Genomic DNA, 144,179 nt, shown 5'->3' on the forward strand with positions numbered 1-144,179 from the left:
TGGCACTCTCAGACACTCTCTGAAACTCTCTGACACTCTCTATCACTCTCTGACACTCTCTGACACTCTCAGAAACTCTCTGACAAACTCTGTCACTCTCTGACACTCTCTGTCACTCTCTGAATCTCTCAGAAACCGTCTGACACTCTCTGACACTCTCTGTCACTCTCTGACACACTCTGTCACTCTCTGACACGCTCTGAAACTCTCAGAAACTCTCTGACACTCTCTGACAATCTCAGAAACTCTCAGAAACTCTCTGAAACTCTCTGACACTCTCTGACACTCTCAGAATCTCTCTGACACTCTCTGTCACTGTCTGACACTCTCTGACACTCTCAGACACTCTCTGACACACTCTGTCACTCTCTGACACTCTCAGAAACTCGCTGACACTCTCTGACACTCTCAGATACTCTCTGTCACTCTCTGACACACACTGTCACTCTCTGACACTCTCTGTCACTCTCTGACACTCTCGGACACTCTCTGACACTCTCAGACACTCACAGACACACTCTGACATTCTCAGAAACTCTCTGGCACTCTCTGACACTCTCTGACACACTCTGACACTCTCAGAAAGTCTCTGACACACTCTGTCACTCACTGACACTCTCTGACACTCTCAGACACTCTCTGACACTCTCTGACCCTCTCTGATACTCTCTGACACTCTCTGACAGTCTCTGACACACTCTGTCACTCTCTGACTCTCTCTGACACACTGTGACACTCTCAGAATCTCTCTGACACTCTCTGACTCTCTCTGACACACTCTGTCACTCTCTGGCACACTCTGACATTCTCTGACACTCTCAGAAACTATTTGACACTTTCTGACACTCTCCGACACTCTCAGACACTCTCAGACACTCTCAGAAACTCTGTGACACTTTCTGAAACTCTCTGACACACTCTGACAATCTCAGACACTCTCTGAAACTCTCTGACACACTCTGTCACTCTCTGACACTCTCAGAAACTGTCTGACACTCTCTGACACTCTCAGAAACTCTCTGACACTCTCAGACACTCTCTTTCACTCTCTGACACACTCTGTCTCTCTCTGACACTCTCTTTCACTCTCTGACACACTCTGTCTCTCTCTGACACTCTCTGACACTCTCTGACACACTCTGACACTCTCTGAAACTCACTGACACTCTTTGGTACTCTCTGTCACTCTCTGTCACTCTCTGACACTCTCAGACACTCTCAGAAACTCTCTGATACTCTCTGACATTCTCTGATACTCTCTTACATTCTCTGACAGTCTCTGACACACTCTGTCACTCTCTGACACTCTCTGACACTCTCAGAAACTCTCTGACAATCTCTGACCATCTCTGATACTCTCTGTCACTCTCTGACACTCTCTGAATCTCTCAGAAACTCTCTGACACTCTCTGACACTCTCAGACACTCTCTGACACTCTCAGACACTCTCTTTCACTCTCTGACACACTCTGTCTCTCTCTGACACTCTCTGACACTCTCTGACACACTCTGACACTCTCTGAAACTCTCTGTCACTCTCTGACACACTCTGTCACTCTCTGACACTCTCGGACACTCTCTGACACTCTCAGAATCTCTCTGTCACTCTCTGACACACCTTGTCACACTCTGACACTCTCTGACACTCTCTGACACACTCTGACACTCTCTGAAACTCTCTGACACTCTCTGTCACGCTCTGACACTCTCTCACAATTTCAGACACTCTCAAACACTCTCTGACACTCTCTGATAACCTCAGACACTCTGAGAAACTCTCTGAAACTCTCAGACACTCTCTGTCACTCTCTGAAACATTCTGTCACTCTCTGACACTCTCTGACACACTCTGACACTCTCTGAAACTCTCTGACACTCTGTGACACTCTCTTTCACTCTCTGACACTCTCTGACACTCTCAGACACTCTCTGACACACTCTGTCACTCTCTGACACTCTCTGACACTCTCTGTCACTCTCTGACACTCTCAGACACTCTCAGAAACCCTCTGCCACTCTCTGACACTCTCTGGCACTCTCAGACACTCTCTGAAACTAGCTGACACTCTCTATCACTCTCTGACACGCTCTGTCACTGTCTGACTCTCTCTGACACTCTCTGACACTCTCTGTCACTCTCTGACAATTTTCTGACACTCTCAGAAACCCTCTGACACTCTCTGACAATCTCTGGCACTCTCAGAAACTCTCTGAAACTCTCTGACACTCTCTATCACTCTCTGACACTCTCTGACACTCTCAGAAACTCTCTGACAAACTCTGTCACTCTCTGACACTCTCTGTCACTCTCTGACTCTATCAGAAACCGTCTGACACTCTCTGACACTCTCTGACACTCTCTGTCACTCTCTGACACACTCTGTCACTCTCTGACACACTCTGACACGCTCTGACACTCTCAGAAACTCTCTGACACTCTCTGACAATCTCAGAAACTCTCAGAAACTCTCTGAAAATCGCTGACTCTCTCTGACACTCTCAGATACTCTCTGTCACTCTCTGACACACTCTGTCACTCTCTGACACTCTCTGTCACTCTCTGACACTCTCGGACACTCTCTGACACTCTCAGAATCTCTCTGTCACTCTCTGACACACCTTGTTACACTCTGACACTCTCTGACACTCTCTGACGCACTCTGACACTCTCTGAAACTCTCTGACACTCTCTGTCACGCTCTGACACTCTCTGACAATTTCAGACACTCTCAAACACTCTCTGACACTCATCTGATAACCTCAGACACTCTGAGAAACTCTCTGACACTCTCAGACACTCTCTGTCACTCTCTGACACTCTCTGACACTCTCTGACACACTCTGACACTCTCTGAAACTCTCTGACACTCTGTGACACTCTCTTTCACTCTCAGACACTCTCTGACACTCTCAGACACTCTCTGACACACTCTGTCACTCTCTGACACTCTCTGACACTCTCTGTCACTCTCTGACACTCTCAGACACTCTCAGAAACCCTCTGACACTCTCTGATACTCTCTGGCACTCTCAGACACTCTCTGAAACTCTCTGACACTCTCTATCACTCTCTGACACTCTCTGACACGCTCTGTCACTGTCTGACTCTCTCTGACACTCTCTGACACTCTCTGTCACTCTCTGACAATTTTCTGACACTCTCAGAAACCCTCTGACACTCTCTGACAATCTCTGGCACTCTCAGACACTCTCTGAAACTCTCTGACACTCTCTATCACTCTCTGACACTCTCTGACACTCTCAGAAACTCTCTGACAAACTCTGTCACTCTCTGACACTCTCTGTCACTCTCTGAATCTCTCAGAAACCGTCTGACACTCTCTGACACTCTCTGTCACTCTCTGACACACTCTGTCACTCTCTGACACGCTCTGACACTCTCAGAAACTCTCTGACACTCTCTGACAATCTCAGAAACTCTCAGAAACTCTCTGAAACTCTCTGACACTCTCTGACACTCTCAGAATCTCTCTGACACTCTCTGTCACTGTCTGACACTCTCTGACACTCTCAGACACTCTCTGACACACTCTGTCACTCTCTGACACTCTCAGAAACTCGCTGACACTCTCTGACACTCTCAGATACTCTCTGTCACTCTCTGACACACACTGTCACTCTCTGACACTCTCTGTCACTCTCTGACACTCTCGGACACTCTCTGACACTCTCAGACACTCACAGACACACTCTGACATTCTCAGAAACTCTCTGGCACTCTCTGACACTCTCTGACACACTCTGACACTCTCAGAAAGTCTCTGACACACTCTGTCACTCACTGACACTCTCTGACACTCTCAGACACTCTCTGACACTCTCTGACCCTCTCTGATACTCTCTGACACTCTCTGACAGTCTCTGACACACTCTGTCACTCTCTGACTCTCTCTGACACACTGTGACACTCTCAGAATCTCTCTGACACTCTCTGACTCTCTCTGACACACTCTGTCACTCTCTGGCACACTCTGACATTCTCTGACACTCTCAGAAACTATTTGACACTTTCTGACACTCTCCGACACTCTCAGACACTCTCAGACACTCTCAGAAACTCTGTGACACTTTCTGAAACTCTCTGACACACTCTGACAATCTCAGACACTCTCTGAAACTCTCTGACACACTCTGTCACTCTCTGACACTCTCAGAAACTGTCTGACACTCTCTGACACTCTCAGAAACTCTCTGACACTCTCAGACACTCTCTTTCACTCTCTGACACACTCTGTCTCTCTCTGACACTCTCTTTCACTCTCTGACACACTCTGTCTCTCTCTGACACTCTCTGACACTCTCTGACACACTCTGACACTCTCTGAAACTCACTGACACTCTTTGGTACTCTCTGTCACTCTCTGTCACTCTCTGACACTCTCAGACACTCTCAGAAACTCTCTGATACTCTCTGACATTCTCTGATACTCTCTTACATTCTCTGACAGTCTCTGACACACTCTGTCACTCTCTGACACTCTCTGACACTCTCAGAAACTCTCTGACAATCTCTGACCATCTCTGATACTCTCTGTCACTCTCTGACACTCTCTGAATCTCTCAGAAACTCTCTGACACTCTCTGACACTCTCAGACACTCTCTGACACTCTCAGACACTCTCTTTCACTCTCTGACACACTCTGTCTCTCTCTGACACTCTCTGACACTCTCTGACACACTCTGACACTCTCTGAAACTCTCTGTCACTCTCTGACACACTCTGTCACTCTCTGACACTCTCGGACACTCTCTGACACTCTCAGAATCTCTCTGTCACTCTCTGACACACCTTGTCAGACTCTGACACTCTCTGACACTCTCTGACACACTCTGACACTCTCTGAAACTCTCTGACACTCTCTGACACTCTCTGTCACGCTCTGACACTCTCTCACAATTTCAGACACTCTCAAACACTCTCTGACACTCTCTGATAACCTCAGACACTCTGAGAAACTCTCTGAAACTCTCAGACACTCTCTGTCACTCTCTGAAACATTCTGTCACTCTCTGACACTCTCTGACACACTCTGACACTCTCTGAAACTCTCTGACACTCTGTGACACTCTCTTTCACTCTCTGACACTCTCTGACACTCTCAGACACTCTCTGACACACTCTGTCACTCTCTGACACTCTCTGACACTCTCTGTCACTCTCTGACACTCTCAGACACTCTCAGAAACCCTCTGCCACTCTCTGACACTCTCTGGCACTCTCAGACACTCTCTGAAACTAGCTGACACTCTCTATCACTCTCTGACACGCTCTGTCACTGTCTGACTCTCTCTGACACTCTCTGACACTCTCTGTCACTCTCTGACAATTTTCTGACACTCTCAGAAACCCTCTGACACTCTCTGACAATCTCTGGCACTCTCAGAAACTCTCTGAAACTCTCTGACACTCTCTATCACTCTCTGACACTCTCTGACACTCTCAGAAACTCTCTGACAAACTCTGTCACTCTCTGACACTCTCTGACACTCTCTGTCACCATCTGACTCTCTCAGAAACCGTCTGACACTCTCTGACACTCTCTGACACTCTCTGTCACTCTCTGACACACTCTGTCACTCTCTGACACACTCTGACACGCTCTGATTTTCTCAGAAACTCTCTGACACTCTCTGACAAGCTCAGAAACTCTCAGAAACTCTCTGACACTCTCTGACACTCTCAGAATCTCTCTGACACTCTCTGTCACTGTCTGACACTCACTGACACTCTCAGACACTCTCTGACACACTCTGTCACTCTCTGACACTCTCAGAAACTCGCTGACACTCTCTGACACTCTCAGATACTCTCTGTCACTCTCTGACACACTCTGTCACTCTCTGACACTCTCTGTCACTCTCTGACACTCTCGGACACTCTCTGACATTGTCAGACACTCACAGACACTCTCTGACAGACTCTGTCACTCTCTGCCACTCTCTGACACACTCTGACCTTCTGAGAAACTCTCTGTCACTCTCTGATACTCTCTGACACTCTCGGACACTCTCTGACACTCTCAGAATCTCTCTGTCACTCTCTGACACACCTTGTCACACTCTGACACTCTCTGACACTCTCTGACACACTCTGACACTCTCTGAAACTCTCTGACACTCTCTGACACTCTCTGTCACGCTCTGACACTCTCTCACAATTTCAGACACTCTCAAACACTCTCTGACACTCTCTGATAACCTCAGACACTCTGAGAAACTCTCTGAAACTCTCAGACACTCTCTGTCACTCTCTGAAACATTCTGTCACTCTCTGACACTCTCTGACACACTCTGACACTCTCTGAAACTCTCTGACACTCTGTGACACTCTCTTTCACTCTCTGACACTCTCTGACACTCTCAGACACTCTCTGACACACTCTGTCACTCTCTGACACTCTCTGACACTCTCTGTCACTCTCTGACACTCTCAGACACTCTCAGAAACCCTCTGCCACTCTCTGACACTCTCTGGCACTCTCAGACACTCTCTGAAACTAGCTGACACTCTCTATCACTCTCTGACACGCTCTGTCACTGTCTGACTCTCTCTGACACTCTCTGACACTCTCTGTCACTCTCTGACAATTTTCTGACACTCTCAGAAACCCTCTGACACTCTCTGACAATCTCTGGCACTCTCAGAAACTCTCTGAAACTCTCTGACACTCTCTATCACTCTCTGACACTCTCTGACACTCTCAGAAACTCTCTGACAAACTCTGTCACTCTCTGACACTCTCTGACACTCTCTGTCACCATCTGACTCTCTCAGAAACCGTCTGACACTCTCTGACACTCTCTGACACTCTCTGTCACTCTCTGACACACTCTGTCACTCTCTGACACACTCTGACACGCTCTGATTTTCTCAGAAACTCTCTGACACTCTCTGACAAGCTCAGAAACTCTCAGAAACTCTCTGACACTCTCTGACACTCTCAGAATCTCTCTGACACTCTCTGTCACTGTCTGACACTCACTGACACTCTCAGACACTCTCTGACACACTCTGTCACTCTCTGACACTCTCAGAAACTCGCTGACACTCTCTGACACTCTCAGATACTCTCTGTCACTCTCTGACACACTCTGTCACTCTCTGACACTCTCTGTCACTCTCTGACACTCTCGGACACTCTCTGACATTGTCAGACACTCACAGACACTCTCTGACAGACTCTGTCACTCTCTGCCACTCTCTGACACACTCTGACCTTCTGAGAAACTCTCTGTCACTCTCTGATACTCTCTGACACTCTCGGACACTCTCTGACACTCTCAGAATCTCTCTGTCACTCTCTGACACACCTTGTCACACTCTGACACTCTCTGACACTCTCTGACACACTCTGACACTCTCTGAAACTCTCTGACACTCTCTGACACTCTCTGTCACGCTCTGACACTCTCTCACAATTTCAGACACTCTCAAACACTCTCTGACACTCTCTGATAACCTCAGACACTCTGAGAAACTCTCTGAAACTCTCAGACACTCTCTGTCACTCTCTGAAACATTCTGTCACTCTCTGACACTCTCTGACACACTCTGACACTCTCTGAAACTCTCTGACACTCTGTGACACTCTCTTTCACTCTCTGACACTCTCTGACACTCTCAGACACTCTCTGACACACTCTGTCACTCTCTGATACTCTCTGACACTCTCTGTCACTCTCTGACACTCTCAGACACTCTCAGAAACCCTCTGCCACTCTCTGACACTCTCTGGCACTCTCAGACACTCTCTGAAACTAGCTGACACTCTCTATCACTCTCTGACACGCTCTGTCACTGTCTGACTCTCTCTGACACTCTCTGACACTCTCTGTCACTCTCTGACAATTTTCTGACACTCTCAGAAACCCTCTGACACTCTCTGACAATCTCTGGCACTCTCAGAAACTCTCTGAAACTCTCTGACACTCTCTATCACTCTCTGACACTCTCTGACACTCTCAGAAACTCTCTGACAAACTCTGTCACTCTCTGACACTCTCTGACACTCTCTGTCACCATCTGACTCTCTCAGAAACCGTCTGACACTCTCTGACACTCTCTGACACTCTCTGTCACTCTCTGACACACTCTGTCACTCTCTGACACACTCTGACACGCTCTGATTTTCTCAGAAACTCTCTGACACTCTCTGACAAGCTCAGAAACTCTCAGAAACTCTCTGACACTCTCTGACACTCTCAGAATCTCTCTGACACTCTCTGTCACTGTCTGACACTCTCTGACACTCTCAGACACTCTCTGACACACTCTGTCACTCTCTGACACTCTCAGAAACTCGCTGACACTCTCTGACACTCTCAGATACTCTCTGTCACTCTCTGACACACTCTGTCACTCTCTGACACTCTCTGTCACTCTCTGACACTCTCGGACACTCTCTGACATTCTCAGACACTCACAGACACTCTCTGACAGACTCTGTCACTCTCTGCCACTCTCTGACACACTCTGACCTTCTCAGAAACTCTCTGTCACTCTCTGATACTCTCTGAAACTTTCTGGCACTCTCTGACACTCTCTGACACACTCTGACACTCTCAGAAAGTCTCTGACACTCTCTGACACTCTCTGATAGTCTCTGACACACTCTGTCACTCACTGACACTCTCTGACACTCTCAGACACTCTCTGACCCTCTCTGATACTCTCTGACACTCTCTGACAGTCTCTGACACACTCTGTCACTCTCTGACTCTCTCTGACACACTGTGACACTCTCAGAATCTCTCTGACACTCTCTGACTCTCTCAGACACACTCTGTCAATCTCTGGCACACTCTGACATTCTCTGACACTCTCAGAAACTATTTGACACTTTCTGACACTCTCTGACACTCTGTGATACTCTCTGACACTCTCTGACACTCTCAGAAACTCTCTGACAAACTCTATCACTCTCTGACACTCTCTGACACTCTCTGTCACTCTCTGACTCTATCAGAAACCGTCTGACACTCTCTGACACTCTCTGACACTCTCTGTCACTCTCTGACACACTCTGTCACTCTCTGACACACTCTGACACGCTCTGACACTCTCAGAAACTCTCTGACACTCTCTGACAATCTCAGAAACTCTCAGAAACTCTCTGAAAATCGCTGACTCTCTCTGACACTCTCAGATACTCTCTGTCACTCTCTGACACACTCTGTCACTCTCTGACACTCTCTGTCACTCTCTGACACTCTCGGACACTCTCTGACACTCTCAGAATCTCTCTGTCACTCTCTGACACACCTTGTTACACTCTGACACTCTCTGACACTCTCTGACACACTCTGACACTCTCTGAAACTCTCTGACACTCTCTGTCACGCTCTGACACTCTCTGACAATTTCAGACACTCTCAAACACTCTCTGACACTCATCTGATAACCTCAGACACTCTGAGAAACTCTCTGACACTCTCAGACACTCTCTGTCACTCTCTGACACTCTCTGACACACTCTGACACTCTCTGAAACTCTCTGACACTCTGTGACACTCTCTTTCACTCTCAGACACTCTCTGACACTCTCAGACACTCTCTGACACACTCTGTCACTCTCTGACACTCTCTGACACTCTCTGTCACTCTCTGACACTCTCAGACACTCTCAGAAACCCTCTGACACTCTCTGATACTCTCTGGCACTCTCAGACACTCTCTGAAACTCTCTGACACTCTCTATCACTCTCTGACACTCTCTGACACGCTCTGTCACTGTCTGACTCTCTCTGACACTCTCTGACACTCTCTGTCACTCTCTGACAATTTTCTGACACTCTCAGAAACCCTCTGACACTCTCTGACAATCTCTGGCACTCTCAGACACTCTCTGAAACTCTCTGACACTCTCAGAAAGTCTCTGACACACTCTGTCACTCACTGACACTCTCTGACACTCTCAGACACTCTCTGACACTCTCTGACCCTCTCTGATACTCTCTGACACTCTCTGACAGTCTCTGACACACTCTGTCACTCTCTGACTTTCTCTGACACACTGTGACACTCTCAAAATCTCTCTGACACTCTCTGACTCTCTCTGACACACTCTGTCACTCTCTGGCACACTCTGACATTCTCTGACACTCTCAGAAACTATTTGACACTTTCTGACACTCTCCGACACTCTCAGACACTCTCAGACACTCTCAGAAACTCTCTGACACTTTCTGAAACTCTCTGACACACTCTGACAATCTCAGACACTCTCTGAAACTCTCTGACACACTCTGTCACTCTCTGACACTCTCAGAAACTGTCTGACACTCTCTGACACTCTCAGAAACTCTCTGACACTCTCAGACACTCTCTTTCACTCTCTGACACACTCTGTCTCTCTCTGACACTCTCTTTCACTCTCTGACACACTGTCACTCTCTGACACTCTCTGGCACTCTCTGACACACTCTGACACTCTCTGAAACTCTCTGACACTCTTTGGTACTCTCTGTCACTCTCTGTCACTCTCTGTCACTCTCTGACACTCTCAGACACTCTCAGAAACTCTCTGATACTCTCTGACATTCTCTGATATACTCTGGCATTCTCTGACAGTCTCTGACACACTCTGTCACTCTCTGACACTCTCTGACACTCTCAGAAACTCTCTGACAATCTCTGACCCTCTCTGATACTCTCTGTCACTCTCTGACACTCTCTGACACTCTCAGACACTCTCTGACACTCTCAGACACTCTCTTTCGCTCTCTGACACACTCTGTCTCTCTCTGACACTCTCTGACACTCTCTGACACACTCTGACACTCTCTGAAACTCTCTGACACTCTCTGTCACTCTCTGTCACTCTCTGACACACTCTGACACTCTCAGAAACTCTCTGACACGTTCAGACACTCTCTGACACTCTGTGACACTCTGACACTCTCAGACACTCTCAGAACCTCTCTGACACTCACATAAACTCTCAGAAAATCTCTGACTCTCTCGGTCACTCTCTGACACACTCTGACGCACACTGTTACTCTGTGACACACTCTGACACTCTCAGAAACTCTCTGACACTCTCTGACATTCTCTGACTCGCTCTGACACTCTCAGACACACTCTGACACACTCTGTCACTATCTGACACTCTCAGACACACTCTGACACTCTCAGAAACTCTCAGACAATCTCAGACACTCTCTTTCACTCTCTGACACACTCTGTCTCTCTCTGACACTCTCTGACACTCTCTGACACACACTGACACTCTCTGAAACTCTCTGACACTCTCTGACACTCTCTGTCACTCTCTGTCACTCTCTGCCACTCCCTGACACTCTCAGACACTCTCAGAAACTCTCTGATACTCTCTGACATTCTCTGACACTCTCTGACAGTCTCTGACACGCTCTGTCACTCTCTGACACTCTCTGACACTCTCAGAAACTCTCTGACCCTCTCTGATACTCTCAGTCACTCTCTCACACACTCTGTCACTCTCTGTCTTTCTCTGACACTCTCTGACACACTCTGACACTCTCAGAAACTCTCTGACACTCTCTGACATTCTCTGACACTCTGTGTCCCGCTCTGACACTCTCTGACAATCTCAGACACTCTCTGACACTCCCTGACACTCTCATACACTCTCTGACACACTCTGACACTCTCAGATACTCTCTGTCACTCTCTGACACACTCTGTCACTCTCTGACACTCTCTGCCACTCTCTGACACTCTCGGACAATCTCTGACACTCTCAGAATCTCTCTGTCACTCTCTGACACACTCTGTCACACTCTGACACTCTCTGACACTCTCTGACACACTCTGACACTCTCTGAAACTCTCTGACACACTCTGACAATCTCAGACACTCTCAGAATCTCTCAGAAACTCTGTGACACTCTCAGACACTCTCAGACACTCTCTGACAGACTCTGTCACTCTCTGACATTCTCTGACACACTCTGACACTTTCAGAAACTCTCTGACACTCTCTGACACTCTCAGGTAGTCTCTGACACACTCTGTCACTCACTGACACTCTCTGACACTCTCTGACACTCTCAGAAACTCTCAGAAACTCTCTGAAACTCTCTGACACACTCTGACGCTCTCAGAATGTCTCTGACACTCTCTGACACCTTCAGACACTCTCTGTCACTCTCTGACACATTCTGTCACTCTCTGACACTCTCTGACACACTGTGACACTCTCAGAACCTCTCTGACACTCACATAAACTCTCAGAAACTCTCTGACTCTCTCGGACACTCTCTGACACACTCTGACACACACTGTCACTCTGTGACACACTCTGACACTCTCAGAAACTCTCTGACATTCTCTGACATTCTCTGACTCTCTCTGACACTCTCAGCCACACTCTGACACACTCTGTCACTATCTGACACTCTCAGACACACTCTGACACTCTCAGAAACTCTCTGACACTCTCTGACACTCTCAGACACTCTCTGACACTCTCAGACATTCTCTTTCACTCTCTGACACACTCTGTCTCTCTCTGACACTCTCTGACACACTCTGACACTCTCTGAAACTCTCTGACACTCTCTGACACTCTCTGTCACTCTCTGTCACTCTCTGTCACTCTCTGACACTCTCAGAAACTCTCAGAAACTCTCTGATACTCTCTGACATTCTCTGACACTCTCTGACAGTCTCTGACACGCTCTGTCACTCTCTGACACTCTCTGACACTCTCAGAAACTCTCTGACAATCTCTGACCCTCTCTGATACTCTCTGTCACTCTCTGTCACTCTCTGACACTCTCTGACACACTCTGACATTCTCAGAAACTCTCTGACACTGTTTGACACCTTCAGACACTCTCTGTCACTCTCTGACACATTCTGTCACTCTCTGACACTCTCTGACACACTCTGACACTCTCTGACACACTCTGACATTCTCAGAAACTCTCTGACACTCTCTGACATTCTCTGACACTCCATGTCCCGCTCTGACACTCTCTGACACTCTCAGACACTCTCTGACAATCTCTCTCACTCTCAGACACTCTCAGAAACTCTCTGATAATCTCTGACCCTCTCTGATACTCTCTGTCACGCTCTGTCACTCTCTGTCACTCTCTGACACTCTCTGACACACTCTGACATTCTCAGAAACTCTCTGACACGTTCAGACACTCTCTGACACTCTGTGACACTCTGACACTCTCAGACACTCTCAGAACCTCTCTGACACTCACATAAACTCTCAGAAACTCTCTGACACTCTCGGACACTCTCTGACACACTCTGACACACATTGTCACTCTGTCACACACTCTGACACTCACAGAAACTCTCTGACACTCTCTGACACTCTCTGACACGGTCAGACACTATCTGACACACTCTGACATTCTCTGACTCTCTCTGACACTCTCAGACACACTCTGTCACTATCTGACACTCTCAGACACACTCTGACACTCTCAGAATGTCTCTGACACTCTCTGACACTCTCTGACACTCTCAGACACTCTCAGACTCATCTGAAACTCTCTGACATTCTCTGACACTCTCTGACACTCTCAGAAACTCTCTGACAAACTCTGTCACTCTCTGTCACTCTCTGACACACTCTGTCACTCTCTGACACTCTATGACACGCTCTGATACTGTCGGAAACTCTCTGACACTCTCTGACACTGTCTGTCACTCCCTGACACTCTCAGACACTCTCAGAAACTCTCTGCCAATCTCTGACACTCTCTGACACTCTCTGACACACTCTGTCACTCTCTGTCACTCTCTGACACACTCTGACAATCTCAGACACTCTCAGACTCTCTCAGAAACTCTGTGACACTCTCAGACACTCTCAGACACTCTCTGACAGACTCTGTCACTCTCAGAAACTCTCTGTCACTCTCTGATACTCTCTGAAACACTCTGGCACTCTCTGACATTCTCTGACACACTCTGTCACTCTCTGACACTCTATGACACGCTCTGATACTGTCGGAAACTCTCTGACACTCTCTGACACTGTCTGTCACTCCCTGACACTCTCAGACACTCTCAGAAACTCTCTGCCAATCTCTGACACTCTCTGACACTCTCTGACACACTCTGTCACTCTCTGTCACTCTCTGACACACTCTGACAATCTCAGACACTCTCAGACTCTCTCAGAAACTCTGTGACACTCTCAGACACTCTCAGACACTCTCTGACAGACTCTGTCACTCTCAGAAACTCTCTGTCACTCTCTGATACTCTCTGAAACACTCTGGCACTCTCTGACATTCTCTGACACACTCAGACACTTTCAAAAACTCTCTGACACTCTCTGATAGTCTATGACACACTCTGTCACTCACTGACACTCTCTGACACTCTGACACACTCTGACACTCTCTGTCACTCTCTGACACTCTCAGACACTCTCAGAAACCCTCTGACACTCTGTGACACTCTCTTTCACTCTCTGACACTCTCTGACACTCTCAGACACTCTCTGACAATCTCAGACACTCTCTGACACTCCCTGACACTCTCAGACACTCTCTGACACACTCTGTCACTCTCTGACACTCTCAGAAACTCGCTGACACTCTCTGACACTCTCAGATACTCTCTGTCACTCTCTGACACACTCTGTCACTCTCTGACACTCTCTGTCACTCTCTGACACTCTCGGACACTCTCTGACACTCTCAGAATCTCTCTGTCACTCTCTGACAAACCTTGTCACACTCTGACACTCTCTGACACTCTCTGACGCACTCTGACACTCTCTGAAACTCTCTGACACTCTCTGACACTCTCTGTCACGCTCTGACACTCTCTGACAATCTCAGACACTCTCAAACACTCTCTGTCACTCTCTGATAACCTCAGACACTCTGAGAAACTCTCTGACACTCTCTGACACTCTCAGACACTCTCTGTCACTCTCTGACACATTCTGTCACTCTCTGACAATCTCTGACACACTCTGACACTCTCTGAAACTCTCTGACACTCTGTGACACTCTCTTTCACTCTCTGACACGCTCTGACACTCTCAGACACTCTCTGACACACTCTGTCACTCTCTGACACTCTCTGACACGCTCTGTCACTGTCTGAATCTCTCTGACACTCTCTGACACTCTCTGTCACTCTCTGACACTCTCAGACACTCTCAGAAACCCTCTGACACTCTCTGACACTCTCTGACACTCTCTGACGCACTCTGTCACTCCCTGACATTCTCTGACACACTCTGACACTCTCAGAAACTCTCTGCCACTCTCTGACACTCTCTGACACTCTCTGACACTCACAGAAACTCTCTGACACTCTCTGACACGCTCAGACACTCTCTGACACACTCTGACATTCTCTGACTCTCTCTGACACTCTCAGACACACTCGGTCACTATCTGACACTCTCAGACACACTCTGACACTCTCAGAATGTCTCTGACACTGTTTGACACCTTCAGACACTCTCTGTCACTCTCTGACACATTCTGTCATTCTCTGACACTCTCTGACACACTCTGACACTCTCTGAAACTCTCTGACACTCTCTGTCACTCTCTGACACTCTCTGACACTCTCAGAAACTCTCTGACAAACTCTGTCACTCTCTGACACTCTCTGACACTCGCTGTCACTCTCTGACTTTCTCAGAAACCGTCTGACACTCTCTGTCACTCTCTGACACACTCTGTCTCTCTCTGACACACTCTGACACGCTCTGACTCTCTCAGAAACTCTCTGACACTCTCTGACAATCTCAGAAAATCTCAGAAACTCTCTGACACACTCTGACACTCTCTGACACTCTCAGAAACACTATGTCACTCTCTGACACCCTCTGACACACTCTGTCTCTCTCTGACACACTCTGACACGCTCTGACTCTCTCAGAAACTCTCTGACACTCTCTGACAATCTCAGAAAATCTCAGCAACTCTCTGACACTCTCTGACACTCTCTGACACTCTCAGAAACTCGCTGACACTCTCTGACAATCTCAGATACTCTCTGTCACACTCTGACACACTCTGTCACTCTCTAACACTCTCTGTCACTCTCTGACACTCTCGGACACTCTCTGACACTCTCAGAATCTCTCTGTCACTCTCTGACACACGCTTTCACACTCTGACACTCTCTGACACTCTCTGACACACTCTGACACTCTCTGAAACTCTCTATCACTCTCTGACACTCTCTGTCACTCTCTGACACACTCTGACACTCTCTGAAACTCTCTGACACTCTCTATCACTCTCTGACACTCTCTGACACTCTCAGAAACTCTCTGACAAACTCTGTCACGCTCTGACACTCGCTGACACTCTCTGTCACTCTCTGACTCTCTCAGAAACCGTCTGACACTCTCTGACCCTCTCTGACACTCTCTGTCACTCTCTGACACACTCTGTCACTCTCTGACACACTCTGACACGCTCTGACACTCTCAGAAACTCTCTGACACTCTCTGACAATCTCAGAATCTCTCAGAAACTCTCTGAAACTCTCTGACACTCTCTGACACGTTCAGAAATACTCTGTCACTCTCTGAAACCCTCTGACACACTCTGACACTCTCAGAATCTCACTGACACCCTCTGTCACTGTCTGACACTCTCCGACACTCTCAGACACACTCTGTCACACTCTGTCACTCTCTGAAACTCTCAGAAACTCGCTGACACTCTCTGAAACTCTCAGATACTCTCTGTCACTCTCTGACACACTCTTTCACTCTCTGACACTCTCTGTCACTATCTGACACTGTCGGACACTCTCTGACACTCTCAGAATCTCTCTGTAGCTCTCTGACACACCTTGTCACACTCTGACACTCTCTGACACACTCTGACACTCTCTGAAACTCTCGGAAACTCTCTGACACTCTCTGAAACTCTCTGTCACGCTCTGACACTCTCTGACAATCTCAGACACTCTCAAACACTCTCTGACACTCTCTGATAACCTCAGACACTCTGAGAAACTCTCTGACACTCTCTGACACTCTCAGACACTCTCTGTCACTCTCTGACACATTCTGTCACTCTCTGACACTCTCTGACACCCTCTGACACTCTCAGAAACTCTCTGACACTCTGTGACACTCTCTTTCACTCTCTGACACTCTCTGACACTCTCAGACACTCTCTGACACACTCTGTCACTCTCTGACACTCTCTGACACGCTCTGTCACTGTCTGACTCTCTCTGACACTCTCTGACACTCTCTGTCACTCTCTGACACATTCTGTCACTCTCTGACACTCTCTGACACACTCTGACACTCTCTGAAACTCTCTGACACTCTGTGACACTCTCCTTCACTCTCTGACACTCTCTGACACTCTCAGATACTCTCTGTCACTCTCTGACACTCTCGGACACTCTCTGACACTCTCAGAATCTCTCTGTCACTCTCTGACACACTCTGTCACACTCTGACGCTCTCTGACACTCTCTGACACACTCTGACACTCTCTGAAACTCTCTGTCACTCTCTGACACTCTCTGTCACTCTCTGACACTCACTGACACACTCTGACACTCTCTGAAACTCTCTGACACTCTCTATCACTCTCTGACACTCTCTGACACTCTCAGAAACTCTCTGTCACTCTCTGACACTCTCTGTCACTCTCTGACTCTCTCAGAAACCGTCTGACACTCTCTGACACTCTCTGACACTCTCTGTCACTCTCTGACACACTCTGTCACTCTCTGACACACTCTGACACGCTCTGACACTCTCAGAAACTCTCTGACACTCTCTGACAATCTCAGAAACTCTCAGAAACTCTCTGAAAATCTCTGACACTCTCTGACACTCTCAGAAACACTCTGTCACTCTCTGACACCCTCTGACAGACTCTGATACTCTCAGAATCTCTCTGACACTCTCTGTCACTGTCTGACACTCTCTGACACTCTCAGACAGTCTCTGACACACTCTGTCACTCTCTGACACTCTCAGAAACTCTCTGACACACTCTTTCACTCTCTGACACTCTCTGTCACTATCTGACACTGTCGGACACTCTCTGACACTCTCAGAATCTCTCTGTCGCTCTCTGACACACCTTGTCACACTCTGACACTCTCTGACACACTCTGACACTCTCTGAAACTCTCGGAAACTCTCTGACACTCTCTGAAACTCTCTGTCACGCTCTGACGCTCTCTGACAATCTCAGACACTCTCAAACACTCTCTGACACTCTCTGATAACCTCAGACACTCTGAGAAACTCTCTGACACTCTCTGACACTCTCAGACACTCTCTGTCACTCTCTGACACATTCTGTCACTCTCTGACACTCTCTGACACACTCTGACACTCTCAGAAACTCTCTGACACTCTGTGACACTCTCTTTCACTCTCTGACACTCTCTGACACTCTCAGACACTCTCTGACACACTCTGTCACTCTCTGACACTCTCTGACACGCTCTGTCACTGTCTGACTCTCTCTGACACTCTCTGACACTCTCTGTCACTCTCTGACACATTCTGTCACTCTCTGACACTCTCTGACACACTCTGACACTCTCTGAAACTCTCTGACACTCTGTGACACTCTCCTTCACTCTCTGACACTCTCTGACACTCTCAGATACTCTCTGTCACTCTCTGACACTCTCGGACACTCTCTGACACTCTCAGAATCTCTCTGTCACTCTCTGACACACTCTGTCACACTCTGACGCTCTCTGACACTCTCTGACACACTCTGACACTCTCTGAAACTCTCTGTCACTCTCTGACACTCTCTGTCACTCTCTGACACTCACTGACACACTCTGACACTCTCTGAAACTCTCTGACACTCTCTATCACTCTCTGACACTCTCTGACACTCTCAGAAACTCTCTGTCACTCTCTGACACTCTCTGTCACTCTCTGACTCTCTCAGAAACCGTCTGACACTCTCTGACACTCTCTGACACTCTCTGTCACTCTCTGACACACTCTGTCACTCTCTGACACACTCTGACACGCTCTGACACTCTCAGAAACTCTCTGACACTCTCTGACAATCTCAGAAACTCTCAGAAACTCTCTGAAAATCTCTGACACTCTCTGACACTCTCAGAAACACTCTGTCACTCTCTGACACCCTCTGACAGACTCTGATACTCTCAGAATCTCTCTGACACTCTCTGTCACTGTCTGACACTCTCTGACACTCTCAGACAGTCTCTGACACACTCTGTCACTCTCTGACACTCTCAGAAACTCGCTGACACTCTCTGACACTCTCAGATACTCTCTGTCACTCTCTGACACACTCTGTCACTCTCTGACACTCTCTGTCACTCTCTGACACTCTCGGACACTCTCTGACACTCTCAGAATCTCTCTGTCACTCTCTGACACACCTTGTCACACTCTGACACTCTCTGACACTCTCTGACACACTCTGACACTCTCTGAAACTATCTGACACTCTCTGACACTCTCTGTCACGCTCTGACACTCTCTGACAATTTCAGACACTCTCTTTCACTCTCTGACACATTCTGTCACTCTCTGACACTCTCTGACACACTCTGACACTCTCTGAAACTCTCTGACACTCTGTGACACTCTCCTTCACTGTCTGACACTCTCTGACACTCTCAGACACTCTCTGACACACTCTGTCACTCTCTGACACTCTCTGACACTCTCTGACACTCTCTGTCACTCTCTGACACTCTCAGAAACACTCTGTCACTCTCTGACACCCTCTGACACACTCTGACACTCTCAGAATCTCTCTGTCACGCGCTGACACACTCTGTCACACTCTGACACTCTCTGACACTCTCAGACACTCTCTGACAAACTCTGTCACTCTCTGACAATCTCAGAAACTCTCAGAAACTCTCTGAAACTCTCTGACACTCTGTGACACTCTCAGAATCTCTCTGACACTCTCTGTCACTGTCTGACACTCTCTGACACTCTCAGACACTCTCTGACACACTCTGTCACTCTCTGACACTCTCAGAAACTCGCTGACACTCTCTGACACTCTCAGATACTCTCTGTCACTCTCTGACACTCTCTGACACTCTCAGACACTCTCTGACAAACTCTGTCACTCTCTGACACTCTCAGAAACTCGCTGACACTCTCTGACACTCTCAGATACTCTCTGTCACTCTCTGACACTCTCGGACACTCTCTGACACTCTCAGAATCTCTCTGTCACTCTCTGACACACTCTGTCACACTCTGACACTCTCTGTCACTCTCTGACACTCACTGACACACTCTGACACTCTCTGACAAACTCTGTCACTCTCTGACACTCTCTGTCACTCTCTGACACTCTCAGAAACCGTCTGACACTCTCTGACACTCTCTGACACTCTCTGTCACTCTCTGACACACTCTGTCACTCTCTGACACACTCTGACACGCTCTGACACTTTCAGAAACTCTCTGTCACTCTCTGACACCCTCTGACAGACTCTGACAATCTCAGAAACTCTCAGAAACTCTCTGAAAATCTCTGACACTCTCTGACACTCTCAGAAACACTCTGTCACTCTCTGACACCCTCTGACAGACTCTGACACTCTCAGAATCTCTCTGACACTCTCTGTCACTGTCTGACACTCTCTGACACTCTCAGACAGTCTCTGACACACTCTGTCACTCTCTGACACTCTCAGACACTCTCTGTCACTCTCTGACACATTCTGTCACTCTCTGACACTCTCTGACACACTCTGACACTCTCTGAAACTCTCTGACACTCTGTGACACTCTCCTTCACTCTCTGACACTCTCTGACACTCTCAGACACTCTCTGACACACTCTGTCACTCTCTGACACTCTCTGACACTCTCTGACACTCTATGTCACTCTCTGACACTCTCAGAAACACTCTGTCACTCTCTGACACCCTCTGACACACTCTGACACTCTCAGAATCTCTCTGTCACTCGCTGACACACTCTGTCACACTCTGACACTCTCTGACACTCTCAGACACTCTCTGACAAACTCTGTCACTCTCTGACAATCTCAGAAACTCTCAGAAACTCTCAGAAACTCTCTGACACTCTCTGACACTCTCAGAATCTCTCTGACACTCTCTGTCACTGTCTGACACTCTCTGACACTCTCAGACACTCTCTGACACACTCTGTCACACTCTGACACTCTCAGAAACTCGCTGACACTCTCTGACACTCTCAGATACTCTCTGTCACTCTCTGACACACTCTGTCACTCTCTGACACTCTCTGTCACTCTCTGACACTCTCGGACACACTCTGACACTCTCAGACACTCACAGACACTCTCTGACAGACTCTGTCACTCTCTGACACTCTCTGACACACTCTGACATTCTCAGAAACTCTCTGTCACTCTCTGATGCTCTCTGAAACACTCTGGCACTCTCTGACACTCTCTGACACACTCTGACACTCTCAGAAAGTCTCTGACACACTCTGTCACTCACTGACACTCTCTGACACTCTCAGACACTCTCTGACACTCTCTGACCCTCTCTGATACTCTCTGACACTCTCTGACAGTCTCTGACACACTCTGTCACTCTCTGACTCTCTCTGACACACTGTGACACTCTCAGAATCTCTCTGACACTCTCTGACTCTCTCTGACACACTCTGTCACTCTCTGGCACACTCTGACATTCTCTGACACTCTCAGAAACTATTTGACACTTTCTGACACTCTCCGACACTCTCAGACACTCTCTGACACTCTCAGAAACTCTCTGACACTTTCTGAAACTCTCTGACACACTCTGACAATCTCAGACACTCTCTGAAACTCTCTGACACACTCTGTCACTCTCTGACACTCTCAGAAACTGTCTGACACTCTCTGACACTCTCAGAAACTCTCTGACACTCTCAGACACTCTCTTTCACTCTCTGACACACTCTGTCTCTCTCTGACACTCTCTTTCACTCTCTGACACACTCTGTCTCTCTCTGACACTCTCTGACACTCTCTGACACACTCTGACACTCTCTGAAACTCTCTGACACTCTTTGGTACTCTCTGTCACTCTCTGTCACTCTCTGTCACTCTCTGTCACTCTCTGACACTCTCAGACACTCTCAGAAACTCTCTGATACTCTCTGACATTCTCTGATACGCTCTGACATTCTCTGACAGTCTCTGACACACTCTGTCACTCTCTGACACTCTCTGACACTCTCAGAAACCCTCTGACAATCTCTGACCCTCTCTGATACTCTCTGTCACTCTCTGACACTCTCTGACACTCTCAGAAACTCTCTGACACTCTCTGACACTCTCAGACACTCTCTGACACTCTCAGACACTCTCTTTCACTCTCTGACACACTCTGTCTCTCTCTGACACTCTCTGTCACTCTCTGTCACTCTCTGACACACTCTGACACTCTCAGAAACTCTCTGACACTCTCTGACATTCTCTGACACTCAATGTCACGCTCTGACACTCTCTGACACTCTCAGACACTCTCTCTCACTCTCAGACACTCTCAGAAACTCTCTGACACGTTCAGACACTCTCTGACACTCTGTGACACTCTGACACTCTCAGACACTCTCAGAACCTCTCTGACACTCACATAAACTCTCAGAAACTCTCTGACTCTCTCGGACGCTCTCTGACACACTCTGACGCACACTGTTACTCTGTGACACACTCTGACACTCTCTGACATTCTCTGACTCGCTCTGACACTCTCAGACACACTCTGACACACTCTGTCACTATCTGACACTCTCAGACACACTCTGACACTCTCAGAAACTCTCAGACACTCTCAGACACACTCTGTCTCTCTCTGACACTCTCTGACACTCTCTGACACACACTGACACTCTCTGAAAGTCTCTGACACTCTCTGACACTCTCTGTCACTCTCTGTCACTCTCTGCCACTCCCTGACACTCTCAGACACTCTCAGAAACTCTCTGATACTCTCTGACATTCTCTGACACTCTCTGACAGTCTCTGACACGCTCTGTCACTCTCTGACACTCTCAGAAACTCTCTGACAATCTCTGACCCTCTCTGATACTCTCAGTCTCTCTCTCACACACTCTGTCACTCTCTGTCTTTCTCTGACACTCTCTGACACACTCTGACACTCTCAGAAAGTCTCTGACACTCTCTGACGTTCTCTGACACTCTGTGTCGCGCTCTGACACTCTCTGACAATCTCAGACACTCTCTGACACTCCCTGACACTCTCAGACACTCTCTGACACACTCTGACACTCTCAGATACTCTCTGTCACTCTCTGACACACTCTGTCACTCTCTGACACTCTCTGTCACTCTCTGACACTCTCGGACACTCTCTGACACTCTCAGAATCTCTCTGTCACTCTCTGACACACTCTGTCACACTCTGACACTCTCTGACACTATCTGACACACTCTGACACTCTCTGAAACTCTCTGACACACTCTGACAATCTCAGACACTCTCAGACTCTCTCAGAAACTCTGTGACACTCTCAGACACTCTCAGACACTCTCTGACAGACTCTGTCACTCTCTGACACTCTCTGACACACTCTGACATTCTCAGAAACTCTCTGTCACTCTCTGATACTCTCTGAAACACTCTGGCACTCTCTGACATTCTCTGACACACTCTGACACTTTCAGAAACTCTCTGACACTCTCTGACACTCTCTGATAGTCTCTGACACACTCTGTCACTCACTGACACTCTCTGACACTCTCAGAAACTCTCAGAAACTCTCTGAAACTCTCTGACACACTCTGAAACTCTCAGAATGTCTCTGACACTCTCTGACACCTTCAGACACTCTCTGTCACTCTCTGACACATTCTGTCACTCTCTGACACTCTCTGACACACTCTGACACTCTCTGAAACTCTCTGACACTCTCTGACACACTCTGACACTCTCTGAAACTCTCTGACACTCTCTGTCACTCTCTGACACTCTCTGACACTCTCAGAAACTCTCTGACAAACTCTGTCACTCTCTGACACTCTCTGACACTCTCTGTCACTCTCTGACTCTCTCAGAAACCGTCTGACACTCTCTGACACTCTCTGACACTCTCTGTCACTCTCTGACATACTCTGTCACTCTCTGACACACTCTGACACGCTCTGACTCTCTCAGAAACTCTCTGACACTCTCTGACAATCTCAGAAACTCTCAGAAACTCTCTGAAACTCTCTGACACTCTCTGACACTCTCAGAAACACTCTGTCACTCTCTGACACCCTCTGACACACTCTGACACTCTCAGAATCTCTCTGTCACTCGCTGACACACTCTGTCACACTCTGACACTCTCTGACACTCTCTGACACTCTCAGACACTCTCTGACAAACTCTGTCACTCTCTGACACTCTCAGAAACTCGCTGACACTCTCTGACACTCTCAGATACTCTCTGTCACTCTCTGACACTCTCGGACACTCTCTGACTCTCTCAGAATCTCTCTGTCGCTCTCTGACACAATCTGTCACACTCTGACACTCTCTGACACTCTCTGACACACTCTGACACTCTCTGAAACTCTCTGTCACTCTCTGACACTCTCTGTCACTCTCTGACACTCTCTGACACACTCTGACACTCTCTGAAACTCTCTGACACTCTCTATCACTCTCTGACACTCTCGGACACTCTCTGTCACTCTCTGACTCTCTCAGAAACCGTCTGACACTCTCTGACACACTCTGTCACTCTCTGACACACTCTGACACGCTCTGACACTCTCAGAAACTCTCTGACACTCTCTGACAATCTCAGAAACTCTCAGAAACTCTCTGAAAATCTCTGACACTCTCTGACACTCTCAGAAACACTCTGTCACTCTCTGACACCCTCTGACAGACTCTGACACTCTCAGAATCTCTCTGACACTCTCTGTCACTGTCTGACACTCTCTGACAATCTCAGACACTCTCTGACACACTCTGTCACTCTCTGACACTCTCTGTCACTCTCTGACACTCTCGGACACTCTCTGACACTCTCAGAATCTCTCTGTCACTCTCTGACACACCTTGTCACACTCTGACACTCTCTGACACTCTCTGACACACTCTGACACTCTCTGAAACTCTCTGCCACTCTCTGACACTCTCTGTCACGCTCTGACACTCTCTGACAATTTCAGACACTCTCAAACACTCTCTGACACTCTCTGATAACCTCAGACACTCTGAGAAACTCTCTGACACTCTCAGACACTCTCTGTCACTCTCTGACACATTCTGTCACTCTCTGACACTCTCTGACACACTCTGACACTCTCTGAAACTCTCTGACACTCTGTGACACTCTCTTTCACTCTCTGACACTCTCTGACACTCTCAGACACTCTCTGACACACTCTGTCACTCTCTGACACTCTCTGACACTCTCTGTCACTCTCTGACACTCTCAGACACTCTCAGAAACCCTCTGACACTCTCTGACACTCTCTGGCACTCTCAGACACTCTCTGAAACTCTCTGACACTCTCTATCACTCTCTGACACTCTCTGACAGGCTCTGTCACTGTCTGACACTCTCTGACACTCTCTGACACTCTCTGTCACTCTCTGACAATTTTCCGACACTCTCAGAAACCCTCTGACACTCTCTGACAATCTCTGGCACTCTCAGACACTCTCTGAAACTCTCTGACACTCTCTATCACTCTCTGACACTCTCTGACACTCTCAGAAACTCTCTGACAAACTCTGTCACTCTCTGACACTCTCTGACACTCTCTGTCACTCTCTGACTCTCTCAGAAACCGTCTGACACTCTCTGTCACTCTCTGACACACTCTGTCACTCTCTGACACACTCTGACACGCTCTGACACTCTCAGAAACTCTCTGACACTCTCTGACAATCTCAGAAACTCTCAGAAACTCTCTGAAACTCTCTGACACTCTCTGACACTCTCAGAATCTCTCTGACACTCTCTGTCACTGTCTGACACTCTCTGACACTCTCAGACACTCTCTGACACACTCTGTCACTCTCTGACACTCTCAGAAACTCGCTGACACTCTCTGACACTCTCAGATACTCTCTGTCACTCTCTGACACACTCTGTCACTCTCTGACACTCTCTGTCACTCTCTGACACTCTCGGACACTCTCTGACACTCTCAGAGACTCACAGACACTCTCTGACAGACGCTGTCACTCTCTGACACTCTCTGACACACTCTGACATTCTCAGAAACTCTCTGTCACTCTCTGATACTCTCTGAAACACTCTGGCACTCTCTGACACTCGCTGACACACTCTGACACTCTCAGAAAGTCTCTGACACGCTCTGACACTCTCTGATAGTCTCTGACACACTCTGTCACTCACTGACACTCTCTGACACTCTCAGACACTCTCTGACACTCTCTGACCCTCTCTGATACTCTCTGACACTCTCTGACAGTCTCTGACACACTCTGTCACTCTCTGACTGTCTCTGACACACTGTGACACTCTCAGAATCTCTCTGACACTCTCTGACTCTCTCTGACACACTCTGTCAGTCTCTGGCACACTCTGACATTCTCTGACACTCTCAGAAACTATTTGACACTTTCTGACACTCTCTGACACTCTCAGACAATCTCAGACACTCTCAGAAACTCTCTGACACTTTCTGAAACTCTCTGACACACTCTGACAATCTCAGACACTCTCTGAAACTCTCTGACACACTCTGTCACACTCTGACACTCTCAGAAACTGTCTGACACTCTCTGACACTCTCAGAAACTCTCTGACACTCTCAGACACTCTCTTTCACTCTCTGACACACTCTGTCTCTCTCTGACACTCTCTTTCACTCTCTGACACACTCTGTCTCTCTCTGACACTCTCTGACACTCTCTGACACACTCTGACACTCTCTGAAACTCTCTGACACTCTCTGATACTCTCTGTCACTCTCTGTCACTCTCTGTCACTCTCTGACACTCTCAGACACTCTCAGAAACTCTCTGATACTCTCTGACATTCTCTGACACTCTCTGACAGTCTCTGACACACTCTGTCACTCTCTGACACTCTCTGACACTCTCAGAAACTCTCTGACAATCTCTGACCCTCTCTGATACTCTCTGTCACTCTCTGACACTCTCTGACACTCTCAGAAACTCTCTGACACTCTCTGACACTCTCAGACACTCTCTGACACTCTCAGACACTCTCTTTCACTCTCTGACACATTCTGTCACTCTCTGACACACTCTGACACTCTCTGAAACTCTCTGACACTCTCTGTCATTCTCTGACACTCTCAGAAACTCTCTGACAAACTCTGTCACTCTCTGACACTCTCTGACACTCTCTGACACTCTCTGTCACTCTCTGACTCTCTCAGAAACCGTCTGACACTCTCTGACACTCTCTGTCACTCTCTGACACACTCTGTCACTCTCTGACGCACTCTGACACGCTCTGACTCTCTCAGAAACTCTCTGACACTCTCTGACAATCTCTGACACTCTCAGAAACACTCTGCCACTCTCTGACACCCTCTGACACACTCTGACACTCTCAGACTCTCTCTGTCACTCGCTGACACACTCTGTCACACTCTGACACTCTCTGACACTCTCAGATACTCTCTGTCACTCTCTGACACACTCTGTCACTCTCTGACACTCTCTGTCACTCTCTGACACTCTCGGACACTCTCTGACACTCTCAGACACTCACAGACACTCTCTGACAGACTCTGTCACTCTCTGACACTCTCTGACACACTCCGACATTCTCAGAAACTCTCTGTCACTCTCTGATACTCTCTGAAACACTCTGGCACTCTCTGACACTCGCTGACACACTCTGACACTCTCAGAAAGTCTGTGACACGCTCTGACACTCTCTGATAGTCTCTGACACACTCTGTCACTCACTGACACTCTCTGACACTCTCTGACACTCTCTGACCCTCTCTGATACTCTCTGACACTCTCTGACAGTCTCTGACACACTCTGTCACTCTCTGACTCTCTCTGTCACACTGTGACACTCTCAGAATCTCTCTGACACTCTCTGACTCTCTCTGACACACTCTGTCACTCTCTGGCACACTCTGACATTCTCTGACACTCTCAGAAACTATTTGACACTTTCTGACACTCTCTGACACTCTCAGACAATCTCAGACACTCTCAGAAACTCTCTGACACTTTCTGAAACTCTCTGACACACTCTGACAATCTCAGACACTCTCTGAAACTCTCTGACACACTCTGTCACTCTCTGACACTCTCAGAAACTGTCTGACACTGTCTGACACTCTCAGAAACTCTCTGACACTCTCAGACACTCTCTTTCACTCTCTGACACACTCTGTCTCTCTCTGACACTCTCTTTCACTCTCTGACACACTCTGTCTCTCTCTGACACTCTCTGACACTCTCTGACACACTCTGACACTCTCTGAAACTCTCTGACACTCTCTGATACTCTCTGTCACTCTCTGTCACTCTATGTCACTCTCTGACACTCTCAGACACTCTCAGAAACTCTCTGATAGTCTCTGACATTCTCTGACACTCTCTGACAGTCTCTGACACACTCTGTCACTCTCTGACACTCTCTGACACTCTCAGAAACTCTCTGACAATCTCTGACCCTCTCTGATACTCTCTGTCACTCTCTGACACTCTCTGACACTCTCAGAAACTCTCTGACACTCTCTGACACTCTCAGACACTCTCTGACACTCTCAGACACTCTCTTTCACTCTCTGACACATTCTGTCACTCTCTGACACACTCTGACACTCTCTGAAACTCTCTGACACTCTCTGTCATTCTCTGACACTCTCAGAAACTCTCTGACAAACTCTGTCACTCTCTGACACTCTCTGACACTCTCTGACACTCTCTGACACTCTCTGTCACTCTCTGACTCTCTCAGAAACCGTCTGACACTCTCTGACACTCTCTGTCACTCTCTGACACACTCTGTCACTCTCTGACGCACTCTGACACGCTCTGACTCTCTCAGAAACTCTCTGACACTCTCTGACAATCTCAGAAACTCTCAGAAACTCTCTGACACTCTCTGACACTCTCAGAAACACTCTGCCACTCTCTGAAACCCTCTGACACACTCTGACACTCTCAGACTCTCACTGTCACTCGCTGACACACTCTGTCACACTCTGACACTCTCTGACACTCTCAGACACTCTCTGACAAACTCTGTCACTCTCTGACACTCTCAGAAACTCGCTGACACTCTCTGACACTCTCAGATACTCTCTGTCACTCTCTGACACTCTCGGACACTCTCTGACTCTCTCAGAATCTCTCTGTCACTCTCTGACACACTCTGTCACACTCTGACACTCTCTGACACTCTCTGACACACTCTGACACTCTCTGAAACTCTCTGTCACTCTCTGACACTCTCTGTCACTTTCTGACACTCACTGACACACTCTGACACTCTTTGAAACTCTCTGACACTCTCTATCACTCTCTGACACTCTCTGACACTCTCAGAAACTCTCTGACAAACTCTGTCACTCTCTGACAAACTCTGTCACTCTCTGACACTCTCTGTCACTCTCTGACTCTCTCAGAAACCGTCTGACACTCTCTGACACTCTCTGACACTCTCTGTCACTCTCTGACACACTCTGTCACTCTCTGACACACTCTGACACTCTCTGACAATCTCAGAAACTCTCAGAAACTCTCTGAAAATCTCTGACACTCTCTGACACTCTCAGAATCTCTCTGACACTCTCTGTCACTGTCTGACACTCTCTGACACTCTCAGACAGTCTCTGACACACTCTGTCACTCTCTGACACTCTCAGAAACTCGCTGACACTCTCTGACACTCTTAGATACTCTCTGTCACTCTCTGACACACTCTGTCACTCTCTGACACTCTCTGTCACTCTCTGACACTCTCGGACACTCTCTGACACTCTCAGAATCTCTCTGTCACTCTCTGACACACCTTGTCACACTCTGACACTCTCTGACACTCTCTGACACACTCTGACACTCTCTGAAACTCTCTGACACTCTCTGACACTCTCTGTCACGCTCTGACACTCTCTGACAATTTCAGACACTCTCAAACACTCTCTGACACTCTCTGATAACCTCAGACACTCTGAGAAACTCTCTGACACTCTCAGACACTCTCTGTCACTCTCTGACACATTCTGTCACTCTCTGACACTCTCTGACACACTCTGACACTCTCTGAAACTCTCTGACACTCTGTGACACTCTCCTTCACTCTCTGACACTCTCTGACACTCTCAGACACTCTCTGACACACTCTGTCACTCTCTGACACTCTCTGACACTCTCTGACACTCTCTGTCACTCTCTGACACTCTCAGAAACACTCTGTCACTCTCTGATACCCTCTGACACACTCTGACACTCTCAGAATCTCTCTGTCACTCGCTGACACACTCTGTCACACTCTGACACTCTCTGACACTCTCAGACACTCTCTGACAAACTCTGTCACTCTCTGACAATCTCAGAAACTCTCAGAAACTCTCTGAAACTCTCTGACACTCTCTGACACTCTCAGAATCTCTCTGACACTCTCTGTCACTGTCTGACACTCTCTGACACTCTCAGACACTCTCTGACACACTCTGTCACTCTCTGACACTCTCAGAAACTCGCTGACACTCTCTGACACTCTCAGATACTCTCTGTCACTCTCTGACACTCTCTGACACTCTCAGACACTCTCGGACAAACTCTGTCACTCTCTGACACTCTCAGAAACTCGCTGACACTCTCTGACACTCTCAGATACACTCTGTCACTCTCTGACACTCTCGGACACTCTCTGACACTCTCAGAATCTCTCTGTCACTCTCTGACACACTCTGTCACACTCTGACACTCTCTGACACTCTCTGACACACTCTGACACTCTCTGAAACTCTCTGTCACTCTCTGACACTCTCTGTCACTCTCTGACACTCACTGACACACTCTGACACTCTCTGAAACTCTCTGACACTCTCTATCACTCTCTGACACTCTCTGACACTCTCAGAAACTCTCTGACAAACTCTGTCACTCTCTGACACTCTCTGTCACTCTCTGACACTCTCAGAAACCGTCTGACACTCTCTGACACTCTCTGACACTCTCTGTCACTCTCTGACACACTCTGTCACTCTCTGACACACTCTGACACGCTCTGACACTCTCAGAAACTCTCTGTCACTCTCTGACACCCTCTGACAGACTCTGACAATCTCAGAAACTCTCAGAAACTCTCTGAAAATCTCTGACACTCTCTGACACTCTCAGAAAAACTCTGTCACTCTCTGACACCCTCTGACAGACTCTGACACTCTCAGAATCTCTCTGACACTCTCTGTCACTGTCTGACACTCTCTGACACTCTCAGACAGTCTCTGACACACTCTGTCACTCTCTGACACTCTCAGAAACTCGCTGACACTCTCTGACACTCTCAGATACTCTCTGTCACTCTCTGACACACTCTGTCACTCTCTGACACTCTCTGTCACTCTCTGACACTCTCGGACACTCTCTGACGCTCTCAGAATCTCTCTGTCACTCTCTGACACACCTTGTCACACTCTGACACTCTCTGACTCTCTCTGACACACTCTGACACTCTCTGAAACTCTCTGACACTCTCTGACACTCTCTGTCACGCTCTGACACTCTCTGACAATTTCAGACACTCTCAAACACTCTCTGACACTCTCTGATAACCTCAGACACTCTGAGAAACTCGCTGACACTCTCAGACACTCTCTGTCACTCTCTGACACATTCTGTCACTCTCTGACACTCTCTGACACACTCTGACACTCTCTGAAACTCTCTGACACTCTGTGACACTCTCCTTCACTCTCTGACACTCTCTGACACTCTCAGACACTCTCTGACACTCTCTGTCACTCTCTGACACTCTCAGAAACACTCTGTCACTCTCTGACACTCTCTGACACTCTCTGATAACCTCAGACACTCTGAGAAACTATCTGACACTCTCAGACACTCTCTGTCACTCTCTGACACATTCTGTCACTCTCTGACACTCTCTGACACACTCTGACACTCTCTGAAACTCTCTGACACTCTGTGACACTCTCCTTCACTCTCTGACACTCTCAGACACTCTCTGACACACTCTGTCACTCTCTGACACTCTCTGACACTCTCTGACACTCTCTGACACTCTCTGTCACTCTCTGACACTCTCAGAAACACTCTGTCACTCTCTGACACCCTCTGACACACTCTGACACTCTCAGAATCTCTCTGTCACTCGCTGACACACTCTGTCACACTCTGACACTCTCTGACACTCTCAGACACTCTCTGACAAGCGCTGTCACTCTCTGACAATCTCAGAAACTCTCAGAAACTCTCTGAAACTCTCTGACACTCTCTGACACTCTCAGAATCTCTCTGACACTCTCTGTCACTGTCTGACACTCTCTGACACTCTCAGACACTCTCTGACACACTCAGTCACTCTCTGACACTCTCAGAAACTCGCTGACACTCTCTGACACTCTCAGATACTCTCTGTCACTCTCTGACACACTCTGTCACTCTCTGACAGTCTCTGTCACTCTCTGACACTCTCGGACACACTCTGACACTCTCAGACACTCACAGACACTCTCTGACAGACTCTGTCACTCTCTGACACTCTCTGACACACTCTGACATTCTCAGAAACTCTCTGTCACTCTCTGATGCTCTCTGAAACACTCTGGCACTCTCTGACACTCTCTGACACACTCTGACACTCTCAGAAAGTCTCTGACACACTCTGTCACTCACTGACACTCTCTGACACTCTCTGATACTCTCTGACACTCTCAGACAGTCTCTGACACACTCTGTCACTCTCTGACTCTCTCTGACACACTGTGACTCTCTCAGAATCTCTCTGACACTCTCTGACTCTCTCTGACACTCTCTGTCACTCTCTGGCACACTCTGACATTCTCTGACACTCTCAGAAACTATTTGACACTTTCTGACACTCTCCGACACTCTCAGACACTCTCAGACACTCTCAGAAACTCTCTGACACACTCTTTCACTCTCTGTCACTCTCAGAAACTGTCTGACACTCTCTGACACTCTCAGAAACTCTCTGACACTCTCAGACACTCTATTTCACTCTCTGACACACTCTGTCTCTCTCTGACACTCTCTTTCACTCTCTGACACACTCTGTCTCTCTCTGACACTCTCTGACACTCTCTGACACACTCTGACACTCTCTGAAACTCTCTGACACTCTTTGGTACTCTCTGTCACTCTCTGTCACTCTCTGTCACTCTCTGACACTCTCAGACACTCTCAGAAACTCTCTGATACTCTCTGACATTCTCTGATACTCTCTGACATTCTCTGACAGTCTCTGACACACTCTGTCACTCTCTGACACTCTCTGACACTCTCAGAAACTCTCTGACAATCTCTGACCCTCTCTGATACTCTCTGTCACTCTCTGACACTCTCTGACACTCTCAGAAACTCTCTGACACTCTCTGACACTCTCAGACACTCTCTGACACTCTCAGACACTCTCTTTCACTCTCTGACACACTCTGTCTCTCTCTGACACTCTCTGACACTCTCTGACACACTCTGACACTCTCTGAAACTCTCTGACACTCTCTGACACTCTCTGTCACTCTCTGTCACTCTCTGACACACTCTGACACTCTCAGAATCTCTCTGACACTCTCTGACATTCTCTGACACTCAATGTCACGCTCTGACACTCTCTGACACTCTCAGACACTCTCTCTCACTCTCAGACACTCTCAGAAACTCTCTGACACGTTCAGACACTCTCTGACACTCTGTGACACTCTGACACTCTCAGACACTCTCAGAACCTCTCTGACACTCACATAAACTCTCAGAAACTCTCTGACTCTCTCGGACACTCTCTGACACACTCTGACGCACACTGTTACTCTGTGACACACTCTGACACTCTCAGAAACTCTCTGACACTCTCTGACATTCTCTGACTCGCTCTGACACTCTCAGACACACTCTGACACACTCTGTCACTATCTGACACTCTCAGACACACTCTGACACTCTCAGAAACTCTCAGACACTCTCAGACACTCTCTTTCACTCTCTGACACACTCTGTCTCTCTCTGACACTCTCTGACACTCTCTGACACACACTGACACTCTCTGAAACTCTCTGACACTCTCTGACACTCTCTGTCACTCTCTGTCACTCTCTGCCACTCCCCGACACTCTCAGACACTCTCAGAAACTCTCTGATACTCTCTGACATTCTCTGACACTCTCTGACAGTCTCTGACACGCTCTGTCACTCTCTGACACTCTCTGACACCCTCAGAAACTCTCTGACAATCTCTGACCCTCTCTGATACTCTCAGTCACTCTCTCACACACTCTGTCACTCTCTGTCTTTCTCTGACACTCTCTGACACACTCTGACATTCTCAGAAACTCTCTGACACTCTCTGACGTTCTCTGACACTCTGTGTCCCGCTCTGACATTCTCTGACAATCTCAGACACTCTCTGACACTCCCTGACACTCTCAGACGCTCTCTGACACACTCTGACACTCTCAGATACTCTCTGTCACTCTCTGACACACTCTGTCACTCTCTGACACTCTCTGTCACTCTCTGACACTCTCGGACACTCTCTGACACTCTCAGAATCTCTCTGTCACTCTCTGACACACTCTGTCACACTCTGACACTCTCTGACACTCTCTGACACACTCTGACACTCTCTGAAACTCTCTGACACACTCTGTCAATCTCAGACACTCTCAGACTCTCTCAGAAACTCTGTGACACTCTCAGACACTCTCAGACACTCTCTGACAGACTCTGTCACTCTCTGACACTCTCTGACACACTCTGACATTCTCAGAAACTCTCTGTCACTCTCTGATACTCTCTGAAACACTCTGGCACTCTCTGACATTCTCTGACACACTCTGACACTTTCAGAAACTCTCTGACACTCTCTGACACTCTCTGATAGTCTCTCTCACACTCTGTCACTCACTGACACTCTCTGACACTCTCAGAAACTCTCAGAAACTCTCTGAAACTCTCTGACACACTCTGACACTCTCAGAATGTCTCTGACACTCTCTGACACCTTCAGACACTCTCTGTCACTCTCTGACACATTCTGTCACTCTCTGACACTCTCTGACACTCTCTGACACTCTCTGAAACTCTCTGACACTCTCAGAAACTCTCTGACAAACTCTGTCACTCTCTGACACTCTCTGACACATTCTGTCACTCTCTGACACTCTCTGACACACTCTGACACTCTCTGAAACTCTCTGACACTCTCAGAAACTCTCTGACAAACTCTGTCACTCTCTGACACTCTCTGATACTCTCTGTCACTCTCTGACTCTCTCAGAAACCGTCTGACACTCTCTGACACTCTCTGACACTCTCTGTCACTCTCTGACACACTCTGTCACTCTCTGACACACTCTGACACGCTCTGACTCTCTCAGAAACTCTCTGACACTCTCTGACAATCTCAGAAACTCTCTGAAACTCTCTGACACTCTCTGACACTCTCAGAAACACTTTGTCACTCTCTGACACCCTCTGACACACTCTGACACTCTCAGAATCTCTCTGTCACTCGCTGACACACTCTGTCACACTCTGACACTCTCTGACACTCTCTGACACTCTCAGACACTCTCTGACAAACTCTGTCACTCTCTGACACTCTCAGAAACTCGCTGACACTCTCTGACACTCTCAGATACTCTCTGTCACTCTCTGACACTATCGGACACTCTCTGACACTCTCAGAATCTCTCTGACACTCTCTGACACTCTCTGACACACTCTGACACTCTCTGAAACTCTCTGTCACTCTCTGACACTCTCTGTCACTCTCTGACACTCTCTGGCACACTCTGACACTCTCTGAAACTCTCTGACACTCTCTATCACTCTCTGACACTCTCAGACACTCTCAGAAACTCTCTGACAAACTCTGTCACTCTCTGACACTCTCGGACACTCTCTGTCACTCTCTGACTCTCTCAGAAACCGTCTGACACTCTCTGACACTCTCTGACACTCTCTGACACTCTCTGTCGCTCTCTGACACACTCTGTCACTCTCTGACACACTCTGACACGCTCTGACACTCTCAGAAACTCTCTGACACTCTCTGACAATCTCAGAAACTCTCAGAAACTCTCTGAAAATCTCTGAAACTCTCTGACACTCTCAGAAACACTCTGTCACTCTCTGACACCCTCTGACAGACTCTGACACTCTCAGAATCTCTCTGACACTCTCTGTCACTGTCTGACACTCTCTGACACTCTCAGTCACTCTCTGACACACTCTGTCACTCTCTGACACTCTCTGACACTCTCTGACACACTCTGACACTCTCTGAAACTCTCTGACACTCTCTGACACTCTCTGTCACGCTCTGACACTCTCTGACAATTTCAGACACTCTCAAACACTCTCTGACACTCTCTGATAACCTCAGACACTCTGAGAAACTCTCTGACACTCTCAGACACTCTCTGTCACTCTCTGACACATTCTGTCACTCTCTGACACTCTCTGACACACTCTGACACTCTCTGAAACTCTCTGACACTCTGTGACACTCTCTTTCACTCTCTGACACTCTCTGACACTCTCAGACACTCTCTGACACACTCTGTCACTCTCTGACACTCTCTGACACTCTCTGTCACTCTCTGACACTCTCAGACACTCTCAGAAACCATCTGACACTCTCTGACACTCTCTGGCACTCTCAGACACTCTCTGAAACTCTCTGACACTCTCTATCACTCTCTGACACTCTCTGACAGGCTCTGTCACTGTCTGACTCTCTCTGACACTCTCTGACACTCTCTGTCACTCTCTGACAATTTTCTGACACTCTCAGAAACCCTCTGACACTCTCTGACAATCTCTGGCACTCTCAGACACTCTCTGAAACTCTCTGACACTCTCTATCACTCTCTGACACTCTCTGACACTCTCAGAAACTCTCTGACAAACTCTGTCACTCTCTGACACTCTCTGACACTCTCTGTAACTCTCTGACTCTCTCAGAAACCGTCTGACACTCTCTGTCACTCTCTGACACACTCTGTCACTCTCTGACACACTCTGACACGCTCTGACACTCTCAGAAACTCTCTGACACTCTCTGACAATCTCAGAAACTCTCAGAAACTCTCTGAAACTCTCTGACACTCTCTGACACTCTCAGAATCTCTCTGACACTCTCTGTCACTGTCTGACACTCTCTGACACTCTCAGACACTCTCTGACACACTCTGTCACTCTCTGACACTCTCAGAAACTCGCTGACACTCTGACACTCTCAGATACTCTCTGTCACTCTCTGACACACTCTGTCACTCTCTGACACTCTCTGTCACTCTCTGACAATCTCGGACACTCTCTGACACTCTCAGACACTCACAGACACTCTCTGACAGACTCTGTCACTCTCTGACACTCTCTGACACACTCTGACATTCTCAGAAACTCTCTGTCACTCTCTGATACTCTCTGAAACACTCTGGCACTCTCTGACACTCGCTGACACACTCTGACACTCTCAGAAAGTCTCTGACACGCTCTGACACTCTCTGATAGTCTCTGACACACTCTGTCACTCACTGACACTCTCTGACACTCTCAGACACTCTCTGACACTCTCTGACCCTCTCTGATACTCTCTGACACTCTCTGACACTCTCTGACACACTCTGTCACTCTCTGACTCTCTCTGACACACTGTGACACTCTCAGAATCTCTCTGACACTCTCTGACTCTCTCTGACACACTCTGTCACTCTCTGGCACACTCTGACATTCTCTGACACTCTCAGAAACTATTTGACACTTTCTGACACTCTCTGACACTCTCAGACAATCTCAGACACTCTCAGAAACTCTCTGACACTTTCTGAAACTCTCTGACACACTCTGACAATCTCAGACACTCTCTGAAACTCTCTGACACACTCTGTCACTCTCTGACACTCTCAGAAACTGTCTGACACTCTCTGACACTCTCAGAAACTCTCTGACACTCTCAGACACTCTCTTTCACTCTCTGACACACTCTGTCTCTCTCTGACACTCTCTTTCACTCTCTGACACACTCTGTCTCTCTCTGACACTCTCTGACACTCTCTGACACACTCTGACACTCTCTGAAACTCTCTGACACTCTCTGATACTCTCTGTCACTCTCTGTCACTCTCTGTCACTCTCTGACACTCTCAGACACTCTCAGAAACTCTCTGATACTCTCTGACATTCTCTGACACTCTCTGACAGTCTCTGACACACTCTGTCACTCTCTGACACTCTCTGACACTCTCAGAAACTCTCTGACAATCTCTGACCCTCTCTGATACTCTCTGTCACTCTCTGACACTCTCTGACACTCTCAGAAACTCTCTGACACTCTCTGACACTCTCAGACACTCTCTGACACTCTCAGACACTCTCTTTCACTCTCTGACACACTCTGTCTCTCTCTGACACTCTCTGACACTCTCTGACACACTCTGACACTCTCTGAAACTCTCTGACACTCTCTGACACTCTCTGTCACTCTCTGTCACTCTCTGACACTCTCAGAAACTCTCTGACACTCTCTGACATTCTCTGACACTCGATGTCACGCTCTGACACTCTCTGACACTCTCAGACACTCTCTCTCACTCTCAGACACTCTCAGAAACTCTCTGACACGTTCAGACACTCTCTGACACTCTGTGACACTCTGACACTCTCAGACACTCTCAGAACCTCTCTGACCCTCACATAAACTCTCAGAAACTCTCTGACTCTCTCGGACACGCTCTGACACACTCTGACGCACACTGTCACTCTGTGACACACTCTGACACTCTCAGAAACCCTCTGACACTCTCTGACATTCTTTGACTCGCTCTGACACTCTCAGACACACTCTGACACACTCTGTCACTCTCTGACACTCTCTGACACTCTCTGTCACTCTCTGACACTCTCAGACACTCTCAGAAACCCTCTGACACTCTCTGACACTCTCTGGCACTCTCAGACACTCTCTGAAACTCTCTGACACTCTCTATCACTCTCTGACACTCTCTGACAGGCTCTGTCACTGTCTGACTCTCTCTGACACTCTCTGACACTCTCTGTCACTCTCTGACAATTTTCTGACACTCTCAGAAACCCTCTGACACTCTCTGACAATCTCTGGCACTCTCAGACACTCTCTGAAACTCTCTGACACTCTCTATCACTCTCTGACACTCTCTGACACTCTCAGAAACTCTCTGACAAACTCTGTCACTCTCTGACACTCTCTGACACTCTCTGTAACTCTCTGACTCTCTCAGAAACCGTCTGACACTCTCTGTCACTCTCTGACACACTCTGTCACTCTCTGACACACTCTGACACGCTCTGACACTCTCAGAAACTCTCTGACACTCTCTGACAATCTCAGAAACTCTCAGAAACTCTCTGAAACTCTCTGACACTCTCTGACACTCTCAGAATCTCTCTGACACTCTCTGTCACTGTCTGACATTCTCTGACACTCTCAGACACTCTCTGACACACTCTGTCACTCTCTGACACTCTCAGAAACTCGCTGACACTCTGACACTCTCAGATACTCTCTGTCACTCTCTGACACACTCTGTCACTCTCTGACACTCTCTGTCACTCTCTGACAATCTCGGACACTCTCTGACACTCTCAGACACTCACAGACACTCTCTGACAGACTCTGTCACTCTCTGACACTCTCTGACACACTCTGACATTCTCAGAAACTCTCTGTCACTCTCTGATACTCTCTGAAACACTCTGGCACTCTCTGACACTCGCTGACACACTCTGACACTCTCAGAAAGTCTCTGACACGCTCTGACACTCTCTGATAGTCTCTGACACACTCTGTCACTCACTGACACTCTCTGACACTCTCAGACACTCTCTGACACTCTCTGACCCTCTCTGATACTCTCTGACACTCTCTGACACTCTCTGACACACTCTGTCACTCTCTGACTCTCTCTGACACACTGTGACACTCTCAGAATCTCTCTGACACTCTCTGACTCTCTCTGACACACTCTGTCACTCTCTGGCACACTCTGACATTCTCTGACACTCTCAGAAACTATTTGACACTTTCTGACACTCTCTGACACTCTCAGACAATCTCAGACACTCTCAGAAACTCTCTGACACTTTCTGAAACTCTCTGACACACTCTGACAATCTCAGACACTCTCTGAAACTCTCTGACACACTCTGTCACTCTCTGACACTCTCAGAAACTGTCTGACACTCTCTGACACTCTCAGAAACTCTCTGACACTCTCAGACACTCTCTTTCACTCTCTGACACACTCTGTCTCTCTCTGACACTCTCTTTCACTCTCTGACACACTCTGTCTCTCTCTGACACTCTCTGACACTCTCTGACACACTCTGACACTCTCTGAAACTCTCTGACACTCTCTGATACTCTCTGTCACTCTCTGTCACTCTCTGTCACTCTCTGACACTCTCAGACACTCTCAGAAACTCTCTGATACTCTCTGACATTCTCTGACACTCTCTGACAGTCTCTGACACACTCTGTCACTCTCTGACACTCTCTGACACTCTCAGAAACTCTCTGACAATCTCTGACCCTCTCTGATACTCTCTGTCACTCTCTGACACTCTCTGACACTCTCAGAAACTCTCTGACACTCTCTGACACTCTCAGACACTCTCTGACACTCTCAGACACTCTCTTTCACTCTCTGACACACTCTGTCTCTCTCTGACACTCTCTGACACTCTCTGACACACTCTGACACTCTCTGAAACTCTCTGACACTCTCTGACACTCTCTGTCACTCTCTGTCACTCTCTGACACACTCTGACACTCTCAGAAACTCTCTGACACTCTCTGACATTCTCTGACACTCGATGTCACGCTCTGACACTCTCTGACACTCTCAGACACTCTCTCTCACTCTCAGACACTCTCAGAAACTCTCTGACACGTTCAGACACTCTCTGACACTCTGTGACACTCTGACACTCTCAGACACTCTCAGAACCTCTCTGACCCTCACATAAACTCTCAGAAACTCTCTGACTCTCTCGGACATGCTCTGACACACTCTGACGCACACTGTCACTCTGTGACACACTCTGACACTCTCAGAAACCCTCTGGCACTCTCTGACATTCTCTGACTCGCTCTGACACTCTCAGACACACTCTGACACACTCTGTCACTATCTGACACTCTCAGACACACTCTGACACTCTCAGAAACTCTCAGACACTCTCAGACACTCTCTTTCACTCTCTGACACACTCTGTCTCTCTCTGACACTCTCTGACACTCTCTGACACACACTGACACTCTCTGAAACTCTCTGACACTCTCTGACACTCTCTGTCACTCTCTGTCACTCTCTGCCACTCCCTGACACTCTCAGACACTCTCAGAAACTCTCTGATACTCTCTGACATTCTCTGACACTCTCTGACAGTCTCTGACACGCTATGTCACTCTCTGACACTCTCTGACACTCTCAGACACTCTCTGACAATCTCTGACCCTCTCTGATACTTTCAGTCACCCTCTCACACACTCTGTCACTCTCTGTCACTCTCTGACACTCTCAGACACTCTCTGACACTCTCTGACATTCTCTGACACTCGATGTCACGCTCTGACACTCTCTGACACTCTCTGACACTCTCAGACACTCTCTCTCACTCTCAGACACTCTCAGAAACTCTCTGACACGTTCAGACACTCTCTGACACTCTGTGACACTCTGACACTCTCAGACACTCTCAGAACCTCTCTGACCCTCACATAAACTCTCAGAAACTCTCTGACTCTCTCGGACACGCTCTGACACACTCTGACGCACACTGTCACTCTGTGACACACTCTGACACTCTCAGAAACCCTCTGACACTCTCTGACATTCTCTGACTCGCTCTGACACTCTCAGACACACTCTGACACACTCTGTCACTATCTGACACTCTCAGACACACTCTGACACTCTCAGAAACTCTCAGACACTCTCAGACACTCTCTTTCACTCTCTGACACACTCTGTCTCTCTCTGACACTCTCTGACACTCTCTGACACACACTGACACTCTCTGAAACTCTCTGACACTCTCTGACACTCTCTGCCACTCCCTGACACTCTCAGACACTCTCAGAAACTCTCTGATACTCTCTGACATTCTCTGACACTCTCTGACAGTCTCTGACACGCTATGTCACTCTCTGACACTCTCTGACACTCTCAGACACTCTCTGACAATCTCTGACCCTCTCTGATACTTTCAGTCACTCTCTCACACACTCTGTCACTCTCTGTCACTCTCTGACACTCTCAGACACTCACAGACACTCTCTGACAGACTCTGTCACTCTCTGACACTCTCTGACACACTCTGACATTCTCAGAAACTCTCTGTCACTCTCTGATACTCTCTGAAACACTCTGGCACTCTCTGACACTCGCTGACACACTCTGACACTCTCAGAAAGTCTCTGACACGCTCTGACACTCTCTGATAGTCTCTGACACACTCTGTCACTCACTGACACTCTCTGACACTCTCAGACACTCTCTGACACTCTCTGACCCTCTCTGATACTCTCTGACACTCTCTGACACTCTCTGACACACTCTGTCACTCTCTGACTCTCTCTGACACACTGTGACACTCTCAGAATCTCTCTGACACTCTCTGACTCTCTCTGACACACTCTGTCACTCTCTGGCACACTCTGACATTCTCTGACACTCTCAGAAACTATTTGACACTTTCTGTCACTCTCTGCCACTCCCTGACACTCTCAGACACTCTCAGAAACTCTCTGATACTCTCTGACATTCTCTGACACTCTCTGACAGTCTCTGACACGCTATGTCACTCTCTGACACTCTCTGACACTCTCAGACACTCTCTGACAATCTCTGACCCTCTCTGATACTTTCAGTCACTCTCTCACACACTCTGTCACTCTCTGTCACTCTCTGACACTCTCAGACACTCACAGACACTCTCTGACAGACTCTGTCACTCTCTGACACACTCTGACATTCTCAGAAACTCTCTGTCACTCTCTGATACTCTCTGAAACACTCTGGCACTCTCTGACACTCGCTGACACACTCTGACACTCGCAGAAAGTCTCTGACACGCTCTGACACTCTCCGATAGTCTCTGACACACTCTGTCACTCACTGACACTCTCTGACACTCTCAGACACTCTCTGACACTCTCTGACCCTCTCTGATACTCTCTGACACTCTCTGACAGTCTCTGACACACTCTGTCACTCTCTGACTCTCACTGACACACTGTGACACTCTCAGAATCTCTCTGACACTCTCTGACTCTCTCTGACAGACTCTGTCACTCTTTGGCACACTCTGACATTCTCTGACACTCTCAGAAACTATTTGACACTTTCTGACACTCTCTGACACTCTCAGACAATCTCAGACACTCTCTGAAACTCTCTGACACACTCTGTCACTCTCTGACACTCTCAGAAACTGTCTGACACTCTCTGAAACTCTCAGAAACTCTCTGACACTCTCGGACACTCTCTTTCACTCTCTGACACACTCTGTCTCTCTCTGACACTCTCTGACACTCTCTGACACACTCTGACACTCTCTGAAACTCTCTGACACTCTCTGATACTCTCTGTCACTCTCTGTCACTCTCTGTCACTCTCTGACACTCTCAGACACTCTCAGAAACTCTCTGATACTCTCTGACATTCTCTGACACTCTCTGACAGTCTCTGACACACTCTGTCACTCTCTGACACTCTCTGACACTCTCAGAAACTATCTGACAATCTCTGACCCTCTCTGATACTCTCTGTCACTCTCTGACACACTCTGACACTCTCAGAAACTCTCTGACACTCTCTGACACTCTCAGACACTCTCAGACACACTCTGATACTCTCAGACACTCTCTTTCACTCTCTGACACACTCTGTCTCTGACACTCTCTGACACTCTCTGACACACTCTGACACTCTCTGAAACTCTCTGATACTCTCTGACACTCTCTGTCACTCTCTGTCACTCTCTGACACACTCTGACACTCTCAGAAACTCTCTGACACTCTCTGACATTCTCTGACACTCGATGTCACGCTCTGACACTCTCTGACACTCTGTGACACTCTGACACTCTCAGACACTCTCAGAACCTCTGTGACCCTCACATAAACTCTCAGAAACTCTCTGACTCTCTCTGACATTCTCTGACTCGCTCTGACACTCTCAGACACACTCTGACACACTCTGTCACTATCTGACACTCTCAGACACACTCTGACACTCTCAGAAACTCTCAGACCCTCTCAGACACTCTCTTTCACTCTCTGACACACTATGTCTCTCTCTGACACTCTCTGACACTCTCTGACACACACTGACACTCTCTGAAACTCTCTGACACTCTCTGACACTCTCTGTCACTCTCTGTCACTCTCTGCCACTCCCTGACACTCTCAGACACTCTCAGAAACTCTCTGATACTCTCTGACATTCTCTGACACTCTCTGACAGTCTCTGACACGCTATGTCACTCTCTGACACTCTCTGACACTCTCAGACACTCTCTGACAATCTCTGACCCTCTCTGATACTCTCAGTCACTCTCTCACACACTCTGTCACTCTCTGTCACTCTCTGACACTCTCTGACACACTCTGACACTCTCAGAAACTCTCTGACACTCTCTGACATTCTCTGACACTCTGTGTCCCGCACTGACACTCTCTGACAATCTCAGACACTCTCTGACACTCCCTGACACTCTCAGACACTCTCTGACACACTCTGTCACTCTCTGACACTCTCAGAAACTCGCTGACACACTCTGACACTCTCAGATACTCTCTGTCACTCTCTGACACACTCTGTCACTCTCTGACACTCTCTGTCACTCTCTGACACTCTCGGACACTCTCTGACACTCTCAGAATCTCTCTGTCACTCTCTGACACACTCTGTCACACTCTGACACTCTCTGACACTCTCTGACACACTCTGACACTCTCTGAAACTCTCTGACACTCTCTGACACTCTCTGTCACTTTCTGACACTCTCTGACACACTCTGACACTCTCTGAAACTCTCTGACACTCTCTGTCACTCTCTGACACTCTCTGACACTCTCAGAAACTCTCTGACAAACTCTGTCACTCTCTGTCACTCTCTGACACACTCTGTCACTCTCTGACACTCTATGACACGCTCTGATACTGTCGGAAACTCTCTGACACTCTCTGACACTGTCTGTCACTCCCTGACACTCTCAGACACTCTCTGACAGACTCTGTCACTATCTGACACTCTCAGACACACTCTGACACTCTCAGAAACTCTCAGACACTCTCAGACACTCTCTTTCACTCTCTGACACACTCTGTCTCTCTCTGACACTCTCTGACACTCTCTGACACACACTGACACTCTCTGAAACTCTCTGACACTCTCTGACACTCTCTGTCACTCTCTGTCACTCTCTGCCACTCCCTGACACTCTCAGACACTCTCAGAAACTCTCTGATACTCTCTGACATTCTCTGACACTCTCTGACAGTCTCTGACACGCTATGTCACTCTCTGACACTCTCTGACACTCTCAGACACTCTCTGACAATCTCTGACCCTCTCTGATACTTTCAGTCACTCTCTCACACACTCTGTCACTCTCTGTCACTCTCTGACACTCTCAGACACTCACAGACACTCTCTGACAGACTCTGTCACTCTCTGACACTCTCTGACACACTCTGACATTCTCAGAAACTCTCTGTCACTCTCTGATACTCTCTGAAACACTCTGGCACTCTCTGACACTCGCTGACACACTCTGACACTCTCAGAAAGTCTCTGACACGCTCTGACACTCTCTGATAGTCTCTGACACACTCTGTCACTCACTGACACTCTCTGACACTCTCAGACACTCTCTGACACTCTCTGACCCTCTCTGATACTCTCTGACACTCTCTGACACTCTCTGACACACTCTGTCACTCTCTGACTCTCTCTGACACTCACAGACACTCTCTGACAGACTCTGTCACTCTCTGACACTCTCTGACACACTCTGACATTCTCAGAAACTCTCTGTCACTCTCTGATACTCTCTGAAACACTCTGGCACTCTCTGACACTCGCTGACACACTCTGACACTCTCAGAAAGTCTCTGACACGCTCTGACACTCTCTGATAGTCTCTGACACACTCTGTCACTCACTGACACTCTCTGACACTCTCAGACACTCTCTGACACTCTCTGACCCTCTCTGATACTCTCAGAAACTCTCTGACACTCTCGGACACTCTCTTTCACTCTCTGACACACTCTGTCTCTCTCTGACACTCTCTGACACTCTCTGACACACTCTGACACTCTCTGAAACTCTCTGACACTCTCTGATACTCTCTGTCACTCTCTGTCACTCTCTGTCACTCTCTGACACTCTCAGACACTCTCAGAAACTCTCTGATACTCTCTGACATTCTCTGACACTCTCTGACAGTCTCTGACACACTCTGTCACTCTCTGACACTCTCTGACACTCTCAGAAACTCTCTGACAATCTCTGACCCTCTCTGATACTCTCTGTCACTCTCTGACACTCTCTGACACTCTCAGAAACTCTCTGACACTCTCTGACACTCTCAGACACTCTCTGATACTCTCAGACACTCTCTTTCACTCTCTGACACACTCTGTCTCTGACACTCTCTGACACTCTCTGACACACTCTGACACTCTCTGAAACTCTCTGACACTCTCTGTCTCTCTCTGACACTCTCTGACACTCTCTGACACACACTGACACTCTCTGAAACTCTCTGACACTCTCTGACACTCTCTGTCACTCTCTGTCACTCTCTGCCACTCCCTGACACTCTCAGACACTCTCAGAAACTCTCTGATACTCTCTGACATTCTCTGACACTCTCTGACAGTCTCTGACACGCTATGTCACTCTCTGACACTCTCTGACACTCTCAGACACTCTCTGACAATCTCTGACCCTCTCTGATACTTTCAGTCACTCTCTCACACACTCTGTCACTCTCTGTCACTCTCTGACACTCTCAGACACTCACAGACACTCTCTGACAGACTCTGTCACTCTCTGACACTCTCTGACACACTCTGACATTCTCAGAAACTCTCTGTCACTCTCTGATACTCTCTGAAACACTCTGGCACTCTCTGACACTCGCTGACACACTCTGACACTCTCAGAAAGTCTCTGACACGCTCTGACACTCTCTGATAGTCTCTGACACACTCTGTCACTCACTGACACTCTCTGACACTCTCAGACACTCTCTGACACTCTCTGACCCTCTCTGATACTCTCTGACACTCTCTGACACTCTCTGACACACTCTGTCACTCTCTGACTCTCTCTGACACACTGTGACACTCTCAGAATCTCTCTGACACTCTCTGACTCTCTCTGACACACTCTGTCACTCTCTGGCACACTCTGACATTCTCTGACACTCTCAGAAACTATTTGACACTTTCTGACACTCTCTGACACTCTCAGACAATCTCAGACACTCTCAGAAACTCTCTGACACTTTCTGAAACTCTCTGACACACTCTGACAATCTCAGACACTCTCTGAAACTCTCTGACACACTCTGTCACTCTCTGACACTCTCAGAAACTGTCTGACACTCTCTGACACTCTCAGAAACTCTCTGACACTCTCGGACACTCTCTTTCACTCTCTGACACACTCTGTCTCTCTCTGACACTCTCTGACACTCTCTGACACTCTCTGACACACTCTGACACTCTCTGAAACTCTCTGATACTCTCTGTCACTCTCTGTCACTCTCTGTCACTCTCTGACACGCTATGTCACTCTCTGACACTCTCTGACACTCTCAGACACTCTCTGACAATCTCTGACCCTCTCTGATACTTTCAGTCACTCTCTCACACACTCTGTCACTCTCTGTCACTCTCTGACACTCTCAGACACTCACAGACACTCTCTGACAGACTCTGTCACTCTCTGACACACTCTGACATTCTCAGAAACTCTCTGTCACTCTCTGATACTCTCTGAAACACTCTGGCACTCTCTGACACTCGCTGACACACTCTGACACTCGCAGAAAGTCTCTGACACGCTCTGACACTCTCCGATAGTCTCTGACACACTCTGTCACTCACTGACACTCTCTGACACTCTCAGACACTCTCTGACACTCTCTGACCCTCTCTGATACTCTCTGACACTCTCTGACAGTCTCTGACACACTCTGTCACTCTCTGACTCTCACTGACACACTGTGACACTCTCAGAATCTCTCTGACACTCTCTGACTCTCTCTGACACACTCTGTCACTCTCTGGCACACTCTGACATTCTCTGACACTCTCAGAAACTATTTGACACTTTCTGACACTCTCTGACACTCTCAGACAATCTCAGACACTCTCAGAAACTCTCTGACACTTTCTGAAACTCTCTGACACACTCTGACAATCTCAGACACTCTCTGAAACTCTCTGACACACTCTGTCACTCTCTGACACTCTCAGAAACTGTCTGACACTCTCTGACACTCTCAGAAACTCTCTGACACTCTCGGACACTCTCTTTCACTCTCTGACACACTCTGTCTCTCTCTGACACTCTCTGACACTCTCTGACACTCTCTGACACACTATGACACTCTCTGAAACTCTCTGATACTCTCTGTCACTCTCTGTCACTCTCTGACACTCTCAGACACTCTCAGAAACTCTCTGATACTCTCTGACATTCTCTGACACTCTCTGACAGTCTCTGACACACTCTGTCACTCTCTGACACTCTCTGACACTCTCAGAAACTCTCTGACAATCTCTGACCCTCTCTGATACTCTCTGTCACTCTCTGACACTCTCTGACACTCTCAGAAACACTCTGACACTCTCTGACACTCTCAGACACTCTCTGATACTCTCAGACACTCTCTTTCACTCTCTGACACACTCTGTCTCTGACACTCTCTGACACTCTCTGACACACTGACACTCTCTGAAACTCTCTGACACACACTGACACTCTCTGAAACTCTCTGACACTCTCTGACACTCTCTGTCACTCTCTGTCACTCTCTGCCACTCCCTGACACTCTCAGACACTCTCAGAAACTCTCTGATACTCTCTGACATTCTCTGACACTCTCTGACAGTCTCTGACACGCTATGTCACTCTCTGACACTCTCTGACACTCTCAGACACTCTCTGACAATCTCTGACCCTCTCTGATACTTTCAGTCACTCTCTCACACACTCTGTCACTCTCTGTCACTCTCTGACACTCTCAGACACTCACAGACACTCTCTGACAGACTCTGTCACTCTCTGACACACTCTGACATTCTCAGAAACTCTCTGTCACTCTCTGATACTCTCTGAAACACTCTGGCACTCTCTGACACTCGCTGACACACTCTGACACTCGCAGAAAGTCTCTGACACGCTCTGACACTCTCCGATAGTCTCTGACACACTCTGTCACTCACTGACACTCTCTGACACTCTCAGACACTCTCTGACACTCTCTGACCCTCTCTGATACTCTCTGACACTCTCTGACAGTCTCTGACACACTCTGTCACTCTCTGACTCTCACTGACACACTGTGACACTCTCAGAATCTCTCTGACACTCTCTGACTCTCTCTGACACACTCTGTCACTCTTTGGCACACTCTGACATTCTCTGACACTCTCAGAAACTATTTGACACTTTCTGACACTCTCTGACACTCTCAGACAATCTCAGACACTCTCTGAAACTCTCTGACACACTCTGTCACTCTCTGACACTCTCAGAAACTGTCTGACACTCTCTGAAACTCTCAGAAACTCTCTGACACTCTCGGACACTCTCTTTCACTCTCTGACACACTCTGTCTCTCTCTGACACTCTCTGACACTCTCTGACACACTCTGACACTCTCTGAAACTCTCTGACACTCTCTGATACTCTCTGTCACTCTCTGTCACTCTCTGTCACTCTCTGACACTCTCAGACACTCTCAGAAACTCTCTGATACTCTCTGACATTCTCTGACACTCTCTGACAGTCTCTGACACACTCTGTCACTCTCTGACACTCTCTGACACTCTCAGAAACTATCTGACAATCTCTGACCCTCTCTGATACTCTCTGTCACTCTCTGACACACTCTGACACTCTCAGAAACTCTCTGACACTCTCTGACACTCTCAGACACTCTCAGACACACTCTGATACTCTCAGACACTCTCTTTCACTCTCTGACACACTCTGTCTCTGACACTCTCTGACACTCTCTGACACACTCTGACACTCTCTGAAACTCTCTGACACTCTCTGACACTCTCTGTCACTCTCTGTCACTCTCTGACACACTCTGACACTCTCAGAAACTCTCTGACACTCTCTGACATTCTCTGACACTCGATGTCACGCTCTGACACTCTCTGACACTCTGTGACACTCTGACACTCTCAGACACTCTCAGAACCTCTGTGACCCTCACATAAACTCTCAGAAACTCTCTGACTCTCTCTGACATTCTCTGACTCGCTCTGACACTCTCAGACACACTCTGACACACTCTGTCACTATCTGACACTCTCAGACACACTCTGACACTCTCAGAAACTCTCAGACCCTCTCAGACACTCTCTTTCACTCTCTGACACACTATGTCTCTCTCTGACACTCTCTGACACTCTCTGACACACACTGACACTCTCTGAAACTCTCTGACACTCTCTGACACTCTCTGTCACTCTCTGTCACTCTCTGCCACTCCCTGACACTCTCAGACACTCTCAGAAACTCTCTGATACTCTCTGACATTCTCTGACACTCTCTGACAGTCTCTGACACGCTATGTCACTCTCTGACACTCTCTGACACTCTCAGACACTCTCTGACAATCTCTGACCCTCTCTGATACTCTCAGTCACTCTCTCACACACTCTGTCACTCTCTGTCACTCTCTGACACTCTCTGACACACTCTGACACTCTCAGAAACTCTCTGACACTCTCTGACATTCTCTGACACTCTGTGTCCCGCACTGACACTCTCTGACAATCTCAGACACTCTCTGACACTCCCTGACACTCTCAGACACTCTCTGACACACTCTGTCACTCTCTGACACTCTCAGAAACTCGCTGACACACTCTGACACTCTCAGATACTCTCTGTCACTCTCTGACACACTCTGTCACTCTCTGACACTCTCTGTCACTCTCTGACACTCTCGGACACTCTCTGACACTCTCAGAATCTCTCTGTCACTCTCTGACACACTCTGTCACACTTTGACACTCTCTGACACTCTCTGACACACTCTGACACTCTCTGAAACTCTCTGACACTCTCTGACACTCTCTGTCACTTTCTGACACTCTCTGACACACTCTGACACTCTCTGAAACTCTCTGACACTCTCTGTCACTCTCTGACACTCTCTGACACTCTCAGAAACTCTCTGACAAACTCTGTCACTCTCTGTCACTCTCTGACACACTCTGTCACTCTCTGACACTCTATGACACGCTCTGATACTGTCGGAAACTCTCTGACACTCTCTGACACTGTCTGTCACTCCCTGACACTCTCAGACACTCTCTGACAGACTCTGTCACTCTCTGACACTCTCTGACACACTCTGACATTCTCAGAAACTCTCTGTCACTCTCTGATACTCTCTGAAACACTCTGGCACTCTCTGACATTCTCTGACACACTCTGACACTTTCAGAAACTCTCTGACACTCTCTGAAACTCTCTGATAGTCTCTGACACACTCTGTCACTCACTGACACTCTCTGACACTCTCAGACACTCTCTGATACTCTCTGACCCTCTCTGATACTCTCTGACACTCTCTGACAGTCTCTGACACACTCTGTCACTCTCTGACTCTCTCTGACACACTGTGACACTCTCAGAATCTCTCTGACACTCTCTGACTCTCTCTGACACACTCTGTCACTCTCTGGCACACTCTGACATTCTCTGACACTCTCAGAAACTATCTGACACTTTCTGACACTCTCTGACACTCTGTTACACTCTCTGACACTCTCAGACACTCTCAGACACTCTCAGAAACTCTCCGACACTTTCTGAAACTCTCTGACACACTCTGACAAACTCAGACACACTCTGACAATCTCAGACACTCTCTGAAACTCTCTGACACACTCTGTCACTCTCTGACACTCTCAGAAACTCTCTGACACTCTCTGACACTCTCAGAAACTCTCTGACACTCTCTGACACTCTCAGACATTCTCTGACACACTCTGACACTCTCTGAAACTCTCTGACACTCTCTGATACTCTCTGTCACTCTCTGTCACTCTCTGTCACTCTCTGACACTCTCAGACTCTCTCAGAAACTCTCTGATACTCTCTGACATTCTCTGATGCTCTCTGACACTCTCTGACAGTCTCTGACTCACTCTGTCACTCTCTGACACTCTCTGACACTCTCAGAAACTCTCTGACAATCTCTGACCCTCTCTGATACTCTCTGTCACTCTCTGACACACTCTGACACTCTCAGAAACTCTCTGACAATCTCTGACACTCTCAGACACTCTCTGACACTCTCAGACACTCTATTTCACTCTCTGACACACTCTGTCTCTCTCTGAAACTCTCTGACACTCTCTGGCACTCTCTGTCACTTTCTGACACTCTCTGACACACTCTGACACTCTCTGAAACTCTCTGACACTCTCTGTCACTCTCTGACACTCTCTGACACTCTCAGAAACTCTCTGACAAACTCTGTCACTCTCTGTCACTCTCTGACACACTCTGTCACTCTCTGACACTCTATGACACGCTCTGATACTGTCGGAAACTCTCTGACACTCTCTGACACTGTCTGTCACTCCCTGACACTCTCAGACACTCTCTGACAGACTCTGTCACTCTCTGACACTCTCTGACACACTCTGACATTCTCAGAAACTCTCTGTCACTCTCTGATACTCTCTGAAACACTCTGGCACTCTCTGACATTCTCTGACACACTCTGACACTTTCAGAAACTCTCTGACACTCTCTGAAACTCTCTGATAGTCTCTGACACACTCTGTCACTCACTGACACTCTCTGACACTCTCAGACACTCTCTGATACTCTCTGACCCTCTCTGATACTCTCTGACACTCTCTGACAGTCTCTGACACACTCTGTCACTCTCTGACTCTCTCTGACACACTGTGACACTCTCAGAATCTCTCTGACACTCTCTGACTCTCTCTGACACACTCTGTCACTCTCTGGCACACTCTGACATTCTCTGACACTCTCAGAAACTATCTGACACTTTCTGACACTCTCTGACACTCTGTTACACTCTCTGACACTCTCAGACACTCTCAGACACTCTCAGAAACTCTCCGACACTTTCTGAAACTCTCTGACACACTCTGACAAACTCAGACACACTCTGACAATCTCAGACACTCTCTGAAACTCTCTGACACACTCTGTCACTCTCTGACACTCTCAGAAACTCTCTGACACTCTCTGACACTCTCAGAAACTCTCTGACACTCTCTGACACTCTCAGACATTCTCTGACACACTTTGACACTCTCTGAAACTCTCTGACACTCTCTGATACTCTCTGTCACTCTCTGTCACTCTCTGTCACTCTCTGACACTCTCAGAAACTCTCTGATACTCTCTGACATTCTCTGATGCTCTCTGACACTCTCTGACAGTCTCTGACTCACTCTGTCACTCTCTGACACTCTCTGACACTCTCAGAAACTCTCTGACAATCTCTGACCCTCTCTGATACCCTCTGTCACTCTCTGACACACTCTGACACTCTCAGAAACTCTCTGACAATCTCTGACACTCTCAGACACTCTCTGACACTCTCAGACACTCTATTTCACTCTCTGACACACTCTGTCTCTCTCTGACGCTCTCTGACACTCACTGACACACTCTGACACTCTCTGACACACTCTGACACTCTCTGACACTCTCTGACACTCTCTGACACTCTCTGACACTCTCTGACACACTCTGACACTCTCTGAAACTCTCTGACACTCTCTGACACTCTCTGACACTCTCTGTCACTCTCTGTCACTCTCTGACACTCTCAGACACTCTCAGAAACTCTCTGATACTCTCTGACATTCTCTGACACTCCCTGACAGTCTCTGACACTCTCTGTCACTCTCTGTCACTCTCTTTCACTCTCTGACACACTCTGACACTCTCAGAAACTCTCTGACACTCTCTGACATTCTCTGACACTCGATGTCACGCTCTGACACTCTCTCACACTCTCAGACACTCTCTGACAATCTCTCTCACTCTCAGACACTCTCAGAAACTCTCTGACACGTTCAGACACTGTCTGACACTCTGTGACACTCTGACACCCTCGGACACTCTCAAACCTCTCTGAAACTTTCTGAAACTCTCTGACACACTCTGACAATCTCAGACACTCTCTGAAACTCTCTGACACACTCTGTCACTCTCTGACACTCTCAGAAACTGTTTGACACTCTCTGACACTCTCAGAAACTCTCTGACACTCTCGGACACTCTCTTTCACTCTCTGACACACTCTGTCTCTCTCTGACACTCTCTGACACTCTCTGACACACTCTGACACTCTCTGAAACTCTCTGACACTCTCTGATACTCTCTGTCACTCTCTGTCACTCTCTGTCACTCTCTGACACTCTCAGACACTCTCAGAAACTCTCTGATACTCTCTGACATTCTCTGACACTCTCTGACAGTCTCTGACACACTCTGTCACTCTCTGACACTCTCTGACACTCTCAGAAACTCTCTGACAATCTCTGACCCTCTCTGATACTCTCTGTCACTCTCTGACACTCTCTGACACTCTCAGAAACTCTCTGACACTCTCTGACACTCTCAGACACTCTCTGATACTCTCAGACACTCTCTTTCACTCTCTGACACACTCTGTCTCTGACACTCTCTGACACTCTCTGACACACTCTGACACTCTCTGAAACTCTCTGACACTCTCTGTCTCTCTCTGACACTCTCTGACACTCTCTGACACACACTGACACTCTCTGAAACTCTCTGACACTCTCTGACACTCTCTGTCACTCTCTGTCACTCTCTGCCACTCCCTGACACTCTCAGACACTCTCAGAAACTCTCTGTTACTCTCTGACATTCTCTGACACTCTCTGACAGTCTCTGACACGCTATGTCACTCTCTGACACTCTCTGACACTCTCAGACACTCTCTGACAATCTCTGACCCTCTCTGATACTTTCAGTCACTCTCTCACACACTCTGTCACTCTCTGTCACTCTCTGACACTCTCAGACACTCACAGACACTCTCTGACAGACTCTGTCACTCTCTGACACTCTCTGACACACTCTGACATTCTCAGAAACTCTCTGTCACTCTCTGATACTCTCTGAAACACTCTGGCACTCTCTGACACTCGCTGACACACTCTGTCACTCTCTGACACTCTATGACACGCTCTGATACTGTCGGAAACTCTCTGACACTCTCTGACACTGTCTGTCACTCCCTGACACTCTCAGACACTCTCTGACAGACTCTGTCACTCTCTGACACTCTCTGACACACTCTGACATTCTCAGAAACTCTCTGTCACTCTCTGATACTCTCTGAAACACTCTGGCACTCTCTGACATTCTCTGACACACTCTGACACTTTCAGAAACTCTCTGACACTCTCTGAAACTCTCTGATAGTCTCTGACACACTCTGTCACTCACTGACACTCTCTGACACTCTCAGACACTCTCTGATACTCTCTGACCCTCTCTGATACTCTCTGACACTCTCTGACAGTCTCTGACACACTCTGTCACTCTCTGACTCTCTCTGACACACTGTGACACTCTCAGAATCTCTCTGACACTCTCTGACTCTCTCTGACACACTCTGTCACTCTCTGGCACACTCTGACATTCTCTGACACTCTCAGAAACTATCTGACACTTTCTGACACTCTCTGACACTCTGTTACACTCTCTGACACTCTCAGACACTCTCAGACACTCTCAGAAACTCTCCGACACTTTCTGAAACTCTCTGACACACTCTGACAAACTCAGACACACTCTGACAATATCAGACACTCTCTGAAACTCTCTGACACACTCTGTCACTCTCAGACACTCTCAGAAACTCTCTGACACTCTCTGACACTCTCAGAAACTCTCTGACACTCTCTGACACTCTCAGACATTCTCTGACACACTCTGACACTCTCTGAAACTCTCTGACACTCTCTGATACTCTCTGTCACTCTCTGTCACTCTCTGTCACTCTCTGACACTCTCAGACTCTCTCAGAAACTCTCTGATACTCTCTGACATTCTCTGATGCTCTCTGACACTCTCTGACAGTCTCTGACTCACTCTGTCACTCTCTGACACTCTCTGACACTCTCAGAAACTCTCTGACAATCTCTGACCCTCTCTGATACTCTCTGTCACTCTCTGACACACTCTGACACTCTCAGAAACTCTCTGACAATCTCTGACACTCTCAGACACTCTCTGACACTCTCAGACACTCTATTTCACTCTCTGACACACTCTGTCTCTCTCTGAAACTCTCTGACACTCTCTGACACTCTCTGTCACTTTCTGACACTCTCTGACACACTCTGACACTCTCTGAAACTCTCTGACACTCTCTGTCACTCTCTGACACTCTCTGACACTCTCAGAAACTCTCTGACAAACTCTGTCACTCTCTGTCACTCTCTGACACACTCTGTCACTCTCTGACACTCTATGACACGCTCTGATACTGTCGGAAACTCTCTGACACTCTCTGACACTGTCTGTCACTCCCTGACACTCTCAGACACTCTCTGACAGACTCTGTCACTCTCTGACACTCTCTGACACACTCTGACATTCTCAGAAACTCTCTGTCACTCTCTGATACTCTCTGAAACACTCTGGCACTCTCTGACATTCTCTGACACACTCTGACACTTTCAGAAACTCTCTGACACTCTCTGAAACTCTCTGATAGTCTCTGACACACTCTGTCACTCACTGACACTCTCTGACACTCTCAGACACTCTCTGATACTCTCTGACCCTCTCTGATACTCTCTGACACTCTCTGACAGTCTCTGACACACTCTGTCACTCTCTGACTCTCTCTGACACACTGTGACACTCTCAGAATCTCTCTGACACTCTCTGACTCTCTCTGACACACTCTGTCACTCTCTGGCACACTCTGACATTCTCTGACACTCTCAGAAACTATCTGACACTTTCTGACACTCTCTGACACTCTGTTACACTCTCTGACACTCTCAGACACTCTCAGACACTCTCAGACACTCTCAGAAACTCTCCGACACTTTCTGAAACTCTCTGACACACTCTGACAAACTCAGACACACTCTGACAATCTCAGACACTCTCTGAAACTCTCTGACACACTCTGTCACTCTCTGACACTCTCAGAAACTCTCTGACACTCTCTGACACTCTCAGAAACTCACTGACACTCTCTGACACTCTCAGACATTCTCTGACACACTCTGACACTCTCTGAAACTCTCTGACACTCTCTGATACTCTCTGTCACTCTCTGTCACTCTCTGTCACTCTCTGACACTCTCAGAAACTCTCTGATACTCTCTGACATTCTCTGATGCTCTCTGACACTCTCTGACAGTCTCTGACTCACTCTGTCACCCTCTGACACTCTCTGACACTCTCAGAAACTCTCTGACAATCTCTGACCCTCTCTGATACCCTCTGTCACTCTCTGACACACTCTGACACTCTCAGAAACTCTCTGACAATCTCTGACACTCTCAGACACTCTCTGACACTCTCAGACACTCTATTTCACTCTCTGACACACTCTGTCTCTCTCTGACGCTCTCTGACACTCACTGACACTCTCTGACACTCTCTGACACTCTCTGACACACTCTGACACTCTCTGAAACTCTCTGACACTCTCTGACACTCTCTGACACTCTCTGTCACTCTCTGTCACTCTCTGACACTCTCAGACACTCTCAGAAACTCTCTGATACTCTCTGACATTCTCTGACACTCCCTGACAGTCTCTGACACTCTCTGTCACTCTCTGTCACTCTCTTTCACTCTCTGACACACTCTGACACTCTCAGAAACTCTCTGACACTCTCTGACATTCTCTGACACTCGATGTCACGCTCTGACACTCTCTCACACTCTCAGACACTCTCTGACAATCTCTCTCACTCTCAGACACTCTCAGAAACTCTCTGACACGTTCAGACACTGTCTGACACTCTGTGACACTCTGACACCCTCGGACACTCTCAAACCTCTCTGACACTTTCTGAAACTCTCTGACACACTCTGACAATCTCAGACACTCTCTGAAACTCTCTGACACACTCTGTCACTCTCTGACACTCTCAGAAACTGTTTGACACTCTCTGACACTCTCAGAAACTCTCTGACACTCTCGGACACTCTCTTTCACTCTCTGACACACTCTGTCTCTCTCTGACACTCTCTGACACTCTCTGACACACTCTGACACTCTCTGAAACTCTCTGACACTCTCTGATACTCTCTGTCACTCTCTGTCACTCTCTGTCACTCTCTGACACTCTCAGACACTCTCAGAAACTCTCTGATACTCTCTGACATTCTCTGACACTCTCTGACAGTCTCTGACACACTCTGTCACTCTCTGACACTCTCTGACACTCTCAGAAACTCTCTGACAATCTCTGACCCTCTCTGATACTCTCTGTCACTCTCTGACACTCTCTGACACTCTCAGAAACTCTCTGACACTCTCTGACACTCTCAGACACTCTCTGATACTCTCAGACACTCTCTTTCACTCTCTGACACACTCTGTCTCTGACACTCTCTGACACTCTCTGACACACTCTGACACTCTCTGAAACTCTCTGACACTCTCTGTCTCTCTCTGACACTCTCTGACACTCTCTGACACACACTGACACTCTCTGAAACTCTCTGACACTCTCTGACACTCTCTGTCACTCTCTGTCACTCTCTGCCACTCCCTGACACTCTCAGACACTCTCAGAAACTCTCTGATACTCTCTGACATTCTCTGACACTCTCTGACAGTCTCTGACACGCTATGTCACTCTCTGACACTCTCTGACACTCTCAGACACTCTCTGACAATCTCTGACCCTCTCTGATACTTTCAGTCACTCTCTCACACACTCTGTCACTCTCTGTCACTCTCTGACACTCTCAGACACTCACAGACACTCTCTGACAGACTCTGTCACTCTCTGACACTCTCTGACACACTCTGACATTCTCAGAAACTCTCTGTCACTCTCTGATACTCTCTGAAACACTCTGGCACTCTCTGACACTCGCTGACACACTCTGACACTCTCAGAAAGTCTCTGACACACTCTGACACTCTCCGATAGTCTCTGACACACTCTGTCACTCACTGACACTCTCTGACACTCTCAAACACTCTCTGACACTCTCTGACCCTCTCTGATACTCTCTGACACTCTCTGACAGTCTCTGACACACTCTGTCACTCTCTGACTCTCACTGACACACTGTGACACTCTCAGAATCTCTCTGACACTCTCTGACTCTCTCTGACACACTCTGTCACTCTCTGGCACACTCTGACATTCTCTGACACTCTCAGAAACTATTTGACACTTTCTGACACTCTCTGACACTCTCAGACAATCTCAGACACTCTCAGAAACTCTCTGACACTTTTTGAAACTCTCTGACACACTCTGACAATCTCAGACACTCTCTGAAACTCTCTGACACACTCTGTCACTCTCTGACACTCTCAGAAACTGTCTGACACTCTCAGAAACTCTCTGACACTCTCGGACACTCTCTTTCACTCTCTGACACACTCTGTCTCTCTCTGACACTCTCTGACACTCTCTGACACACTCTGACACTCTCTGAAACTCTCTGACACTCTCTGATACTCTCTGTCACTCTCTGTCACTCTCTGTCACTCTCTGACACTCTCAGACACTCTCAGAAACTCTCTGATACTCTCTGACATTCTCTGACACTCTCTGACAGTCTCTGACACACTCTGTCACTCTCTGACACTCTCTGACACTCTCAGAAACTCTCTGACAATCTCTGACCCTCTCTGATACTCTCTGTCACTCTCTGACACTCTCTGACACTCTCAGAAACTCTCTGACACTCTCTGACACTCTCAGACACTCTCTGATGCTCTCAGACACTCTCTTTCACTCTCTGACACACTCTGTCTCTGACACTCTCTGACACTCTCTGACACACTCTGACACTCTCTGAAACTCCCTGACACTCTCAGACACTCTCTGTCACACTCTGTCACTCTCTGACACTCTCAGAACCTCGCTGACACACTCTGACACTCTCAGATACTCTCTGTCACTCTCTGACACACTCTGTCACTCTCTGACACTCTCTGTCACTCTCTGACACTCTCGGACACTCTCTGACACTCTCAGAATCTCTCTGTCACTCTCTGACACACTCTGTCACACTCTGACACTCTCTGACACTCTCTGACACACTCTGACACTCTCTGAAACTCTCTGACACTCTCTGACACTCTCTGTCACTTTCTGACACTCTCTGACACACTCTGACACTCTCTGAAACTCTCTGACACTCTCTGTCACTCTCTGACACTCTCTGACACTCTCAGAAACTCTCTGACAAACTCTGTCACTCTCTGTCACTCTCTGACACACTCTGTCACTCTCTGACACTCTATGACACGCTCTGATACTGTCGGAAACTCTCTGACACTGTCTGTCACTCCCTGACACTCTCAGACACTCTCTGACAGACTCTGTCACTCTCTGACACTCTCTGACACACTCTGACATTCTCAGAAACTCTCTGTCACTCTCTGATACTCTCTGAAACACTCTGGCACTCTCTGACATTCTCTGACACACTCTGACACTTTCAGAAACTCTCTGACACTCTAAACACTCTCTGATAGTCTCTGACACACTCTGTCACTCACTGACACTCTCTGACACTCTCAGACACTCTCTGATACTCTCTGACCCTCTGTGATACTCTCTGACACTCTCTGACAGTCTCTGACACACTCTGTCACTCTCTGACTCTCTCTGACACACTGTGACACTCTCAGAATCTCTCTGACACTCTCTGACTCTCTCTGACACACTCTGTCACTCTCTGGCACACTCTGACATTCTCTGACACTCTCAGAAACTATCTGACACTTTCTGACACTCTCTGACACTCTGTTACACTCTCTGACACTCTCAGACACTCTCAGACACTCTCAGAAACTCTCTGACACTTTCTGAAACTCTCTGACACACTCTGACAAACTCAGACACACTCTGACAATCTCAGACACTCTCTGAAACTCTCTGACACACTCTGTCACTCTCTGACACTCTCAGAAACTCTCTGACACTCTCTGACACTCTCAGAAACTCTCTGACACTCTCTGACGCTCTCAGACATTCTCTGACACACTCTGACACTCTCTGAAACTCTCTGACACTATCTGATACTCTCTGTCACTCTCTGTCACTCTCTGTCACTCTCTGACACTCTCAGACACTCTCAGAAACTCTCTGATACTCTCTGACATTCTCTGATGCTCTCTGACACTCTCTGACAGTCTCTGACTCACTCTGTCACTCTCTGACACTCTCTGACACTCTCAGAAACTCTCTGACAATCTCTGACCCTCTCTGATACCCTCTGTCACTCTCTGACACACTCTGACACTCTCAGAAACTCTCTGACAATCTCTGACACTCTCAGACACTCTCTGACACTCTCAGACACTCTATTTCACTCTCTGACACACTCTGTCTCTCTCTGACGCTCTCTGACACTCACTGACACACTCTGACACTCTCTGACACACTCTGACACTCTCTGACACTCTCTGACACTCTCTGACACTCTCTGACACACTCTGACACTCTCTGAAACTCTCTGACACTCTCTGACACTCTCTGACACTCTCTGACACTCTCTGTCACTCTCTGTCACTCTCTGACACTCTCAGACACTCTCAGAAACTCTCTGATACTCTCTGACATTCTCTGACACTCTCTGACAGTCTCTGACACTCTCTGTCACTCTCTGTCACTCTCTTTCACTCTCTGACACACTCTGACACTCTCAGAAACTCTCTGACACTCTCTGACACTCGATGTCACGCTCTGACACTCTCTGACACTCTCAGACACTCTCTGACAATCTCTCTCACTCTCAGACACTCTCAGAAACTCTCTGACACGTTCAGACACTGTCTGACACTCTGTGACACTCTGACACTCTCGGACACTCTCAGAACCTCTCTGACACTCACATAAACTCTCAGAAACTCTCTGACTCTCTCGGACACTCTCTGACACACTCTGACACACACTGTCACTCTGTGACACACTCTGACACTCTCAGAAACTCTCTGACACTCTCTGACATTCTCTTACTCTCTCTGACACTCTCAGACACACTCTGACAAACTCTGTCACTATCTGACACTCTCAGACACACTCTGACACTCTCAGAAACTCTCTGACACTCTCTGACACTCTCAGACACTCTCTGACACTCTCAGACATTCTCTTTCACTCTCTGACACACTCTGTCTCTCTCTGACACTCTCTGACACTCTCTGACACACTCTGACACTCTCTGAAACTCTCTGACACTCTCTGACACTCTCTGTCACTCTCTGTCACTCTCTGTCAGTCTCTGACACTCTCAGAAACTCTCAGAAACTCTCTGATACTCTCTGACATTCTCTGACACTCTCTGACAGTCTCTGACACGCTCTGTCACTCTCTGACCCTCTCTGACACTCTCAGAAACTCTCTGACAATCTCTGACCCTCTCTGATACTCTCTGTCACTCTCTGTCACTCTCTGACACTCTCTGACACTCTCTGGCACTCTCAGACACTCTCTGAAACTCTCTGACACTCTCTATCACTCTCTGACACTCTCTGACACGCTCTGTCAATGTCTGACTCTCTCTGACACTCTCTGACACTCTCTGTCACTCTCTGACACTCTCAGACACTCTCAGAAACCCTCTGACACTCTCTGACAATCTCTGGCACTCTCAGACACTCTCTGAAACTCTCTGACACTCTCTATCACTCTCTGACACTCTCTGACACTCTCAGAAACTCTCTGACAAACTCTGTCACTCTCTGACACTCTCTGACACTCTCTGTCACTCTCTGACTCTCTCAGAAACCGTCTGACACTCTCTGTCACTCTCTGACACACTCTGTCACTCTCTGACACACTCTGACACGCTCTGACACTCTCAGAAACTCTCTGACACTCTCTGACAATCTCAGAAACTCTCAGAAACTCTCTGAAACTCTCTGACACTCTCTGACACTCTCAGAATCTCTCTGACACTCTCTGTCACTGTCTGACACTCTCTGACACTCTCAGACACTCTCTGACACACTCTGTCACTCTCTGACACTCTCAGAAACTCGCTGACACTCTCTGACACTCTCAGATACTCTCTGTCACTCTCTGACACTCTCTGTCACTCTCTGACACTCTCTGTCACTCTCTGACACTCTCGGACACTCTCTGACACTCTCAGACACTCACAGACACTCTCTGACAGACTCTGTCACTCTCTGACACTCTCTGACACACTCTGACATTCTCAGAAACTCTCTGTCACTCTCTGATACTCTCTGAAACACTCTGGCACTCTCTGACACTCGCTGACACACTCTGACACTCTCAGAAAGTCTCTGACACGCTCTGACACTCTCTGATAGTCTCTGACACACTCTGTCACTCACTGACACTCTCTGACACTCTCAGACACTCTCTGACACTCTCTGACCCTCTCTGATACTCTCTGACACTCTCTGACAGTCTCTGACACACTCTGTCACTCTCTGACTGTCTCTGACACACTGTGACACTCTCAGAATCTCTCTGACACTCTCTGACTCACTCTGACACACTCTGTCACTCTCTGTCACTCTCTGTCACTCTCTGACACTCTCAGACACTCTCAGAAACTCTCTGATACTCTCTGACATTCTCTGACACTCTCTGACAGTCTCTGACACTCTCTGTCACTCTCTGTCACTCTCTTTCACTCTCTGACACACTCTGACACTCTCAGAAACTCTCTGACACTCTCTGACATTCTCTGACACTCGATGTCACGCTCTGACACTCTCTGACACTCTCAGACACTCTCTGACAATCTCTCTCACTCTCAGACACTCTCAGAAACTCTCTGACACGTTCAGACACTGTCTGACACTCTGTGACACTCTGACACTCTCGGACACTCTCAGAACCTCTCTGACACTCACATAAACTCTCAGAAACTCTCTGACTCTCTCGGACACTCTCTGACACACTCTGACACACACTGTCACTCTGTGACACACTCTGACACTCTCAGAAACTCTCTGACACTCTCTGACATTCTCTGACTCTCTCTGACACTCTCAGACACACTCTGACAAACTCTGTCACTATCTGACACTCTCAGACACACTCTGACACTCTCAGAAACTCTCTGACACTCTCTGACACTCTCAGACACTCTCTGACACTCTCAGACATTCTCTTTCACTCTCTGACACACTCTGTCTCTCTCTGACACTCTCTGACACTCTCTGACACACTCTGACACTCTCTGAAACTCTCTGACACTCTCTGACACTCTCTGTCACTCTCTGTCACTCTCTGTCAGTCTCTGACACTCTCAGAAACTCTCAGAAACTCTCTGATACTCTCTGACATTCTCTGACACTCTCTGACAGTCTCTGACACGCTCTGTCACTCTCTGACCCTCTCTGACACTCTCAGAAACTCTCTGACAATCTCTGACCCTCTCTGATACTCTCTGTCACTCTCTGTCACTCTCTGACACTCTCTGACACTCTCTGGCACTCTCAGACACTCTCTGAAACTCTCTGACACTCTCTATCACTCTCTGACACTCTCTGACACGCTCTGTCAATGTCTGACTCTCTCTGACACTCTCTGACACTCTCTGTCACTCTCTGACACTCTCAGACACTATCAGAAACCCTCTGACACTCTCTGACAATCTCTGGCACTTTCAGACACTCTCTGAAACTCTCTGACACTCTCTATCACTCTCTGACACTCTCTGACACTCTCAGAAACTCTCTGACAAACTCTGTCACTCTCTGACACGCTCTGACACTCTCTGTCACTCTCTGACTCTCTCAGAAACCGTCTGACACTCTCTGTCACTCTCTGACACACTCTGTCACTCTCTGACACACTCTGACACGCTCTGACACTCTCAGAAACTCTCTGACACTCTCTGACAATCTCAGAAACTCTCAGAAACTCTCTGAAACTCTCTGACACTCTCTGACACTCTCAGAATCTCTCTGACACTCTCTGTCACTGTCTGACACTCTCTGACACTCTCAGACACTCTCTGACACACTCTGTCACTCTCTGACACTCTCAGAAACTCGCTGACACTCTCTGACACTCTCAGATACTCTCTGTCACTCTCTGACACACTCTGTCACTCTCTGACACTCTCTGTCACTCTCTGACACTCCCGGACACTCTCTGACACTCTCAGACACTCACAGACACTCTCTGACAGACTCTGTCACTCTCTGACACTCTCTGACACACTCTGACATTCTCAGAAACTCTCTGTCACTCTCTGATACTCTCTGAAACACTCTGGCACTCTCTGACACTCGCTGACACACTCTGACACTCTCAGAAAGTCTCTGACACGCTCTGACACTCTCTGATAGTCTCTGAAAAACTCTGTCACTCACTGACACTCTCTGACACTCTCAGACACTCTCTGACACTCTCTGACCCTCTCTGATACTCTCTGACACTCTCTGACAGTCTCTGACACACTCTGTCACTCTCTGACTGTCTCTGGCACACTGTGACACTCTCAGAATCTCTCTGACACTCTCTGACTCACTCTGACACACTCTGTCACTCTCTGGCACACTCTGACACTCTCAGAAACTATTTGACACTTTCTGACACTCTCTGACACTCTCAGACAATCTCAGACTCTCTCAGAAACTCTCTGACACTTTCTGAAACTCTCTGACACACTCTGAAAATCTCAGACACTCTCTGAAACTCTCTGACACACTCTGTCACTCTCTGACACTCTCAGAAACTGTCTGACACTCTCTGACACTCTCAGAAACTCTCTGACACTCTCAGACACTCTCTTTCACTCTCTGACACACTCTGTCTTTCTCTGACACTCTCTTTCACTCTCTGACACACTCTGTCTCTCTCTGACACTCTCTGACACTCTCTGACACACTCTGACACTCTCTGAAACTCTCTGACACTCTCTGATACTCTCTGTCACTCTCTGTCACTCTCTGTCACTCTCTGACACTCTCAGACACTCTCAGAAACTCTCTGATACTCTCTGACATTATCTGACACTCTCTGACAGTCTCTGACACACTCTGTCACTCTCTGACACTCTCTGACACTCTCAGAAACTCTCTGACAATCTCTGACCCTCTCTGATACTCTCTGTCACTCTCTGACACTCTCTGACACTCTCAGAAACTCTCTGACACTCTCTGACACTCTCAGACACTCTCTGACACTCTCAGACACTCTCTTTCACTCTCTGACACACTCTGTCTCTGACACTCTCTGACACTCTCTGACACACTCTGACACTCTCTGAAACTCTCTGACACTCTCTGACACTCTCTGTCACTCTCTGTCACTCTCTGACACACTCTGACACTCTCAGAAACTCTCTGACACTCTCTGACATTCTCTGACACTCGATGTCACGCTCTGACACTCTCTGACACTCTCAGACACTCTCTCTCACTCTCAGACACTCTCAGAAACTCTCTGACACGTTCAGACACTCTCTGACACTCTGTGACACTCTGACACTCACAGACACTCTCAGAACCTCTCTGACCCTCACATAAACTCTCAGAAACTCTCTGACTCTCTCGGACACTCTCTGACACACTCTGACGCACACTGTCACTCTGTGACACACTCTGACACTCTCAGAAACCCTCTGACACTCTCTGACATTCTCTGACTCGCTCTGACACTCTCAGACACACTCTGACACACTCTGTCACTATCTGACACTCTCAGACACAATCTGACACTCTCAGAAACTCTCAGACCCTCTCAGACACTCTCTTTCACTCTCTGACACACTCTGTCTCTCTCTGACACTCTCTGACACTCTCTGACACACACTGACACTCTCTGAAACTCTCTGACACTCTCTGACACTCTCTGTCACTCTCTGTCACTCTCTGCCACTCCCTGACACTCTCAGACACTCTCAGAAACTCTCTGATACTCTCTGACATTCTCTGACACTCTCTGACAGTCTCTGACACGCTATGTCACTCTCTGACACTCTCTGACACTCTCAGACACTCTCTGACAATCTCTGACCCTCTCTGATACTCTCAGTCACTCTCTCACACACTCTGTCACTCTCTGTCACTCTCTGACACTCTCAGACACTCACAGACACTCTCTGACAGACTCTGTCACGCTCTGACACTCTCTGACACACTCTGACATTCTCAGAAACTCTCTGTCACTCTCTGATTCTCTCTGAAACACTCTGGCACTCTCTGACACTCGCTGACACACTCTGACACTCTCAAAAAGTCTCTGACACGCTCTGACACTCTCTGATAGTCTCTGACACACTCTGTCACTCACTGACACTCTCTGACACTCTCAGACACTCTCTGACACTCTCTGACCCTCTCTGATACTCTCTGACACTCTCTGACAGTCTCTGACACACTCTGTCACTCTCTGACTCTCTCTGACACACTCTGTCACTCTCTGGCACACTCTGACATTCTCTGACACTCTCAGAAACTATTTGACACTTTCTGACACTCTCTGACACTCTCAGACAATCTCAGACACTCTCAGAAACTCTCTGACACTTTCTGAAACTCTCTGACACACTCTGACAATCTCAGACACTCTCTGAAACTCTCTGACACACTCTGTCACTCTCTGACACTCTCAGAAACTGTCTGACACTCTCAGAAACTCTCTGACACTCTCGGACACTCTCTGACACACTCTGTCTCTCTCTGACACTCTCTTTCACTCTCTGACACACTCTGTCTCTCTCTGACACTCTCTGACACTCTCTGACACACTCTGACACTCTCTGAAACTCTCTGACACTCTCTGATACTCTCTGTCACTCTCTGTCACTCTCTGTCACTCTCTGACACTCTCAGACACTCTCAGAAACTCTCTGATACTCTCTGACATTCTCTGACACTCTCTGACAGTCTCTGACACACTCTGTCACTCTCTGACACTCTCTGACACTCTCAGAAACTCTCTGACAATCTCTGACCCTCTCTGATACTCTCTGTCACTCTCTGACACTCTCTGACACTCTCAGAAACTCTCTGACACTCTCTGACACTCTCAGACACTCTCTGATACTCTCAGACACTCTCTTTCACTCTCTGACACACTCTGTCTCTGACACTCTCTGACACTCTCTGACACACTCTGACACTCTCTGAAACTCTCTGACACTCTCTGACACTCTCTGTCACTCTCTGTCACTCTCTGACACACTCTGACACTCTCAGAAACTCTCTGACACTCTCTGACACTCGATGTCACGCTCTGACACTCTCTGACACTCTGTGACACTCTGACACTCTCAGACACTCTCAGAACCTCTCTGACCCTCACATAAACTCTCAGAAACTCTCTGACTCTCTCTGACATTCTCTGACTCGCTCTGACACTCTCAGACACACTCTGACACTCTCAGAAACTCTCAGACCCTCTCAGACACTCTCTTTCACTCTCTGACACACTATGTCTCTCTCTGACACTCTCTGACACTCTCTGACACACACTGACACTCTCTGAAACTCTCTGACACTCTCAGACACTCTCTGTCACTCTCTGTCACTCTCTGCCACTCCCTGACACTCTCAGACACTCTCAGAAACTCTCTGATACTCTCTGACATTCTCTGACACTCTCTGACAGTCTCTGACACGCTATGCCACTCTCTGACACTCTCTGACACTCTCAGACACTCTCTGACAATCTCTGACCCTCTCTGATACTCTCAGTCACTCTCTCACACACTCTGTCACTCTCTGTCACTCTCTGACACACTCTGACACTCTCAGAAACTCTCTGACACTCTCTGACATTCTCTGACACTCTGTGTCCCGCTCTGACACTCTCTGACAATCTCAGACACTCTCTGACACTCCCTGACACTCTCAGACACTCTCTGACACACTCTCTCACTCTCTGACACACTCAGAAACTCGCTGACACACTCTGACACTCTCAGATACTCTCTGTCACTCTCTGACACACTCTGTCACTCTCTGACACTCTCTGTCACTCTCTGACACTCTCGGACCCTCTCTGACATTCTCAGAATCTCTCTGTCACTCTCTGACACACTCTGTCACACTCTGACACTCTCTGACACTCTCTGACACACTCTGACACTCTCTGAAACTCTCTGACACTCTCTGACACTCTCTGTCACTTTCTGACACTCTCTGACACACTCTGACACTCTCTGAAACTCTGTGACACTCTCTGTCACTCTCTGTCACTCTCTGTCACTCTCTGACACACTCTGTCACTCTCTGACACTCTATGACACGCTCTGATACTGTCGGAAACTCTCTGACACTCTCTGACACTGTCTGTCACTCCCTGACACTCTCAGACACTCTCTGACAGACTCTGTCACTCTCTGACACTCTCTGACACACTCTGACATTCTCAGGAACTCTCTGTCACTCTCTGATACTCTCTGGCACTCTCTGACATTCTCTGACACACTCTGACACTTTCAGAAACTCTCTGACACTCTCTGACACTCTCTGATAGTCTCTGACACACTCTGTCACTCACTGACACTCTCTGACACTCTCAGACACTCTCTGATACTCTCTGACCCTCTCTGATACTCTCTGACACTCTCTGACAGTCTCTGACACACTCTGTCACTCTCTGACTCTCTCTGACACACTGTGACACTCTCAGAATCTCTCTGACACTCTCTGACTCTCTCTGACACACTCTGTCACTCTCTGGCACACTCTGACATTCTCTGACACTCTCAGAAACTATCTGACACTTTCTGACACTCTCGGACACTCTGTGACACTCTCTGACACTCTCAGACACTCTCAGACACTCTCAGAAACTCTCTGACACTTTCTGAAACTCTCTGACACACTCTGACAAACTCAGACACACTCTGACAATCTCAGACACTCTCTGAAACTCTCTGACACACTCTGTCACTCTCTGACACTCTCAGAAACTCTCTGACACTCTCTGACACTCAGAAACTCTCTGACACTCTCTGACACTCTCAGACATTCTCTGACACACTCTGACACTCTCTGAAACTCTCTGACACTCTCTGATACTCTCTGTCACTCTCTGTCACTCTCTGTCACTCTCTGACACTCTCAGACACTCTCAGAAACTCTCTGATACTCTCTGACATTCTCTGATACTCTCTGAAACTCTCTGACAGTCTCTGACACACTCTGTCACTCTCTGACACTCTCTGACACTCTCAGAAACTCTCTGACAATCTCTGACCCTCTCTGATACTCTCTGTCACTCTCTGACACACTCTGACACTCTCAGAAACTCTCTGACAATCTCTGACACTCTCACACACTCTCTGACACTCTCAGACACTCTATTTCACTCTCTGACACACTCTGTCTCTCTCTGACGCTCTCTGACACTCACTGACACTCTCTGACACACTCTGACACTCTCTGACACTCTCTGACACTCTCTGACACTCTCTGACACACTCTGACACTCTCTGAAACTCTCTGACACTCTCTGTCACTCTCTGTCACTCTCTGACACTCTCAGACACTCTCAGAAACTCTCTGATACTCTCTGACATTCTCTGACACTCTCTGACAGTCTCTGACACTCTCTGTCACTCTCTGTCACTCTCTTTCACTCTCTGACACATTCTGACACTCTCAGAAACTCTCTGACACTCTCTGACATTCTCTGACACTCGATGTCACGCTCTGACACTCTCTGACACTCTCAGACACTCTCTGACAATCTCTCTCACTCTCAGACACTCTCAGAAACTCTCTGACACGTTCAGACACTGTCTGACACTCTGTGACACTCTGACACTCTCGGACACTCTCAGAACCTCTCTGACACTCACATAAACTCTCAGAAACTCTCTGACTCTCTCGGACACTCTCTGACACACTCTGACACACACTGTCACTCTGTGACACACTCTGACACTCTCAGAAACTCTCTGACACTCTCTGACATTCTCTGACTCTCTCTGACACTCTCAGACACACTCTGACACACTCTGTCACTATCTGACACTCTCAGACACACTCTGACACTCTCAGAAACTCTCTGACACTCTCTGACACTCTCAGACACTCTCTGACACTCTCAGACATTCTCTTTCACTCTCTGACACACTCTGTCTCTCTCTGACACTCTCTGACACTCTCTGACACACTCTGACACTCTCTGAAACTCTCTGACACTCTCTGACACTCTCTGTCACTCTCTGTCACTCTCTGACACTCTCAGAAACTCTCAGAAACTCTCTGATACTCTCTGACATTCTCTGACACTCTCTGACAGTCTCTGACACGCTCTGTCACTCTCTGACACTCTCTGACACTCTCAGAAACTCTCTGACAATCTCTGACCCTCTCTGATACTCTCTGTCACTCTCTGTCACTCTCTGTCACTCTCTGACACTCTCTGACACACTCTGACACTCTCAGAAACTCTCTGACACTCTCTGACATTCTCTGACACACTATGTCCCGCTCTGACACTCTCTGACACTCTCAGACACTCTCTGACAATCTCTCTCACTCTCAGACACTCTCAGAAACTCTCTGACACGTTCAGACACTCTCTGACACTCTGTGACACTCTGACACTCTCAGACACTCTCAGAACCTCTCTGACAATCACATAAACTCTCAGAAACTCTCTGACACTCTCGGACACTCTCTGACACACTCTGACACACATTGTCACTCTGTGACACACTCTGACACTCACAGAAACTCTCTGACACTCTCTGACACGGTCAGACACTCTCTGACACACTCTGACATTCTCTGACTCTCTCTGACACTCTCAGACACACTCTGTCACTATCTGACACTCTCAGACACACGCTGACACTCTCAGAATGTCTCTGACACTCTCTGACACTCTCTGACACTCTCAGACATTCTCAGACTCATCTCAAACTCTCTGACATTCTCTGACACTCTCTGACACTCTCAGAAACTCTCTGACAAACTCTGTCACTCTCTGTCACTCTCTGACACACTCTGTCACTCTCTGACACTCTATGACACGCTCTGATACTGTCGGAAACTCTCTGACACTCGCTGACACTGTCTGTCACTCCCTGACACTCTCAGACGCTCTCAGAAACTCTCTGACAATCTCTGACACTCTCTGACACTCTCTGACACACTCTGTCACTCTCTGACTCTCTCTGACACACTGACAATCTCAGACACTCTCAGACTCTCTCAGAAACTCTGTGACACTCTCAGACACTCTCTGACAGACTCTGTCACTCTCAGAAACTCTCTGTCACTCTCTGATACTCTCTGAAACACTCTGGCACTCTCTGACATTCTCTGACACACTCTGACACTTTCAGAAACTCTCTGACACTCTCTGATAGTCTCTGACACACTCTGTCACTCACTGACACTCTCTGACACTCTGACACACTCTGATACTCTCTGTCACTCTCTGTCACTCTCTGACACTCTCAGACACTCTCAGAAACCCTCTGACACTCTGTGACACTCTCTTTCACTCTCTGACACTCTCTGACACTCTCAGACACTCTCTGACAATCTCAGACACTCTCTGACACTCCCTGACACTCTCAGACACTCTCTGACACACTCTGTCACTCTCTGACACTCTCAGAAACTCGCTGACACTCTCTGACACTCTCAGATACTCTCTGTCACTCTCTGACACACTCTGTCACTCTCTGACACTCTCTGTCACTCTCTGACACTCTCGGACACTCTCTGACACTCTCAGCATCTCTCTGTCACTCTCTGACACACCTTGTCACACTCTGACACTCTCTGACACTCTCTGACACACTCTGACACTCTCTGAAACTCTCTGACACTCTCTGACACTCTCTGTCACGCTCTGACACTCTCTGACAATCTCAGACACTCTCAAAGACTCTCTGACACTCTCTGATAACCTCAGACACTCTGAGAAACTCTCTGACACTCTCTGACACTCTCAGACACTCTCTGTCACTCTCTGACACATTCTGTCACTCTCTGACACTCTCTGACACACTCTGACACTCTCTGAAACTCTCTGACACTCTGTGACACTCTCTTTCACTCTCTGACACGCTCTGACACTCTCAGACACACTCTGACACACTCTGTCACTCTCTGACACTCTCTGACACGCTCTGTCACTGTCTGAATCTCTCTGACACTCTCTGACACACTCTGTCACTCTCTGACACTCTCAGACACTCTCAGAAACCCTCTGACACTCTCTGACACTCTCTGACACTCTCTGACGCACTCTGTCACTCCCTGACATTCTCTGACACACTCTGACACTCTCAGAAACTCTCTGACACTCTCTGACACTCTCTGACACTCACAGCAACTCTCTGACACTCTCTGACACGCTCAGACACTCTCTGACACACTCTGACATTCTCTGACTCTCTCTGAAACTCTCAGACACACTCGGTCACTATCTGACACTCTCAGACACACTCTGACACTCTCAGAATGTCCCTGACACTGTTTGACACCTTCAGACACTCTCTGTCACTCTCTGACACATTCTGTCACTCTCTGACACTCTCTGACACACTCTGACACTCTCTGAAACTCTCTGACACTCTCTGTCACTCTCTGACACTCTCTGACACTCTCAGAAACTCTCTGACAAACTCTGTCACTCTCTGACACTCTCTGACACTCTCAGACACTCTCTGTCACTCTCTGACACACTCTGTCTCTCTCTGACACACTCTGACACGCTCTGACTCTCTCAGAAACTCTCTGACACTCTCTGACAATCTCAGAAAATCTCAGAAACTCTCTGACACACTCTGACACTCTCTGACACTCTCAGAAACACTATGTCACTCTCTGACACCCTCTGACACACTCTGTCTCTCTCTGACACACTCTGACACGCTCTGACTCTCTCAGAAACTCTCTGACACTCTCTGACAATCTCAGAAAATCTCAGAAACTCTCTGACACTCTCTGACACTCTCTGACACTCTCAGAAACTCGCTGACACTCTCTGACACTCTCAGATACTCTCTGACACTCTCAGAATCTCTCTGTCACTCTCTGACACACTCTTTCACACTCTGACACTCTCTGACACTCTCTGACACACTCTGACACTCTCTGAAACTCTCTGTCACTCTCTGACACTCTCTGTCACTCTCTGACACACTCTGACACTCTCTGAAACTCTCTGACACTCTCTATCACTCTCTGACACTCTCTGACACTCTCAGAAACTCTCTGACAAACGCTGTCACACTCTGACACTCTCTGATACTCTCTGTCACTCTCTGACTCTCTCAGAAACCGTCTGACACTCTCTGACACTCTCTGTCACTCTCTGACACACTCTGTCACTCTCTGACACACTCTGACACGCTCTGACACTCTCAGAAACTCTCTGACACTCTCTGACAATCTCAGAAACTCTCAGAAACTCTCTGAAACTCTCTGACACACTCTGACACGTTCAGAAACACTCTGTCACTCTCTATCACCCTCTGACACACTCTGACACTCTCACAATCTCACTGACACTCTCTGTCACTGTCTGACACTCTCCGACACTCTCAGACACTCTCTGACACACTCTGTCACTCTCTGACACTCTCAGAAACTCGCTGACACTCTCTGACACTCTCAGATACTCTCTGTCACTCTCTGACACACTCTTTCACTCTCTGACACTCTCTGTCACTATCTGACACTGTCGGACACTCTCTGACACTCTCAGAATCTCTCTGTCACTCTCTGACACACCTTGTCACACTCTGACACTCTCTGACACACTCTGACACTCTCTGAAACTCTCGGAAACTCTCTGACACTCTCTGAAACTCTCTGTCACGCTCTGACACTCTCTGACAATCTCAGACACTCTCAAACACTCTCTGACACTCTCTGATAACCTCAGACACTCTGAGAAACACTCTGACACTCTCTGACACTCTCAGACACTCTCTGTCACTCTCTGACACATTCTGTCACTCTCTGACACTCTCTGACACACTCTGACACTCTCTGAAACTCTCTGACACTCTGTGACACTCTCTTTCACTCTCTGACACTCTCTGACACTCTCAGAAACTCTCTGACAAACTCTGTCACTCTCTGACACTCTCTGACACTCTCAGACACTCTCTGTCACTCTCTGACACACTCTGTCTCTCTCTGACACACTCTGACACGCTCTGACTCTCTCAGAAACTCTCTGACACTCTCTGACAATCTCAGAAAATCTCAGAAACTCTCTGACACACTCTGACACTCTCTGACACTCTCAGAAACACTATGTCACTCTCTGACACCCTCTGACACACTCTGTCTCTCTCTGACACACTCTGACACGCTCTGACTCTCTCAGAAACTCTCTGACACTCTCTGACAATCTCAGAAAATCTCAGAAACTCTCTGACACTCTCTGACACTCTCTGACACTCTCAGAAACTCGCTGACACTCTCTGACAATCTCAGATACTCTCTGTCACACTCTGACACACTCTGTCACTCTCTGACACTCTCTGTCACTCTCTGACACTCTCGGACACTCTCTGACACTCTCAGAATCTCTCTGTCACTCTCTGACACACTCTTTCACACTCTGACACTCTCTGACACTCTCTGACACACTCTGACACTCTCTGAAACTCTCTGTCACTCTCTGACACTCTCTGTCACTCTCTGACACACTCTGACACTCTCTGAAACTCTCTGACACTCTCTATCACTCTCTGACACTCTCTGACACTCTCAGAAACTCTCTGACAAACGCTGTCACACTCTGACACTCTCTGATACTCTCTGTCACTCTCTGACTCTCTCAGAAACCGTCTGACACTCTCTGACACTCTCTGTCACTCTCTGACACACTCTGTCACTCTCTGACACACTCTGACACGCTCTGACACTCTCAGAAACTCTCTGACACTCTCTGACAATCTCAGAAACTCTCAGACACTCTCTGACACACTCTGTCACTCTCTGACACTCTCAGAAACTCGCTGACACTCTCTGACACTCTCAGATACTCTCTGTCACTCTCTGACACACTCTTGTCACACTCTGACACTCTCTGACACACTCTGACACTCTCTGAAACTCTCGGAAACTCTCTGACACTCTCTGAAACTCTCTGTCACGCTCTGACACTCTCTGACAATCTCAGACACTCTCAAACACTCTCTGACACTCTCTGATAACCTCAGACACTCTGAGAAACACTCTGACACTCTCTGACACTCTCAGACACTCTCTGTCACTCTCTGACACATTCTGTCACTCTCTGACACTCTCTGACACACTCTGACACTCTCTGAAACTCTCTGACACTCTGTGACACTCTCTTTCACTCTCTGACACTCTCTGACACTCTCAGACACTCTCTGACACACTCTGTCACTCTCTGACACTCTCTGACACGCTCTGTCACTGTCTGACTCTCTCTGACACTCTCTGACACTCTCTGTCACTCTCTGACACTCTCAGACACTCTCAGAAACCCTCTGACACTCTCTGACACTCTCTGACACTCTCTGACGCACTCTGTCACTCCCTGACATTCTCTGACACACTCTGACACTCTCAGAAACTCTCTGACACTCTCTGACACTCTCTGACACTCACAGAAACTCTCTGACACTCTCTGACACTCTCTGACACGCTCAGACACTCTCTGACCCACTCTGACATTCTCTGACTCTCTCTGACACTCTCAGACACACTCGGTCAATATCTGACACTCTCAGACACACTCTGACACTCTCAGAATGTCTCTGACACTCTCTGACACCTTCAGACACTCTCTGTCACTCTCTGACACATTCTGTCACTCTCTGACACTCTCTGACACACTCTGACACTCTCTGAAACTCTCTGACACTCTCTGTCACTCTCTGACACTCTCTGACACTCTCAGAAACTCTCTGACAAACTCTGTCTCTCTCTGACACTCTCTGACACTCTCTGTCAATCTCTGACTCTCTCAGAAACCGTCTGACACTCTCTGACACTCTCTGTCACTCTCTGACACACTCTGTCACTCTCTGACACACTCTGACACGCTCTGACTCTCTCAGAAACCCTCTGACACTCTCTGACAATCTCAGAAACTCTCAGAAACTCTCTGACACTCTCTGACACTCTCAGAAACACTCTGCCACTCTCTGACACCCTCTGACACACTCTGACACTCTCAGACTCTCTCTGTCACTCGCTCACACACTCTGTCACTCTCTGACACTCTCTGACACTCTCAGACACTCTCTGACAAACTCTGTCACTCTCTGACACTCTCAGAAACTCGCTGACACTCTCTGACACTCTCAGATACTCTCTGTCACTCTCTGACACTCTCGGACACTCTCTGACACTCTCAGAATCTCTCTGTCACTCTCTGACACACTCTGTCACACTCTGACACTCTCTGACACTCTCTGACACACTCTGACACTCTCTGAAACTCTCTGTCACTCTCTGACACTCTCTGTCACTCTCTGACACTCACTGACACACTCTGACACTCTCTGAAACTCTCTGACACTCTCTATCACTCTCTGACACTCTCTGACACTCTCAGAAACTCTCTGACAAACTCTGTCACTCTCTGACACTCTCTGTCACTCTCTGACTCTCTCAGAAAACGTCTGACACTCTCTGACACTCTCTGACACTCTCTGTCACTCTCTGACACACTCTGTCACTCTCTGACACACTCTGACACGCTCTGACACTCTCAGAAACTCTCTGACACTCTCTGACAATCTCAGAAACTCTCAGAAACTCTCTGAAAATCTCTGACACTCTCTGACACTCTCAGAAACACTCTGTCACTCTCTGACACCCTCTGACAGACTCTGACACTCTCAGAATCTCTCTGACACTCTCTGTCACTGTCTGACACTCTCTGACACTCTCAGACACTCTCTGACACACTCTGTCACTCTCTGACACTCTCAGAAACTCGCTGACACTCTCTGACACTCTCAGATACTCTCTGTCACTCTCTGACACACTCTGTCACTCTCTGACACTCTCTGTCACTCTCTGACACTCTCGGACACTCTCTGACACTCTCAGAATCTCTCTGTCACTCTCTGACACACCTTGTCACACTCTGACACTCTCTGACACACTCTGACACTCTCTGAAACTCTCTGACACTCTCTGTCACTCTCTGACACTCTCTGACACTCTCAGAAACTCTCTGACAAACTCTGTCACTCTCTGACACTCTCTGACACTCGCTGTCACTCTCTGACTTTCTCAGAAACCGTCTGACACTCTCTGACACTCTCTGACACTCTCAGACACTCTCTGTCACTCTCTGACACACTCTGTCTCTCTCTGACACACTCTGACACGCTCTGACTCTCTCAGAAAATCTCTGACACTCTCTGACAATCTCAGAAAATCTCAGAAACTCTCTGACACACTCTGACACTCTCTGACACTCTCAGAAACACTATGTCACTCTCTGACACCCTCTGACACACTCTGTCTCTCTCTGACACACTCTGACACGCTCTGACTCTCTCAGAAACTCTCTGACACTCTCTGACAATCTCAGAAAATCTCAGAAACTCTCTGACACTCTCTGACACTCTCTGACACTCTCAGAAACTCGCTGACACTCTCTGACAATCTCAGATACTCTCTGTCACACTCTGACACACTCTGTCACTCTCTGACACTCTCTGTCACTCTCTGACACTCTCGGACACTCTCTGACACTCTCAGAATCTCTCTGACAAACGCAGTCACGCTCTGACACTCTCTGACACTCTCTGTCACTCTCTGACTTTCTCAGAAACCGTCCGACACTCACTGACACTCTCTGTCACTCTCTGACACACTCTGTCACTCTCTGACACACTCTGACACGCTCTGACACTCTCAGAAACTCTCTGACACTCTCTGACAATCTCAGAAACTCTCAGAAACTCTCTGAAACTCTCTGACACTCTCTGACACGTTCAGAAACACTCTGTCACTCTCTGACACCCTCTGACACACTCTGACACTCTCAGAATCTCACTGACACTCTCTGTCACTGTCTGACACTCTCCGACACTCTCAGACACTCTCTGACACACTCTGTCACTCTCTGACACTCTCAGAAACTCGCTGACACTCTCTGACACTCTCAGATACTCACTGTCACTCTCTGACACACTCTTTCACTCTCTGACACTCTCTGTCACTATCTGACACTGTCGGACACTCTCTGACACTCTCAGAATCTCTCTGTCACTCTCTGACACACCTTGTCACACTCTGACACTCTCTGACACACTCTGACACTCTCTGAAACTCTCGGAAACTCTCTGACACTCTCTGAAACTCTCTGTCACGCTCTGACACTCTCTGACAATCTCAGACACTCTCAAACACTCTCTGACACTCTCTGATAACCTCAGACACTCTGAGAAACACTCTGACACTCTCTGACACTCTCAGACACTCTCTGTCACTCTCTGACACATTCTGTCACTCTCTGACACTCTCTGACACACTCTGACACTCTCTGAAACTCTCTGACACTCTGTGACACTCTCTTTCAATCTCTGACACTCTCTGACACTCTCAGACACTCTCTGACACACTCTGTCACTCTCTGACACTCTCTGACACGCTCTGTCACTGTCTGACTCTCTCTGACACTCTCTGACACTCTCTGTCACTCTCTGACACTCTCAGACACTCTCAGAAACCCTCTGACACTCTCTGACACTCTCTGACACTCTCTGACGCACTCTGTCACTCCCTGACATTCTCTGACACACTCTGACACTCTCAGAAACTCTCTGACACTCTCTGACACTCTCTGACACTCACAGAAACTCTCTGACACTCTCTGACACTCTCTGACACGCTCAGACACTCTCTGACCCACTCTGACATTCTCTGACTCTCTCTGACACTCTCAGACACACTCGGTCAATATCTGACACTCTCTGTCAATCTCTGACACTCTCAGAAACCGTCTGACACTCTCTGACACTCTCTGTCACTCTCTGACACACTCTGTCACTCTCTGACACACTCTGACACGCTCTGACTCTCTCAGAAACCCTCTGACACTCTCTGACAATCTCAGAAACTCTCAGAAACTCTCTGACACTCTCTGACACTCTCAGAAACACTCTGCCACTCTCTGACACCCTCTGACACACTCTGACACTCTCAGACTCTCTCTGTCACTCGCTCACACACTCTGTCACACTCTGACACTCTCTGACACTCTCAGACACTCTCTGACAAACTCTGTCACTCTCTGACACTCTCAGAAACTCGCTGACACTCTCTGACACTCTCAGATACTCTCTGTCACTCTCTGACACTCTCGGACACTCTCTGACACTCTCAGAATCTCTCTGTCACTCTGTGACACACTCTGTCACACTCTGACACTCTCTGACACTCTCTGACACACTCTGACACTCTCTGAAACTCTCTGTCACTCTCTGAATCTCTCTGTCACTCTCTGACACTCACTGACGCACTCTGACACTCTCTGAAACTCTCTGACACTCTCTATCACTCTCTGACACTCTCTGACACTCTCAGAAACTCTCTGACAAACTCTGTCACTCTCTGACACTCTCTGTCACTCTCTGACTCTCTCAGAAAACGTCTGACACTCTCTGACACTCTCTGACACTCTCTGTCACTCTCTGACACACTCTGTCACTCTCTGACACACTCTGACACGCTCTGACTCTCTCAGAAACTCTCTGACACTCTCTGACAATCTCAGAAAATCTCAGAAACTCTCTGACACTCTCTGACACTCTCTGACACTCTCAGAAACTCGCTGACACTCTCTGACAATCTCAGATACTCTCTGTCACACTCTGACACACTCTGTCACTCTCTGACACTCTCTGTCACTCTCTGACACTCTCGGACACTCTCTGACACTCTCAGAATCTCTCTGTCACTCTCTGACACACTCTTTCACACTCTGACACTCTCTGACACTCTCTGACACACTCTGACACTCTCTGAAACTCTCTGTCACTCTCTGACACTCTCTGTCACTCTCTGACACACTCTGACACTCTCTGAAACTCTCTGACACTCTCTATCACTCTCTGACACTCTCTGACACTCTCAGAAACTCTCTGACAAACGCAGTCACGCTCTGACACTCTCTGACACTCTCTGTCACTCTCTGACTTTCTCAGAAACCGTCTGACACTCACTGACACTCTCTGTCACTCTCTGACACACTCTGTCACTCTCTGACACACTCTGACACGCTCTGACACTCTCAGAAACTCTCTGACACTCTCTGACAATCTCAGAAACTCTCAGAAACTCTCTGAAACTCTCTGACACTCTCTGACACGTTCAGAAACACTCTGTCACTCTCTGACACCCTCTGACACACTCTGACACTCTCAGAATCTCACTGACACTCTCTGTCACTGTCTGACACTCTCCGACACTCTCAGACACTCTCTGACACACTCTGTCACTCTCTGACACTCTCAGAAACTCGCTGACACTCTCTGACACTCTCAGATACTCTCTGTCACTCTCTGACACACTCTTTCACTCTCTGACACTCTCTGTCACTATCTGACACTGTCGGACACTCTCTGACACTCTCAGAATCTCTCTGTCACTCTCTGACACACCTTGTCACACTCTGACACTCTCTGACACACTCTGACACTCTCTGAAACTCTCGGAAACTCTCTGACACTCTCTGAAACTCTCTGTCACGCTCTGACACTCTCTGACAATCTCAGACACTCTCAAACACTCTCTGACACTCTCTGATAACCTCAGACACTCTGAGAAACACTCTGACACTCTCTGACACTCTCAGACACTCTCTGTCACTCTCTGACACATTCTGTCACTCTCTGACACTCTCTGACACACTCTGACACTCTCTGAAACTCTCTGACACTCTGTGACACTCTCTTTCAATCTCTGACACTCTCTGACACTCTCAGACACTCTCTGACACACTCTGTCACTCTCTGACACTCTCTGACACGCTCTGTCACTGTCTGACTCTCTCTGACACTCTCTGACACTCTCTGTCACTCTCTGACACTCTCAGACACTCTCAGAAACCCTCTGACACTCTCTGACACTCTCTGACACTCTCTGACGCACTCTGTCACTCCCTGACATTCTCTGACACACTCTGACACTCTCAGAAACTCTCTGACACTCTCTGACACTCTCTGACACTCACAGAAACTCTCTGACACTCTCTGACACTCTCTGACACGCTCAGACACTCTCTGACCCACTCTGACATTCTCTGACTCTCTCTGACACTCTCAGACACACTCGGTCAATATCTGACACTCTCTGTCAATCTCTGACACTCTCAGAAACCGTCTGACACTCTCTGACACTCTCTGTCACTCTCTGACACACTCTGTCACTCTCTGACACACTCTGACACGCTCTGACTCTCTCAGAAACCCTCTGACACTCTCTGACAATCTCAGAAACTCTCAGAAACTCTCTGACACTCTCTGACACTCTCAGAAACACTCTGCCACTCTCTGACACCCTCTGACACACTCTGACACTCTCAGACTCTCTCTGTCACTCGCTCACACACTCTGTCACACTCTGACACTCTCTGACACTCTCAGACACTCTCTGACAAACTCTGTCACTCTCTGACACTCTCAGAAACTCGCTGACACTCTCTGACACTCTCAGATACTCTCTGTCACTCTCTGACACTCTCGGACACTCTCTGACACTCTCAGAATCTCTCTGTCACTCTGTGACACACTCTGTCACACTCTGACACTCTCTGACACTCTCTGACACACTCTGACACTCTCTGAAACTCTCTGTCACTCTCTGAATCTCTCTGTCACTCTCTGACACTCACTGACACACTCTGACACTCTCTGAAACTCTCTGACACTCTCTATCACTCTCTGACACTCTCTGACACTCTCAGAAACTCTCTGACAAACTCTGTCACTCTCTGACACTCTCTGTCACTCTCTGACTCTCTCAGAAAACGTCTGACACTCTCTGACACTCTCTGACACTCTCTGTCACTCTCTGACACACTCTGTCACTCTCTGACACACTCTGACACGCTCTGACACTCTCAGAAACTCTCTGACACTCTCTGACAATCTCAGAAACTCTCAGAAACTCTCTGAAAATCTCTGACACTCTCTGACACTCTCAGAAACACTCTGACACTCTCTGACACGCTCAGACACTCTCTGACCCACTCTGACATTCTCTGACTCTCTCTGACACTCTCAGACACACTCGGTCAATATCTGACACTCTCAGACACACTCTGACACTCTCAGAATGTCTCTGACACTCTCTGACACCTTCAGACACTCTCTGTCACTCTCTGACACATTCTGTCACTCTCTGACACTCTCTGACACACTCTGACACTCTCTGAAACTCTCTGACACTCTCTGTCACTCTCTGACACTCTCAGAAACTCTCTCACAAACTCTGTCACTCTCTGACACTCTCTGACACTCTCTGTCAATCTCTGACTCTCTCAGAAACCGTCTGACACTCTCTGACACTCTCTGTCACTCTCTGACACACTCTGACACTCTCTGACACACTCTGACACGCTCTGACTCTCTCAGAAACCCTCTGACACTCTCTGACAATCTCAGAAACTCTCAGAAACTCTCTGACACTCTCTGACACTCTCAGAAACACTCTGCCACTCTCTGACACCCTCTGACACACTCTGACACTCTCAGACTCTCTTTGTCACTCGCTCACACACTCTGTCACACTCTGACACTCTCTGACACTCTCAGACACTCTCTGACAAACTCTGTCACTCTCTGACACTCTCAGAAACTCGCTGACACTCTCTGACACTCTCAGATACTCTCTGTCACTCTCTGACACTCTCGGACACTCTCTGACACTCTCTGAAACTCTCTGTCACTCTCTGACACTCTCTGTCTCTCTCTGACACTCACTGACACACTCTGACACTCTCTGAAACTCTCTATCACTCTCTGACACTCTCAGAAACTCTCTGACAAACTCTGTCACTCTCTGACACTCTCTGTCACTCTCTGACTCTCTCAGAAAACGTCTGACACTCTCTGACACTCTCTGACACTCTCTGTCACTCTCTGACACACACTGTCACTCTCTGACACACTCTGACACGCTCTCACACTCTCTGAAACTCTCTGACACTCTCTGACAATCTCAGAAACTCTCAGAAACTCTCTGAAAATCTCTGACACTCTCTGACACTCTCAGAAACACTCTGTCACTCTCTGACACCCTCTGACAGACTCTGACACTCTCAGAATCTCTCTGACACTCTCTGTCACTGTCTGACACTCTCTGACACTCTCAGACACTCTCTGACACACTCTGTCACTCTCTGACACTCTCAGAAACTCGCTGACACTCTCTGACACTCTCAGATACTCTCTGTCACTCTCTGACACACTCTGTCACTCTCTGACACTCTCTGTCACTCTCTGACACTCTCGGACACTCTCTGACACTCTCAGAATCTCTCTGTCACTCTCTGACACACCTTGTCACACTCTGACACTCTCTGACACACTCTGACACTCTCTGAAACTCTCTGACACTCTCTGTCACTCTCTGACACTCTCTGACACTCTCAGAAACTCTCTGACAAACTCTGTCACTCTCTGACACTCTCTGACACTCGCTGTCACTCTCTGACTTTCTCAGAAACCGTCTGACACTCTCTGGCACTCTCTGACACTCTCAGACACTCTCTGTCACTCTCTGACACACTCTGTCTCTCTCTGACACACTCTGACACGCTCTGACTCTCTCAGAAAATCTCTGACACTCTCTGACAATCTCAGAAAATCTCAGAAACTCTCTGACACTCTCTGACACTCTCTGACACTCTCAGAAACACTATGTCACTCTCTGACACCCTCTGACACACTCTGTCTCTCTCTGACACACTCTGACACGCTCTGACTCTCTCAGAAACTCTCTGACACTCTCTGACAATCTCAGAAAATCTCAGAAACTCTCTGACACTCTCTGACACTCTCTGACACTCTCAGAAACTCGCTGACACTCTCTGACAATCTCAGATACTCTCTGTCACACTCTGACACACTCTGTCACTCTCTGACACTCTCTGTCACTCTCTGACACTCTCGGACACTCTCTGACACTCTCAGAATCTCTCTGTCACTCTCTGACACACTCTTTCACACTCTGACACTCTCTGACACTCTCTGACACACTCTGACACTCTCTGAAACTCTCTGTCAATCTCTGACACTCTCTGTCACTCTCTGACACACTCTGACACTCTCTGAAACTCTCTGACACTCTCTATCACTCTCTGTCACTCTCTGACACACTCTGACACTCTCAGAAACTCTCTGACACTCTCTGACAATCTCAGAAAATCTCAGAAACTCTCTGACACACTCTGACACTCTCTGACACTCTCAGAAACACTATGTCACTCTCTGACACCCTCTGACACACTCTGTCTCTCTCTGACACACTCTGACACGCTCTGACTCTCTCAGAAACTCTCTGACACTCTCTGACAATCTCAGAAAATCTCAGAAACTCTCTGACACTCTCTGACACTCTCAGAAACTCGCTGACACTCTCTGACAATCTCAGATACTCTCTGTCACACTCTGACACACTCTGTCACTCTCTGACACTCTCTGTCACTCTCTGACACTCTCGGACACTCTCTGACACTCTCAGAATCTCTCTGTCACTCTCTGACACACTCTTTCACGCTCTGACACTCTCTGACACTCTCTGACACACTCTGACACTCTCTGAAACTCTCTGTCACTCTCTGACACTCTCTGTCACTCTCTGACACACTCTGACACTCTCTGAAACTCTCTGACACTCTCTATCACTCTCTGACACTCTCTGACACTCTCAGAAACTCTCTGACAAACGCTGTCACGCTCTGACACTCTCTGACACTCTCTGTCACTCTCTGACTCTCTCAGAAACCGTCTGACACTCTCTGACACTCTCTGTCACTCTCTGACACACTCTGTCACTCTCTGACACACTCTGACACGCTCTGACACTCTCAGAAACTCTCTGACACTCTCTGACAATCTCAGAAACTCTCAGAAACTCTCTGAAACTCTCTGACACTCTCTGACACGTTCAGAAACACTCTGTCACTCTCTGACACCCTCTGACACACTCTGACACTCTCAGAATCTCACTGACACTCTCTGTCACTGTCTGACACTCTCCGACACTCTCAGACACTCTCTGACACACTCTGTCACTCTCTGACACTCTCAGAAACTCGCTGACACTCTCTGACACTCTCAGATACTCTCTGTCACTCTCTGACACACTCTTTCACTCTCTGACACTCTCTGTCACTATCTGACACTGTCGGACACTCTCTGACACTCTCAGAATCTCTCTGTCACTCTCTGACACACCTTGTCACACTCTGACACTCTCTGACACACTCTGACACTCTCTGAAACTCTCGGAAACTCTCTGACACTCTCTGAAACTCTCTGTCACGCTCTGACACTGTCTGACAATCTCAGACACTCTCAAACACTCTCTGACACTCTCTGATAACCTCAGACACTCTGAGAAACACTCTGACACTCTCTGACACTCTCAGACAATCTCTGTCACTCTCTGACACATTCTGTCACTCTCTGACACTCTCTGACACACTCTGACACTCTCTGAAACTCTCTGACACTCTGTGACACTCTCTTTCACTCTCTGACACTCTCTGACACTCTCAGACACTCTCTGACACACTCTGTCACTCTCTGACACTCTCTGACACGCTCTGTCACTGTCTGACTCTCTCTGACACTCTCTGACACTCTCTGTCACTCTCTGACACTCTCAGACACTCTCAGAAACCCTCTGACACTCTCTGACACTCTCTGACACTCTCTGACGCACTCTGTCACTCCCTGACATTCTCTGACACACTCTGACACTCTCAGAAACTCTCTGACACTCTCTGACACTCTCTGACACTCTCTGACACTCACAGAAACTCTCTGACCTCTCTGACATTCTCTGACACGCTCAGACACTCTCTGACCCACTCTGACATTCTCTGACTCTCTCTGACACTCTCAGACACACTCGGTCAATATCTGACACTCTCAGACACACTCTGACACTCTCAGAATGTCTCTGACACTCTCTGACACCTTCAGACACTCTCTGTCACTCTCTGACACATTCTGTCACACTCTGACACTCTCTGACACACTCTGACACTCTCTGAAACTCTCTGACACTCTCTGTCACTCTCTGACACTCTCTGACACTCTCAGAAACTCTCTGACAAACTCTGTCACTCTCTGACACTCTCTGACACTCTCTGTCAATCTCTGACTCTCTCAGAAACCGTCTGACACTCTCTGACACTCTCTGTCACTCTCTGACACACTCTGTCACTCTCTGACACACTCTGACACGCTCTGACTCTCTCAGAAACCCTCTGACACTCTCTGACAATCTCAGAAACTCTCAGAAACTCTCTGACACTCTCTGACACTCTCAGAAACACTCTGCCACTCTCTGACACCCTCTGACACACTCTGACACTCTCAGACTCTCTCTGTCACTCGCTCACACACTCTGTCACACTCTGACACTCTCAGACACTCTCTGACAAACTCTGTCACTCTCTGACACTCTCAGAAACTCGCTGACACTCTCTGACACTCTCAGATACTCTCTGTCACTCTCTGACACTCTCGGACACTCTCTGACACTCTCAGAATCTCTCTGTCACTCTCTGACACACTCTGTCACACTCTGACACTCTCTGACACTCTCTGACACACTCTGACACTCTCTGTCACTCTCTGACACTCTCTGTCACTCTCTGACACTCACTGACACACTCTGACACTCTCTGAAACTCTCTGACACTCTCTATCACTCTCTGACACTCTCTGACACTCTCAGAAACTCTCTGACAAACTCTGTCACTCTCTGACACTCTCTGTCACTCTCTGACTCTCTCAGAAAACGTCTGACACTCTCTGACACTCTCTGACACTCTCTGTCACTCTCTGACACACTCTGACACGCTCTGACACTCTCAGAAACTCTCTGACACTCTCTGACAATCTCAGAAACTCTCAGAAACTCTCTGAAAATCTCTGACACTCTCTGACACTCTCAGAAACACTCTGTCACTCTCTGACACCCTCTGACAGACTCTGACACTCTCAGAATCTCTCTGACACTCTCTGTCACTGTCTGACACTCTCTGACACTCTCAGACACTCTCTGACACACTCTGTCACTCTCTGACACTCTCAGAAACTCGCTGACACTCTCTGACACTCTCAGATACTCTCTGTCACTCTCTGACACACTCTGTCACTCTCTGACACTCTCTGTCACTCTCTGACACTCTCGGACACTCTCTGACACTCTCAGAATCTCTCTGTCACTCTCTGACACACCTTGTCACACTCTGACACTCTCTGACACTCTCTGACACACTCTGACACTCTCTGAAACTCTCTGACACTCTCTGACACTCTCTGTCACGCTCTGACACTCTCTGACAATTTCAGGCACTCTCAAACAATCTCTGACACTCTCTGATAACCTCAGACACTCTGAGAAACTCTCTGACACTCTCAGACACTCTCTGTCACTCTCTGACACATTCTGTCACTCTCTGACACTCTCTGACACACTCTGACACTCTCTGAAACTCTCTGACACTCTGTGACACTCTCCTTCACTCTCTGACACTCTCTGACACTCTCAGACACTCTCTGACACACTCTGTCACTCTCTGACACTCTCTGACACTCTCTGACAATCTCTGTCACTCTCTGACACTCTCAGAAACACTCTGTCACTCTCTGACACCCTCTGACACACTCTGACACTCTCAGAATCTCTCTGTCACTCGCTGACACACTCTGTCACACTCTGACACTCTCTGACACTCTCAGACGCTCTCTGACAAACTCTGTCACTCTCTGACACTCTCAGAAACTCGCTGACACTCTCTGACACTCTCAGATACTCTCTGTCACTCTCTGACACTCTCGGACACTCTCTGACACTCTCAGAATCTCTCTGTCACTCTCTGACACACTCTGTCACACTCTGACACTCTCTGACACTCTCTGACACACTCGGACACTCTCAGACACTCTCAGAAACCCTCTGACACTCTCTGACACTCTCTGGCACTCTCAGACACTCTCTGAAACTCTCTGACACTCTCTATCACTCTCTGACACTCTCTGACACGCTCTGTCACTGTCTGACTCTCTCTGACACTCTCTGACACTCTCTGTCACTCTCTGACACTCTCTGACACTCTCAGAAACCCTCTGACACTCTCTGACAATCTCTGGCACTCTCAGACACTCTCTGAAACTCTCTGACACTCTCTATCACTCTCTGACACTCTCTGACACTCTCAGAAACTCTCTGACAAACTCTGTCACTCTCTGACACTCTCTGACACTCTCTGTCACTCTCTGGCTATCTCAGAAACCGTCTGACACTCTCTGACACTCTCTGACACTCTCTGTCACTCTCTGACACACTCTGTCACTCTCTGACACACTCTGACACGCTCTGACACTCTCAGAAACTCTCTGACACTCTCTGAAAATCTCAGAAACTCTCTGACAAACTCTGTCACTCTCTGACACTCTCTGACACTCTCTGTCACTCTCTGACTCTCTCAGAAACCGTCTGACACTCTCTGACACTCTCTGACACTCTCTGACACACTCTGACACTCTCTGAAACTGTCTGTCACTCTCTGACACTCTCTGTCACTCTCTGACACTCTCTGACACACTCTGACACTCTCTGAAACTCTCTGACACTCTCAGAAACTCTCTGACAAACTCTGTCACTCTCTGACACTCTCTGACACTCTCTGTCACTCTCTGACTCTCTCAGAAAACGTCTGACACTCTCTGACACTCTCTGACACTCTGTCACTCTCTGACAATCTCAGAAACTCTCAGAAACTCTCAGAAACTCTCTGACACTCTCTGACACTCTCAGAAACACCCTGTCACTCTCTGACACCCTCTGACACACTCTGACACTCTCAGAATCTCTCTGACACTCTCTGTCACTGTCTGACACTCTCTGACACTCTCAGACACTCTCTGACACACTCTGTCACTCTCTGACACTCTCAGAAACTCGCTGACACTCTCTGTCACTCTCAGATACTCTCTGTCACTCTGTGACACACTCTTTCACTCTCTGACACTCTCTGTCACTCTCTGACACTGTCGGACACTCTCTGACACTCTCAGAATCTCTCTGTCACTCTCTGACACACCTTGTCACACTCTGACACTCTCTGACACTCTCTGACACAGTCTGACACTCTCTGAAACTCTCTGACACTCTCTGACACTCACTGACACACTCTGACACTCTCTGAAACTCTCTGACACTCTCTATCACTCTCTGACACTCTCTGACACTCTCAGAAACTCTCTGACAAACTCTGTCACTCTCTGACACTCTCTGTCACTCTCTGACTCTCTCAGAAAACGTCTGACACTCTCTGACACTCTCTGACACTCTCTGTCACTCTCTGACACACTCTGACACGCTCTGACACTCTCAGAAACTCTCTGACACTCTCTGACAATCTCAGAAACTCTCAGAAACTCTCTGAAAATCTCTGACACTCTCTGACACTCTCAGAAACACTCTGTCACTCTCTGACACCCTCTGACAGACTCTGACACTCTCAGAATCTCTCTGACACTCTCTGTCACTGTCTGACACTCTCTGACACTCTCAGACACTCTCTGACACACTCTGTCACTCTCTGACACTCTCAGAAACTCGCTGACACTCTCTGACACTCTCAGATACTCTCTGTCACTCTCTGACACACTCTGTCACTCTCTGACACTCTCTGTCACTCTCTGACACTCTCGGACACTCTCTGACACTCTCAGAATCTCTCTGTCACTCTCTGACACACCTTGTCACACTCTGACACTCTCTGACACTCTCTGACACACTCTGACACTCTCTGAAACTCTCTGACACTCTCTGACACTCTCTGTCACGCTCTGACACTCTCTGACAATTTCAGGCACTCTCAAACAATCTCTGACACTCTCTGATAACCTCAGACACTCTGAGAAACTCTCTGACACTCTCAGACACTCTCTGTCACTCTCTGACACATTCTGTCACTCTCTGACACTCTCTGACACACTCTGACACTCTCTGAAACTCTCTGACACTCTGTGACACTCTCCTTCACTCTCTGACACTCTCTGACACTCTCAGACACTCTCTGACACACTCTGTCACTCTCTGACACTCTCTGACACTCTCTGACAATCTCTGTCACTCTCTGACACTCTCAGAAACACTCTGTCACTCTCTGACACCCTCTGACACACTCTGACACTCTCAGAATCTCTCTGTCACTCGCTGACACACTCTGTCACACTCTGACACTCTCTGACACTCTCAGACGCTCTCTGACAAACTCTGTCACTCTCTGACACTCTCAGAAACTCGCTGACACTCTCTGACACTCTCAGATACTCTCTGTCACTCTCTGACACTCTCGGACACTCTCTGACACTCTCAGAATCTCTCTGTCACTCTCTGACACACTCTGTCACACTCTGACACTCTCTGACACTCTCTGACACACTCGGACACTCTCAGACACTCTCAGAAACCCTCTGACACTCTCTGACACTCTCTGGCACTCTCAGACACTCTCTGAAACTCTCTGACACTCTCTATCACTCTCTGACACTCTCTGACACGCTCTGTCACTGTCTGACTCTCTCTGACACTCTCTGACACTCTCTGTCACTCTCTGACACTCTCTGACACTCTCAGAAACCCTCTGACACTCTCTGACATTCTCTGGCACTCTCAGACACTCTCTGAAACTCTCTGACACTCTCTATCACTCTCTGACACTCTCTGACACTCTCAGAAACTCTCTGACAAACTCTGTCACTCTCTGACACTCTCTGACACTCTCTGTCACTCTCTGGCTATCTCAGAAACCGTCTGACACTCTCTGACACTCTCTGACACTCTCTGTCACTCTCTGACACACTCTGTCACTCTCTGACACACTCTGACACGCTCTGACACTCTCAGAAACTCTCTGACACTCTCTGAAAATCTCAGAAACTCTCTGACAAACTCTGTCACTCTCTGACACTCTCTGACACTCTCTGTCACTCTCTGACTCTCTCAGAAACCGTCTGACACTCTCTGACACTCTCTGACACTCTCTGACACACTCTGACACTCTCTGAAACTGTCTGTCACTCTCTGACACTCTCTGTCACTCTCTGACACTCTCTGACACACTCTGACACTCTCTGAAACTCTCTGACACTCTCAGAAACTCTCTGACAAACTCTGTCACTCTCTGACACTCTCTGACACTCTCTGTCACTCTCTGACTCTCTCAGAAAACGTCTGACACTCTCTGACACTCTCTGACACTCTGTCACTCTCTGACAATCTCAGAAACTCTCAGAAACTCTCAGAAACTCTCTGACACTCTCTGACACTCTCAGAAACACCCTGTCACTCTCTGACACCCTCTGACACACTCTGACACTCTCAGAATCTCTCTGACACTCTCTGTCACTGTCTGACACTCTCTGACACTCTCAGACACTCTCTGACACACTCTGTCACTCTCTGACACTCTCAGAAACTCGCTGACACTCTCTGTCACTCTCAGATACTCTCTGTCACTCTGTGACACACTCTTTCACTCTCTGACACTCTCTGTCACTCTCTGACACTGTCGGACACTCTCTGACACTCTCAGAATCTCTCTGTCACTCTCTGACACACCTTGTCACACTCTGACACTCTCTGACACTCTCTGACACAGTCTGACACTCTCTGAAACTCTCTGACACTCTCTGACACTCTCTGTCACGCTCTGACACTCTCTGACAATCTCAGACACTCTCAAACACTCTCTGACACTCTCTGATAACCTCATACACTCTGAGAAACTCTCTGACACTCTCTGACACTCTCAGACACTCTCTGTCACTCTCTGACACATTTTGTCACTCTCTGAAACTCTCTGACACTCTGTGACACTCTTTTTCACTCTCTGACACGCTCTGACACTCTCAGACACTCTCTGACACACTCTGTCACTCTCTGACACTCTCTGACACGCTCTGTCACTGTCTGACTCTCTCTGACACTCTCTGACACTCTCTGTCACTCTCTAACACTCTCAGACACTCTCAGAAACCCTCTGACACACTCTGACACTCTCTGACACTCTCTGACGCACTCTGTCACTCCCTGACATTCTCTGACACACTCTGACACTCTCAGAAACTCTCTGACACTCTCTGACACTCTCTGACACTCACAGAAACTCTCTGACACTCTCTGACACTCTCTGACACGCTCAGACACTCTCTGACACACTCTGACATTCTCTGACTCTCTCTGACACTCTCAGACACACTCGGTCACTATCTGACACTCTCAGACACACTCTGACACTCTCAGAATGTCTCTGACACTCTCTGACACCTTCAGACACTCTCTGTCACTCTCTGACACATTCTGTCACTCTCTGACACTCTCTGACACACTCTGACACTCTCTGAAACTCTCTGACACTCTCTGTCACTCTCTGACACTCTCTGACACTCTCAGAAACTCTCCGACAAACTCTGTCACTCTCTGACACTCTCTGACACTCTCTGTCACTCTCTGACTTTCTCAGAAACCGTCTGACACTCTCTGACACTCTCTGACACTCTCAGACACTCTCTGTCACTCTCTGACACACTCTGTCTCTCTCTGACACACTCTGACACGCTCTGACTCTCTCAGAAACTCTCTGGCACTCTCTGACAATCTCAGAAAATCTCAGAAACACTCTGACACTCTCTGACACTCTCTGACACTCTCAGAAACACTCTCTCACTCTCTGACACCCTCTGACACACTCTGTCTCTCTCTGACACACTCTGACACGCTCTGACTCTCTCAGAAACTCTCTGACACTCTCTGACAATCTCAGAAAATCTCAGAAACTCTCTGACACTCTCTGACACTCTCTGACACTCTCAGAAACTCGCTGACACTCTCTGACACTCTCAGATACTCTCTGTCACACTCTGACACACTCTGTCACTCTCTGACACTCTCTGTCACTCTCTGACACTCTCGGACACTCTCTGACACTCTCAGAATCTCTTTGTCACTCTCTGACACACTCTGTCACACTCTGACACTCTCTGACACTCTCTGACACACTCTGAAACTCTCTGTCACTCTCTGACACTCTCTGTCACTCTCTGACACACTCTGACACTCTCTGAAACTCTCTGACAATCTCTATCACTCTCTGACACTCTCTGACACTCTCAGAAACTCTCTGACAAACTCTGTCACTCTCTGACACTCTCTGACACTCTCTGTCACTCTCTGACTCTCTCAGAAACCGTCTGACACTCTCTGACACTCTCTGACACTCTCTGTCACTCTCTGACACACTCTGTCACTCTCTGACACACTCTGACACGCTCTGACACTCAGAAACTCTCTGACACTCTCTGACAATCTCAGAAACTCTCAGAAACTCTCTGAAACTCTCTGACACTCTCTGACACGTTCAGAAACACTCTGTCACTCTCTGACACCCTCTGACACACTCTGACACTCTCAGAATCTCACTGACACTCTCTGTCACTGTCTGACACTCTCCGACACTCTCAGACACTCTCTGACACACTCAGAAACTCGCTGACACTCTCTGACACTCTTAGATACTCTCTGTCACTCTCTGACACACTCTTTCACTCTCTGACACTCTCTGTCACTCTCTGACGCTGTCGGACACTCTCTAACACTCTCAGAATCTCTCTGTCACTCTCTGACACACCTTGTCACACTCTGACACTCTCTGACACACTCTGACACTCTCTGAAACTCTCTGAAACTCTCTGACACTCTCTGACACTCTCTGTCACGCTCTGACACTCTCTGACAATCTCAGACACTCTCAAACACTCTCTGACACTCTCTGATAACCTCAGACACTCTGAGAAACTCTCTGACACTCTCTGACACTCTCAGACACTCTCTGTCACTCTCTGACACATTCTGTCACTCTCTGACACTCTCTGACACAGTCTGACACTCTCTGAAACTCTCTGACACTCTGTGACACTCTCTTTCACTCTCTGACACTCTCTGACACTCTCAGACACTCTCTGACACACTCTGTCACTCTCTGACACTCTCTGACACACTCTGTCACTGTCTGACTCTCTCTGACACTCTCTGACACTCTCTGTCACTCTCTGACACTCTCAGACACTCTCAGAAACCCTCTGACACTCTCTGACACTCTCTGACACTCTCTGACGCACTCTGTCACTCCCTGACATTCTCTGACACACTCTGACACTCACATAAACTCTCTGACACTCTCTGACACTCTCTGACACGCTCAGACACTCTCTGACACACTCTGACATTCTCTGACTCTCGCTGACACTCTCAGACACACTCGGTCACTATCTGACACTCTCAGACACACTCTGACACTCTCAGAATGTCTCTGACACTCTCTGACACCTTCAGACACTCTCTGGCACTCTCTGACACATTCTGTCACTCTCTGACACTCTCTGACACACTCTGACACTCTCTGAAACTCTCTGACACTCTCTGTCGCTCTCTGACACTCTCTGACACTCTCAGAAACTCTCTGACAAACTCTGTCACTCTCTGACACTCTCTGACACTCTCTGTCACTCTCTGACTCTCTCAGAAACCGTCTGACACTCTCTGACACTCTCTGACACTCTCTGTCACTCTCTGACACACTCTGTCTCACTCTGACACACTCTGACACGCTCTGACTCTCTCAGAAACTCTCTGACACTCTCTGACAATCTCAGAAACTCTCAGAAACTCTCTGACACTCTCTGACACACTCTGTCACACTCTGACACTCTCTGACACTCTCAGACACTCTCTGACAAACTCTGTCACTCTCTGACACTCTCAGAAACTCGCTGACACTCTCTGACACTCTCAGATACTCTCTGTCACTCTCTGACACTCTTGGACACTCTCTGACACTCTCAGAATCTCTCTGTCACTCTCTGACACACTCTGTCACACTCTGACACTCTCTGACACTCTCTGACACACTCTGACACTCTCTGAAACTCTCTGTCACTCTCTGACACTCTCTGTCACTCTCTGACACTCACTGACACACTCTGACACTCTCTGAAACTCTCTGACACTCTCTATCACTCTCTGACACTCTCTGACACTCTCAGAAACTCTCTGACAAACGCTGTCACTCTCTGACACTCTCTGACACTCTCTGTCACTCTCTGACTCTCTCAGAAACCGTCTGACACTCTCTGACACTCTCTGACACTCTCTGTCACTCTCTGACACACTCTGTCACTCTCTGACACACTCTGACACGCTCTGACACTCTTAGAAAGTCTCTGACACTCTCTGACAATCTCAGAAACTCTCAGAAACGCTCTGAAAATCTCTGACACTCTCTGACACTCTCAGAAACACTCTGTCACTCTCTGACACCCTCTGACAGACTCTGACACTCTCAGAAACTCTCTGACACTCTCTGTCACTGTCTGACACTCTCTGACACTCTCAGACACTCTCTGACACACTCTGTCACTCTCTGACACTCTCAGAAACTCGCTGACACTCTCTGACACTCTCAGATACTCTCTGTCACTCTCTGACGCACTCTGTCACTCTCTGACACTCTCTGTCACTCTCTGACACTCTCGGACACTCTCTGACACTCTCAGAATCTCTCTGTCACTCTCTGACACACCTTGTCACACTCTGACACTCTCTGACACTCTCTGGCACTCTCAGAAACACTCTGCCACTCTCTGACACCCTCTGACACACTCTGACACTCTCAGAATCTCTCTGTCACTCGCTGACACACTCTGTCACACTCTGACACTCTCTGACACTCTCAGACACTCTCTGACAAACTCTGTCACTCTCTGACACTCTCAGATACTCTCTGTCACTCTCTGACCCACTCTCGGACACTCTCTGACACTCTCAGAATCTCTCTGTCACTCTCTGACACACTCTGTCACACTCTGACACTCTCTGACACTCTCTGACACACTCTGACACTCTCTGAAACTCTCTTTCACTCTCTGACACTCTCTGTCACTCTCTGACACTCACTGACACACTCTGACACTCTCTGAAACTCTCTGACACTCTCTATCACTCTCTGACACTCTCTGACACTCTCAGAAACTCTCTGACAAACTCTGTCACTCTCTGACACTCTCTGACACTCTCTGTCACTCTCTGACTCTCTCAGAAACCGTCTGACACTCTCTGACACTCTCTGACACTCTCTGTCACTCTCTGACACACTCTGTCACTCTCTGACACACTCTGACACGCTCTGACACTCTCAGAAACTCTCTGACACTCTCTGACAATCTCAGAAACTCTCAGAAACTCTCTGAAAATCTCTGACACTCTCTGACACTCTCAGAAACACTCTGTCACTCTCTGACACCCTCTGACAGACTCTGACACTCTCAGAATCTCTCTGACACTCTCTGTCACTGTCTGACACTCTCTGACACTCTCAGACACTCTCTGACACACTCTGTCACTCTCTGACACTCTCAGAAACTCGCTGACACTCTCTGACACTCTCAGATACTCTCTGTCACTCTCTGACACACTCTCTGACACTCTCGGACACTCTCTGTCACTCTCTGACACTCTCGGACACTCTCTGACACTCTCAGAATCTCTCTGTCACTCTCTGACACACCTTGTCACACTCTGACACTCTCTGACAAACTCTGACACTCTCTGAAACTCTCTGACACTCTCTGTCACGCTCTGACACTCTCTGACACTCTCAGACACTCTCTGACACTCTCGGACACTCTCTGACACTCTCAGAATCTCTCTGTCACTCTCTGACACACTCTGTCACACTCTGACACTCTCTGACACACTCTGACACTCTCAGACACTCTCAGAAACCCTCTGACACTCTCTGACACTCTTTGGCACTCTCAGACACTCTCTGAAACTCTCTGACACTCTCTATCACTCTCTGACACTCTCTGACACGCTCTGTCACTGTCTGACTTTCTCTGACACTCTCTGACACTCTCTGTCACTCTCTGACACTCTCTCACACTCTCAGAAACCCTCTGACACTCTCTGACAATCTCTGGCACTCTCAGACACTCTCTGAAACTCTGACACTCTCTATCACTCTATGACACTCTCTGACACTCTCTGACACTCTCTGACACTTTCTGTCACTCTCTGACACACTCTGTCACTCTCTGACACACTCTGACACGCTCTGACACTCTCAGAAACTCTCTGACACTCTCTGACAATCTCAGAAAATCTCAGAAACTCTCTGAAACTCTCTGACACTCTCAGAAACACTCTGTCACTCTCTGACACCCTCTGACACACTCTGACACTCTCAGAATCTCTCTGACACTCTCTGTCACTGTCTGACACTCTCTGACACTCTCAGACACTCTCTGACACACTCTGTCAATCTCTGACACTCTCAGAAACTCGCTGACACTCTCTGACACTCTCAGATACTCTCTGTCACTCTCTGACACACTCTGTCACTCTCTGACACTCTCTGTCACTCTCTGACACTCTCGGACACTCTCTGACACTCTCAGAATCTCTCTGTCACTCTCTGACACACCTTGTCACACTCTGACACTCTCTGACACTCTCTGACACACTCTGACACTCTCTGAAACTCTTGACACTCTCTGACACTCTCTGTCACGCTCTGACACTCTCTGACAATCTCAGACACTCTCAAACACTCTCGGACACTCTCTGACACTCTCAGACACTCTCTGTCACTCTCTGACACATTCTGTCACTCTCTGACACTCTCTGACACACTCTGACACTCTCTGAAACTCTCTGACAGTCTGTGACACTCTCTTTCACTCTCTGACACTCTCTGACACTCTCAGACACTCTCTGACACACTCTGTCTCTCTCTGACACTCTCTGACACTCTCTGTCACTCTCTGACACTCTCAGACGCTCTCAGAAACCCTCTCTGACACTCTCTGACACTCTCTGTCACTCTCTGACACTCTCGGACACTCTCTGACACTCTCAGAATCTCTCTGTCACTCTCTGACACACCTTGTCACACTCTGACACTCTCGGACACTCTCTGACACACTCTGACACTCTCTGAAACTCTCTGACACTCTCTGTCACTGTCTGACACTCTCTGACACTCTCAGACACTCTCTGACACACTCTGTCACTCTCTGACACTCTCAGAAACTCGCTGACACTCTCTGACACTCTCAGATACTCTCTGTCACTCTCTGACACACTCTGTCACTCTCTGACACTCTCGGACACTCTCTGACACTCTCAGAATCTCTCTGTCACTCTCTGACACACCTTGTCACACTCTGACACTCTCTGACACTCTCTGACACACTCTGACACTCTCTGAAACTCTCTGTCACTCTCTGACACTCTCTGTCACTCTCTGACACTCACTGACACACTCTGACACTCTCTGAAACTCTCTGACACTCTCTATCACTCTCTGACACTCTCTGACACTCTCAGAAACTCTCTGACAAACTCTGTCACTCTCTGACACTCTCTGACACTCTCTGACACTCTCTGACTCTCTCAGAAACCGTCTGACACTCTCTGACACTCTCTGACACTCTCTGTCACTCTCTGACACACTCTGTCACTCTCTGACACACTCTGACACGCTCTGACACTCTCAGAAACTCTCTGACACTCTCTGACAATCTCAGAAACTCTCAGAAACTCTCTGAAAATCTCTGACACTCTCTGACACTCTCAGAAACACTCTGTCACTCTCTGACACCCTCTGACAGACTCTGACACTCTCAGAAACTCTCTGACACTCTCTGTCACTGTCTGACACTCTCTGACACTCTCAGACACTCTCTGACACACTCTGTCACTCTCTGACACTCTCAGAAACTCGCTGACACTCTCTGACACTCTCAGATACTCTCTGTCACTCTCTGACACACTCTGTCACTCTCTGACACTCTCTGTCACTCTCTGACACTCTCGGACACTCTCTGACACTCTCAGAATCTCTCTGTCACTCTCTGACACACCTTGTCACACTCTGACACTCTCTGACACTCTCTGGCACTCTCAGAAACACTCTGCCACTCTCTGACACCCTCTGACACACTCTGACACTCTCAGAATCTCTCTGTCACTCGCTGACACACTCTGTCACACTCTGACACTCTCTGACACTCTCAGACACTCTCTGACAACTCTGTCACTCTCTGACACTCTCAGAAACTCGCTGACACTCTCTGACACTCTCAGATACTCTCTGTCACTCTCTGACACTCTCGGACACTCTCTGACACTCTCAGAATCTCTCTGTCACTCTCTGACACACTCTGTCACACTCTGACACTCTCTGACACTCTCTGACACACTCTGACACTCTCTGAAACTCTCCTTCACTCTCTGACACTCTCTGTCACTCTCTGACACTCACTGACACACTCTGACACTCTCTGAAACTCTCTGACACTCTCTATCACTCTCTGACACTCTCTGACACTCTCAGAAACTCTCTGACAAACTCTGTCACTCTCTGACACTCTCTGACACTCTCTGTCACTCTCTGACTCTCTCAGAAACCGTCTGACACTCTCTGACACTCTCTGACACTCTCTGTCACTCTCTGACACACTCTGTCACTCTCTGACACACTCTGACACGCTCTGACACTCTCAGAAACTCTCTGACACTCTCTGACAATCTCAGAAACTCTCAGAAACTCTCTGAAAATCTCTGACACTCTCTGACACTCTCAGAAACACTCTGTCACTCTCTGACACCCTCTGACAGACTCTGACACTCTCAGACACTCTCTGACACACTCTGTCACTCTCTGACACTCTCAGAAACTCGCTGACACTCTCTGACACTCTCAGATACTCTCTGTCACTCTCTGACACACTCTGTCACTCTCTGACACTCTCTGTCACTCTCTGACACTCTCGGACACTCTCTGACACTCTCAGAATCTCTCTGTCACTCTCTGACACACCTTGTCACACTCTGACACTCTCTGACACTCTCTGACAAACTCTGACACTCTCTGAAACTCTCTGACACTCTCTGACACTCTCTGTCACGTTCTGACACTCTCTGACAATTTCAGACACTCTCAAACACTCTCTGACACTCTCTGATAACCTCAGACACTCTGAGAAAGTCTCTGACACTCTCAGACACTCTCTGTCACTCTCTGACACATTCTGTCACTCTCTGACACTCTCTGACACACTCTGACACACTCTGAAACTCTCTGACACTCTGTGACACTCTCTTTCACTCTCTGACACTCTCTGACACTCTCAGACATTCTCTGACACACTCTGTCTCTCTCTGACACTCTCTGACACTCTCTGACACTCTCTGTCACTCTCTGACACTCTCAGAAACACTCTGTCACTCTCTGACACCCTCTGACACACTCTGACACTCTCAGAATCTCTCTGTCACTCGCTGACACACTCTGTCACACTCTGACACTCTCTGACACTCTCAGACACTCTCTGACAAACTCTGTCACTCTCTGACACTCTCGGACACTCTCTGACACTCTCAGAATCTCTCTGTCACTCTCTGACACACTCTGTCACACTCTGACACTCTCTGACACACTCTGACACTCTCAGACACTCTCAGAAACCCTCTGACACTCTCTGACACTCTCTGGCACTCTCAGACACTCTCTGAAACTCTCTGACACTCTCTATCACTCTCTGACACTCTCTGACACGCTCTGTCACTGTCTGACTTTCTCTGACACTCTCTGACACTCTCTGTCACTCTCTGACACTCTCTGACACTCTCAGAAATCCTCTGACACTCTCTGACAATCTCTGGCACTCTCAGACACTCTCTGAAACTCTGACACTCTCTATCACTCTATGACACTCTCTGACACTCTCAGAAACTCTCTGACAAACTCTGTCACTCTCTGACACTCTCTGACACTCTCTGTCACTCTCTGACTCTCACAGAAACCGTCTGACACTCTCTGACACTCTCTGACACTTTTTGTCCCTCTCTGACACACTCTGTCACTCTCTGACACACTCTGACACGCTCTGACACTCTCAGAAACTCTCTGACACTCTCTGACAATCTCAGAAACTCTCAGAAACTCTCTGAAACTCTCTGACACTCTCAGAAACACTCTGTCACTCTCTGACACCCTCTGACACACTCTGACACTCTCAGAATCTCTCTGACACTCTCTGTCACTGTCTGACACTCTCTGACACTCTCAGACACTCTCTGACACACTCTGTCAATCTCTGACACTCTCAGAAACTCGCTGACACTCTCTGACACTCTCAGATACTCTCTGTCACTCTCTGACACACTCTGTCACTCTCTGACACTCTCTGTCACTCTCTGACACTCTCGGACACTCTCTGACACTCTCAGAATCTCTCTGTCACTCTCTGACACACCTTGTCACACTCTGACACTCTCTGACACTCTCTGACACACTCTGACACTCTCTGAAACTCTCTGACACTCTCTGACACTCTCTGTCACGCTCTGACACTCTCTGACAATCTCAGACACTCTCAAACACTCTCGGACACTCTCTGACACTCTCAGACACTCTCTGTCACTCTCTGACACATTCTGTCACTCTCTGACACTCTCTGACACACTCTGACACTCTCTGAAACTCTCTGACAGTCTGTGACACTCTCTTTCACTCTCTGACACTCTCTGACACTCTCAGACACTCTCTGACACACTCTGTCTCTCTCTGACACTCTCTGACACTCTCTGTCACTCTCTGACACTCTCAGACGCTCTCAGAAACCCTCTGACACTCTCTGACACTCTCTGTCACTCTCTGACACTCTCGGACACTCTCTGACACTCTCAGAATCTCTCTGTCACTCTCTGACACACCTTGTCACACTCTGACACTCTCTGACACTCTCTGACACACTCTGACACTCTCTGAAACTCTCTGACACTCTCTGACACTCTCTGTCACGCTCTGACACTCTCTGACAATCTCAGACACTCTCAAACACTCTCGGACACTCTCTGACACTCTCAGACACTCTGTGTCACTCTCTGACACATGCTGTCACTCTCTGACACTCTCTGACACACTCTGACACTCTCTGAAACTCTCTGACAGTCTGTGACACTCTCTTTCACTCTCTGACACTCTCTGACACTCTCAGACACTCTCTGACACACTCTGTCTCTCTCTGACACTCTCTGACACTCTCTGTCACTCTCTGACTCTCTCAGACGCTCTCAGAAACCCTCTGACACACTCTGACACTCTCTGGCACTCTCAGACACTCTCTGAAACTCTCTGACACTCTCTATCACTCTCTGACACTCTCTGACACGCTCTGTCACTGTCTGACTCTCTCTGACACTCTCTGACACTCTCTGTCACTCTCTGGCGCTCTCAGACACTCTCAGAAACCCTCTGACACTCTCTGACACTCTCTGGCGCTCTCAGACACTCTCTGAAACTCCCTGACACTCTCTATCACTCTCTGACACTCTCTGACACTCTCAGAAACTCTCTGACAAACTCTGTCACTCTCTGACACTCTCTGACACTCTCTGAAACTCTCTGTCACTCTCTGACACTCTCTGACAAACTCTGTCACTCTCTGACACTCTCTGACATTCTCTGACACACTCTGACACTCTCTGAAACTCTCTGTCACTTTCTGACACTCTCTGTCACTCTCTGACACTCTCTGACACACTCTGACACTCTCTGAAACTCTCTGACACTCTCTATCACTCTCTGACACTCTCTGACACTCTCAGAAACTCTCTGACAAACTCTGTCACTCTCTGACACTCTCTGTCACTCTCTGACTCTCTCAGAAACCGTCTGACACTCTCTGACACTCTCTGACACTCTCTGTCACGCTCTGACACACTCTGTCACTCTCTGACACACTCTGACACGCTCTGACACTCTCAGAAACTCTCTGACACTCTCTGACAATCTCAGAAACTCTCAGAAACTCTCTGAAAATCTCTGACACTCTATGACACTCTCAGAAACACTCTGTCACTCTCTGACACCCTCTGACACTCTCTGACACTCTCAGAATCTCTCTGACGCTCTCTGTCACTGTCTGACACTCTCTGACACTCTCAGACACTCTCTGACACACTCTGTCACTCTCTGACACTCACAGAAACTCGCTGACACTCTCTGACACTCTCAGATACTCTCTGTCACTCTCTGACACACACTGTCACTCTCTGACACTCTCTGTCACTCTCTGACACTCTCGGACACTCTCTGACACTCTCAGAATCTCTCTGTCACTCTCTGACACACCTTGTCACACTCTGACACTCTCTGACACTCTCTGACACACTCTGTTGACTCTCTGAAACTCTCTGACACTCTCTGACACTCTCTGTCACGCTCTGACACTCTCTGACAATTTCAGACACTCTCAAACACTCTCTGACACTCTCTGATAACCTCAGAAACTCTGAGAAACTCTCTGACACTCTCAGACACTCTCTGTCACTCTCTGACACATTCTGTCACTCTCTGACACTCTCTGACACACTCTGACACTCTCTGAAATTCTCTGACACTCTGTGACACTCTCTTTCACTCTCTGACGCTCTCTGACACTCTCAGACACTCGCTGACACACTCTGTCACTCTCTGACACTCTCTGACACTCTCTGACACTCTCTGTCACTCTCTGTCACTCTCTGACACTCTCAGACACTTTCAGAAACCCTCTGACACTCTCTGACTCTCTCTGGCACTCTCAGACACTCTCTGAAACTCTCTGACCCTCTCTATCACTCTCTGACACTCTCTGACACGCTCTGTCACTGTCTGACTCTCTCTGACACTCTCTGACACTCTCTGTCACTCTCTGACACTCTCAGACACTCTCAGAAACCCTCTGACACTCTCTGACAATCTCTGGCACTCTCAGACACTCTCTGAAACTCTCTGACACTCTCTATCACTCTCTGACACTCTCTGACACTCTCTGTCTCTCTCTGACTCTCTCAGAAACCGTCTGACACTCTCTGACACTCTCTGACACTCTCTGTCACTCTCTGACACACTCTGTCACTCTCTGACACTCTCAGACACGCTCTGACACTCTCAGAAACTCTCTGACACTCTCTGACAATCTCAGAAACTCTCAGAAACTCTCTGAAACTCTCTGACACTCTCTGACACTCTCAGAAACACTCTGTCACTCTCTGACACCCTCTGACACACTCTGACACTGTCAGAATCTCTCTGACACTCTCTGTCACTGTCTGTCACTCTCTGACACTCTCAGACACTCTCTGACACACTCAGTCACTCTCTGACATTCTCAGAAACTCGCTGACACTCTCTGACACTCTCAGATACTCTCTGTCACTCTCTGACACTCTCGGACATTCTCTGACACTCTCAGAATCTCTCTGTCACTCTCTGACACACTCTGTCACACTCTGACACTCTCTGACACTCTCTGACACTCTCTGACACACTCTGACACTCTGAGACACTCTCAGAAACCCTCTGACACTCTCTGACACTCTCTGGCACTCTCAGACACTCTCTGAAACTCTCTGACACTCTCTATCACTCTCTGACACTCTCTGACACTCTCAGAAACTCTCTGAAACTCTCTGTCACTCTCTGACACTCTGACAAACTCTGTCACTCTCTGACACTCTCTGACACTCTCTGACACACTCTGACACTCTCTGAAACTCTCTGTCACTTTCTGACACTCTCTGTCACTCTCTGACACTCTCTGACACACTCTGACACTCTCTGAAACTCTCTGACACTCTCTATCACTCTCTGACACTCTCTGACACTCTCAGAAACTCTCTGACAAACTCTGTCACTCTCTGACACTCTCTGACACTCTCTGTCACTCTCTGACTCTCTCAGAAACCGTCTGACACTCTCTGACACTCTCTGTCACTCTCTGACACACTCTGTCACTCTCTGACACACTCTGACACGCTCTGACACTCTCAGACAATCTAAGAAACTCTCAGAAACTCTCTGAAAATCTCTGACACACTCTGACACTCTCAGAAAAACTCTGTCACTCTCTGACACCCTCTGACACACTCTGACACTCTCAGAATCTCTCTGACACTCTCTGTCACTGTCTGACACTCTCTGACACACTCTGTCACTCTCTGACACTCTCAGAAACTCGCTGACACTCTCTGACACTCTCAGATACTCTCTGTCACTCTCTGACACACTCTGTCACTCTCTGACACTCTGTGACACTCTCTTTCACTCTCTGACACTCTCTGACACTCTCAGACACTCTCTGACACACTCTGTCACTCTCTGACACTCTCTGACACTCTCTGTCACTCTCTGACACTCTCAGACTCTCAGAAACCCTCTGACACTCTCTGACACTCTCTGGCACTCTCAGACACTCTCTGAAACTCTCTGACACTCTCTATCACTCTCTGACACTCTCTGACACGCTCTGTCACTGTCTGACTCTCTCTGACACTCTCTGACACTCTCCGTCACTCTCTGAGACTCTCAGACACTCTCAGAAACCCTCTGACACTCTCTGACACTCTCTGGCACTCTCAGACACTCTCTGAAACTCTCTGACACTCTCTATCACTCTCTGACACTCTCTGACACTCTCAGAAACTCTCTGACAAACTCTGTCACTCTCTGACACTCTCTGACACTCTCTGAAACTCTCTGTCACTCTCTGACACTCTCTGACAAACTCTGTCACTCTCTGACACTCTCTGACACTCTCTGACACACTCTGACACTCTCTGAAACTCTCTGTCACTTTCTGACACTCTCTGTCACTCTCTGACACTCTCTGACACACTCTGACACTCTCTGAAACTCTCTGACACTCTCTATCACTCTCTGACACTCTCTGACACTCTCAGAAACTCTCTGACAAACTCTGTCACTCTCTGACACTCTCTGACACTCTCTGTCACTCTCTGACTCTCTCAGAAACCGTCTGACACTCTCTGACACTCTCTGACACTCTCTGTCACGCTCTGACACACTCTGTCACTCTCTGACACACTCTGACACGCTCTGACACTCTCAGAAACTCTCTGACACTCTCTGACAATCTCAGAAACTCTCAGAAACTCTCTGAAAATCTCTGACACTCTCTGACACTCTCAGAAACACTCTGTCACTCTCTGACACCCTCTGACACGCTCTGACACTCACAAAATCTCTCTGACACTGTCTGTCACTGTCTGACACTCTCTGACACTCTCAGACACTCTCTGACACACTCTGTCACTCTCTGACACTCTCAGAATCTCTCTGACACTCTCTGTCACTGTCTGACACTCTCTGACACTCTCAGAATCTCTCTGACACACTCTATCACTCTCTGACACTCTCTGACACTCTCAGAAACACTCTGTCACTCTCTGACACCCTCTGACACACTCTGACACTCTCAGAATCTCTCTGACACTCTCTGTCACTGTCTGACACTCTCTGACACTCTCAGACACTCTCTGACACACTCTGTCAATCTCTGACACTCTCAGAAACTCGCTGACACTCTCTGACACTCTCAGATACTCTCTGTCACTCTCTGACACACTCTGTCACTCTCTGACACTCTCTGTCACTCTCTGACACTCTCGGACACTCTCTGACACTCTCAGAATCTCTCTGTCACTCTCTGACACACCTTGTCACACTCTGACACTCTCTGACACTCTCTGACACACTCTGACACTCTCTGAAACTCTCTGACACTCTCTGACACTCTCTGTCACGCTCTGACACTCTCTGACAATCTCAGACACTCTCAAACACTCTCGGACACTCTCTGACACTCTCAGACACTCTCTGTCACTCTCTGACACATTCTGTCACTCTCTGACACTCTCTGACACACTCTGACACTCTCTGAAACTCTCTGACAGTCTGTGACACTCTCTTTCACTCTCTGACACTCTCTGACACTCTCAGACACTCTCTGACACACTCTGTCTCTCTCTGACACTCTCTGACACTCTCTGTCACTCTCTGACACTCTCAGACGCTCTCAGAAACCCTCTGACACTCTCTGACACTCTCTGTCACTCTCTGACACTCTCGGACACTCTCTGACACTCTCAGAATCTCTCTGTCACTCTCTGACACACCTTGTCACACTCTGACACTCTCTGACACTCTCTGACACACTCTGACACTCTCTGAAACTCTCTGACACTCTCTGACACTCTCTGTCACGCTCTGACACTCTCTGACAATCTCAGACACTCTCAAACACTCTCGGACACTCTCTGACACTCTCAGACACTCTGTGTCACTCTCTGACACATGCTGTCACTCTCTGACACTCTCTGACACACTCTGACACTCTCTGAAACTCTCTGACAGTCTGTGACACTCTCTTTCACTCTCTGACACTCTCTGACACTCTCAGACACTCTCTGACACACTCTGTCTCTCTCTGACACTCTCTGACACTCTCTGTCACTCTCTGACTCTCTCAGACGCTCTCAGAAACCCTCTGACACACTCTGACACTCTCTGGCACTCTCAGACACTCTCTGAAACTCTCTGACACTCTCTATCACTCTCTGACACTCTCTGACACGCTCTGTCACTGTCTGACTCTCTCTGACACTCTCTGACACTCTCTGTCACTCTCTGGCGCTCTCAGACACTCTCAGAAACCCTCTGACACTCTCTGACACTCTCTGGCGCTCTCAGACGCTCTCTGAAACTCCCTGACACTCTCTATCACTCTCTGACACTCTCTGACACTCTCAGAAACTCTCTGACAAACTCTGTCACTCTCTGACACTCTCTGACACTCTCTGAAACTCTCTGTCACTCTCTGACACTCTCTGACAAACTCTGTCACTCTCTGACACTCTCTGACATTCTCTGACACACTCTGACACTCTCTGAAACTCTCTGTCACTTTCTGACACTCTCTGTCACTCTCTGACACTCTCTGACACACTCTGACACTCTCTGAAACTCTCTGACACTCTCTATCACTCTCTGACACTCTCTGACACTCTCAGAAACTCTCTGACAAACTCTGTCACTCTCTGACACTCTCTGTCACTCTCTGACTCTCTCAGAAACCGTCTGACACTCTCTGACACTCTCTGACACTCTCTGTCACGCTCTGACACACTCTGTCACTCTCTGACACACTCTGACACGCTCTGACACTCTCAGAAACTCTCTGACACTCTCTGACAATCTCAGAAACTCTCAGAAACTCTCTGAAAATCTCTGACACTCTATGACACTCTCAGAAACACTCTGTCACTCTCTGACACCCTCTGACACTCTCTGACACTCTCAGAATCTCTCTGACGCTCTCTGTCACTGTCTGACACTCTCTGACACTCTCAGACACTCTCTGACACACTCTGTCACTCTCTGACACTCACAGAAACTCGCTGACACTCTCTGACACTCTCAGATACTCTCTGTCACTCTCTGACACACACTGTCACTCTCTGACACTCTCTGTCACTCTCTGACACTCTCGGACACTCTCTGACACTCTCAGAATCTCTCTGTCACTCTCTGACACACCTTGTCACACTCTGACACTCTCTGACACTCTCTGACACACTCTGTTGACTCTCTGAAACTCTCTGACACTCTCTGACACTCTCTGTCACGCTCTGACACTCTCTGACAATTTCAGACACTCTCAAACACTCTCTGACACTCTCTGATAACCTCAGAAACTCTGAGAAACTCTCTGACACTCTCAGACACTCTCTGTCACTCTCTGACACATTCTGTCACTCTCTGACACTCTCTGACACACTCTGACACTCTCTGAAATTCTCTGACACTCTGTGACACTCTCTTTCACTCTCTGACGCTCTCTGACACTCTCAGACACTCGCTGACACACTCTGTCACTCTCTGACACTCTCTGACACTCTCTGACACTCTCTGTCACTCTCTGTCACTCTCTGACACTCTCAGACACTTTCAGAAACCCTCTGACACTCTCTGACTCTCTCTGGCACTCTCAGACACTCTCTGAAACTCTCTGACCCTCTCTATCACTCTCTGACACTCTCTGACACGCTCTGTCACTGTCTGACTCTCTCTGACACTCTCTGACACTCTCTGTCACTCTCTGACACTCTCAGACACTCTCAGAAACCCTCTGACACTCTCTGACAATCTCTGGCACTCTCAGACACTCTCTGAAACTCTCTGACACTCTCTATCACTCTCTGACACTCTCTGACACTCTCTGTCTCTCTCTGACTCTCTCAGAAACCGTCTGACACTCTCTGACACTCTCTGACACTCTCTGTCACTCTCTGACACACTCTGTCACTCTCTGACACTCTCAGACACGCTCTGACACTCTCAGAAACTCTCTGACACTCTCTGACAATCTCAGAAACTCTCAGAAACTCTCTGAAACTCTCTGACACTCTCTGACACTCTCAGAAACACTCTGTCACTCTCTGACACCCTCTGACACACTCTGACACTGTCAGAATCTCTCTGACACTCTCTGTCACTGTCTGTCACTCTCTGACACTCTCAGACACTCTCTGACACACTCAGTCACTCTCTGACATTCTCAGAAACTCGCTGACACTCTCTGACACTCTCAGATACTCTCTGTCACTCTCTGACACTCTCGGACATTCTCTGACACTCTCAGAATCTCTCTGTCACTCTCTGACACACTCTGTCACACTCTGACACTCTCTGACACTCTCTGACACTCTCTGACACACTCTGACACTCTGAGACACTCTCAGAAACCCTCTGACACTCTCTGACACTCTCTGGCACTCTCAGACACTCTCTGAAACTCTCTGACACTCTCTATCACTCTCTGACACTCTCTGACACTCTCAGAAACTCTCTGAAACTCTCTGTCACTCTCTGACACTCTGACAAACTCTGTCACTCTCTGACACTCTCTGACACTCTCTGACACACTCTGACACTCTCTGAAACTCTCTGTCACTTTCTGACACTCTCTGTCACTCTCTGACACTCTCTGACACACTCTGACACTCTCTGAAACTCTCTGACACTCTCTATCACTCTCTGACACTCTCTGACACTCTCAGAAACTCTCTGACAAACTCTGTCACTCTCTGACACTCTCTGACACTCTCTGTCACTCTCTGACTCTCTCAGAAACCGTCTGACACTCTCTGACACTCTCTGTCACTCTCTGACACACTCTGTCACTCTCTGACACACTCTGACACGCTCTGACACTCTCAGACAATCTAAGAAACTCTCAGAAACTCTCTGAAAATCTCTGACACACTCTGACACTCTCAGAAAAACTCTGTCACTCTCTGACACCCTCTGACACACTCTGACACTCTCAGAATCTCTCTGACACTCTCTGTCACTGTCTGACACTCTCTGACACACTCTGTCACTCTCTGACACTCTCAGAAACTCGCTGACACTCTCTGACACTCTCAGATACTCTCTGTCACTCTCTGACACACTCTGTCACTCTCTGACACTCTGTGACACTCTCTTTCACTCTCTGACACTCTCTGACACTCTCAGACACTCTCTGACACACTCTGTCACTCTCTGACACTCTCTGACACTCTCTGTCACTCTCTGACACTCTCAGACTCTCAGAAACCCTCTGACACTCTCTGACACTCTCTGGCACTCTCAGACACTCTCTGAAACTCTCTGACACTCTCTATCACTCTCTGACACTCTCTGACACGCTCTGTCACTGTCTGACTCTCTCTGACACTCTCTGACACTCTCCGTCACTCTCTGAGACTCTCAGACACTCTCAGAAACCCTCTGACACTCTCTGACACTCTCTGGCACTCTCAGACACTCTCTGAAACTCTCTGACACTCTCTATCACTCTCTGACACTCTCTGACACTCTCAGAAACTCTCTGACAAACTCTGTCACTCTCTGACACTCTCTGACACTCTCTGAAACTCTCTGTCACTCTCTGACACTCTCTGACAAACTCTGTCACTCTCTGACACTCTCTGACACTCTCTGACACACTCTGACACTCTCTGAAACTCTCTGTCACTTTCTGACACTCTCTGTCACTCTCTGACACTCTCTGACACACTCTGACACTCTCTGAAACTCTCTGACACTCTCTATCACTCTCTGACACTCTCTGACACTCTCAGAAACTCTCTGACAAACTCTGTCACTCTCTGACACTCTCTGACACTCTCTGTCACTCTCTGACTCTCTCAGAAACCGTCTGACACTCTCTGACACTCTCTGACACTCTCTGTCACGCTCTGACACACTCTGTCACTCTCTGACACACTCTGACACGCTCTGACACTCTCAGAAACTCTCTGACACTCTCTGACAATCTCAGAAACTCTCAGAAACTCTCTGAAAATCTCTGACACTCTCTGACACTCTCAGAAACACTCTGTCACTCTCTGACACCCTCTGACACGCTCTGACACTCACAAAATCTCTCTGACACTGTCTGTCACTGTCTGACACTCTCTGACACTCTCAGACACTCTCTGACACACTCTGTCACTCTCTGACACTCTCAGAATCTCTCTGACACTCTCTGTCACTGTCTGACACTCTCTGACACTCTCAGAATCTCTCTGACACACTCTATCACTCTCTGACACTCTCTGACACTCTCAGAAACTCTCTGAAACTCTCTGTCACTCTCTGACACTCTCTGACAAACTCTGTCACTCTCTGACACTCTCTGACACTCTCTGACACACTCTGACACTCTCTGAAACTCTGTGTCACTTTCTGACACTCTCTGTCACTCTCTGACACTCTCTGACACACTCTGACACTCTCTGAAACTCTCTGACACTCTCTATCACTCTCTGACACGCTTTGACACTCTCAGAAACTCTCTGACAAACTCTGTCACTCTCTGACACTCTCTGTCACTCTCTGACTCTCTCAGAAACCGTCTGACACTCTCTGACAATCTCTGTCACTCTCTGACACACTCTGTCACTCTCTGACACACTCTGACACGCTCTGACACTCTCAGAAACTCTCTGACACTCTCTGACAATCTAAGAAACTCTCAGAAACTCTCTGAAAATCTCTGACACTCTCTGACACTCTCAGAAACACCCTGTCACTCTCTGACACCCTCTGACACACTCTGACACCCTCAGAATCTCTCTGACACTCTCTGTCACTGTCTGACACTCTCTGACACTCTCAGACACTCTCTGACACACTCTGTCACTCTCTGACACTCTCAGAAACTCGCTGACACTCTCTGACACTATCAGAAACCCTCTGACACTCTCTGACACTCTCTGTCACTCTCAGACACTCTCTGAAACTCTCTGACACTCTCTATCACTCTCTGACACTCTCTGACACGCTCTGTCACTCTCTGACACTCTCAGAAACTCTCTGACAAACTCTGTCACTCTCTGACACTCTCTGACACTCTCTGTCACTCTCTGACTCTCTCAGAAACCGTCTGACACTCTCTGACAATCTCTGTCACTCTCTGACACACTCTGTCACTCTCTGACACACTCTGACACGCTCTGACACTCTCAGAAACTCTCTGACACTCTCTGACAATCTAAGAAACTCTCAGAAACTCTCTGAAAATCTCTGACACTCTCTGACACTCTCAGAAACACCCTGTCACTCTCTGACACCCTCTGACACACTCTGACACTCTCAGAATCTCTCTGACACTCTCTGTCACTGTCTGACACTCTCTGACACTCTCAGACACTCTCTGACACACTCTGTCACTCTCTGACACTCTCAGAAACTCGCTGACACTCTCTGACATTCTCAGATACTCTCTGTCACTCTCTGAAACACTCTGTCACTCTCTGACACTCGGTGACACTCTCTTTCACTCTCTGACACTCTCTGACACTCTCAGACACTCTCTGACACACTCTGTCACTCTCTGACACTCTCTGACACTCTCTGACACTCTCTGTCACTCTCTGACACTCTCAGAATCTCTCAGAAACCCTCTGACACTCTCTGACACTCTCTGGCACTCTCAGACACTCTCTGAAACTCTCTGACACTCTCTATCACTCTCTGACACTCTCTGACACGCTCTGTCACTGTCTGACTCTCTCTGACACTCTCTGACACTCTCCGTCACTCTCTGACACTCTCAGACACTCTCAGAAACTCTCTGACACTCTCTATCACTCTCTGACACTCTCTGACACTCTCAGAAACTCTCTGACAAACTCTGTCACTCTCTGACACTCTCTGACACTCTCTGAAACTCTCTGTCACTCTCTGACACTCTCTGACAAACTCTGTCACTCTCTGACACTCTCTGACACTCTCTGACACACTCTGACACTCTCTGAAACTCTCTGTCACTTTCTGACACTCTCTGTCACTCTCTGACACTCTCTGACACACTCTGACACTCTCTGAAACTCTCTGACACTCTCTATCACTCTCTGACACTCTCTGACACTCTCAGAAACTCTCTGACAAACTCTGTCACTCACTGACACTCTCAGACACTCTCTGAAACTCTCTGTCACTCTCTAGCACTCTCTGACAAACTCTGTCACACTCTGACACTCTCTGACACTCTCTGACACACTCTGACACTCTCTGAAACTCTCTGTCACTTTCTGACACTCTCTGTCACTCTCTGACACTCTCTGACACACTCTGACACTCTCTGAAACTCTCTGACACTCTCTATCACTCTCTGACACTCTCTGACACTCTCAGAAACTCTCTGACAAACTCTGTCACTCTCTGACACTCTCAGACACTCTCTGAAACTCTCTGACACTCTCTATCACTCTCTGACACTCTCTGACACTCTCAGAAACTCTCTGACAAACTCTGTCACTCTCTGACACTCTCTGACACTCTCTGTCACTCTCTGACTCTCTCAGAAACCGTCTGACACTCTCTGACAATCTCTGTCACTCTCTGACACACTCTGTCACTCTCTGACACACTCTGACACGCTCTGACACTCTCAGAAACTCTCTGACACTCTCTGACAATCTAAGAAACTCTCAGAAACTCTCTGAAAATCTCTGACACTCTCTGACACTCTCAGAAACACCCTGTCACTCTCTGACACCCTCTGACACACTCTGACACTCTCAGAATCTCTCTGACACACTCTGTCACTCTCTGACACTCTCTGACACTCTCAGACACTCTCTGACACACTCTGTCACTCTCTGACACTCTCAGAAACTCGCTGACACTCTCTGACACTCTCAGATACTCTCTGTCACTCTCTGAAACACTCTGTCACTCTCTGACACTCGGTGACACTCTCTTTCACTCTCTGACACTCTCTGACACTCTCAGACACTCTCTGACACACTCTGTCACTCTCTGACACTCTCTGACACTCTCTGACACTCTCTGTCACTCTCTGACACTCTCCGAATCTCTCAGAAACCCTCTGACACTCTCTGACACTCTCTGGCACTCTCAGACACTCTCTGAAACTCTCTGACACTCTCTATCACTCTCTGACACTCTCTGACACGCTCTGTCACTGTCTGACTCTCTCTGACACTCTCTGACACTCTCCGTCGCTCTCTGACACTCTCAGACACTCTCAGAAACCCTCTGACACTCTCTGACACTCTCTGGCACTCTCAGACACTCTCTGAAACTCTCTGACACTCTCTATCACTCTCTGACACTCTCTGACACTCTCAGAAACTCTCTGACAAACTCTGTCACTCTCTGACACTCTCTGACACTCTCTGAAACTCTCTGTCACTCTCTGACACTCTCTGACAAACTCTGTCACTCTCTGACACTCTCTGACACTCTCTGACACACTCTGACACTCTCTGAAACTCTCTGTCACTTTCTGACACTCTCTGTCACTCTCTGACACTCTCTGACACACTCTGACACTCTCTGAAACTCTCTGACACTCTCTATCACTCTCTGACACTCTCTGACACTCTCAGAAACTCTCTGACAAACTCTGTCACTCTCTGACACTCTCTGACACTCTCTGTCACTCTCTGACTCTCTCAGAAACCGTCTGACACTCTCTGACACTCTCTGACACTCTCTGTCACTCTCTGACACACTCTGTCACTCTCTGACACACTCTGACACGCTCTGACACTCTCAGAAACTCTCTGACACTCTCTGACAATCTCAGAAACTCTCAGAAACTCTCTGAAAATCTCTGAAACTCTCTGACACTCTCAGAAACACTCTGTCACTCTCTGACACCCTCTGACACACTCTGACACTCTCAGAATCTCTCTGACACTCTCTGTCACTGTCTGACACTCTCTGACACTCTCAGACACTCTCTGACACACTCGTTCACTCTCTGACACTCTCAGAAACTCGCTGACACTTTCTGACACTCTCAGATACTCTCTGTCACTCTCTGTCACACTCTGTCACTCTCTGACACTCTGTGACACTCTCTTTCACTCTCTGACAATCTCTGACACTCTCAGACACTCTCTGACACACTCTGTCACTCTCTGACACTCTCTGACACTCTCTGTCACTCTCTGACACTCTCAGGCTCTCTCAGAAACCCTCTGACACTCTCTGACACTCTCTGGCACTCTCAGACACTCTCTGAAACTCTCTGACACTCTCTATCACTCTCTGACACTCTCTGACACGCTCTGTCACAGTCTGACACTCTCTGACACTCTCAGACACTCTCTGACAAACTCTGTCACTCTCTGACACTCTCAGAAACTCGCTGACACTCTCTGACACTCTCAGATACTCTCTGTCACTCTCTGACACACTCTGTCACTCTCTGACACTCTGTGACACTCTCTTTCACTCTCGGACACTCTCTGACACTCTCAGAATCTCTCTGTCACTCTCTGACACACCTTGTCACACTCTGACACTCTCTGACACTCTCTGACACACTCTGACACTCTCTGAAACTCTCTGACACTCTCTGACACTCTCTGTCACGCTCTGACACTCTCTGACAATTTCAGACACTCTCAAACACTCTCTGACACTCTCTGATAACCTCAGACACTCTGAGAAACTCTCTGACACTCTCAGACACTCTGTCACTCTCTGACACATTCTGTCACTCTCTGACACTCTCTGACACACTCTGACACTCTCTGAAACTCTCTGACACTCTGCGACACTCTCTTTCACTCTCTGACACTCTCTGACACTCTCAGACACTCTCTGACACACTCTGTCACTCTCTGACACTCTCTGACACTCTCTGACACTCTCTGTCACTCTCTGACACTCTCAGACACTCTCAGAAACCCTCTGACACTCTCTGACACTCTCTGGCACTCTCAGACACTCTCTGAAACTCTCTGACACTCTCTATCACTCTCTGACACTCTCTGACACGCTCTGTCACTGTCTGACTCTCTCTGACACTCTCTGACACTCTCTGTCACTCTCTGACACTCTCAGAAACCCTCTGTCACTGTCTGACACTCTCTGTCACTCTCTGACACTCTCAGACACTCTCAGAAACCCTCTGACACTCTATGACAATCTCTGGCACTCTCAGACACTCTCTGAAACTCTCTGACACTCTCTATCACTATCTGACACTCTCTGACACTCTCAGAAACTCTCTGACAAACTCTGTCACTCTCTGACACTCTCTGACACTCTCTGTCACTCTCTGACTCTCTCAGAAACCGTCTGACACTCTCTGACACTCTCTGTCACTCTCTGACACACTCTGTCACTCTCTGACACACTCTGACAATCTCAGAAACTCTCAGAAACTCTCTGAAACTCTCTGAAACTCTCTGACACTCTCAGAAACACTCTGTCACTCTCTGACACCCTCTGACACACTCTGACACTCTCAGAATCTCTCTGACACTCTCTGTCACTGTCTGTCACTCTCTGACACTCTCAGACACTCTCTGACACACTCAGTCACTCTCTGACACTCTCAGAAACTCGCTGACACTCTCTGACACCCTCAGATACTCTCTGTCACTCTCTGACACTCTCGGACACTCTCTGACACTCTCAGAATCTCTCTGTCACTCTCTGACACACTCTGTCACACTCTGACACTCTCTGACACTCTCTGACACACTCTGACACTCTCAGACACTCTCAGAAACCCTCTGACACTCTCTGACACTCTCTGGCACTCTCAGACACTCTCTGAAACTCTCTGACACTCTCTATCACTCTCTGACACTCTCTGACATGCTCTGTCACTGTCTGACTCTCTCTGACACTCTCTGACACTCTCTGTCACTCTCTGACACTCTCTGACACTCTCAGAAACCCTCTGACACTCTCTGACAATCTCTGGCACTCTCAGACACTCTCTGAAACTCTCTGACACACTCTATCACTCTCTGACACTCTCTGACACTCTCAGAAACTCTCTGACAAACTCTGTCACTCTCTGACACTCTCTGACACTCTCTGACTCTCTCAGAAACCGTCTGACACTCTCTGACACTCTCTGACACTCTCTGTCACTCTCTGACACACTCTGTCACTCTCTGACACACTCTGACACGCTCTGACACTCTCAGAAACTCTCTGACACTCTCTGACAATCTCAGAAACTCTCAGAAACTCTCTGAAACTCTCTGACACTCTCAGAAGCACTCTGTCACTCTCTGACACCCTCTGACACACTTTGACACTCTCAGAATCTCTCTGACACTCACTGTCACTGTCTGACACTCTCTGACACTCTCAGACACTCTCAGACACTCTCTGACACACTCTGTCAATCTCTGACACTCTCAGAAACTCGCTGACACTCTCTGACACTCTCAGATACTCTCTGTCACTCTCTGACACACTCTGTCACTCTCTGACATTCTCTATCACTCTCTGACACTCTCGGACACTCTCTGACACTCTCAGAATCTCTCTGTCACTCTCTGACACACCTTGTCACACTCTGACACTCTCTGACACTCTCTGACACACTCTGACACTCTCTGAAACTCTCTGACACACTCTGACACTCTCTGTCACGCTCTGACACTCTCTAACAATCTCAGACACTCTCAAACACTCTCGGACACTCTCTGACACTCTCAGACACTCTCTGTCACTCTCTGACACATTCTGTCACTCTCTGACACTCTGTGACACACTCTGACACTCTCTGAAACTCTCTGACAATCTGTGACACTCTCTTTCACTCTCTGACACTCTCTGACACTCTCAGACACTCTCTGACACACTCTGTCACTCTCTGACACTCTCTGACACTCTCAGACACTCTCAGAAACCCTCTGACACTCTCTGACACTCTCTGGCACTCTCAGACACTCTCTGAAATTCTCTGACACTCTCTATCACTCTCTGACACTCTCAGAAAATCTCTGACAAACTCTGTCACTCTCTGACACTCTCTGACACTCTCTGAAACTCTCTGTCACTCTCTGACACTCTCTGACAAACACTGTCATTCTCTGACACTCTCTGACACACTCTGACACTCTCTGAAACTCTCTGTCACTTTCTGACACTCTCTGTCACTCTCTGACACTCTCTGACACACTCTGACACTCTCTGAAACTCTCTGACACTCTCTATCACTCTCTGACACTCTCTGACACTCTCTGTCACTCTCTGACTCTCTCAGAAACCGTCTGACACTCTCTGACACTCTCTGACACTCTCTGTCACTCTCTGACACACTCTGTCACTCTCTGACACACTCTGACACGCTCTGACACTCTCAGAAACTCTCTGACACTCTCTGACAATCTCAGAAACTCTCAGAAACTCTCTGAAAATCTCTGACACTCTCTGACACTCTCAGAAACACTCTGTCACTCTCTGACACCCTCTGACACACTCTGACACTCTCAGAATCTCTCTGACACTCTCTGTCACTGTCTGACACTCTCTGACACTCTCAGACACTCTCTGACACACTCTGTCACTCTCTGACACTCTCAGAAACTCGCTGACACCCTCTGACACTCTCAGATACTCTCTATCACTCTCTGACACACTCTGTCACTCTCTGACACTCTCTGTCACTCTCTGACACTCTCGGACACTCTCTGACACTCTCAGAATCTCTCTGTCACTCTCTGACACACCTTGTCACACTCTGACACTCTCTGACACTCTCTGACACACTCTGACACTCTCTGAAACTCTCTGACACTCTCTGACACTCTCTGTCACGCTCTGACACTCTCTGACAATTTCAGACACTCTCAAACACTCTCTGACACTCTCTGATAACCTCAGACAATCTGAGAAACTCTCTGACACTCTCAGACACTCTCTGTCACTCTCTGACACATTCTGTCACTCTCTGACACTCTCTGACACACTCTGACACCCTCTGAAACTCTCTGACACTCTGTGACACTCTCTTTCACTCTCTGACACTCTCTGACACTCTCAGACACGCTCTGACACACTCTGTCACTCTCTGACACTCTCTGACACTCTCTGTCACTCTCTGACACTCTCAGACACTCTCAGAAACCCTCTGACACTCTCTGACCCTCTCTGGCACTCTCAGACACTCTCTGAAACTCTCTGACACTCTCTATCACTCTCTGACACTCTCTGACACGCTCTGTCACTGTCTGACTCTCTCTGACACTCTCTGACACTCTCTGTCACTCTCTGACACTCTCTGACACTCTCAGAAACCCTCTGACACTCTCTGACAATCTCTGGCACTCTCAGACACTCTCTGAAACTCTCTGACACTCTCTATCACTCTCTGACACTCTCTGACACGCTCTGTCACTGTCTGACTCTCTCTGACACTCTCTGACACTCTCTGTCACTCTCTGACACTCTCAGAAACCCCCTGTCACTGTCTGACACTCTCTGTCACTCTCTGACACTCTCAGACACTCTCAGAAACCCTCTGACACTCTATGACAATCTCTGGCACTCTCAGACACTCTCTGAAACTCTCTGACACTCTCTATCACTCTCTGACACTCTCTGACACTCTCAGAAACTCTCTGACAAACTCTGTCACTCTCTGACACTCTCTGACACTCTCTGTCACTCTCTGACTCTCTCAGAAACCGTCTGACACTCTCTGACACTCTCTGTCACTCTCTGACACACTCTGTCACTCTCTGACACACTCTGACAATCTCAGAAACTCTCAGAAACTCTCTGAAACTCTCTGAAACTCTCTGACACTCTCAGAAACACTCTGTCACTCTCTGACACCCTCTGACACACTCTGACACTCTCAGAATCTCTCTGACACTCTCTGTCACTGTCTGTCACTCTCTGACACTCTCAGACACTCTCTGACACACTTTGTCACTCTCTGACACTCTCAGAAACTCGCTGACACTCTCTGACACCCTCAGATACTCTCTGTCACTCTCTGACACTCTCGGACACTCTCTGACACTCTCAGAATCTCTCTGTCACTCTCTGACACACTCTGTCACACTCTGACACTCTCTGACACTCTCTGACACACTCTGACACTCTCAGACACTCTCAGAAACCCTCTGACACTCTCTGACACTCTCTGGCACTCTCAGACACTCTCTGAAACTCTCTGACACTCTCTATCACTCTCTGACACTCTCTGACATGCTCTGTCACTGTCTGACTCTCTCTGACACTCTCTGACACTCTCTGTCACTCTCTGACACTCTCTGACACTCTCAGAAACCCTCTGACACTCTCTGACAATCTCTGGCACTCTCAGACACTCTCTGAAACTCTCTGACACACTCTATCACTCTCTGACACTCTCTGACACTCTCAGAAACTCTCTGACAAACTCTGTCACTCTCTGACACTCTCTGACACTCTCTGACTCTCTCAGAAACCGTCTGACACTCTCTGACACTCTCTGACATTCTCTGTCACTCTCTGACACACTCTGTCACTCTCTGACACACTCTGACACGCTCTGACACTCTCAGAAACTCTCTGACACTCTCTGACAATCTCAGAAACTCTCAGAAACTCTCTGAAACTCTCTGACACTCTCAGAAGCACTCTGTCACTCTCTGACACCCTCTGACACACTTTGACACTCTCAGAATCTCTCTGACACTCACTGTCACTGTCTGACACTCTCTGACACTCTCAGACACTCTCAGACACTCTCTGACACACTCTGTCAATCTCTGACACTCTCAGAAACTCGCTGACACTCTCTGACACTCTCAGATACTCTCTGTCACTCTCTGACACACTCTGTCACTCTCTGACATTCTCTATCACTCTCTGACACTCTCGGACACTCTCTGACACTCTCAGAATCTCTCTGTCACTCTCTGACACACCTTGTCACACTCTGACACTCTCTGACACTCTCTGACACACTCTGACACTCTCTGAAACTCTCTGACTCTCTCTGACACTCTCTGTCACGCTCTGACACTCTCTGACAATCTCAGACACTCTCAAACACTCTCGGACACTCTCTGACACTCTCAGACACTCTCTGTCACTCTCTGACACATTCTGTCACTCTCTGACACTCTGTGACACACTCTGACACTCTCTGAAACTCTCTGACACTCTGTGACACTCTCTTTCACTCTCTGACACTCTCTGACACTCTCAGACACTCTCTGACACACTCTGTCACTCTCTGACACTCTCTGACACTCTCTGTCACTCTCTGACACTCTCAGACACTCTCAGAAACCCTCTGACACTCTCTGACACTCTCTGGCACTCTCAGACACTCTCTGAAATTCTCTGACACTCTCTATCACTCTCTGACACTCTCAGAAACTCTCTGACAAACTCTGTCACTCTCTGACACTCTCTGACACTCTCTGAAACTCTCTGTCACTCTCTGACACTCTCTGACAAACTCTGTCACTCTCTGACACTCTCTGACACACTCTGACACTCTCTGAAACTCTCTGTCACTTTCTGACACTCTCTGTCACTCTCTGACACTCTCTGACACACTCTGACACTCTCTGAAACTCTCTGACACTCTCTATCACTCTCTGACACTCTCTGACACTCTCTGTCACTCTCTGACTCTCTCAGAAACCGTCTGACACTCTCTGACACTCTCTGACACACTCTGTCACTCTCTGACACACTCTGACACGCTCTGACACTCTCAGAAACTCTCTGACACTCTCTGACAATCTCAGAAACTCTCAGAAACTCTCTGAAAATCTCTGACACTCTCTGACACTCTCAGAAACACTCTGTCACTCTCTGACACCCTCTGACACACTCTGACACTCTCAGAATCTCTCTGACACTCTCTGTCACTGTCTGACACTCTCTGACACTCTCAGACACTCTCTGACACACTCTGTCACTCTCTGACACTCTCAGAAACTCGCTGACACCCTCTGACACTCTCAGATACTCTCTATCACTCTCTGACACACTCTGTCACTCTCTGACACTCTCTGTCACTCTCTGACACTCTCGGACACTCTCTGACACTCTCAGAATCTCTCTGTCACTCTCTGACACACCTTGTCACACTCTGACACTCTCTGACACTCTCTGACACACTCTGACACTCTCTGAAACTCTCTGACACTCTCTGACACTCTCTGTCACGCTCTGACACTCTCTGACAATTTCAGACACTCTCAAACACTCTCTGACACTCTCTGATAACCTCAGACAATCTGAGAAACTCTCTGACACTCTCAGACACTCTCTGTCACTCTCTGACACATTCTGTCACTCTCTGACACTCTCTGACACACTCTGACACTCTCTGAAACTCTCTGACACTCTGTGACACTCTCTTTCACTCTCTGACACTCTCTGACACTCTCAGACACTCTCTGACACACTCTGTCACTCTCTGACACTCTCTGACACTCTCTGTCACTCTCTGACACTCTCAGACACTCTCAGAAACCCTCTGACACTCTCTGACCCTCTCTGGCACTCTCAGACACTCTCTGAAACTCCCTGACACTCTCTATCACTCTCTGACACTCTCTGACACGCTCTGTCACTGTCTGACTCTCTCTGACACTCTCTGACACTCTCTGTCACTCTCTGACACTCTCTGACACTCTCAGAAACCCTCTGACACTCTCTGACAATCTCTGGCACTCTCAGACACTCTCTGAAACTCTCTGACACTCTCTATCACTCTCTGACACTCTCAGAAACTCTCTGACAAACTCTGTCACTCTCTGACACACTCTGACACTCTCTGTCACTCTCTGACTCTCTCAGAAACCGTCTGACACTCTCTGACACTCTCTGACACTCTCTGTCACTCTCTGACACACTCTGTCACTCTCTGACACACTCTGACACGCTCTGACACTCTCAGAAACTCTCTGACACTCTCTGACAATCTCAGAAACACTCTGCCACTCTCTGACACCCTCTGACGCACTCTGACACTCTCAGAATCTCTCTGACACTCTCTGTCACTGTCTGTCACTCTCTGACACTCTCAGACACTCTCTGACACACTCTGTCACTCTCTGACACTCTCAGAAACTCGCTGACACTCTCTGAAACTCTCTGACACTCTCTGACACTCTCTGTCACGCTCTGACACTCTCTGACAATTTCAGACACTCTCAAACACTCTCTGACACTCTCTGATAACCTCAGACACTCTGAGAAACTCTCTGACACTCTCAGACACTCTCTGTCACTCTCTGACACATTCTGTCACTCTCTGACACTCTCTGACACACTCTGACACTCTCTGAAACTCTCTGACACTCTGTGACACTCTCTTTCACTCTCTGACGCTCTCTGACACTCTCAGACACTCTCTGACACACTCTGTCACTCTCTGACACTCTCTGACACTCTCTGGCACTCTCTGACACTCTCAGACACTCTCAGAAACCCACTGACACTCTCTGACACTCTCTGGCACTCTCAGACACGCTCTGCAACTCTCTGCACACTCAGAAACTCGCTGACACACTCTGACACTCTCAGATACTCTCTATCACTCTCTGACACACTCTGTCACTCTCTGACACTCTCTGTCACTCTCTGACACTCTCGGACACTCTCTGACACTCTCAGAATCTCTCTGTCACTCTCTGACACACCTTGTCACACTCTGACACTCTCTGACACTCTCTGACACACTCTGACACTCTCAGAATCTCTCTGACACTCTCTGTCACTGTCTGACACTCTCTGACACTCTCAGACACTCTCTGACACACTCTGTCACTCTCTGACACTCTCAGAAACTCGCTGACACCCTCTGACACTCTCAGATACTCTCTATCACTCTCTGACACACTCTGTCACTCTCTGACACTCTCTGTCACTCTCTGACACTCTCGGACACTCTCTGACACTCTCAGAATCTCTCTGTCACTCTCTGACACACCTTGTCACACTCTGACACTCTCTGACACTCTCTGACACACTCTGACACTCTCTGAAACTCTCTGACACTCTCTGACACTCTCTGTCACGCTCTGACACTCTCTGACAATTTCAGACACTCTCAAACACTCTCTGACACTCTCTGATAACCTCAGACAATCTGAGAAACTCTCTGACACTCTCAGACACTCTCTGTCACTCTCTGACACATTCTGTCACTCTCTGACACTCTCTGACACACTCTGACACCCTCTGAAACTCTCTGACACTCTGTGACACTCTCTTTCACTCTCTGACACTCTCTGACACTCTCAGACACTCTCTGACACACTCTGTCACTCTCTGACACTCTCTGACACTCTCTGTCACTCTCTGACACTCTCAGACACTCTCAGAAACCCTCTGACACTCTCTGACCCTCTCTGGCACTCTCAGACACTCTCTGAAACTCTCTGACACTCTCTATCACTCTCTGACACTCTCTGACACGCTCTGTCACTGTCTGACTCTCTCTGACACTCTCTGACACTCTCTGTCACTCTCTGACACTCTCAGACACTCTCAGAAACCCTCTGACACTCTCTGACAATCTCTGGCACTCTCAGACACTCTCTGAAACTCTCTGACACTCTCTATCACTCTCTGACACTCTCAGAAACTCTCTGACAAACTCTGTCACTCTCTGACACTCTCTGACACTCTCTGTCACTCTCTGACTCTCTCAGAAACTCTCTGACACTCTCTGACACTCTCTGACACTCTCTGTCACTCTCTGACACACTCTGTCACTCTCTGACACACTCTGACACGCTCTGACACTCTCAGAAACTCTCTGACACTCTCTGACAATCTCAGAAACTCTCAGAAACTCTCTGAAACTCTCTGACACTCTCTGACACTCTCAGAAACACTCTGCCACTCTCTGACACCCTCTGACACACTCTGACACTCTCAGAATCTCTCTGACACTCTCTGTCACTGTCTGTCACTCTCTGACACTCTCAGACACTCTCTGACACACTCCGTCACTCTCTGACACTCTCAGAAACTCGCTGACACTCTCTGAAACTCTCTGACACTCTCTGACACTCTCTGTCACGCTCTGACACTCTCTGACAATTTCAGACACTCTCAAACACTCTCTGACACTCTCTGATAACCTCAGACACTCTGAGAAACTCTCTGACACTCTCAGACACTCTCTGTCACTCTCTGACACATTCTGTCACTCTCTGACACTCTCTGACACACTCTGACACTCTCTGAAACTCTCTGACACCCTGTGACACTCTCTTTCACTCTCTGACGCTCTCTGACACTCTCAGACACTCTCTGACACACTCTGTCACTCTCTGACACTCTCTGACACTCTCTGTCACTCTCTGACACTCTCAGACACTCTCAGAAACCCACTGACACTCTCTGACACTCTCTGGCACTCTCAGACACGCTCTGCAACTCTCTGACACTCTCTATCACTCTCTGACACTCTCTGACACGCCCTGTCACTGTCTGACTCTCTCTGACACTCTCTGACACTCTCTGTCACTCTCTGACACTCTCTGAAACTCTCAGAAATCCTCTGACACTCTCTGACAATCTCTGGCACTCTCAGACACTCTCTGAAACTCTCTGACACTCTCTATCACTCTCTGACACTCTCTGACACTCTCAGAAACTCTCTGACAAACTCTGTCACTCTCTGACACTCTCTGACACTCTCTGAAACTCTCTGTCACTCTCTGACAAACTCTGTCACTCTCTGACACTCTCTGACACTCTCTGACACACTCTGACACTCTCTGAAACTCTTTGTCACTCTCTGACACTCTCTGTCACTCTCTGACACTCTCTGACACACTCTGACACTCTCTGAAACTCTCTGACAATCACTATCACTCTCTGACACTCTCTGACACTCTCAGAAACTCTCTGACAAACTCTGTCACTCTCTGACACTCTCTGACACTCTCTGTCACTCTCTGACTCTCTCAGAAACCGTCTGACACTCTCTGACACTCTCTGACACTCTCTGTCACGCTCTGACACACTCTGTCACTCTCTGACACACTCTGACACGCTCTCACACTCTCAGAAACTCTCTGACACTCTCTGACAATCTCAGAAACTCTCAGAAACTCTCTGAAAATCTCTGACACTCTCAGACACTCTCAGAAACACTCTGTCACTCTCTGACACCCTCTGACACACTCTGACACTCTCAGAATCTCTCTGACACTCTCTGTCACTCTCTGACACTCTCAGACACTCTCTGACGCACTCTGTCACTCTCTGACACTCTCAGAAACTCGCTGACACTCTCTGACACTCTCAGATACTCTCTGTCACTCTCTGACACACTCTGTCACTCTCTGACACTCTCTGTCACTTTCTGACACTCTCGGACACTCTCTGACACTCTCAGAATCTCTCTGTCACTCTCTGACACACCTGGTCACACTCTGACACTCTCTGACACTCTCTGACACACTCTGACACTCTCTGAAACTCTCTGACAGTCTCTGACACTCTCTGTCACGCTCTGACACTCTCTGACAATCTCAGACACTCTCAAACACTCTCTGACACTCTCTGATAACCTCAGACACTCTGAGAAACTCTCTGACACTCTCAGACACTCTCTGTCACTCTCTGACACATTCTGTCACTCTCTGACACTCTCTGACACACTCTGACACTCTCTGAAACTCTCTGACACTCTGTGACACTCTCTTTCACTCTCTGACACTCTCTGACACTCTCAGACACACTCTGACACACTCTGTCACTCTCTGACACTCTCTGACACTCTCTGACACTCTCTGTCACTCTCTGACACTCTCAGACACTCTCAGAAACCCTCTGACACTCTCTGACACTCTCTGGCACTCTCAGACACTCTCTGAAACTCTCTGACACTCTCTATCACTCTCTGACACTCTCTGACACGCTCTGTCACTGTCTGACTCTCTCTGACACACTCTGACACTCTCTGTCACTCTCTGACACTCTCAGACACTCTCAGAAACACTCTGTCACTCTCTGACACCCTCTGACACACTCTGACACTCTCAGAATCTCTCTGACACTCTCTGTCACTGTCTGACACTCTCTGACACTCTCTGACACTCTCTGACAGACTCTGTCACTCTCTGACACTCTCAGAAACTTGCTGACACTCTCTGAAACTCTCTGACACTCTCTGACACTCTCTGTCACGCTCTGACACTCTCTGACAATTTCAGACACTCTCAAACACTCTCTGACACTCTCTGATAACCTCAGACACTCTGAGAAACTCTCTGACACTCTCAGACACTCTCTGTCACTCTCTGACACATTCTGTCACTCTCTGACACTCTCTGACACACTCTGACACTCTCTGAAACTCTCTGACACTCTGTGACACTCTCTTTCACTCTCTGACACTCTCTGACACTCTCAGACACTCTCTGACACACTCTGTCACTCTCTGACACTCTCTGACACTCTCTGACACTCTCTGTCACTCTCTGACACTCTCAGACACTCTCAGAAACCCTCTGGCACTCTCAGACACTCTCTGAAACTCTCTGACACTCTCTATCACTCTCTGACACTCTCTGACACGCCCTGTCACTGTCTGACTCTCTCTGACACTCTCTGACACTCTCTGTCACTCTCTGACACTCTCGGACACTCTCAGAAACCCTCTGACACTCTCTGACAATCTCTGGCACTCTCAGACAATCTCTGAAACTCTCTGACACTCTCTATCACTCTCTGACACTCTCTGACACGCTCTGTCACTGTCTGACTCTCTCTGACACTCTCTGACACTCTCTGACACTCTCAGAAACTCTCTGACAAACTCTGTCACTCTCTGACACTCTCTGACACTCTCTGAAACTCTCTGTCACTCTCTGACAAACTCTGTCACTCTCTGACACTCTCTGACACTCTCTGACACTCTCTGACGCACTCTGACACTCTCTGAAACTCTCTGTCACTCTCTGACACTCTCTGTCACTCTCTGTCACTCTCTGACACTCTCTGACACCCTCTGACACTCTCTGAAACTCTCTGACAATCTCTATCACTCTCTGACACTCTCTGACACTCTCAGAAACTCTCTGACAAACTCTGTCACTCTCTGACACTCTCTGACACTCTCTGTCACTCTCTGACTCTCTCAGAAACCGTCTGACACTCTCTGACACTCTCTGACACTCTCTGTCACTCTCTGACACTCTCTGTCACTCTCTGACACACTCTGACACGCTCTCACACTCTCAGAAACTCTCTGACACTCTCTGACAATCTCAGAAACTCTCAGAAACTCTCTGAAAATCTCTGACACTCTCTGACACTCTCAGAAACACTCTGTCACTCTCTGACACCCTCTGACACACTCTGACACTCTCAGAATCTCTCTGACACTCTCTGTCACTGTCTGACACTCTCTGACACTCTCAGACACTCTCTGACACACTCTGTCACTCTCTGACACCTACAGAAACTCGCTGACACTCTCTGACACTCTCAGATACTCTCTGTCACTCTCTGACACACTCTGTCACTCTCTGACACTCTCTGACACTCTCTGTCACTTTCTGACACTCTCGGACACTCTCTGACACTCTCAGACTCTCTCTGTCACTCTCTGACACACCTTGTCACACTCTGACACTCTCTGACACTCTCAGAATCTCTCTGTCACTCTCTGACACACCTGGTCACACTCTGACACTCTCTGACACTCTCTGACACACTCTGACACTCTCTGAAACTCTCTGACAGTCTCTGACACTCTCTGTCACGCTCTGACACTCTCTGACAATCTCAGACACTCTCAAACACTCTCTGACACTCTCTGATAACCTCAGACACTCTGAGAAACTCTCTGACACTCTCAGACACTCTCTGTCACTCTCTGACACATTCTGTCACTCTCTGACACTCTCTGACACACTCTGACACTCTCTGAAACTCTCTGACACTCTGTGACACTCTCTTTCACTCTCTGACACTCTCTGACACTCTCAGACACACTCTGACACACTCTGTCACTCTCTGACACTCTCTGACACTCTCTGACACTCTCTGTCACTCTCTGACACTCTCAGACACTCTCAGAAACCCTCTGACACTCTCTGACACTCTCTGGCACTCTCAGACACTCTCTGAAACTCTCTGACACTCTCTATCACTCTCTGACACTCTCTGACACGCTCTGTCACTGTCTGACTCTCTCTGACACTCTCTGACACTCTCTGTCACTCTCTGACACTCTCAGACACTCTCAGAAACACTCTGTCACTCTCTGACACCCTCTGACACACTCTGACACTCTCAGAATCTCTCTGACACTCTCTGTCACTGTCTGACACTCTCTGACACTCTCTGACACTCTCTGACAGACTCTGTCACTCTCTGACACTCTCAGAAACTTGCTGACACTCTCTGAAACTCTCTGACACTCTCTGACACTCTCTGTCACGCTCTGACACTCTCTGACAATTTCAGACACTCTCAAACACTCTCTGACACTCTCTGATAACCTCAGACACTCTGAGAAACTCTCTGACACTCTCAGACACTCTCTGTCACTCTCTGACACATTCTGTCACTCTCTGACACTCTCTGACACACTCTGACACTCTCTGAAACTCTCTGACACTCTGTGACACTCTCTTTCACTCTCTGACACTCTCTGACACTCTCAGACACTCTCTGACACACTCTGTCACTCTCTGACACTCTCTGACACTCTCTGACACTCTCTGTCACTCTCTGACACTCTCAGACACTCTCAGAAACCCTCTGGCACTCTCAGACACTCTCTGAAACTCTCTGACACTCTCTATCACTCTCTGACACTCTCTGACACGCCCTGTCACTGTCTGACTCTCTCTGACACTCTCTGACACTCTCTGTCACTCTCTGACACTCTCGGACACTCTCAGAAACCCTCTGACACTCTCTGACAATCTCTGGCACTCTCAGACAATCTCTGAAACTCTCTGACACTCTCTATCACTCTCTGACACTCTCTGACACGCTCTGTCACTGTCTGACTCTCTCTGACACTCTCTGACACTCTCTGACACTCTCAGAAACTCTCTGACAAACTCTGTCACTCTCTGACACTCTCTGACACTCTCTGAAACTCTCTGTCACTCTCTGACAAACTCTGTCACTCTCTGACACTCTCTGACACTCTCTGACACTCTCTGACGCACTCTGACACTCTCTGAAACTCTCTGTCACTCTCTGACACTCTCTGTCACTCTCTGTCACTCTCTGACACTCTCTGACACCCTCTGACACTCTCTGAAACTCTCTGACAATCTCTATCACTCTCTGACACTCTCTGACACTCTCAGAAACTCTCTGACAAACTCTGTCACTCTCTGACACTCTCTGACACTCTCTGTCACTCTCTGACTCTCTCAGAAACCGTCTGACACTCTCTGACACTCTCTGACACTCTCTGTCACTCTCTGACACTCTCTGTCACTCTCTGACACACTCTGACACGCTCTCACACTCTCAGAAACTCTCTGACACTCTCTGACAATCTCAGAAACTCTCAGAAACTCTCTGAAAATCTCTGACACTCTCTGACACTCTCAGAAACACTCTGTCACTCTCTGACACCCTCTGACACACTCTGACACTCTCAGAATCTCTCTGACACTCTCTGTCACTGTCTGACACTCTCTGACACTCTCAGACACTCTCTGACACACTCTGTCACTCTCTGACACCTACAGAAACTCGCTGACACTCTCTGACACTCTCAGATACTCTCTGTCACTCTCTGACACACTCTGTCACTCTCTGACACTCTCTGACACTCTCTGTCACTTTCTGACACTCTCGGACACTCTCTGACACTCTCAGACTCTCTCTGTCACTCTCTGACACACCTTGTCACACTCTGACACTCTCTGACACTCTCTGACACACTCTGACAATCTCTGAAACTCTCTGACACTCTCTGACACTCTCTGTCACGCTCTGACACTCTCTGACAATTTCAGACACTCTCAAACACTCTCTGACACTCTCTGATAACCTCAGACACTCTGAGAAACTCTCTGACACTCTCAGACACTCTCTGTCACTCTCTGACACATTCTGTCACTCTCTGACACTCTCTGACACACTCTGACACTCTCTGAACCTCTCTGACACTCTGTGACACTCTCTTTCACTCTCTGACACTCTCTGACACTCTCAGACACTCTCTGACACACTCTGTCACTCTCTGACACTCTCTGACACTCTCTGACACTCTCTGTCACTCTCTGACACTCTCAGACACTCTCAGAAACCCTCTGACACTCTCTCACACTCTCTGGCACTCTCAGACACTCTCTGAAACTCTCTGACACTCTCTATCAATCTCTGACACTCTCTGACACGCTCTGTCACTGTCTGACTCTATCTGACACTCTCTGACACTCTCTGTCGCTCTCTGACACTCTCACGCACTCTCAGAAACCCTCTGACACTCTCTGACAATCTCTGGCACTCTCAGACACTCTCTGAAACTCTCTGACACTCTCTATCACTCTCTGACACTCTCAGAAACCGTCTGACACTCTCTGACACTCTCTGACACTCTTTGTCACTCTCTGACACACTCTGTCACTCTCTGACACACTCTGACACGCTCTGACACTCTCAGAAACTCTCTGACACTCTCTGACAATCTCAGAAACTCTCAGAAACTCTCTGACACTCTCTGACACTCTCAGAAACACTCTGTCACTCTCTGACACCCTCTGACACACTCTGACACTCTCAGAATCTCTCTGACACTCTCTGTCACTGTCTGACACTCTCTGACACTCTCAGACACTCTCTGACACACTCTGTCACTCTCTGACACTCTCAGAAACTCGCTGACACTCTCTGAAACTCTCTGACACTCTCTGACACTCTCTGTCACGCTCTGACACTCTCTGACAATGTCAGACACTCTCAAACACTCTCTGACACTCTCTGATAAACTCAGGCACTCTGAGAAACTCTCCGACACTCTCAGACACTCTCTGTCACTCTCTGACACATTCTGTCACTCTCTGACACTCTCTGACACACTCTGACACTCTCTGAAACTCTCTGACACTCTGTGACACTCTCTTTCACTCTCTGACACTCTCTGACAGTCTCAGACACTCTCTGACACACTCTGTCACTCTCTGACACTCTCTGACACTCTCTGTCACTCTCTGACACTCTCAGACACTCTCAGAAACCCTCTGACACTCTCTGACACTCTCTGGCACTCTCAGACACTCTCTGAAACTCTCTGACACTCTCTATCACTCTCTGACACTCTCTGACACGCTCTGTCACTGTCTGACTCTCTCTGACACTCTCTGACACTCTCTGTCACTCTCTGACACTCTCTGACACTCTCAGAAACCCTCTGACACTCTCTGACAATCTCTGGCACTCTCTGACACTCTCTGTCACTCTCTGACTCTCTCAGAAACCGTCTGACACTCTCTGACAATCTCTGACACTCTCTGTCACTCTCTGACACACTCTGTCACTCTCTGACACACTCTGACACGCTCTGACACTCTCAGAAACTCTCTGACACTCTCTGACAATCTCAGAAACTCTCAGAAACTCTCTGACACTCTCAGAAACACTCTGTCACTCTCTGACACCCTCTGACACACTCTGACACTCTCAGAACCTCTCTGACACTCTCTGTCACTGTCTGACACTCTCTGACACTCTCAGACACTCTCTGACACACTCTGTCACTCTCTGACACTCTCAGAAACTCGCTGACACTCTCTGACACTCTCAGATACTCTCTGTCACTCTCTGACACACTCTGTCACTCTCTGACACTCTCTGTCACTCTCTGACACTCTCGGACACTCTCTGACACTCTCAGAATCTCTCTGTCACTCTCTGACACATCTTGTCACACTCTGACACTCTCTGACACTCTCTGACACACTCTGACACTCTCTGAAACTCTCTGACACTCTCAGACACTCTCAGAAACCCTCTGACACTCTCTGACACTCTCTGACACTCCCTGGCACTCTCAGACACTCTCTGAAACTCTCTGACACTCTCTATCACTCTTTGACACTCTCTGACACTCTCAGAAACTCACTGACAATCTCTGTCACTCTCTGACACTCTCTGACACTCTCTGAAACTCTCTGTCACTCTCTGACACTCTCTGACAAACTCTGTCACTCTCTGACACTCTCTGACACTCTATGACACACTCTGACACTCTCTGAAACTCTCTGTCACTCTCTGACACTCTCTGTCACTCTCTGACACTCTCTGACACACTCTGACACTCTCTGAAACTCTCTGAAACTCTCTATGACTCTCTGACACTCTCTGACACTCTCAGAAACTCTCTGACAAACTCTGTCACTCTCTGACACTCTCTGATACTCTCTGTCACTCTCTGACTCTCTCAGAAACCGTCTGACACTCTCTGACACTCTCTGTCACTCTCTGACACACTCTGTCACTCTCTGACACACTCTGACACGCTCTGACACTCTCAGAAACTCTCTGACACTCTCTGACAATCTCAGAAACTCTCAGAAACTCTCTGAAAATCTCTGACACTCTCTGACACGCTCAGAAACACTCTGTCACTCTCTGACACCCTCTGACACACTCTGACACTCTCAGAATCTCTCTGACACTCTCTGTCACTGTCTGACACTCTCTGACACTCTCAGACACTCTCTGACACACTCTGTCACTCTCTGACACTCTCAGAAACTCGCTGACACTCTCTGACACTCTCAGATACTCTCTGTCACTCTCTGACACACTCTGTCACTCTCTGACACTCTCTGTCACTCTCTGACACTCTCGGACACTCTCTGACACTCTCAGAATCTCTCTGTCACTCTCTGACACACCTTGTCACACTCTGACACTCTCTGACACTCTCTGTCACGCTCTGACACTCTCTGACAATTTCAGACACTCTCAAACACTCTCTGACACTCTCTGATAACCTCAGACACTCTGAGAAACTCTCTGACACTCTCAGACACTCTCTGTCACTCTCTGACACATTCTGTCACTCTCTGACACTCTCTGACACACTCTGACACTCTCTGAAACTCTCTGACACTCTGTGACACTCTCTTTCACTCTCTGACACTCTCTGACACTCTCAGACACTCTCTGACACACTCTGTCACTCTCTGACACTCTCTGACACTCTCTGTCACTCTCTGACACTCTCAGACACTCTCCGAAACCCTCTGACACTCTCTGACACTCTCTGGCACTCTCAGACACTCTCTGAAACTCTCTGACACTCTCTATCACTGTCTGACACTCTCTGACACGCTCTGTCACTGTCTGACTCTCTCTGACACTCTCTGACACTCTCTGTCACTCTCTGACACTCTCAGACACTCTCAGAAACCCTCTGACACTCTCTGACAATCTCTGGCACTCTCAGACACTCTCTGAAACTCTCTGACACTCTCTATCACTCTCTGACACTCTCTGACACTCTCAGAAACTCTCTGACAAACTCTGTCACTCTCTGACACTCTCTGACACTCTCTGTCACTCTCTGACTCTCTCAGAAACCGTCTGACACTCTCTGACACTCTCTGACACTCTCTGTCACTCTCTGACACACTCTGACACGCTCTGACACACTCAGAAACTCTCTGACACTCTCTGACAATCTCAGAAACTCTCAGAAACTCTCTGAAACTCTCTGACACTCTCTGACACTCTCAGAAACACTCTGTCACTCTCTGACACCCTCTGACACACTCTGACACTCTCAGAATCTCTCTGACACTCTCTGTCACTGTCTGACACTCTCTGACACTCTCAGACACTCTCTGACACACTCTGTCAATCTCTGACACTCTCAGAAACTCGCTGACACTCTCTGACACTCTCAGATACTCTCTGTCACTCTCTGACACACTCTGTCACTCTCTGACACTCTCTGTCACTCTCTGACACTCTCTGACACACTCTGACACTCTCTGAAACTCTCTGACAATCTCTATCACTCTCTGACACTCTCTGACACTCTCAGAAACTCTCTGACAAACTCTGTCACTCTCTGACACTCTCTGACACTCTCTGTCACTCTCTGACTCTCTCAGAAACCGTCTGACACTCTCTGACACTCTCTGACACTCTCTGTCACTCTCTGACACTCTCTGTCACTCTCTGACACACTCTGACACGCTCTCACACTCTCAGAAACTCTCTGACACTCTCTGACAATCTCAGAAACTCTCAGAAACTCTCTGAAAATCTCTGACACTCTCTGACACTCTCAGAAACACTCTGTCACTCTCTGACACCCTCTGACACACTCTGACACTCTCAGAATCTCTCTGACACTCTCTGTCACTGTCTGACACTCTCTGACACTCTCAGACACTCTCTGACACACTCTGTCACTCTCTGACACCTACAGAAACTCGCTGACACTCTCTGACACTCTCAGATACTCTCTGTCACTCTCTGACACACTCTGTCACTCTCTGACACTCTCTGACACTCTCTGTCACTTTCTGACACTCTCGGACACTCTCTGACACTCTCAGAATCTCTCTGTCACTCTCTGACACACCTTGTCACACTCTGACACTCTCTGACACTCTCTGACACACTCTGACACTCTCTGAAACTCTCTGACACTCTCTGACACTCTCTGTCACGCTCTGACACTCTCTGACAATTTCAGACACTCTCAAACACTCTCTGACACTCTCTGATAACCTCAGACACTCTGAGAAACTCTCTGACACTCTCAGACACTCTCTGTCACTCTCTGACACATTCTGTCACTCTCTGACACTCTCTGACACACTCTGACACTCTCTGAAACTCTCTGACACTCTGTGACACTCTCCTTCAATCTCTGACACACTCTGACACTCTCAGACACTCTCTGACACACTCTGTCACTCTCTGACACTCTCCGACACTCTCTGACACTCTCTGTCACTCTCTGACACTCTCAGACACTCTCAGAAAACCTCTGACACTCTCTGACACTCTCTGGCACTCTCAGACACTCTCTGAAACTCTCTGACACTCTCTATCACTCTCTGACACTCTCTGACACGCTCTGTCACTGTCTGACTCTATCTGACACTCTCTGACACTCTCTGTCGCTCTCTGACACTCTCACGCACTCTCAGAAACCCTCTGACACTCTCTGACAATCTCTGGCACTCTCAGACACTCTCTGAAACTCTCTGACAGTCTCTATCACTCTCTGACACTCTCTGACACTCTCAGAAACTCTCTGACAAACTCTGTCACTCTCTGACACTCTCTGACACTCTCTGTCACTCTCTGACTCTCTCAGAAACCGTCTGACACTCTCTGACACTCTCTGACACTCTTTGTCACTCTCTGACACACTCTGTCACTCTCTGACACACTCTGACACGCTCTGACACTCTCAGAAACTCTCTGACACTCTCTGACAATCTCAGAAACTCTCAGAAACTCTCTGACACTCTCTGACACTCTCAGAAAAACTCTGTCACTCTCTGACACCCTCTGACACACTCTGACACTCTCAGAATCTCTCTGACACTCTCTGTCACTGTCTGACACTCTCTGACACTCTCAGACACTCTCTGACACACTCTGTCACTCTCTGACACTCTCAGAAACTCGCTGACACTCTCTGAAACTCTCTGACACTCTCTGACACTCTCTGTCACGCTCTGACACTCTCTGACAATGTCAGACACTCTCAAACACTCTCTGACACTCTCTGATAACCTCAGGCACTCTGAGAAACTCTCTGACACTCTCAGACACTCTCTGTCACTCTCTGACACATTCTGTCACTCTCTGACACTCTCTGACACACTCTGACACTCTCTGAAACTCTCTGACACTCTGTGACACTCTCTTTCACTCTCTGACACTCTCTGACACTCTCAGACACTCTCTGACACACTCTGTCACTCTCTGACACCCTCTGACACTCTCTGTCACTCTCTGACACTCTCTGACACTCTCTGGCACTCTCAGACACTCTCTGAAACTCTCTGACATTCTCTATCACTCTCTGACACTCTCTGACACGCTCTGTCACTGTCTGACTCTCTCTGACACTCTCTGACACTCTCTGTCACTCTCTGACACTCTCTGACACTCTCAGAAACCCTCTGACACTCTCTGACAATCTCTGGCACTCTCTGACACTCTCTGTCACTCTCTGACTCTCTCAGAAACCGTCTGACACTCTCTGACAATCTCTGACACTCTCTGTCACTCTCTGACACACTCTGTCACTCTCTGACACACTCTGACACGCTCTGACACTCTCAGAAACTCTCTGACACTCTCTGACAATCTCAGAAACTCTCAGAAAATCTCTGACACTCTCAGAAACACTCTGTCACTCTCTGACACCCTCTGACACACTCTGACACTCTCAGAATCTCTCTGACACTCTCTGTCACTGTCTGACACTCTCTGACACTCTCAGACACTCTCTGACACACTCTGTCACTCTCTGACACTCTCAGAAACTCGCTGACACTCTCTGACACTCTCAGATACTCTCTGTCACTCTCTGACACACTCTGTCACTCTCTGACACTCTCTGTCACTCTCTGACACTCTCGGAAACTCTCTGACACTCTCAGAATCTCTCTGTCACTCTCTGGCACATCTTGTCACACTCTGACACTCTCTGACACTCTCTGACACACTCTGACACTCTCTGAAACTCTCTGACACTCTCAGACACTCTCAGAAACCCTCTGACACTCTCTGACACTCCCTGGCACTCTCAGACACTCTCTGAAACTCTCTGACACTCTCTATCACTCTTTGACACTCTCTGACACTCTCAGAAACTCACTGACAATCTCTGTCACTCTCTGACACTCTCTGACACTCTCTGAAACTCTCTGTCACTCTCTGACACTCTCTGACAAACTCTGTCACTCTCTGACACTCTCTGACACTCTCTGACACACTCTGACACTCTCTGAAACTCTCTGTCACTCTCTGACACTCTCTGTCACTCTCTGACACTCTCTGACACACTCTGACACTCTCTGAAACTCTCTGAAACTCTCTATGACTCTCTGACACTCTCTGACACTCTCAGAAACTCTCTGACAAACTCTGTCACTCTCTGACACTCTCTGATACTCTCTGTCACTCTCTGACTCTCTCAGAAACCGTCTGACACTCTCTGACACTCTCTGTCACTCTCTGACACACTCTGTCACTCTCTGACACACTCTGACACGCTCTGACACTCTCAGAAACTCTCTGACACTCTCTCACAATCTCAGAAACTCTCAGAAACTCTCTGAAAATCTCTGACACTCTCTGACACGCTCAGAAACACTCTGTCACTCTCTGACACCCTCTGACACACTCTGACACTCTCAGAATCTCTCTGACACTCTCTGTCACTGTCTGACACTGTCTGACACTCTCTGACACTCTCAGACACTCTCTGACACACTCTGTCACTCTCTGACACTCTCAGAAACTCGCTGACACTCTCTGACACTCTCAGATACTCTCTGTCACTCTCTGACACACTCTGTCACTCTCTGACACTCTCTGACACTCTCAGAATCTCTCTGTCACTCTCTGACACACCTTGTCACTCTCTGACACTCTCTGACACTCTCTGTCACGCTCTGACACTCTCTGACAATTTCAGACACTCTCAAACACTCTCTGACACTCTCTGATAACCTCAGACACTCTGAGAAACTCTCTGACACTCTCAGACACTCTCTGTCACTCTCTGACACATTCTGTCACTCTCTGACACTCTCTGACACACTCTGACACTCTCTGAAACTCTCTGACACTCTGTGACACTCTCTTTCACTCTCTGACACTCTCTGACACTCTCAGACACTCTCTGACACACTCTGTCACTCTCTGACACTCTCTGACACTCTCTGTCACTCTCTGACACTCTCAGACACTCTCCGAAACCCTCTGACACTCTCTGACACTCTCTGGCACTCTCAGACACTCTCTGAAACTCTCTGACACTCTCTATCACTCTCTGACACTCTCTGACACGCTCTGTCACTGTCTGACTCTCTCTGACACTCTCTGACACTCTCTGACACTCTCTGTCACTCTCTGACACTCTCAGACACTCTCAGAAACCCTCTGACACTCTCTGACAATCTCTGGCACTCTCAGACACTCTCTGAAACTCTCTGACACTCTCTATCACTCTCTGACACTCTCTGACACTCTCAGAAACTCTCTGACAAACTCTGTCACTCTCTGACACTCTCTGACACTCTCTGTCACTCTCTGACTCTCTCAGAAACTGTCTGACACTCTCTGACACTCTCTGACACTCTCTGTCACTCTCTGACACACTGTCACTCTCTGACACACTCTGACACGCTCTGACACTCTCAGAAACTCTCTGACACTCTCTGACAATCTCAGAAACTCTCAGAAACTCTCTGAAACTCTCTGACACTCTCTGACACTCTCAGAAACACTCTGTCACTCTCTGACACCCTCTGACACACTCTGACACTCTCTGTCACTCTCTGACACACTCTGCCACTCTCTGACACTCTCTGTCACTCTCTGACACTCTCGGACACTCTCTGACACTCTCAGAATCTCTCTGTCGCTCTCTGACACACTTTGTCACACTCTAACACTCTCTGACACTCTCTGACACACTCTGACACTCTCTGAAACTCTCTGACACTCTCTGACACTCTCTGTCACGCTCTGACACTCTCTGACAATCTCAGAGACTCTCAAACACTCTCGGACACTCTCTGACACTCTCAGACACTCTCTGTCACTCTCTGACACATTCTGTCACTCTCTGACACTCTCTGACACACTCTGAGACTCTCTGAAACTCTCTGACACTCTCTGACACTCTCTTTCACTATCTGACACTCTCCGACACTCTCAGACACTCTCTGACACACTGTCACTCTCTGACACTCTCTGACACTCTCTGACACTCTCAGACACTCTCAGAAACCCTCTGACACTCTCTGACACTCTCTGGCACTCTCAGACACTCTCTGAAACTCTCTGACACTCTCTATCACTCTCTGACACTCTCTGACACGCTCTGTCACTGTCTGACTCTCTCTGACACTCTCTGACACTCTCTGTCACTCTCTGACACTCTCAGACACTCTCAGAAACCCTCTGACACTCTCTGACACTCTCTGGCACTCTCAGACACTCTCTGAAACTCTCTGACACTCTCTATCACTCTCTGACACTCTCTGACGCTCTCAGAAACACTCTGACAAACTCTGTCACTCTCTGACACTCTCTGACACTCTCTGTCACTCTCTGACACACTGACACGCTCTGACACTCTCAGAAACTCTCTGACACTCTCTGACAATCTCAGAAACTCTCAGAAACTCTCTGAAACTCTCTGACACTCTCAGAAACACTCTGTCACTCTCTGACACCCTCTGACACACTCTGACACTCTCAGAATCTCTTTGACACTCTCTGTCACTGTCTGACACTCTCTGACACTCTCAGACACTCTCAGAAACACTCTGTCACTCTCTGACACCCTCTGACACACTCTGACACTCTCAGATACTCTCTGTCACTCTCTGACACACTCTGTCACTCTCTGACACTCTCTGACACTCTCTGGCTCTCTCAGACACTCTCTGAAACTCTCTGACACTCTCTATCAATCTCTGACACTCTCTGACACGCTCTGTCACTGTCTGACTCTCTCTGACACTCTCTGACACTCTCTGTCACTCTCTGACACGCTCTGTCACTGTCTGACTCTCTCTGACACTCTCTGACACTCTCTGTCACTCTCTGACACTCTCTGACACTCTCAGAAACACTCTGACACTCTCTGACAATCTCTGGCACTCTCAGACACTCTCTGAAACTCTCTGACACTCTCTATCACTCTCTGACACTCTCTGACACTCTCAGAAACTCTCTGACAAACTCTGTCACTCTCTGACACTCTCTGACACTCTCTGTCACTCTCTGACTCTCTCAGAAACCGTCTGACACTCTCTGACACTCTCTGACACTCTCTGTCACTCTCTGACACAGTCTGTCACTCTCTGACACGCTCTGACACTCTCAGAATCTCTCTGACACTCTCTGACAATCTCAGAAACTCTCAGAAACTCTCAGAAACTCTCTGACACTCTCTGACACTCTCAGAAACTCTCTGTCACTCTCTGACACCCTCTGTCACACTCTGACACTCTCAGAATCTCTCTGACACTCTCTGTCACTGTCTGACACTCTCTGACACTCTCAGACTCTCCCTGACACACTCTGTCACTCTCTGACACTCTCAGAAACTCGCTGACACTCTCTGAAACTCTCTGACACTCTCTGACACTCTCTGTCACGCTCTGACACTCTCTGACAATTTCAGACACTCTCAAACACTCTCTGACACTCTCTGATAACCTCAGACACTCTGAGAAACTCTCTGACACTCTCAGACACTCTCTGTCACTCTCTGACACATTCTGTCACTCTCTGACACTCTCTGACACACTCTGACACTCTCTGAAACTCTCTGACACTCTGTGACACTCTCTTTCACTCTCTGACACTCTCTGACACTCTCAGACACTCTCTGACACACTCTGTCACTCTCTGACACCCTCTGACACTCTCTGTCACTCTCTGACACTCTCAGACACTCTCAGAAACCCTCTGACACTCTCTGACACTCTCTGGCACTCTCAGACACTCTCTGAAACTCTCTGACACTCTCTATCACTCTCTGACACTCTCTGACACGCTCTGTCACTGTCTGACTCTCTCTGACACTCTCTGACACTCTCTGTCACTCTCTGACACTCTCTGACACTCTCAGAAACCCTCTGACACTCTCTGACAATCTCTGGCACTCTCTGACACTCTCTGTCACTCTCTGACTCTCTCAGAAACCGTCTGACACTCTCTGACACTCTCTGACACTCTCTGTCACTCTCTGACACACTCTGTCACTCTCTGACACACTCTGACACGCTCTGACACTCTCAGAAACTCTCTGACACTCACTGACAATCTCAGAAACTCTCAGAAACTCTCTGACACTCTCAGAAACACTCTGTCACTCTCTGACAACCTCTGACACACTC

This window comes from Heterodontus francisci, chromosome 1 (genome assembly GCF_036365525.1).
Source record: "Heterodontus francisci isolate sHetFra1 chromosome 1, sHetFra1.hap1, whole genome shotgun sequence".
NCBI classification, from domain to species: domain Eukaryota; kingdom Metazoa; phylum Chordata; class Chondrichthyes; order Heterodontiformes; family Heterodontidae; genus Heterodontus; species Heterodontus francisci.